This window comes from Ambystoma mexicanum, chromosome 3p, assembly GCF_040938575.1.
Source record: "Ambystoma mexicanum isolate Mex_15411 chromosome 3p, UKY_AmexF1_1, whole genome shotgun sequence".
In the NCBI taxonomy this organism is placed as follows: domain Eukaryota; kingdom Metazoa; phylum Chordata; class Amphibia; order Caudata; family Ambystomatidae; genus Ambystoma; species Ambystoma mexicanum.
Genome location: NC_090925.1, coordinates 991,853,137 through 991,997,315, shown reverse-complemented (window position 1 = coordinate 991,997,315; position 144,179 = coordinate 991,853,137).

Genomic DNA, 144,179 nt, shown 5'->3' with positions numbered 1-144,179 from the left:
CCCAAGATATTTAGGACCCTACTCGATCACGGCCGTGATTAACCCAGTGGCTGTCAAACTAGAATTACCTACTCGAATGAAGATACATCCTGTCTTCCATGTGTCTCTCCTGAAACCTGTGCAACCCTGAACCCGTTTGACTAAACCTCCTGAGCCAATCCAAGTTGACGGAGAATCCGAATTTGAAATTCGAGACATCTTGGACTCCAAAATTTCCAAATCAAAACTATACTACCTGATTGATTGGAAGGGATATGGACCCCAGGAGAGATCTTGGGAACCCTCAGAATATGTACATGCACCTCGTCTAGTCCGAAAATTTCATCGGGCTTTTCCCAACAAGCCAAAACCTCCGGAAAAGACAAGCTTGGGAGGGGCCTTGAGGGGGGGTGCTGTCATGACCGCAGCCTCCAAGGAGTCAGGTTTAGCCCAACTGCCTCGGAAGCTGGGTCACAACTTCATTTCCAAGCACCCATCGGCTCCCATAGGGGCCTTATGGACCTTGTCCTGGCGCCAGTGGCGCCAGGCTCATAAGGGGACCCAGTCCCGGCACAGGACGTGCCGGGCTCATGATGTAAGGAATGGTGCTTGGGTGGACCTACCTGCTGCAGACCATGCTGCTCACTCACCTGCAGGATGAAATCCTCATCCATCCATGGCTGGAACTACTTTACCTTCTGGGTGTGGCCAGCACCACTCCCTGGGACTGGATACTGGAACTATTCTGGAAGCTGGGACTTCTTTCCTGGGCGAGGCTGCTGTGGAAGGAGACACCTAAGCACTCCAGTAAGCTATTTAAACCACGCCCGATCAGAGCAACGTGCTTCGCGTTATTCTGCAATAGCAGCAGGACGCTCACCGGTCAGCTCCAGAGAATCTTCAACTTCTGCATCTAGGGAAGAGAAATCTGTAATCTTACCTTCTGAAATACCATCTTCGTCTTCTGCAGCATCTGAAAAGGGAAAAGAACACCAGGTTAGCACGAGATAAAAACCAGCGCAGCACTTACCCAGTCCATCGGTGCATCTCAAGCCACGGGCTGCAGCTTTCCATTTCCCGGCACCCTGTGGAAGCAAAGACATTGGTTAGTAAACCTCCGTGAAACTTTCCTTACCTGCGCTGCATTCTTCTCGCCTCCGCCGACGCTGCTACTCGCATCTGCAAAACAAAAGGACATCATTAAGAAATACAAAACTCCATCTATACGCACGTGTTTTGGGCAGCTCTCATCTTTCTCACTCCTCGGCGCATTCCTCGACATCTATTTTTCTACCCAGCTGCTTCTGCGACCTGAAAAAGGAAAAGAGACATTAAGAAGTGCTTTTAACTTCGAATTGACATTTTCTACTTACTTGCCTGCAATACCTTCGCCATTCCATCGCTCTCCGGACCTCCATATTCAAGCAACCGCCGTTTGTGCTGCTAACAACGGCCTAGCTCCAAATCTTCATCCTCTGCAACCAAGAGGCTGGACAATTAACCAGTGAAGTAACTGGCTTCGGCGCCCCTGCACAGACGCAGGATGGAGAGCTCTGCTTTCACCTACATAAGGTGAGCACATTTAGCCTACGAACTACTTGGGGAGTACCAGGAAAGGGAGTCAGCTTGCCTAGTCAGGCTTGTATATCCATATTAACCCCTTGCTCTCATAATTGCAGACACCTCACCCTTCAGATCAAGATCTCAGTGAGGAAAGGGCCTTTCCAGGGTGGCATTCGAGGCCTGCGTGTGACCCTAGAAGACTCCGAGAACCCCCAGCCCAGACCTGCGCCTCCGAGGGATTCAGGTGAGCGTTACACCTGCACACGGTCTCAAACACGGGCAGCATTGGCCAAGACCAATACGCCGCCCCAGGCGGGAAACCCAAGGCAAAAGGAGTAAGCAAGTCAAGACGAGGGAAAGAGAACATTCCCCCGAACTCGCCTACCACTGCGGTGGAGTAAGTTGGTCAATCGCCCGGGCCTGACGAGGAGGTGGTGATGCCTGAAGTATTTGACCCCAACGACCATCCTGAACTAAAAGACTTGTTAGTAGAAGGTGGTCCTGACAGGGAAGAATTCAGTAAAGGCCAACGTGAGTGTCCATCTCTGGAAAGCCTAAGGAGACAGGCCTGCTCCCAGCATGAGAGTGAACCTCCTGGGACGCATCAGATTTATTGGGAAGGTGGACTCCTGTATAGTGAGCCCACAGAGTCTACAGAAGGAGACCATAGGAGGTTGGTGGTTCCCCTTGGTGTAAGACCCTTCCTCCTGCAGCTGGCGCATGAAGTGCCCCTTGCTGGTCACCTTGGTATTAAGAGGACCAAGCAAAGGTTATCCATGCACTTCTACTGGCCCAAGATGGGGGTGCAAGTAGAAAGTCACTGCAGGAGTTGTGCCTCCACCAGTTATCTGGTAAGAGTGGCTCAACAATCCAAGCTCCATTGGTACCACTCCCAGTTGTGGGAATACCATTCGAAAGGGTAGGGATCGACATCGTTGGTCCCCTTGACCCGCAGACATCTCAGGCAATAGGTTTATCTTGGTGCTAGTCGACTATGCTACCAGATATCCTGAGGCCATCCCATTGAAAACTGTAACTGCCATGTCAGTTGCAAAAGCGTTACTTGGCATCTTTACTAGGGTTAGCTTCCCTAAAGAAGTTGTGTCTGACAGAGGCAGCAACTGTATGTCAAAGTATATGCAGGCTATGTGGAAAGAATGTGGTCACCTACAAGTTCTCTTCTGCATACCACCCCCAGACCAATGGTTTGGTGGAACGTTTCAACAGAACGTTAAAGAGCATGATTGGGGCTCTGGAAGAACCTCAGAGAAGAAAATGGGATCTTCTTTTACCATGCTTACTGTTTGCCTACCGAGAGGTACCACAGGAGGGTGTTGGCTTCAGCCCCTTCGAACTTCTGTTCGGTCATCCTGTACGGGGACCCTTAGCCATAGTCAAAGAGGGATGGGAGATGCCCACTCCCCCTGTTACTACTAACGTAGTAGATTATGTGCTGGGGCTCAGAAAACGGATGGTACTTCTGATGGGCTTGGCTAGTGATGAATTGAAGGCAGGACAAGCGCTGGTGAAACATTGGTACGACCAGAAAGCTTCCCTCATCAACTTTACACCTGGTCAGCAAGTCCTGATCATGAATCCCATAAGGCCTCGAGCTTTACAGGACACATGGTCAGGCCCTTAGACAGTGGTGGAGCCCTGGGTGAGGTTAACTATTTAGTGGACCTTGGAAGGCCTGGACAGGCTCCAAAAGTGTTCCACGTAAATAGACTGAAAGCTTTTGTCCCAAGAGTCAAAATCGCAGCACTGCTACTGGCTTCAGATGTTGAGGAAGAGGAGTCTGAACCTCTCCCCGACCTGTTTCAAAGCGGTCCTTCAGATAGCTCCTTTGAGGGTGTCCGAGTGGTCCCTCACCTGACTTCTAATCAGCAGGCTGAGGTGAAAAGATTGCTTTGGCAGTTTTCCCCCCTGTTTTCACAGTCGCCTGGTTTGACACCTTGGTGCAAACATAACATAGACACAGGAGACAGTGTACCTACCAAAAGTAGGGGATACAGGATGTCAGACAAAGTACGGTCTTACATTAAGACCGAGGTCAACAAAATGTTAGACCTTGGTGTGATTGAACCCTCTAGTAGTCCTTGGTCCAGCCCTGTGGTTTTGGTTCCAAAGGCAGGCACTTCTGAATTGAGGTTCTGCGTGGATTACAGGGCTCTGAATGCTGTCACCAAGACAGATGCACACCCCTTGCCTCGAACAGATGAGCTGGTGGATACTTTGGGTGCCTCCAAGTACCTCAGTACGTTTGACCTCACTGCGGGCTATTGGCAAATAGCTTTAGCAGAACATGCCAAGGAGAAGACAGCGTTTTCTACTCCAGACGGCCTTTACCAGTTCAGGGTAATGCCGTTCAGGTTGAAAAATGCACCTGCCACTTTCCAGAGGCTTGTGAATCATGTGTTGAATGGGTTGGACGAATTCTGTCTTGCATATCTGGACGATATAGCAGTTTTCAGTGCCACCTGGGAAGACCATGTGAAACACCTCGGGATTGTGCTCCAGGCTCTTCAGAAAGCACACTTGACCATAAAGGCTAGTAAATGCCAGATTGGACAAGGCTCAGTGGTTTACCTTGGACATGAAGTAGGTGGAGGGAGGATACAGCCTCTTCCCAGTAAAGTACAAGCAGTACAAGACTGGCCTACCCCCACTACCCAGACCCAAGTGAGAGCCTTCTTAGGACTCACAGGGTATTACCGCAATTTCATGGCAGACTATGGCACCATAGCTGCCCCTCTGACTGCCCTCACTACTCCGAAGAAACCCAAAAAGGTAACTTGGACCGACGAGTGTGAGAAGGCCTTCAACGGCTTAAAAGAATCCTTGTGCCAGGCCCCTGTCCTCAGGGCCCCTGATTATCAAAGACCTTTTATTGTACAGACGGAAGCCTCTGACACTGGGACAGGAGCTGTACTATCGCAAGTAGATGAGAAGGGTAAGGAACACCCTATTGGTTTTATTAGTCGCCAGCTTAAGGACAGAGAGCTCAGATGGTCCACAGTGGAGAAAGAATGTTTCTCTGTTGTGTGGGCCCTACGGAAGCTGAGGCCCAACCTCTATGGGACCCACTTCACTGTGCAAACTGACCATAAGCCCTTAAAGTGGCTAATGAACATGAAGGGAGAGAATCCAAAGTTGCTTAGGTGGTCCATAAGTCTACAAGGCTTCGACTTCAATATTGAGCATAGGCCAGGTGTCCAACATAGCAATGCTGATGGGTTGTCCAGAATGTTTAACCGACCTGAACATGAGACTCATCCAGGGGTGGATTGGATTAGTTCCCCCTGTCCATAGTCTGGGAGGGGCGAGTGTTAGGAAAGATTTCTTAATTGTGGGTAATTTTCCTTCCACGTGGCAACCCCTAAACTTTTTGCTGTTGTTTTCACCAGGATCTAGACTTTGCTAGAGAAGTGCAGCCTTCTGCCGCACTCCTCTGGGCTTTCGCTCCATTCTTACGGGGAAACTGACATGCCCTTAAGACAGTCAGTACCGGGAAACGTTGTTTTCCGTAGTTTCTTCATCATGTTGCAGCTTTCGCGCAACATGGCACAAGAGGGCACTGTAAGATAAGTTACTGCTCTCTTCGGGTCTCTAGTCTACTACAGGCCCTAGATACTCTCTTGGGATTGTTATCGAACGGTGCAAGTGAATCACGGACGGGACTGGTGGCAGCGATCGTTTCTTTGTGTTTTTGAGCTCCTTTTGGCATTTAAGCGCGTTTCTCGCGCTTAACCCAAAATGGTGGCCTGGCTCCCAAAATGGCCAGACCACGAGGCTCGTTGACCTGTCAGCTGACCGTCTTGCCCCCTTCACCTTCCCCCGGTCGAGCCGACCCGGGGCCTTCCTTATTTGGGCATGTACTTTCCCGCGAAACACAGATGCTTTCGCTGGCTTCTACAGGCCTTGTGTGTGCCTCCAGGATGTGGGCTGGGATGTCTGGTCCCAATACACATCCTGGGTGCCAGAGAGTCTAGGGTGGTGTGAATGCCTGGGACCTCCGTGGTCCGTGATAGGTCCACGTATGGTGTGAGTGTTTTGTGAGCAGATCTCCCATTGGGTCCCCTCCGTTTTGGCGCGAAGGGAACCGTGGATAAGAGGGGGCTGGAAACACCACTACCATGTCGATCTCCTGAGTTCTCACGAACAAAGGAATACAGGAGCCAAGTATCCTGCAACCACGAGGCTGAACCAAGGAATTGCTGGTGACCCGCTGAAGGACTGCTCCTCTGCACTGCTGTCGCTTTGTGAAACCCTTTCTACCTCTGATCGAACGAGAAGGCCTGTACTGGTACTTCAACCCCTTGGAATAGTGGGAACAACTATTCTCGGCATCTTCACCATCTCCTGCACGTAAGCCTTCGGAAGTGTCTCTGGGCCATCCAGCAGACTGACCAGCCTACCCAGGAGTCTTGCTCTGTAACCGCCGTCAGGTTGTGTTGTGTTACGAGTCCTTTTCACTCTCACACGATTCGTACACTTGGCATTCCCAGGTCTGAAGTGAGTAGTGTACATTTGACTGAAATACACACGGCCGCTCCCTTGCCCTGCTGTGGTAACAAACTGTGCGGGTTCACTGTGTTTGGGATGTCCTCAACTCAACTTCTGCTGCTGGGGAATCTACACGACGCCGAGATGTCCCCTGCTCGTATCTGAACCTGCAAGCACTGAAACTGACGCGGAGAAGCCTGGGTCTGCTTGCATCGGGGACCGGTGAGTAGCATCGCTAGGAACTGGTCGCCCTCCTGCAGGAGCCCATAGCTTTTCCCCGCTGTGTCTAACAGCACGCCTTTCCATACTCGCGCTCTGCTTCTGCCCACAGTGGAGGCTGCGCTTGATTCGCGGAGCTCTGTTCATCTTCATTTGTTCACCGAACGAAACTGCCTGATTCCCTCGAAGAGACTCCCCTTTTTGCCCGTTGGCACCAGCGTGTGCAGGTACATTTGGGCACAAGGCTCCACTCTTCGTAGGGCTTGGACTTCCTTTTAGTTAGGTGCCTCTGAAGGCGGACTGGGTCTAATTATTATTCGCACTGCCTGTTTTCCTCCCCATCTAGGTGGTCTACACATTTCGTGCGTCTAACTCGTTAGACTCGTTTGTATTTGTATATATATTGTATTGGTTTGGTATGTGTTGGTTTGCTTGAGTTTTATTGTGATTTCTCGCTACGGTCAATGTTACAAAGGCCTTGTAATAAATGTGTATATATTTTTAATATAACACCTGCTTGGAGTAATTTGTAAGTGTCCTTGCTTTGTGTGCTCATTGCGGGCTTTCAGTCACCCTCACCCCTCTTGAGACCTAGTCTTGACCGCCGCGATCGCTACCCTGTTTGGTCTGGCTTGTCCAGAGGTTACCCTGTTCCAAGAAACTAGGCTGGCCTTCTGAACCTCTGCCCCTCCAGGACAGAGTTCAGAAATCCGTCTTAACAGTCATCATCACAGGATAATTGGAAGAGCTTATTACCACTGGCAGAATTCACCTACAAAAATCCTTCTCATTCCGCCATCCGTGCAAGTCCATTTTACTGTACTTATGGGTTTCATCATTCAGTGTTTCCAACATCAATTCCTCAATCCTCGCCATGCCCCAGCCAAGATCAGTTCGTAGACTCCATTCAACAGGGTCATAGAAAGGTTTATGAAGCATTACAAGAATCCCAAGCTCATAGCAAAAGACAAGCTGACCTGCACCGAACCCCCACTCCACCGATTCAAATTGGGGATAAAGTATGGTTGGCTAGCAAATACCTACCCAGGAGACTGGTTCCTTCCAAACTCTCTCCAAAGTACTTTGGACCTTTTCTGGTGTCAGCCAAACGGGGTACGGCTGCTTTTACCTTACGCTTACCTCCATCATGGCAACGGATTCATCCAACGTTCCATGTTTCCCAGCTGAAGCCCGATGTACGAAATCACTTTCATCCAGTCTCTACGGGTTCACCTCCGCCGGTGTTGACTTCCACTGGTCCTGAATATGAAGTGGAGGCGATATGTGATTCCCGATATCGATGGGGTATGCTCCAATATCTCGTCGATTGAAAAGGGTATTCTCCGGTGGAACGGACTTGGGAACCCGCATCGGCTGTCCATGCTCCCCGTCTGGGCCGATTATTTTATCGGTACCACCCTTGTAAACCTCGGTTTGCCGTCCTTCAGAGGGGACATACTGTTATGAGGTGGGGATACCGCCGCAGATGGTCGCTATGGAAACATCAACGCCACAGGACTGTCCTCCATTCAGTCCATTCCAACATGGTGCCGCAAACAGTGTGCAGCAGTCTAGTCATTGCAACAAGATCGGAGACCGTGGCTCCTCCCCAATCCAGGAAGCAGCATATCAGTCACCGAAGACTTCTCTGAGACAGATGCTACTGTTTTCAGAAGTGGCGCTCCGAACCCACCCATGCATGACGCTTCGTTTGTAAACACTTACAATCCTCGCGCCCGCCGGCTACAAGTATTTCATTCACCCGGCGTTCCTTCCAGTAAATCCAAGCTAGTTAACCTGCCGTGTCCGGTCTCTCCCGTGCAGTATCTCTCTACTGCCATCTCCTCATCCTTGAATATGATCGGTTCTGCCTGCTCACCGCTCACCCAAGCCCCAGAGCCATTTGAAAAGAGGTAACTTGTTTTCTTATTCAGAGTAGGATCCGGCATTACATCTCACTAATCATATTTGTTTTTCCTGCAGTCACCAACCCGGGCTCCTCTTGACCCAATCAAATCCCAGTCCACGGAACTGAGCTTTCTGGAAATCTACCTCTGAGACCAGCACCTCTACGCACCCCAGTGGCGCAGGGTTTTTTTCCCAATAGGGGTTTCCCTGAAATTTCCTCGCAGCACCTTTCCCCCGGTTCTGTAGAGGAAGTTTTAGGTGAACTCTAAATCCTTCTATCCTACTCCACGGACCAGGTTAGTGTTTCGTACTTAATTGCATGTTTTATATGACTGTGAAGATTCTTCTTAAATGTCCTTTGAACTCCTCCTTTAAGAAAGCATTTAGAACCCTCATCATCAGGGGTTCTAGCTTAACAGTTAAGAGCCATCCGACTGATGACTCTCCAGAACAGATATGTACTTGACATGATCACAGCTATGGATGGAGGAGTTTGTGCAAAAATAGGAGAATCATGTTGCACATTTATACCTTCTCACAACGAGGAAAATTGAACTTTAACAAAAGCTATAGGTATGCTGACAAACCTGCAGAACCAGATGATCAATGAATCCGACGAAGTTGATGATGACAGCTGGTTTGGATGACTGTTCTCATGTGTTCCACAATGGATGGCAGATGCATTGAAGTTCTTGGGAGCCCTGCTAGTGATGATAGTACTAGGATTTCGCGTTCTCAAGATAATAATCTCGCAATGCCAGAAAACTGCGAAGAAAGCCATAGGGATGAAGATCATGATTGATGTCAAACTAGGATGGAAGCCCAGAGATCTGACTGATGAAGAAATAAGAGACTTTGTGAAGGCTAGCAAGCACGCACCAGAAGGTACAAAGTTTCTCTATTCCAGGAAATGCAGAAATGATGTGGGAAGATGGATTTACTGCAGCCCAAATGGACAATGTCAGCTGATGACTTGGAACAAAGACGAACATGTAAGGACAGCAGGAAACCTGAGAGGAGTAATAAAAATATGGACTCCAAAGAGACACTTCTTCAAACCATCATGTACATACCCAGAAGAAGAAGAAGGGATGAACCCAGACGGCGAAGTGAAGATGAATACAGAAGAACCAAGTAAGATGAATCCAAAGGAGGAAGTGGAAGTGGTCGATGAATCGACCAGAGGGGGGAGTGTAGAGGAGGTCCCAAATATAGCCTGCACTCCAGTCGCCCATTTTGAACTACCAGTAACATTCCCCGTGAAATATGTGATGTACGATGAGCAGATAAACCAGAAGCGAGCTGCAGTAGGGCTCTGCTCAGTGCCTATCAGAAGAGCAGTACCTATTGAAGTACCAATAACCAAACAACCATGGTCAGTAAGGTATCCATTGAAAAAACACAACCAGCAAATGAGACGAAATGAAGATTGCTTAAGTACTGTGCAGGAAGAAACCAAAAGGTTATTAATGGAAGACGAATGGTGACAGCATAAGGACCTGGACTAACGTACACATAGAAGAAATAACGATCCAAAAATGACGCAAAGAGACGAAATGCCATGAATAAAGATATTGTGAAATTGAAAAAAGGGAACGTTGTTGAAATACAAAGGAGCTTAAGCTGTAAGCAGGATGAAGATTTTCAACCAGCTAACGCCTGTACATATACTTGTAACTGCAAGAAAGCTAAGAAAACAGTGCAGCTTGCTATGCTAAGTAGAAGAATAGAACGGCAAGCGCCATTATACACAATCTACCTCAAAACGAACCATGTTATATAAGTGCGAGTCCACTTTGCATGAAAAGCAGAACCAACCCAGGTTATTATAGTCCAAACGCAAGAAGTTTCATATTCTAGCAACACGAGAAAAATGGCTGAATCGAAACTCGGCAGAGACAGCTTGTACCGGGGAAGCCAAGGTCATATCAATGGAAGCTATGAACAGTAGCTACTTTTAATTGAAGCTAAGAACAGAATATCCTGCCTCTGAAGAATCGAGATAAGAAGGAAAAGGCAGGTGGCGGGTGAAACGAAAATCAAATACACAAATTGAAAGAAACAAGGCAAATCCATGGAGTGCTAGCACGTGACCAGCCGAGCGAGAAGAGGCACAGGTTCACACCTACGCTTAGCATCTGCCCAGACAGAGATATCGGAACTTTCTCGAGACAAGAAGATGCAGTTTCGAGGCCAACCACAGTGAACTAATTGACACATAGCCCATAAAGTGATGATTGATTGAAGGAAGTTAGGGTGAATTGGGGGACACCCTGCACCTAGCTGACCGTTCTGCGTGCTGCTAAGCAAAATGGAAATGTATGCATGGGGTTGATGCCAACCCAATCACAATGGACCAAATAATCTAGGGTCCTATATATAGTAGAACCAATGGTACGTCGTACTTTTAGGGACGTCTACAGTAGTCATTTTTGAAGGAAGAGCTTAGTTGCCCACCTGATAGCGGTTACCCAATCCCCACACTCCGTTACCATATACAGATATAGCACCTATATTAAAGTTACCTTTTTCTAACCAACAGAATTTCATGTTAACTTTTGAGTGTTACACGTCAGATTATGACGTGTTGTTATGTTGTTAGTATAAAAGGTATGTTTTGTATGAAGTTCGACACAGTTGAAGCGAGACGGACAATTGCATCACTGTTGATTTCCATGATTGCCCATTTTTTGTACTTGTCATTAAACAGACTCCCCTTTGCCAAACCATTGAGTTTTCCTTATTGATTGGTGTTGGAGTAAGAAAACCTGCACCCCTAACCATCTCAAGGTGCAGCTATCTCGTCTTAAAGTACTGCAGAGCAAACCCTGACTCTATGGGCCAGCCGGGGGTCTCCTCAGTACAACCTTGTTATCCTGGAGAACCTTAAGATGGCCACCGCATGAGGAGGACATGCAAGAACTCACTCTGTCCCGAAATCACAGCTACAGGAGCAAGAATCCCCCCTCGACACAAATAAAACAGTATACATGGAGGCGGTATCCCTCTCATCCCAGCTTTAATCCCCGACGTGGGATTCACAAGAATATTGCTGTGGCGAGATTGCGGAGGGTGAGGGACATGCCTTGACTCCAGCTATGGTAATGGGGGAAGAAGCTCCCCCTCCTCTGCCATATGTATTATACAGCACATGTATGTGGCATCCCCCTCTCCTCATAGCTAATCCCAGACGTGGGAATCATAGACATTTTCCTGTGGCAAGTGAAGCGGAACGGGAGGGACACGCCCACACTTCTAGCAACAGCTGCAGGCTTATCAGCAAATCTTGCGGACACGACTCCCTTCATTGGAAGCATTCCAACTTCTCGCCAGTGCTGAAGGACAGATCAGGGCCTACCCCCAAGAGCACACAATATGACACATCAGCAGCAGAGCACTGGGAGGCTGAAGATCATTATCTCCCCCTGTGCTGGATCATACAGGCACTGAAGGCACATACTATCAAAGTAGAGAATTGTGCAGGCCTGAATCTACATGACTACATCCACGGGTTAAGCAACACAGTAGGGGCGCAGGGGAGCTGTGTCATTTTCACCCGAGGGGGAATAGCTCTCCTACATTCAAAAGTCCTGCATATGCCAGATAGATAAAATACACCATGTCATGTCTTCTATGTTATACTGAGAAAAAGTCTGTACACCTAAGCAATACAATCAGTGCATTAATCAGAAGGGACAACCAGAGGGGAGATACGGCGGGGACCTGTACATGTAAGAATCTTAAAAAAGAAGAAAGACTTGCTACGGGGTGAGAGACGCAAACAAAATAAAATGGTGAAACAAAGGTTGCTTAATCAGGTGGCTTAATCTGATCTTTCCTTTCCTGCTGCCAAAAACACGGCACTGCCATCAGATCACTTTGCCTATTTCAATATAGTCAAAAAGGATCATATCTACAGCAAGTGAACAAGCCGATAACTATCTAGAAGAGATATATGTCTGGCGCCAGGAAAATATCTACACAACCACAACACATTGACTCCCTGAAAAAGCAACCCAAATCCCTAGACATGCTTTGGGCAAGTAGTAAAAGCCCAGCGGGAGCCTCGGTGAAACCTAAACCTCAAGAAACACCTGAGACACATCCGGGGGCATCAGACATGGCGGCATCAAAATAAATCTTTACCAAGATCTTCCAAGAGTTTACCTCTCTTTTCAGCTGCAATTTTCCACCTTTACTTCAGACATTAGAAATTCACTGGCTGAATTTAATAAAGAAATATCTACACTGGCAGAAAGGGAGGACAGCAATGAACGAGCCATACAAGAACTGACAGAAGGCATTAAACTTTCAGACATTGCCTTGGAAGAGTTATCTCGAATTAAACAAAACCTCGAAGTGCAATACGAGAACTTAGAGTATCGGTCACATCGTTCTAATATAAGGGTCAAGAACCTTCCAGAATCGGTGTCGGAAGCAGAGCTGAAGGAGACAAATACTGGTATTTTTGCAGACCTTATAGCTGAAAGCGATCATGCCAATATCCTCTTGCATAGAGTATACAGAATAGGCCCCAAAAGACTGGAACCAGGCACCCGCCCCAGGAACATATTAGTTGCCTGCGCGTGATACCCTCAAATGGAACAAATATTAAAGTAAGCGAGAACGGCTGCCTCGATCACACATAATGGGATAGAGATCCAACTCTATCAAGATTTATCTCGGCTGACTCTTCAAAAGCACTTCAAGATGTACCCCATAGTAAAAACTCTGCAGGCACAAGCCATAAGATATAGGTGGACTTCCCCCTTTGGACTACTTTTTACTTTGGAAGGCAAGCAACAAAGGATCACCTCTAAGGAATCAGGCATGGCGCTACTGCACATTGATGAAGATATACAGGCAGGACTTTGAGAAGGGGCACACATTTCAGGCAATCGGTAGGAGGTGCTCTCGAACAAAGGGGAATGGTCTTCCATGGATCGACAAAAGAGGATCCACAAGGGCCCATAAAAGAAGACTGGAGGGCCCGACTACGTGGCCCAATCTACAATTCTGGCACATCATAGGAATAAGATCCTCAGGCATCATTTTATCTTACTAGTAAATACGATTCGGACAATAAGCATCTGGTAAGAAGAATTGAAGGACAGCGGCATCTTGGTATCTATCTGTTCAGGTAAGAGATGGGGGAGTTAGGACTCTCCGCACACAACCCTGGCATAGTGGGTGAGTCGCAGCCGGGGCCGATGCTCCCGGCATACAACAGGTATTGTGTCTCACACCAGGGTATTGTTTTAGGGAAGGGTAATAGGATGGGGGGTGGTGGGGTGGGGGAAAATGGTGGGAATGTTATGGGAAGAGTAGGGTTAGAGGGGGACAAGTTGATAACATAGGGTGAATTGGTCGTTCAGCGGAAAGATAATTATGATGTTGTCACGGTTCGACCGTGGAAGTTGTGGCAAAGATGGCGGCTTCACTGAGCCGTTAGGGGATCAGCAGCAACGCTCTAGCCTCTCCAAGGCTTGAGTACTTAAGGCAGCCAGGCCCCCTTCCCAACGCGCTGCAACTCGTCCTGTTAGTTTTATTCGAACAGCCCTGGCGTTTTGCCATGCCTCGTATATTCCCCCTGCTACTCGACCTTCAGCCTTCTGAGCGGGTTTTCCCAGTTTCCCTGGGTCTCCTCCATGCCCATTATTCTGTCTGTTCCTTTTCCCGTCTTCCGACCTTTGTTGCGCCTTCTGCGCCTTCTTGATTCTTTCCCCTCGCTATCTCTCTCTCTCTCTCTCTCTCGCTCTCCTCTGCCGGCCACTTCTGTCGGCGCTCACCTTTGCCTTGTCCCGTGTTCAGCTCCGGCTGCACGCTGCTGTCCTGCTATCTCCCCCTGGGTCAGTTTGTTCTATACTCCTTCTTTTTAGCTGCTGTCACTTCCTCTCCTTTCGTTCTGCTCCTCTCTAACTGTGATACTCTTTTTCTGGCTTGCTTTCCCGGTCCATTCCAATTTGTAGTTCTAATCTACTACCGGTATGTCCTCTAATCTCCTCTTCCCTTTTACTCTTCTACAGCTGTTCTCTGTTCTCTTCCTTTTACCGGGGACTCCCTGCGTAGTTACAGTGTGCACTGCTGTCCAGTGTGCCTTCTCTCCAGCACTGTGTGGGGTCGTCCACACTCGCCTCAGCAGTATCAAGTGTCTACTCATTGTTCCGCCACTAATTCTGAAAACAAGCAGCACCACCCAAGACCTCCATCTGCTGATCCCGCATCAACACTGCAGGGTTTTTTGTGCCTTCATCTGCCTTTTCCCTGATCTTGGGGCCCGCTCCCTTGGGTCCGCCTGACGGTAGTTATAACCTTGTCAAGGTGGCCTCAGGTGGAGAGCGTCCTTATCTCTACGAACGAAGGAAGGGAAAGAAGATTGTAGAGGCTGAGGAAGATCAGAAGCTTCACAAGAAGGGAAGAAGAAGAGAGAAAGAACCCACTAGAGCCCACGCTCCGGAGCTCTCAGGTGAGGAGACACAGGGGGAGGTAACTGTAGATTCTGACAGTTTGCAGCGCCAAACGACACCCATGGCTTCCCTTGAACAATTCCGAGATGGGGAATGCCTTGGCCTGGGCAACCCCTTTATCACTCAGAATGATCCTGCTATTAACGACTTTCTTCAATTTACTCAACTTCTGAAGTCGAGATTTGGACGCCCACAGGTCCATTACTCCGCCTACGAGGCTCTTCTTGTCATCTGACAGGGGTCACAGGACGCCCAGACCTACGCTTCCTCCTTCAGTAAATGGGCTACTGAAGTTGACTGGCCAGACTCTGCTCAACAGACCCTTTTTCGCTGAGGTCTACATGAAGACTTAAAAGATGAATTAGCAAGAGTGGCTCGACCTGCGTCTTTCCGGGTTTTGGAAACGCTCACCCTCCAGTAGGAATATCGTCTGCAAGAAAGAAGACAAGAAAGACGAAGAACCAGAATACCCATTTCTTCCGGGATGTCTACTGGGAGTCCTCCTAGACCCACACACACAGAGGAACCTATGCAGATAGGGGCCGCTAGAGGTCCTTTAACTCCAGAAGAACGAACGTGTCACAAGGACCAAGGTCTTTGCATGTACTGCGGATCATCGAAGCATCTGCTACGAAATTGTCCTGAGGTGCCTCCCCGACGTTCGGGAAACGTATCTCCCCGGTCTTGAGCAGGGAAAGGATCCGGGTAGAGACGGCGAGTCCCTGCAAGGTTTGTCAACATAACGCCCCTCCAGAAGATCATCGTCTTATGATATTTGCAGTCTCTTTAACCTTTGGGGCAGAACTGACTTTAGAAACACTTGCCCTGTTAGATTGTGGAGCCGCGGGAAATTTCATCGACACCCAGTGGGCACAGGCGCATTGTATCCCACTTCACCAAAAGAACAGTCCAATTCCTGTGGAAGGTATAGATGGATCCCCGTTATCATCTGGACCCATTACTCAAGAAACCGGTCCTGTCGGTTTGTCCCTGTTACGACACCAGAAACAACTTTCTTTCGATGTCATCAGGGCGGCGCATTTCCCCGTGATTCTGAGAATCCCTTGGCTACACCGCCATAATCCCCAGATTGATTGGTCAGCTAATACCATCTATTTCTCTTCTCCCTATTGTAGCCTTCATTGTCTGCCCCAAGCTCTTTCCACCTCTGCATCCAACTGTACAGTACTAGCATCACCAACAGTAGTACAATGGATCCCTTCCTACTGTCAACAGTTCTCTGACATTTTTGAGGATAAACTACCTCGATCTCTACCTCCTCACCGGGCCGAAGACTGTAACATAGAACTGAAACCGGGTGCTTCGGTACCTTTTGGCCGCATGTATCCCATGTCTCTTCCTGAAAGAAAAGCGCTCAAGGAATATCTAGAAGCCATCCTGCAGAATGGGCTCATACGGGAATCCCACTCCTTGGCTGGAGCTTCCATGTTCTTCATCCCAAAGAAAGGAACCACAGAATTTAGGCCCTGCATAGACTATCGCGGTCTCAATAGCCAGACGATACCCGACCGTTATCCTATGCCCTTAATTAAGGAGGTCCTTGAAGCGGTTGAGGGAGCCAGTGTCTTCACCAAATTAGACTTGCGTGGGGCTTACCATCTGTTAAGAATCCGAGAGGCGATGAATGGAAGACGGCCTTCCGCACTCCACTAGGACATTTTGAGTACAGGGTGATGCCTTTTGGCCTAGTAAACACCCCGGCCATCTTCCAACGTTTCGTAGATAAGATATTTTCAGACTTGTTGTATTCATCTGTGGTGGTGTATCGAGATGATATCTTGATCTTCTCCCGATCGCATACGGAACACCGAAGACATGTCACAGAGGTGCTGCAAAGGCTTAGAGACAACCAACTGTTGGTGAAACCTGAGATATGTCCCTTCGAGGTACCCTCAATTTCCTATTTGGGTTTCATCCTCTCTAAGGAAGGGATCCAGATGGACCCTGAGAAGGTTAAGGCTGTTTTACAATGGCCAACCCAGAGGAACGTGAAGGACATCCAACGGTTCCTGGGTCTGGCGAACTTCTATCGACGATTCATTCCCAACTTTTCAGAAATAGCATTGCCCATCACTCAGTTGCTGAAAAAAGGGAATTGATTCGAATGGAATCTGAGGGTGGATCAAGCATTCCATCTGCTGAAGAAGTCCTTTACCACGGCTCCTATCCTGATCCAACCGAATCAGTCATTGCCCTTTATAGTGGAAACTGATGCCTCTGGAGGAGCCATAGGTGCAGCATTATTGCAAGAAGGGGAGTATAGAGAGGAACACCCGGTGGTGTATTATTCCAGAACGCTCACTCCTAGTGAACCAAATTACTCTGTTTTGGAAAAGGAACTTCTGGCCATTCGTCAAGCCTGCATTGAATGGAGATATTTATTACAGGGATCAACCCATCCATTCCTAGTTCGTACAGACCACCGTAATCTAAAGGTAAAACAACAGATGTAGTGCCGCAATTCCAGACACGTGCGTTGGGCGTACTTCTTCTCTCAATATGACTTCGAAGTCACCTACCTACCTGGAAAGGAAAATGTGTTAGCAGATGCATTATCCCGAAGTCTAGAAGAGGAAGAATCCAAGGATCCTCTGAGGCATGAAACAGTCCTGTCCGGGAAAAGATTTCTTGGAACAATCAATTCTTTTTTACAGGAAGTGGAACAGGCCTCTAAGGTGACACTAATTCCTTTACAACAACTGCCTGGCCTGGAAAAGAGAGGTCCTTTTTACTTCCACCAGGGTAGATTGTTTCTTCCTACGAAGGACCTTCAAATACAAGCTATGTCCTGGTGTCATGACCTTCCCTCAGCTGGACATAAGGGTCAAGTAGCCATGTTAGATTTACTTTCAAGGCAGTTTTGGTGGCCGTACATGTACCAGGATACTAAGGAGTATGTGGCAGGGTGCTCCGTGTGTGCCTTTAGTAAATATTCAGTGTCAAGACCATTAGGTCACCTTCAACAAGAACCATTACCGTCTCAACCCTGGGAGCTAATATCTACCGACTTTATTGTGGATCTACCGCCCTCTTTGGGGTATACGGCAATCATGGTTACGGTAGATTCTTTGAGTAAATTGGCACATTTTTCTCCGCTTCCAAGCCTTCCATCAGCTCCAGAGGCCGCTGCGATTTTTCTGAGAGATGTGGTCAGGTTACACAGCTTACCCCGAAGCATTATATTAGACAGGGGTACACAGTTTACCTCACGGTTTTGGTCCGCCACGTGCAAATCTTTAGGTATTAAACGATCCCTCTCTTCTGGCCTCCATCCACAAAGCAATGGACTGACGGAACGTTTAAATGCCACCTTAGAACGATATCTCTGTTGTTTTTGTAGTCAACAACAATAGAGATGGGCATCGTATCTATCCATGGCCGAGTTCACCTATAACAACTCAAAGCCTTCTGCTACTGGTGTTAGTCCCTTTCTATTCACCTATGGGCACCATCCTAGACACATACCTTACTTCGGGTTGCCAACCACGACCGTACCATCAGTTGATAAACATCTAGAGGACTTGCGGTGCATTCAAAAGGATGCAACGTTCAAATTGGAAGCCAGTAGAACCCAATACAAGAGACACGCTGACAGCAAGAGATCACCTAATCCTAGTTGGTCTCCAGGTACAAGAGTATGGTTGTCCACAAGATATCTCCCTCGGTGGACGCATGCATGAAAGTTCACGGCCCGCTATATCGCCCATTACCCAATTGAGTCCCAAGTCAATCCAGTAGCCTTTCGCTTGAAATTACCACCTTGTCTCAAGAAGATTCATCCGGTATTCCATACCTCCCTTTTGAAGGCATATAAACCCCGATCCCTTTGGTCGCAAGAAACAACGTCCTGTTACCTAGATGGACCCAGATCCAGAAGAGTATCAAGTTGAGAGACTGGTGGATTCTCGATACAAGCATGGTACCATCCAATACTTAGTTCATTGGAAAGGATATCCTGAAGAGGAACGTACCTGGGAGCCAAAGAACCACATTCACGCTCCAACACTGCTCAGACGTTTTCATCGTCTCCACCCGGGGAAACCCAGAGGAGTCCTGATGAGGAGAGGGCATGCTGTTGCGGGATCAGCAGCAATGCTCTAGCCTCTCCGAGGCTTGAGTACTTAAGGCGGCCACGCCCCCTTCCCGACACGCTGCAACTCATCCTGTTAGTTTCATTCGAACAGCCCTAGCGTTTTGCCGTGCCTCGTATATTCCCCCTGCTACTCGACCTTCAGCCTTCTCAGCGGGTTTTCCCCGTTTCCCTGGGTCTCCTCCGTGCCCATTATTCTGTCTGTTCCTTTTCCCGCCTTCCGACCTTTGTTGCGCCTTCTGCGCCTTCGTGATTCTTTCCCCTCGCTATCTCTCTCTCTCTCTCTCTCTCGCTCTCCTCTGCCACCCGCTTCTGTCGGCGCTCGCCTTTGCCTTGTCCCGTGTTCAGCTCCGGCTGCATGCTGCTGTCCTGCTATCTCCCCCTGGGTCAGTCTGTTTCTATACTCCTTTTTAGCTGCTGTCACTTCCTCTCCTTTCGTTCTGCTCCTCTCTAACTGTGATGCTCTTTTTCTGGCTCGCTTTCCCGGTCCATTCCAATTTGTAGTTCTAATCTACTACCGGTACGTCCTCTAATCTCCTCTTCGCTTTTACTCTTCTACAGCTGTTCTCTGTTCTCTTCCTTTTACCGGGGACTCCCTGCGTAGTTCCAGTGTGCACTGCTGTCCAGTGTGCCTTCTCTCCAGCACTGTGTGGGGTCGTCCATACTCGCCTCAGCAGTATCAAGTGTCTACTCATTGTTCCGCCACTAATTCTGAAAACAAGCAGCACCACCCAAGACCTCCATCTGCTGATCCCGCATCAACACTGCAGGGTTTTTTGTGCTTTCATCTGCCTTTTCCCTGATCTTGGGGCCCGCTCCCTTGGGTCCGTCTGACGGTAGTTATAACCTTGTCAAGGTGGCCTAAGGTTGAGAGTGTCCTTATCTCTACGAACGGAGGAAGGGAAAGAAGATCGTAGAGGCTGAGGAAGATCAGAAGCTTCACAACAAGGGAAGAAGAAGAGAGAAAAAACCCACTAGGGCCCACGCTCCGGAACTCTAGGTGAGGAGACACAGGGGGAGGTAACTGTAGATTCTGACAGATGTTGGGGCAATTATGTATCAGTATATGATATGATAGATTATTTATAACACTCTTAATACCCAGAGGATTCTAAGCGCGGACCCGGGGATCAAACCTGTGTTGCTCTGTGTCGTCTTGATTCCAAGGCGAGCACTCTGCCTGTGAGCTATCCTCCCGAGACTGACTTTATGGTATGAACTACAAATGAAACACAATTCATGTGTGTGTCATGGAACGTAAGGGGGCTCAACACCTCGCAGAAGCGCAGAAAAGTAGAGTCCTTCTTGAGGCGTCACCAACTGGATTTGGTGGTGCTTCAAGAAACCCATATCTTAAAGGTAGATAAGAGAAGACTTCAGCTGCATCAGTATCCAAAAATAATACAAGCAAATGTGGAATCTAAGGTGACAGGTGTACTTATAGCAGTCAAACAAGGATCAGAGCTCCAAATTATTCGCACCAAGATTCATAAAGAGGGTAGATATGTATTTGTTATTTTGAAATAATGGACTAAGACACTCACAGTAGCCTTATTATATGCTCCAAATACTGGCCAAGAAGGTTTTCTGAAACAGCCCATCGGGCAACTGGAATCTTTCATGGAAGGTGAATTAATGAAGGGGATTTTAACTTAGCATGGGATCCAGACTGCGACCGAAGTGTGTTAACTAGATATGCTGCAGCTTCCCTATCGAAGGCTCTGAAAAAACAATATGCAGAGCTTTCCTTCGTAGATGTTTGGATTATCACGAAGGGATGCAAGAAAGTATATACATTCTACTCGCATGTACCTAGGACATTTTTTCGTAGTGATTATGTGTGGATATCCATCTCGTTAGTAGGCTTAGTTAGGTAAATGGAGGCCCTCACAATCTCCCTATCTGATCATGCCCCAAATATTGTAGATCTCCACATTGCAAAAGAGAGACAAACTCTTTGGTCTTGGAGGTTCCCACTTACATTACTACAGGACCAAGTTGTCAAGGAGAAATTCGCTCAACAAATAAAATCATATTTCGATCTAAAGGGGGTAACGTCGCTGAATACTGCCGGGGACGCATTTAAGGCAACATTGGAAGGCTTCCTAATAGCAGCTGAGTCTCATAGACGTAAGCAGAGTATGGCATTAGAATTAGAACTAGAAGAGGAACATGCTTTAGTATGCAAAAGGATGGAAACAGACTTTGGTCCCGCAATTCGGAAAAAACTGAAAAATAGCCGAAAAATTAAATCTTCAAAATAGCAAAGAAGACCGAAAAAGCCCATATTCTTTTAAGACAAAATTATTCTATCAAATCAAATAAAATGGATCACCTTTTAGCATCCCTCTGAGACAACGTGCAGCCTCAAGGATCATACAACAAATCAAATTACCCTCAAGGGAGACTACATCTGAATCCCAGAACATTCTTGCACAGTTTTATTTTTGTACACCAATCTGTATAAATCTGATGCTCCGGAACCACCAGAAAGTTTACTTACACGTGGTCAATCTCCCACAACTCACAGCAATAGACACTCTAGCATTAGAAAGCAACATAACTCAAGATGAAGTGTCTCGGGTCATCAGGGAACTTCCCCTAAATAAATCACCAAGCCCAGATGGTTCTACATTCAGGGCCTCATCACGAGTTGGGCGGTATCCCGGCGGTACCGCCAACCCCCCTGGTGCTATTAGCGCTGGATCATGGGTTTGGCGGAAAGGTAATTGCCCATTCCCCATTGGGCCCAATGGGGAATTCCCCATTCCTTGTTGGATCCAATGGTGAATTTTCAGTGTGATTACCGTCGGCTGTATTACCGCACGGTAATTGCGCTGAAAATCTGCAAATTCCCAGCGCATTACCCCCAGCTCAGACCCAGCTCAGACCCTTAGATGCGGTGGTAATAGCGTTACCGCGGCATTTAAGGGTTACCGCTAAACTCGTGATGAGGCTGTCAGTGTTTTATTAGCCCCCATATTGACCAAATTATACAACTCATTTATACAAACAGGCCAAATTACTCCGTCGATGGAAGAAGCAAGTATAATTATTTTTCCTAAACCCAGCAAATATCCTACAATTTGTGGGTCATACCGTCCAATTGCACTGATCAACATCGATGCAAAAATCTTTACTAAAATACTGGTTAATTGGTTAGTAGATCACATGCCAACACCTATGCAGCCAGACCGGACAGGCTTTATAAAACTCTGGCAGATGCATGACAACATTCGCAGAGTATGTCATATCATAGAAAAAGTGGAAAAGAAGCAGATTTGTGCACTCCTCGTCTCTATAGATGCCGAAAAGGCTTTTAATCGTGTACAATGGTCTTTTCTTTGTTTAAGTCTGTCCAGGATGGGTTTCGGTCGAAAATTCTTGACAAAGTAAAAGCTAACTACATTAACCCTATTGCACGATTACTAATAAATGGTTATACATCCCATCCCATATATCTACAACAATGCACCAAACAAGGATGCCCCTTATCGCCTTCGTTATACTCACTTCTTTTGGAACCTTTATTGGCCAAATTCAGACAGACAGGGGATATGAAAGGAATGCAATTCAGCGGCATTTCACATAAAATCATGATTTATGCAGATGACATGCTCCTAATGGTAACAGATCTCATTAACACTTTGCAGTTAGCCACTCACGAATTGGAAACCTTTGGAGGAGCGGCAGGTTTAAAGATTAATACCGCCAAATCTGAGATTTTGAATTTATCTCTCACACCATTACAAATTCAAGATCTTCGGGAAGATACTCAATTGGGTTGGGCACAAACAGGAATAAAACTACTGGGAGTAGTAATAGCTCCTACACTGAAGGGTTTATATGCAGCAAACAACCCCAATCTTTTGCGAGAAATAGAAACACAATTAAGAAAATATCGGATCCTCTTACAATCTCATGGCTTGGCAGGATGCAGTCAGTAAAGATGATAACCCTTCCCAGGCCACTATATATTCTTCAAACACTACCAATTACAGATACCCTAAAAATATTTCGCAAAATACAGAGAGCCATCTCAGCATTTATATGGCAAAATAAAACACAGCGGATAGCTTTAAATATGTTAATGATCCCGACAGAACAAGAAGGGTTAGCTTTCTACAACCTTTTAAAATATTATCGTGCAGCTCAACTAAGAGTAATCAAAGAGTGGTCTATGGGAGAAACAGGGAAAAGATGGGTACAAATGGAACAATTGGACGACATATCCCTCACCACTCACACCACTATTCTTTAATCTGCAGTTCTCCCCAGGTCAAGACCCTAATGCATTCAAAGAATGCAAACAGGCAGGGTGCAAAAAAGTTTAGGGACATGTTCCAAGGGGAAGAAGTTAAAACCTTTAAACAATGTAAACAAGAGTTTAGCCTACCCGAAAAATCTAGATTCCAGTACTTCCAAGTGTGACATTTGATTCTAGCCAAACCGATTAAATCAGGTGCGGTCAGAGAACTTACGCCTTTTGAAAAATGTGTGACCCATGATCCGGGGACCTCTGCCCTCATATCGAATTTGCAGAAACTCATGGGGCGAGGCAAAGCAGATAAGGAAATTAGTTATAGACGCCGGTGGGAGATCACCATTGCGGAAGACATCTCATATAAAGATTGGGAACAACTATGGAACGCAATCCCTAAACTCACAAAGTCTATCCAAATCTGTTAGTTTTGGTATAAACTAATGTTTCAGTGGCATTATACTCGGGGGCGTGGCCAGCACGCATGCCGTGAGGACAGGCTTCCACAGAGCTCCGTCCGTGATCCTTTGTTAAACAAATAATTATCGCCAATTCCAGGTCTGCAATGCAAGGCAAAAGCAGAATATTGCAGGGGAACCAATTGACGGCACTCGACAGCAATCTGGGGCAAAATCGGAGAGCAGACGCCAGAAAACGAGAAACCCGAACCCGAGACCGTGGGACTCCATGATGGCGGCGCCCACCGGAGCGGAACTAAATCAGCCTCGGCCCCAGGCCATGGGGGGCGCTGATACGGATGAGCCTGCCGCCTGCTCCACCAGCCGCATCCCGGCCCAAGCGGGCCGACACCTGAGAAGGGAGAACCGGAGCTGGGGACCGCTGCAGCCGCGGAGCCCCACGGAGGAACTGATGCGCGGGCGCGGCCTGGAGGAAGACTCGCCCGCCGAGGCCGGGGGAGCAGGGGACACGGAGCTGTGCCCGCAACGCTGACTCGCCCGCGCGCAGGTGAGTCCGGGTGGGCTCGCGGCTGAACGGAGTCACAGGAGTGCAGCGGAGGGCGGCGGGCCCCCACATAATGCAGCACACGGGGTCGGGACCCCTCCGCATCATTCCCTAACGGGATCACCCGACCTCGCCTCACACGACCACCCAGCATTTGGGAGTGGGGGGGAGGCCTGCTTCATCTTCGCCCCTGGACAGTGGGAAGGCGCGGGGGGCCTGTGCCTAACAAAGCAGCCCACAACGAACGCATCAGTGCAGTAGCTGAAGGCACAGGAGTGGCCTGGGGACCCCCCTGGGGGACCACACTGAAAGCGGCTGAGGACCGCCAGCTTACCAGAAACCTGGTGTCCCCCCAACCACACATTGGACATTACTGGCAGGTAAATGCCCTCCCCTAGATAATGGCAGCAGCAGGATAACCAAAGGGGCAATTGTCACCGCCTGACACACGGCCACGGGGATACCCTCCACTGGAACAAGCCTCAAGCAAACATAAGGCACCCGGGGCTGGGGCACTGAGAAAGACAAGGCCTGCCCAATACCAACTTGAAAACCAGATTGAAACACAGCCTACCAGCACAAACCAACGAGAAAGATTTGAGGCAGAGAAGCCCGTATTACAACCTAAGTGTCTGGGCACTGGCCAGATAGGGAACCCCGCCCAGGGACCCCACCAAACAACACCGGATCCACAACACTAACTAACAGCAGTAAATAGGGGCCACGCAACCTGTGGATCAAGACCTGGAACAGACCACCGAAGGGTCCCCGGGAGGGAGATGTCACCCCCAAGGGCAAACTGAAACTGGTCACAATGGACTCTTTCACGACGGCCAAACCCCAGAGACAACCACAACAGGACCAGGAAACCTCGGGGGAACCCCCCCAGCAGGAAGAAGATCTGAAACATGTGCAGGTCCTACAGGCAATATCGGCCCTCCGCACATCGGTGGAGGGGAAGATAGAGGAGGTGAAATCGGACATACAGCTCATGCGTCAGGATGCTCGCAACCTCACTAAAAGGGTCACGATGGCAGAAAATACGCTACAAGACACAGTGGAGGGTACCCAGGAATTGAAAACGAAATTACAAGACCTTGAGCAAAAGGTGGCGAGGCTGGAGGCGCGCTCAGAAGATGCCGAGGGCCGAGCCCGCCGAAATAATATTCGCATACTAGGAGTTTCCGAGGACTTGGAGGGCCCAGACCCGACCGAATTCATTGAGACATTGTTACTACAGGAGATAGGCCCAGGGAAGCTATCCCAGGGGTTCTCCATGGAGAGAGCCCACAGATCCCTTCAGAAACGCCCACCACCAGGCTCACACCCAAGACCAATTATAGCCAAAATTTTGAATTTCTGTGATCGCGAAACCATACTACGATACTCGAGAGAAGGAGGAGAAATCAAACGGAAGGACTCGACAATAGTCATATATCCGGACTATAGCCCACTGTGCAGCGAGCAAGGAACTCCTTCATTCCAATAAAAGCACAATTACGGAAACTCAACCTAAGATACATGCTGCTATACCCGTCACGCCTCAAGGTCCTCCACAAAGGAAGAGCGATATTCTTGGAGAATCCCGCCGCAGCAAATTTGTGGCTGGAACATAACAACCTGGCTGATGGCAAAGATGACCCACCGAGATCAGAAATGGGATGACACCCTACCCACCGCAACAAGAAAAACAGTGAGACCCCCCCATGCGAAGCCACCAAAGCGGACAATGAAATTACAGCGGAATTATACTGAGACGAAAGCTGGACCGGACGAGAACTCGAAGGATCACACGAGCACGAAAAAGCGACCCACCCCTACGGACACTGTGTAGGTAATCCACCCACACGCATCCTGATCCGGAAGGCCAGGAGTGGCCTGGAAGGCTCGGGACCCCCTGAGCGTTGCAAGTTGGAAGCAACTGCTGGGGGCAGTTCAAAGTTGCAATGTTTGCTGTTTCCATTCAAAAGAATGGACGTTACTACTGTTGGTAAGTCTCCGAAAGTGAAAAGAGGGAGGGGAGGGGATGAACTGAGGGAGGAGGAAGCCTGCACCCTGTCCCACACAGGGAAGGAATCATTAGCACCAGTACCATGCACATGGACACAAAAAAGGGAAGAACAGAGCGATCAATATGCCCGTTTTAAACCACCATGAATTCAACGGCAATTAAAATATTGACATGGAATGTGCGAGGTCTGGGGACATATTTCCGCAGAAACAGAATCAAGACCTATCTGCACAGAAAAGGGGTGATGATAGCGCTATTACAGGAGACCCACTGCACAGCGGACTCACTGGCCAAACTCCAAACACAATGGGGAGGGCAGGGATTCGGCACAACATACTCCAAATATGCCAGAGGAGTGTACACCTGGATACACCCACAGCTCCCCTTTCGCCCGACTAAATCAGAAGTAGACCCGGAGGGGAGATATGTAATGCTATGGGGGCATATAGAGCAGACAGAAATATGCATAATGAACTCCTATTTTCCCAACAGCAATATACCGGCCCACGTGGACTCACTATACCACAAAATTGTGCAACATAGAGATAGCCTGCTCATATGGGGGGGCGATCTTAACTGTGTATGTGACCCGGCATTAGACAGATCCATTCCCCACCCGAAGGGCCCATCAGCAGCGACAATGGCACTGACCGCAATGATAGACAGGCTGGACCTGGCAGATGTATGGCGGGAAACACACCCAACACTAAGAGGATACTCATTCTAATCGTCCCCACATAAACTATACACGAGATTGGACCACATCCTCATAGGTAGAGAACACTTGCCCCAAGTGGAAGGAGCGCAATATTTGGGAAGAACCATATCTGATCACTCCCCACTTCTAGTAACATGGAATCACAATGGCCCTAGTCCCCCGATTCCCATGTGGAAAATGCCGGCGGAAGCTCTCAAAGACCCAACCTTTAGGGAGGAGTTACAAGACTCCATAGACAGCTACATAGAAATTAACGAGGGAAGTGTAGAACATAGCAGCACAGTATGGGATGTCCTGAAAACAGTGATAAGGGGGGAAATCATTGCGAAAGCAGGGGGAATCAAAAGACAGCTCAGGAAGGACCTAGATCAGCTGGAGAAGGAGATAGAAAAGCTGGAAGCAGCGACCAACAAGGGCTCGTAATAGGGAAACAGAACTTCGGAAACTCAGGGAGGAAAATTACATGGCGTGGAGTAGACTAGAAAAGCTCGACTACACGGCCAAGACAAATAGAACGCACACAGAGGCAGACAGACCGGGCAGTTTGCTGGCCTGGCTATGCCGAAGGGAACACCCTAGACACCCCATCACCTCACTGCGAGATGAGGAAGGGAACACACATCACATGCAGCAGAACATAAACGACACTTTTAAACGCTTCTATGCACAACTCTACTCACATGAGGAACAAGTCCCTCTAGAACAGATCATTGGCAATGTTAAATTACGATGTGAAAATCTTAACTACAATACTAGCCAAGCGACTGTCCAGAATAATTGGGGACATAATACACATCGACCAGAGCGGCTTTATACCAGGCTGAAACACATCAATGAATCTGCGCAGGTTACAACACATCATAGCGCAAACTGATGAAGAAGGGAGCTCATATGCATTAATGTCCCTAGATGCCATAAAGGCGTTTGACTCCATCTATTGGGAGTGGCTTGTGGCCGTACTCAAGGGATTCGGCTTCGGACCTGGGTTTATTAGATGGGTTCAGATATTATACACCAGACCAAGAGCTAGAGTGAAGTCCGGGAAACATGTATCAGAAGCCTGGGACATACAAAGAGGGACCAGGCAAGGCTGCCCGCTATCCCCAATGCTGTATATACTGGGGCTGGAACCCATAGCGATATACTTTAGGAAGCAGTTTTTTGATGCTGGCATAAGGCTAGGAGGGGTAGACCACACCATATCGCTTTACGCAGACGATGTCCTCATATATGTTAGAGACCTACACCTCAACGTGCCCACCATGCTGGAAGTTCTGGATAATTACTCTGGCGGCCCTGAAACGTGTAGACATGGAGGCACTCCCGATGGTGGGGATAAAATGGCAAACCACCACATTCAGATACCTAGGCATCCAGATAATGCATACCCCCACACAGATGCATGAATACAACACAAAGGCAGCTCTCCCGGCTCTGCGCAGGTCCATGAGCTTTTGGTCGCGACTCCCCCTGATTATATTACCGCGATTCCTATATGGGTTCCAAAATGTACACTGTTATATCAAAAAACCCTTTTTCCGACTGCTGGAGTCACTAATAAAGGAGTTCATATGGGGAAAAAACAGGCACAAAATAGCGCTGTCGATACTAACCCTACCATACGCCCAGGGAGGCATTCAGCTTCCGAATCTAGAAAAATATTACTTAGCAGCCCAACTCAGCTTTGTATCTAAATGGTTCTCTGACGAATCTACCAATGAAAACCCCCTGCTACAGACTATGAGTCTCCCGCGCCACCTGAAAGAACTGGTCTGGGTACCCTCTAAGCTGCTGGGAGTAACACCCCACATAGTCACCCTGTGGAGGGACATATGGCGCAGAGCGAGAACACTCACTCATACGCAGAATGCTTACGCACCAGAAATCCCACTGCTTGCAGATCTATACACAACGGCCGCCGACCTGAACCAAATCAGATCATGGGAAAGGGAAGGGGTCTATGCTTGGGGAGATCTATACGAAGAAGGCACCTTTAGAGAGTTTACCATGCTACAGGACAAAGAAGGCATACACCCGGGACAGTTCCTTTGTTACCAGAAGGTCCGAGCCATGGCACAAAGTAAATGGGAAACATGGCCAGAAGAACCGGACACTGAATCACTATTAACTCTGCTGTACAACATGGGAGAGGGATGCAGGCCAATATCCCAAATATACAGACACCTGAGCGATACACCTAACCCCCGAAGCATGGGGATGAAAAGCAAATGGGAAACAGATATAGGCAGAGAACTGACAGAGGGGGAGGGGAATAGAGCGCTCATATTTCCCAAAGAGGTGTCAAGAAACCACTGATTCCGGCAAATACAGATGAATGTACTGCATCGAACTTACCTAACTCCGAAACGGATAGCCAAATTTAGCAAACAAATGCAGTCAAACTGCACCTGGTGCATGAGGGAGGAAGCAGACCTAATCCATATGATGTGGGAATGCCCCAAAACGAAGACACTGTGGGAAAAGGTGAAACAGACATGCGAAAAAACAGGCATGACCAAATACAAATGGTCGCCCGAAGAGTGCTTGCTGGGAACCTACCCCAGATTAGCCAAGCTAAAGCACACAGTCAGACTCATGGACATAGCGTGCATATTGGCCAAACGAACTATAGCCATGTCCTGGAAAAAAACAGCTGGACCACAATATAAAGCATGGCAAGGAGAGACAGAACGATGGTTGCAGGCTGAGACTAAGGCCTGGGAAGAAAGTGTGGCCAGATCTACCGATGAGTCCAGCAGAGCCCTCGAGGCATGGAAAGAACTCACTAGACACATGCTTCTCCCCACTAACGACGAACCACCCTGAGCCAATGCCCCGAAACGAACACACCTGCAAGTCAGGCAAGGAGACCCAACGAGACCCAATAAGAGACACTACGAGCCCCAGGAAAGCATCTCCCATATCCCATGAGCAACCTGATCGACCTTACCCGCACTCCCCCTCCCCCATGCGAATTTATTAAGGAGACAGTTGTTGTTGTTTGTTAAAGTTAAAAGTAAACTTTATTGCATTTGAACATGACTAAGGCACAATGTGGAAGATATGTAACTGCTATTACTGAAAATGCCAATAAAGGGGGCGTGGCTTGGAGCGCCATCGATGTGGTCGCTCCCTTGAGGCCGCCCGTGGGATGTCCGCCGCCGCCGTCAAATTCAAGCAGTTCTGATCGAGCATCCGAGTCGCCAATGCCATCTACAGCGATCGGAACCGATGAGGCACAACCTGGCCCACGATGACCTCCGAACGCAGGAGCGTTCTCCTAGAACTTAGTGGCCGAATCTCTCCCCCGTCACCATCCGAAGAAACCAAGATGGCGGCCGCGCCGGAACTCAACAACATACTACGAACTCGATGGTGACGGGGTTCTGGGGGGCCGAAGAAGAGTAGCGGACGGACCCGCCAACACGGAATCAGCCGGATCATATCAGGGTTGCCCGGAGGACATGTGAGAACTTCCTCGGGGGCTGCTGCGTGGAGCCTTCTCCTTCCCTGCGGCCTGACGGAGTCTGGGGCCTAGACCTCCCCCGCTCTGAAGCTCGATTCCGGCCACAGAGGGATTACGGACCCCCTCTCCGAACGATCGGCATACGGTCAGGTCGGCGGGGGAAATACGGAGGCCGCGAGATAATCCCTGAGAGCTACCCAGAGAAGCCTCGACCTTGCGGGCCATACCGCAGCGACACACCCACCTCCCTCCACGCACCGATGGCCCGCCCGGTCCCTCTGAGATCCTCCATGCACTAGTACTTCCTGGGGCGCCCCGGCCCACTCATCCAGCTAGCGACCTAGACTACTGATGGGATCACGGCTACTCCACCGGCTTCTCACTCGCACTCCCACGCTTGAACTCTCTTGGGCGGCTGGTGCCAAAAACACTCGACCTCCCACCCCTACAACGCATTAAACTCTGCGGACCTAGAGGGGGCTGAGTGCCGTCTCCCACAGCTTTGGTCCCGCCGCAACTCTTCCAGCCAAGTCCGCCAAACATGATCATCATGTCCAGACAAACGAAGGTTAGCAAGGGCGCAGATATCTCCACCATGCTCACTGCATTAGATAAAAGCAAGAAACAGGAGCCCCCCAAACTTACCCCACAGAAACAGCAGGAGGACGGGGGAGCCCTCGCTACCAAAGGGGACCTGATAGCCTTCATGGCGGACATCAAGTCGGAGTTTCGCTCATGCCTCTCAGAACTCACCACCAAAATCGAACAGACAGACCAAAGGGTTACGGAGGTCGAACAGAGGCTCAGAGAAATCGAAGACCACTCTCGGGATCACACTACCACTCTAGGGGAAATGCAAAGAGCCATTGACACCCTGCATCAGAAATGCGAGATCCTGGAGTTTAAACATGAGGACCTTGAAAATAGGGCGCGCCGCAACAATTTTCGCATTCGGGGGGTCCCAACCTCCGTCCCCGACAACAAGCTAGCGGACTACGTGGGACGCTTCTTCGAGGCCCTCCTCCCGGACCTGGATAAATCTCAGCTCTTGCTAGACCGGACCCACAGACTCCGCCCGCGCCGAGGGGCAGTCTTGGACCCCCCCCCCCAGTTGTCATTACTAGGGTCCACTTCTTTACAACCAAGGAAGCAATTTCAGCGATTAGCCGCCAAGGGGAGGAAATTACTTTTCAGAGCACGCCACTTCAAATTTACCAGGACCTCTCACCACTCACCCTTCAGAAAAGAAGAGCGCTCTGACCCCTGGCATTGTTCCTCCAGGAGCAGCAAGTCCACCATAGATGGCTGTTTCCAACGGCACTGCAATTCACATATAAAGGCACCCTACGCCGGATCAGTCACTTGGAGGATGCTGAGAGGATCATGCATCCAATCTCGCCCCAGGAACTCTCTACACCAAACCCGGATGGATCTGAGGACTCTGGGCCGCTTCCCTCCCCAAAACCTAAACGATCGCCATGGTCATCAACCCAGCGGATCAACAGAAAGAGATGAACAATGGCGCTCCCGCACCCCCAGATTGCAACAGCATCTTTCCCTGGTCTCTTCTGACCCAATCTGAACTCGGATCCGCCACATAACCCTTAGACTGATGTGCCTTGAGGGTGGAGACGGCGGACCATACCCACGGTTCATACCCACTCCAAGGACACTTTCCAACTTTCGTTCCTTGGAAACCCACAGTACTTGATACGCGATGGGACAATCGGCCCCGTTGGCCAAGGGTACGCCCGTACTTACAATGTCGGTCTACCCACCAGTTAAAGTTGCGGCCCCCTGTTGGGGTTCCGCGTTAAAACCTCAAGTGCAGGATGGTACCACAAGATCTCACAACAAACATGGCAGCTGAACCACCGACTCAAACCCCCCCCCCCCCAACCCAAGAGACAGAGAATGGAACACCAATGGACCACCAAGTTCTGCGAATCCTCTCCCTAAATGTTAATGGACTGAATTCCCCTAACAAACGAAAGGCAATCCTATTAAAGCTCCAGGACGAAGGCGCAGCGATAGCTATGCTCCAAGAGACCCACTTGCTGCCGGTGGACGTGATCCGGCTTCGCTCTTGACTATTCCCGCTTCAATTTTTTGCCTCCGGCACAAGCAAAAAGGGAGGCACGGTGATCCTCTTTAGGAAAGACTTGAACCCGCAAATCCTGGAAACGAAAATATGCCCGGAAGGCTGATACACAGCAGTCAAATGCCTCCTGTTGGGAGACCTATACACCCTCATCTCGGTGTATGCCCCTAACACTGGACAATCACACTTCTACGACTTCTTGGGCACGACTCTCGCTAGCTTTGTGGAGGGTCAAACAATTGTCGGAGGGGATTTCAATGGGGTTCCCGACCCCACTAAAGACCGGTCATACCCCCTGACTCCAAGCGATTTCGCCCAAGCACTTAGCCTCCTCCGGCTGTTCAGGTCTTTGGAGATGATAGACACATGGCGGGTGTTTCACCCCGACGAAAGAGACTACTCCTTCTACTCGTTCGTACACCGCACCTTCTCAAGGACGACCTGTTCCTGATCTCCCCGCACACCTTCCCCTCAGTCAAAGAGGTCTCCATCGGCTCGAGAGCCATGTCCAACCACACTCCAGTGTTCCTGGAACTCCGGGTTCAGGACCCCAACCTCAACAACCCACGCAAATGGTCCCTATACGATCCGATTCTCAATGACATGGCTACGAGAGACAAGATCGCGATGGGAATAAGAAACTTCTTTGACGAAAACCCAGCCTCGGACACTTCACTAGCGAATAATTGGGATGCCATGAAGGCAGTAATCAGGGGCTCCCTAATTGCTCAAGGAGCGGCCTACCACCGGAGCAGACGCCAGACCCGGATAGCTCTAGAGGACGAGCTAAGAGAGGCTGAGGCAATCCACAAGGAAAAAGGCTGGTCCCCTAAAACGCAACGGATCATGCGAACAGCGAGGAAAAAGCTAGAAGCCCACTACGCGGAACAAACCGCCCTACTGATGGCAAAAGCCAAACAATCACATTACGCGAAGGGCAACAAGGCGAACAGGTTCCTGGTGGCCAAACTAGCCAAACGGAGACGCGTCAACACGATCGCAGGTCTGTGGGATTCTAAGGGGGTCACACGGTACTCGGAGCCCGAAAAACGACAGCTCGCGACAGACTACCTGACCCAAATCATGAAGGCAACCCCTCGGAACCTACCGCAACAGGTGGAATATCTGCAGAGGGCAGCGGTACCCCGTCTCGCCAATACAACGAGAGACGAATTGGAGGAGCCCATTACAGGGGAGGAGGTCGAGGAGGCCATTAAGTCGCTTAAAACACGAGCCCCAGGTCCAGACAGCTTTTCGACCAGGTTCTATAAACTATTCAGGCCACAACTGACCCCCCATCTGGTGACCCTGTTCAACTCCTTCAGAGAAACAGGATCAGTCACCCCATCGATGCAGGAATCAACCACCATCCTCCTGCCCAAACCAGGAAAGGACCCAAGGAGTCTAACCTCCTACAGACCGATTGCACTCTTAAACATAGATGCAAATATATACTCAAAAATCCTGGCAAACCGCCTGAACCGCGTCCTCCCGAAGATCATCCACCCCGATCAAGCAGGCTTCATCCTTCACCGGTCAGCTGGTGACAACATACGGAGAACCTTGAACCTGGTGGACCTTGCCTCCCGAAACACCCAAAAACTGGTCTTAGTGGCTCTGGACGCAGCCAAGGCATTTGATCGAGTAGATTGGTCCTTTATGAAACTCACCCTAGAGGCCTTCGGCTTCGGGTCAACTTTTCAGACGATGGTTCTAGCCAACTATAATAGCCCAAGTACGAGCCTAAGAATTAACGGACACATCTGTCATGCGGAACCCGGCAAGGCTGCCCGCTGTCGCCCTTACTCTTCGCACTCACCATGGAGCCTTTGGCCCAAAGGATCAGGGGAAACGACCAAATCAAAGGGCTGCAGAACGGCCCCACGCAACACAAAATCGCCCTGTATGCGGACGATGTCCTACTCACGATCTCAGAAGCCCACTCATCATTGAAACATGCGATACGAGAACTTACCACCTACGGTGAGGTCTCAGGCTTCACTATAAACTTCGACAAATCCTCGGCCTTGGGCATCGGCCTCACCCCAGCAGAACGGGAGCCATTGACTGCGATGTGCCCGATGGCATGGGTGAAGAAGGCCATCCCCTACTTAGGGGTCCACATCCCGGCTAACCCAAGAGATACATACAAAGCCAACTTCCCCCGGCTACTGAAAGAACTGGAAGGCGACTTGAAACGATGGGAGACCCAAGAGATCTCACTGCTGGGGCGCATCACAGCATGCAAGATGAACCTACTTCCGAGGTTCCTGTACGCCTGCGCCTCCCTCCCAGTAGCGATTCCCACACCAACCCTCAGGGACATCCAAAGGAAAATGCTGAAATTCATCTGGAAAGGTAAGAGAGCGAGAATCCCTCTCAAAACGATGCTGGGGGGCTCCAAGCTAGGAGGTCTGGGGGTTCCGGACTTGCGGGCCTATAGTGTGGCAGCACAACTAGCACAGATTCAGGCTTGGCAAACTATAACAAACCGCCCCAGATGGGTAGAGCTGGAACAATCACAAGTACCCCTGCCCTTGCGATTTCTGCCACACATCCCGCCCCCCCCCTAGAACACACTGGGGAGACCTCCTTCTATCAACCAAACACACCCTTAGCTCCTGGGACTGGGCACTAAAGCAAAAGGGAGTGCCAAGAGGACTGAGCCCACGCTCCCCGGTCTTCCACAACCCATCCTTCTCACCCGGAGCGGACCCCCGCAATTTTCGGAACTGGATAAAGGGCGGGCTGGAGACCATAGACCAGCTATATATGGGAGGGATACCCCTCACTTTCGTCCAATGTAAGGAGAAGTTCCAACTCCAGGAAAGGGACAGATTCACTTATATCCAGCTACGCCACTGGTGCTCACACCCCCAAACTCTGCAGGCAGCAACACGCCCGCCCACCGCCCTGGAACTAACACTGGGGGACCTTCCGTCCCGGGGGAGGGTATCCACCCTATATAGGCGCTTCTTAAGGGACTTCCTGTCCACAAAGACCCACTGTATGGCCCAGTGGGAGGCGGGCCTAGGTCATCCGGTCGAGGACCAAACCTGGGGGGACATATGGACCAGAACACACACCTCTTCCACCTACATTACCAATAGGGAATGCGCGTACAAGGTGCTGCTCCGTTGGTATTACCCGCCCCTTCGACATCACCACATGAACCCACAAGTGGATCATGCCTGCTGGAGAGGATGTGGCCACCCAGGCTCCTTCTTCCATATGTGGTGGGCTTGCCCAAAGATTCGACAGTTCTGGAAGACATGCCTGGAGACCATCACACAAATCACGGGAACGGCGATTCCTCTGGAACCTGAACCAGTTTTGCTGGGGGCCCCGATCCCCGCGATCTACCCGCGCTCCGGGACCAGATCCAAGCTATTGACACACTGCCTACTGGCGGGGAAAACGGTGTTGGCCAGGGCCTGGAAATCCCCAGAAGGCCCTCACAAAGCCCAATGGTGGTCTAAACTCTGGGACATCCTGATTGCGGAGAAGATGACGACAGCACAGGCGGGAACGCTCCATCGCTTCCAGAATGTTTGGGGCCCAGTGCTTGAATACGACCAGCGCTTCCCCGCCCGGACCTATAAACCGATCAGGGCCCGATGGATCCTGAAACACCAAGAGAACCCTGAGGAAGACACATAGACGCTAAGGCGTGAACTGGGTAACCCAGGAGGGAAAATGCCGCCTCCAAACCTGAGGGGTGGAGAGGCCAGAGGGAGGTGGGAGGGAGGAAGCCTGGTGGGGGAAATGAGGACTGGGGATCAAAAAGCCTGAAAAAGCATTGCTTGTAATATGTTGTAATATGTGTATTTACCATCCTGCCTTGATTTAAAATAAACAAAGTAAAACAAAAAAAAGAAAATGCCAATAAACAAATTTTAAAATAAATTCAGTGGCATTATACTCCAGTCCGTCTAACAAAAATGCAATTCGAAACTATCGGACAAATGCTGGAGGGAGTGTGGACAGGTGGGAAGCTGGGTAAATATTTGGTGGAGCTGCCCGGTAATTACACAGTTTTGGGATGGTGTAAATGAAAAAATAGCTGAAATACATCCAATGTTAAAATCTAGATCTGAATGCGCATGTCTATTGGTGCTGATGGAGGAAGACTATAGGTGGCAACCAAAAACAATACAAAAGACATATGTAATGCTACAATTGGCTGCACTGTTAACAATCGCACAAAAATGGAAGACGAAAGAATCTCAGCATATCCCAGAATGTTTTTTTAAAGTGTGGAACTTTTTGGCAATGGAATGGATGACTTAGCTACATGACCAGAAGAAGGGTACACTAACCCGACTTATGTGTCTGGGGGAACCATGTTGGCCAGTCCCAGCACGGCCCGCCCCCACCGTATATTGCACCCCCTGAAGTGTCCACTCATACAGGGGTGAGTGCTAGAGACCTTGAGGTGGCATTGGCCACTACCCATACAGAATTAGCCTGATTAAGAGCAGCTTGTGAAACAGCACGGGCAACAGAGGTTCCAATGTTTCCCCCAGAAACTCCTCCCAAGCAGCCTGGGGATGAGTGGAAGTACGGTGATTTCCTGTTCAGGATTGATAGTGCCCCCATAAGAGCAGTTCACATAGAGCGGGGAGGGGAGACAGATAGCCTGGGACTTGAGAATGTGGGGTCCCGGAGAGGGGATGAGGAGTATTGGACTGATTTTGAGGACACTGAAGAAGGAGCAGAGGGAGAGGCTGAGCAAACACCAGTGACCACATTAAGAGTAGAAAGCCTGTGGGATGGGAGAAGGTACGAACTCCATCATCTGGCACTACATGCATCCTGGAATACCATAACCTGGAAAGAGGAGAAAGAAAGACGGCATTAGTAAGCGTTTACTCACGTTTCCTCCCGAATGAAGAAAGCCACACAATTCTTACCTGGGTAGTCATCTCCTGGTCAGTATCATTGCTGGAACATTACGGCGCTCGGCGAGGAACATCGCAACCTGCAAGGAGAGAAAAGACAAAGGTTAACAATATAAAAGGCGAAACAGCGCCACGCATCGCGCATTACTCTCCGGACAGCATCGCGCACACCGCGCTTTTGGCTACTGGCCCATGCTCATCTTCAAACTGCATGACAACACCAAAATACCTTTCCATACCTAAAAGGAAAGAAGCAAGACATTATTATTCGAACTAAGAGGAACATAAGAACTGGATATGAAGACTGTAAAGCAGCAAACCTACGGAGTCGCAGCAGGCATGGATTCCCACAGGGGGGCTTGCACCAGTGAAGTAACTTGGTCGCTGCTCGCTCCCCACATCTACGCGCCCCTGCCACGAGGAGCAGGACGGAGAATCCACCTTTTACAATATTAAGGTGAGGAGAAGGCCCAAGGGGGAGGAAGGAGTTGAGGCCAAGGGAGGTGGGAAAACATAAAGACAATCTGGTATTGAATCCAGCTCTACTATATTGCAGACCCATCTTTAACCAGAGGCCTTACCAAGGGACCGGCAGAGGGTTCGAGAGTGCAAATCATCCAACCAGGGCTGGGTGGCGTCCCCGTGGATACCAGGTGAGCGTAACAGCTGGGGAGAGTCAGACTGCACATCTAAGCATCCTTTAGGAGTGGCAGGGTGGGGCCGATAGCTAGGCTATATAAGCCTGCTCAGCCCTCATGCACGTGCTTCGCGTTATTCTGCTATTGCAGCGTAACGCTCACCGCCGCCTAAGTGCGTCTTACCTGTTTCCAGCTACCGGCCTTAGTGCACATTACCTGTTTTCAGCTACCCGCCAGAGCGCATCTTACCTTGTTTCCAGCTACAGCCGCAGCACTTACCTAGGAATCTGCTTCCTTCGGCACGCATCATCGTGGACTCTGGCATTCATCTTCCCTCTCCAGACCTCCGGAGAGCAGCGCTCCAGCCCGACGTCGTGACAGACGGTGCCTGCAAGAGAAAAAGATAAAGACAAGGTTAGAATTCTCTAAGACATTACGTTTAAGGTTGCGCTTAGACAAATCCTTGTGCTTAACCTTAAACCAACACTCACCTGCTGTCGGAGCATCGTGGACTCCATTCTCTTCCCATTTGGCCTTGCTTCATGCACCACAACTACCGCTGGGCCGCATATTATCTATAGGGAGAAAGAAGAGGAAAGACATCATTAAAAGGATACGGACAATAATCCAGAATCAACATTACAATATTTTAAAAGCCATAAGACACTTACCTTCAGGAGTGGTTCAGCAGCAGCCGGTCTGGGCTGCCATGCACATGGGCCAGTGAAGGAACCCGGTCCATCAAAAGCGCCCCTGCAGTGAGAAGCAGGATGGAGAGCTCACCATCATCAATCAACAGGTGAGACTATATGGGTCGGCGCATGCTCACCAAATTCTGGGAAGAAGGGTTCGAGAGAGACAGCAGTCATATAGCAGCATTCTCACGATCTCTCATATCCTCGCAGGAGCAATGTCAACAACCAGCACAGTCCACAGCACACAAGCAGGGGAAGAAGCCTGACCAGGGGAATTCACTTCCAGGGAGGGCTGCAACCATGCCCCAACGTCCCTGCAGAGACCAGGTGAGCGTAACAGCAGGGTACGGGCTGGTGGCAGTTCTGTGCTGAATTGACAGGTGCCCTGAGCGTCCTCCATTTTGCAATGCCCAGGCCCTGTCATTGGAATCAGTGGATTCCTGATAGGAAACAAGATGGCCCCTTCAGCCACTTGCTTTCTATCGCCTGTTACCTTACTTTTCCCGAAGTACCGGGAAGCCCTGACTCTGTCCCTTCACCCTGACTGGCTGTTGGGTGGAAGTTCCATATATGGTGTAGTGGGGAAGTCCAGGCCAGACTTGCTGGAGCTTTCTCAATGACTGTATGTTGTGGGTACGCCCATGGGGTGGAACCTGGGTGAATGGAGTATATGACGAATATGCATTCCGCGTTGTGGGTGTCTAGTATCTGGTGATTGACACAATGACTGAGACAGCCCTGCCCGAAACTGGAATGAATACAGTGTGTAGTGCTGAAGGGCAGAGTGCTTGTCCGAATCTACATTCTGTGTTGAGTGTCTGGATGGAGAAGAATGGCTTGAATGCACTGTGCGCCTGATTGGCTGCCTGACTGCCTGAATGTCCTTCTGAGTGTTTGGTTGCCTGAGTGTGACCCAGCAGAGTGAATGGGAGATCAACAGTATATCTGGGGGCATCTCACTGCTAGAAATCGTTCAGAAGCTGATGTTGAAACTGATGCTTAACTTTGAAGCCCACTGGAAGAAGAACTGCTGCTGCTGTCCTTCGCTAATCTGAAAGCTGCTGTGCCTTCAACAAACTGATCCAAGAGAGGACCTGTCTATGAGACCTCTTCCCACGCTACGAGGGATCATCGTGCACCAGCTAATCTTTGCCAAAGTTCCCTGGTAGACAGACTTACGAAAGGCTGCTGACCGGAGAAGGGGACCACCGAGGAGAATGAAGAGAAGCACCGGACAGCCGTCCACTGTTGCCGACCGCCGACTGAAGCCAACTTGTTCCCTTTGCCTAAGAACATTTGATCCAAGGACTCCCTTGTTCACCCTCACCGACTGCTTTCGTCGTGCGGGAGAAAGGCAAGGCCGCTGACGGCCGAGGAGAATCCGTCGGCGGGTTTCCCACCACCCGAACACCTAAGAGATGCCGACGAAGCTACTGAAGCCAGCTGTGGTCATGTCCCGTTCGCCGGCGCCAGACGCCGATGACTCGACGCCCTTGCTGGCCCAAAGTTCTTCATTGACTCTTTGCGGCAAAGAACACTCGTCGTCGAGGTGCACCGCATGCCTCTTCTTCACAGGACATTCACAAGCCTTCGTCAACGAGCACCACGAAGATCGAAGCTGCTCCCTCTATGACAACGTTCACCTCTTTCTTCACCGAAACCCGACAACCCGCGTCTCCTGCCTGAAAGGGAGTGCACTCAAGAAGGGCCTGTCGATGACTCACCGAAGAACTCTACAAAACCAGGTACTTTGGCCAGTAGAACCTTTTAGAAGAAGATAAGACTCTAATAGACAACACATGGACTGGGCAGGTAGTGCATCTTCATTTACAGGTTGCCCAGGTGCGGGGATCCTCATGCAGAACTGTGTCTAGGTATCGGGGCCAGTAGTCTGCCAATTGTCTAACCAACCTGTTTTCTTCCTAAGTCTCTGGTTGATATCATTTTGCTGTGTTTATTCGTATGCTATTTGAACTGAGGTCAGTTGATGCATTTTAATGGAATCAAACTAATCATGGTACCACCTAGAACTGTATATATTTACCATTTTAGAATTGTCGGAGCACAAAGTGTGTTATTCTGATTGTGTATATAACGTGAACCTTATTTACATAAAGAGCTGTGTTTTCACTAACATAGTGTGTGGACATTCCTTTGTGGGTGCTTGGGGACTACACTGTACTTAAGAACCAGCCCGCATCACCTACCAACAATAGAGAATCTTGGCTGGGGTCCTCTGTGCCTCTCCTCTGCCATATAGAGAGCAGGAGTACAGATAAACCTACTTCCAGTCTTTACAGCTACCATGCAAGACACGCCCACCAAATGAGCCCCCCCCCCATTTCTTACCCCACTTAAAGCACTGGGAGTACCTGATGCAGGGTACGGGTTACATATATTCTAAACATTACTGCGTACGGCTGGTTGTGGGTTCTCTGCACTCATGATCAATCACCGCCTGGGGACTGGATGGGACCCCTGCGCATAAAGTGTTGCTAAGTATCACACACCTGGTGAGAAGTGCTGCTTCCCTCCCATGCAAGTGTTGCACCATTGACGAGAATTCCTGCCCCGTCTTCCCTCACTGAAAGAATTACATTCGTGCTGAAACCAAAGCTACAACTGAAAACACACTACACATCCCATCTCGCAAAACCACAGCTATGTGGACAATTTTCAGGACACTCACTGCCATCCTTCCATTCCTCAAGGCCACATTGCATGTGCCTGACTGCCTCTGTACTCAAAACCCTTTCCGACTGAAGCACTCCTCCTTTACCTGACAATTATAGACTGCTCCCAGCAGGACACAACTCGATTAGTTCCTGAGGCAAGTGGCCTTCATAAAATCATAGTTGGCTAGCCAAACCCTCTGATACATTGCCATGCCTAAGAAGCTGCGTACGTCCGTCGGTGTGGTGGGAGGAGATGCCCCTTTGCTATCTGCCACCCTGAGAGGATCAGCGGACACGCCATTGCAGTTGAATACGTTTCAAAAAAAGTTATTTCTTCCTTCAGGAATTCACTTTTCTCTGTAAGTCCAGCTGTTTCTAGTCTGTCAAGTACCATTTCCAGTCTGCATAGGTGTTCCTCTTAATTGCTGGTGTGGATGAGGATATCACCACTGACATTTAGTACTTCAGGTATTCCTTGGATGACTTCTTGGATTGATTACTGGAACCCTTCCGCTGCCGAGGATATTCCGAAGCTCAATGTTTTGTACCGTCTCAGGCTTACGTGTGTCAAAAATGTCATGATATATCTTGAATCAGGGTGTAGCTTCAACTGGTGATATCCAGCATTGAGATCTATTTTGGAGAAGAACCGGGATCCTGTGAGGTCTGTCACAATTTCGTCCAACGTGGGTTTAATATGCCGTTCTCTTCTGATGGCTGCATTAGGGAGACGCATGTCAATGCAGATTCATACTTTCCTTGATTATTTTGGTTTCTTAGTGACAACCATGGGGGACATCCATGGTGTAGGGCCCGATACTGGTTCCATGATGTCTGCCATCTCCAGTTCGTGTAACTCCTTGGCAGCTAGATCTCACATGTGGAAAGGTGTCCTTCTGTGCCGCACTGCTCTGGGTTGCACTGTTGCGTCAATGTGTAACTTGATGAGCTTACCTTTCAGGCATCCTATGCTCTCTAGAAGCCCTGGATGTTTTGTGAGTAAGTTGCTGATGTCCGTGGAGTCAGAGATGTCGCAGATGAATTTGATTATTCCCAATTCTTCTGCTGACTCCGAGCTGAGTAGGCACTCAATGCCTGCATTCACGATGTATACTTTAGACCTGATCACTTTCTCTCCTCTGATCAGCATCGTTCAAAATCGTCCCACAGCTGGTCACATGTCTTGCACCCATATGTGAACAATAAAGTGTCCATACGTTTGAGTTCCGGTTGCGCTTGCATCCACTTAAATATCTCAACTGGCATCACATTTACGGAAGCACCGGTATCAATTGTCATCACAGTTTCCTGACCTTGTATTTTTATGAGGCACTTTGGTCTCCTCTTTTTCTTGGATGTATTTCAGCCGTGTTCTAAGGCTGAAATGAGGTGAATCTTGCCTTTCTTCTTTGTGTGTCCTGTTACAACTGCTGCCGCTACCCCATCGTGTTCATCCCCGGATTCATCCATGGTGGAGTTGTCTCCAGTCACCATCAGCCGTGTGTCTGCCTGTTTTTTCTTCTTGGGATAGGATTTTGGGGTTTGATGTTGAGCTGTTTGAGATTAAGCACGTTGGGGTAGTCCTAATGACCGACATATGCATGCGTAGTGATCACGGGTCTGCATCCGCCGCATGTGGTACCCTGGGCAGGGCAGTTTCTCTTTCCATGTCACGCACCTCCACCCCACCCACATTTGACAGGTCCAGGTATCCTTGGTTGCCTCGGTGTCGTTATATCTTTACATTCCATTGCCATTTCAAATGTATGTACCCAAATCATCCATCTTGGTCCTACTGATGAGGAATTGCAGGGCAGGAGAGATACAGTCCCTGAGCTTGAGGCTAGGATATGTCTTGCAGTCCTGTTCTGGATTAGCTGCAGAGGAAGGCAGACGGAGAAAGAGGCTGTTGCAGTAGTCCAGCCTAGCAAGAACCAGAGCTCTGGAGACAGTGAGCTTCTGGGGGAAAGTGAGAAAAGGAAGAAAACCTCTGAGGAGGTGCTGTTGGAAATGGGCTTTCTTGGCAAGGTCTGTGATGTGAGGAGAGGAGAGGGTGGGGTCGAAGATGACACCAAGGTTTTTTGCCTCTCACAAAGGCACGAGAAGAGGGCCCAAGGAGAGCGGCCAGAGCGAGAGAGGGAAAGCGGGGATAGTGGTCCACATGAGAAGGATCTCTGTTTTACTGGCATTATTGCAAAGATCGTAGAAGGCTAAACCACTGGTACGTTAAATGCCTTGGGGAAGACTGTATTTTGGGCCTGGAGTGTCACAGCCCCCAAGGAAAACAGGGAACCCAATACATTTCTGAAAAGAAGACACACGGGGTAAACCCAGGAAACTCCAAAATTTGGAGAAAAAAAACACAATTTCCAGACATTTGCCACCAAGAAACCACCGAAACACGCAGGCAACAACACATGTTCTACCTTCCCACATTCCCACAGGTATCCCAACAAAAATGGTACTTCACATGTGTTGGTGCACTTACCTGGGCGCAAAGAAAAAAGGCTAAATCACTGGTACACCAAAAGGCCTAGGAAGAGGAGATTCTTATGTTCAGGGGTGATGTCCCTGGCCTTGCGTGGCCCTCTCCCATGGGGGTCGGCCGTCCCCAAAGCCAGCCGGAGCTCTGGTTCGGTTGCATTATAGCTTTTGCCTCGAGGAAAGGACAGGGACCCTGCCGGGGATCCCTGGGACTGCCGTTGTGCTTGGGGATGGTCAACCCACATGGGAGACGGATGCCCAAGGACATCACCTCCAACTGTCCTAGAGTTCTGGCTGGGCTGCATTACAGCTTTTCCCTCTGGGTAGGTATTGGCACACTGCAGTGGCTCCCTGGTGGGGAAAAGCTGTTTCACAGGCCAGCCCAAGCTCCAGGATGGTCAGGGGTGATGTCCCCAGCCTTGCATGTCTGCTTTCCATGTGGGTTAAACATACCCAAGCACAGTGGCACTCCCAGGGTGCCCCGCTAAGGTGCCCATCCCTCCCCGGAGGGTAAAGCTATAATGCAGCCCAGCCGGAGATCCAGGACAGTCAGGGGTGATGTCCCCGGCCTTGGGCGCTTATCTCCCATATGGGTCGACCATCCCCAAACCCATCCTGGAGCTCTGGCTTGGCTGCGTTACAGCTTTTTCCTCTGGGAAGGTATAGTATATTACCCTTCTGATGGAAGTTGCCTGATCTATGTGGGACATGCCTGATCACATCATGGTATGTAGAATCAGAACACTTGGAACTCAGGTCTCAACAGAGTTCTTGAAGAGAGGACTGCAATTGAACCATAACCGTCCGGCTCTGATTGTTACAAGCAGTCTCCCTCCTCCTTTCTTACTTGTAACATAATTACATTATTATATGTGTTATCTAATAAATATAATTACATTTACAACTGCCTCTTACTGTTACATAAAATACCTGTACCGGTCCACTTCATATGGCGACGAGGATGGGATCCGATTGAATTATTGCCTCATCAATGTGTACGGAGCTGCTCCGCTCATGCCCGGGCGTAGTAGCGGCTCCGTCTTCTAGTTCCTGAAGGTAACGCTCGGCATTTCGTCCCAAATATTTCATGCTGGCACTGCATTTCATTCTCTCCATTGCGACATATGTGGAAATCGTTTGATGTTGCCGGGCCGTGCTACACATCACTAAGCCGTCTCAGCTCTTTCTTTCGGCTTCTTCCGTGTACACTGCCCATTGGATTTCACGCATGCGTTAAATGCGTCGAAGAGGGAAGGCACCTTTAAAGGCACAGTACACCGTTTTTTTTCCTCCAATGCAAGCTGGCGTTTCATACGCATGTTGAAAGCGCTATTAGACGTCACATCGTCGAAGGCAGAAAACTGTTTTGTTTACATTGCAAGTTCAAGAAATACTTTATGTTAATCATTTTACAAGTTAACTCTCACCTTCTGATTCATATTAAGGATCCATTTCTCTACTGATAAAAGGTGTATGTAACACATTTGCTATATCAAAATTAATACACACATGCTGGTAAGGATTCTGTAGGAAAGTCTGCGCACATCACGCTTCCTGAACATTGCTGTGCCCCATACACAGTATTCAAGCAGGATTTGAACCTGCGCAGTTTTGCACTTTAAGGGGTCTTAACTGAATTATACATACAATATCTGAGTCTCATAAACACAGATTGTCATGGCATTTAGCAGTGTGCCTCCACCTGCTTTCTTTATGCCCAGCACTGACGAACCTGCTTTGCCTTGGAAGAGGTGGATAAAGTCCTTTGAACATTATGCAGGGGTGATTTGTGGTCCCAATTGTAGTGCAGAGAAGAGGAAGTCATTACTCTTGCACTGTCTAGGTCCCGTTGGACAAGAAAAATATGAAACACTTCCAGAATTATCAGAAGAGGAGAGTGTAGACCTCAATGAATACCAGCGAGCTGTAAAAAAAATTGACAAACACTTTGAAAAGAAGGTGAGCATAATTTTGGAACGTTACAAGTTTGGCAAACGCACACAGGAGGAGGGAGAAAGTGTGGAAAAGCTTGTCACTGCATTAAGGAAATTAGCAAAGTCATGCAATTTCAATGAGCAACTGGATGAGAGACTCAGAGACCAATTTATGTTGGAGTGTCGCAGCAGCAAAGTGAGGGAAAGATTGTGGTCGGAAAGTGATCCTTCCCTTGACACTGTTCTCCGAGTGGCAAAAGAAGTAGAACACACCGAAGAGTGTGTTAAAGAATTGGAGAATAAGATGAAACAAGTAAAAATAGGAAGCAGCAATAGTAAAATGCAGGATACTACTGACGAAGAGTCAATTTCCATGATCAATAATGATATCACTAAGAGGAGATCTGCCACCAAACAATACAATTTGTTGAGAACGGACAAAAGATCAAGCAAATATGGTCAAAAAGGTTCATCATACGAAGTTTCTAAGAAAAACAGTTCAGAGAATCAATTAAGGAAAGTGGGAAAAAAACGCCAAGGAAAGTGTTACAGATGTGGCAATGTGAATCATTGGGCTGATGACCCAGATTGTCCAGCATTAAAGATCATTTGCAACAAGTGCAAAGGGAAAGGTCACTTCTCTAAATGTTGCAGATCACGTGACAATGCCATGAACTGGATAGGAGATAATTCTGATAGTGATCGCAGTGAGAAGGAAATTCAGGAGGATTGCGTATGTACCATAACAGATGATGAAGATGAAGAAGTGTTGGAAAGTCCCAGGGCTATGGTATCCATTGATGGCAATGAAGTATGTATGATGATTGATACTGGTGCAAAATATACGCTTCTGCCAAGACAGTTTTGGAACAAGAATAAACATGAGTATTTACATGAGACGGATATCAATCCAAGAGCTTATGGAGGTGTGAAGATCAATGTCATTGGTTGGCATTGGGGAAAGTTGAAATTTAAGAACAGAACTGCCAAAGGCAAGATATACATCACAGGTGAAGGGAAAACTGCTCTACTCAGCTGGACTCACCAGAGCAAATTACAAGTGAAAGTGGATTCCACCAGCGTGGAATCAGTTTTGTCTATAGGTAGTAGCAATTCTGAATCGATTAATGGTGGTGATGTTATACGTAAAGCTGGTTTGCTAAAGGTTTTCCGAGATAAGATAGGATGTCTTCAAGGTTATACCCATCAGATATTACTCAAACCAGACCAGAAACCTATAGCCCAAAGATTATGAAGCATTCCTTTAGCTGTACGAGAAGAAGTCAGTAAGGAAATAAGGAAAATGGAAGAAGATGGAATCATAGAAGGTATTGATGCCAGTGAATGGGTCTCTCCACTTGTTGTGATAAGAAAAAAATCAGGAAAACTTAGAATTTGTGTTGACTTACGTGAGTTGAACAAATGTGTCATACCTGATCGCCATCCTTTACCAAATATACAAGAAATTGTTTCTACTATTGGACCCTCTAAAATATTTTCAACGTTAGATCTATCATCTGCTTACCATCAGATTAAACTTCACAGAAGTTCAAGGAAATTGACTGCATTCATAACTCCTGATGGTTTGTATCAATTTAAAAGAATGCCTTTCGGATTAGTGTCGGCAGCGTCAGTCTTCCAGAAAGTTATGCATAGTATGTTCAAGAATACTAAAGGAGTGATTTGTTTTCAAGACGATATATTGATTCATGCTGTCACTCAAGAAATACATGACAAGAGATTATTACATGTATGTCAAAAATTATGTGATGCAGGCATGACTTTAAGCAAGGACAAATGCAAGATAAATTGCACGGAAATCGAATATTTGGGACATAAAATCACAGCAGAAGGAATCTGTCCAAAACCACAATTAGTCAATACCATTGTGGGAATGCCGAGCCCGAGTAACAAAGATGAGATTCGTACATTTATTGGTATGGCTGAATATTACTCAAAATTTGTCAAGGATTTTGCCATCCACACCGTTCCATTACGAGAGGCACTTAAGAGAAAATTGTTTGAATGGAACGAGGAATGTGAAAATGAATTCAATTTTATAAAAAATGCGATAAATTCTGCTCCTGCATTAAAGAATTTTTGTACCAATGACAAGATTATCATCACTACGGATGCCAGCAACATAGGCTTGGGAGCTGTTTTGTCTCAAGAGAAGGATGGTCAGGAAGCAATAATTGCTTTTGCATCAAGATTGCTTAAGGGAGCAGAGATTTCATATGCCACTATAGAGAAGGAAGCTTTAGCTATTAAATGGGCAGCTGACAAGTTTAGAAGCTTTATATGGGGAAACCAAGTTGAGTTTCGAACTGATCATAAGCCCTTAACTCAAGTGTTCATGTCAAAAGGTCTAAATAAGGTATCTAACAGGATGAGAAGATGGGTCATGATGCTGCAAGAGTTCAACTACACTGTGATATATGTTCCAGGAATAAAGAATGTGTCTGCTGATTGCTTATCTCGCTTAACTAACATTTCTGAGATTGTTGATGAAGATGAAGACATGGAAGTTGTCTTTTGTGTGGAAACTTCTTCTATTTCTAAGGATGTTTGGGATCATGCTGAATCAAATGATAATAACATCAAGAAATTGAAAGAATTAATTCAGAGCCATGATTTTATGAAGAAATCTAAATTTGAAGAAGCCGACTTGAGTGCTTTTTGGCCTGTTGCAGATGAACTACATGTTCATGGTAATTTTGTAATGAGAGGAGATAAGGTCATTCCTCCGACAAATCTGCGTTTGAAGATTATAGAACTGGGACATGAAGGTCATCAAGGAGTGATAAAGACCAAACAAAGAATTAGGAATGACTATTGGTGGCCTGGGTGCGATCTGCAGATTGAGCGATATATTAGGGAATGTATCCTTTGTTCTGATGATGAAAAAAAATGTGTGGGTTCCAGACAACCAATGGTTATTACTGATATTCCCAATAGTGTTTGGAGGGATATAAGCATGGATATTTTAGGTCCCATATGTTGTAAAGGTGTACAAAAATATTGTTTGGTAGCTATAGATCTTCTCACCAGGTGGGTAGAGATTTTAATTGCTTCTAGCATCACGGGTAAGACTGTGGTTGAATTTTTATCTAATATATGCGAGAGGGAAGGATATCCGGGAAGTATTCTTTCTGATAACGGTACTCAATTTAAGTCTAAAGAAGTGGCAGATTTCTGTAAAAAATTTGCCATTGAACACAAGACTAGCTCAATTTACCATCCCCAAACTAATGGATTAGTAGAACGTTTTAATAAAATTTTGAAAGAAACCATCAGAATGGCTTGGGCTAATGGGATGGATTGGGAAGATGCTGTCAGGGAGAAAGTAATTGCCCATCGTTTTACTCCACACACCAGTACAGGTCTTTCTCCCTTTGAGCATAGTAGGGAAAGAAAAGCAAACACCAAATTAGCTCCCATTTGGCTCATTAAGGAAAGTAAGGAAATAGAAAAGAGTCTAGTCAATGCAAAGGACAAAATTAGGGAAATGCAAAAGAGAAACAAGATAAATTATGATAAGAAGGTACGTAGCAACAAGTATGATATGTCTACAGCTGTTGGTAAGTGGGTCAAGGTGTTACTTCCTCCTGCTCTAAGAATTGGACCATGCAAATGGTCTAACCCCATTAGGGTTATAGAAGCTTTTCGTCATGCTGTCAGGACAGAGGACAAAAGGATATGGAATGTAGAAAGAATTTGGATGTGTGAAAGTAATGATCTTGACAAGAAAGAAAAGAGAAATGTAGACCAGAATACAGTCAGAAATGTTAAAATTTTTAGAAATTTAAGTAGCGGTGTGAAGAGTAAATGTGGTAGTGCTGTTGAGAAGAAATGTGATGGAAATTCTGAGCAATTTCAATTTTCCTTGCCAACCACCTCCAGATATGGAGGATGCATGTCCAGATCTGGCAGATCTTATCGCTTGCCGAAAAGGATGGAGGACTATGTGGAGTTCACGTGAACCAGCTGGAACATTTGTTTCATCAACTCGTGTATATAGTTGTGAACAATATAAAGGGAATATAGTTAGTTTGTGAACAATATAAAGGGAAGGAGATGTGTAGTATATTACCCTTCTGATGGAAGTTGCCTGATCTATGTGGGACATGCCTGATCACATCATGGTATGTAGAATCAGAACACTTGGAACTCAGGTCTCAACAGAGTTCTAGAAGAGAGGACTGCAATTGAACCATAACCGTCCGGCTCTGATTGTTACAAGCAGTCTCCCTCCTCCTTTCTTACTTGTAACATAATTACATTATTATATGTGTTATCTAATAAATATAATTACCTTATCTCCCATATGGGTCGACCATCCCCAAACCCATCCTGGAGCTCTGGCTTGGCTGCGTTACAGCTTTTTCCTCTGGGAAGGGATAGGGACCCTGCCGGGGCTCCCTGGGCATAGCCTCTGCACCACCCGTTCCCGCCCACACCACTGACACTTCAACCACAGTCCTGCCAACCACAGTAACAATCCACCCCCCCCCCCCCAACTATAATAAATCCTCAAGGTGCCCAAGTCTTGTTTCAGTCTCGGTAATGCGCCCACTTTCTTTATACATTCGAGCCTTAAGGGAGTTGAAATTTGCAACAATATCGTCCAGCTGGGTATTAACTGAGGCGAAACCAGACTGCATTGCCGCCATCAAAGGTTCCATCCCTGCAGGCACCCCACCCGCAGGAGCAGCAGTGACAGCATTTGCTTCTCTACCTGGGGTGCTGGCAAAGGAATCTGTGGTCCACGCCTTTTCGCAGCCCTCTTTGTCATTGCCAGTGTGAGTTGGGGCTACAGCAGGTATACCCCACTACCAGGCAAACCAGTAGCTGTTCCAAAACAAATAGTGGGCTATGGACTGCACTTCACCACGCTCGAACAGATTGTCTGCGTACAGAATCCATGGGATGCCTTTATTTTAGATCTTGGGGGAAAGCATTGACATCTTTTTGTGAACTTTGCATATCAGATATGTATAGATTGAATAGGGTTGCAGCTAGCGGGCATCCCTGCTTTAAGCCCCAGAATGTATGGATTCTTTTTGTCATCTGACCTTTCTTTAACAATCTCACTTCGATCGATGTTCCGTAATACATGGCTATAATCGCATTCAACAGGTCATCAGGGCATCCCCATGAACGAAGCTTGTGCCACAGCTTCTCTCTGTTGACACAGTCGAACACCTGCTCAAGGTCGATAAAGGCAAGGTAGAAGCACACGTTGTTGGATTTCCTTCAATTTTAGTAGATTCAGGATAAAAAGGTTTAGAGACGTTCCAATTCCCTTGATAAACCCAGTTTGTCTAATGCCCAGCCTGCCACTATGCCTTGCTCATTTATTGAGGTCTCGTAGCAGAACTTATCTGAATAGTTTGCCCATAATATCTAAAAGAGCTAACAGACGATGGTTTCGGGGGTACTCCATGTCCCCCTTCTTAAAAATGGGGATTATGGTTGCTTATTTCCAGGAGCAGGGGTTCACTCTGGCACACTTGGGGCCTCATTACACGGATGGCGGAGAACCATGGCGCTATTAGCGCCATGGTTCATGCCAGTAAAATACCGGCACCGCCTTGGCGGAAAGGGGAATTACCGCCCCATTCCAAGGTTGGCGGGGCGGTAATTCCCCCTTCCACCATTGCCCTTCCCCATTCCCATTTTTGCCCCATAGGGCTCAATGGGAATTGGGAAGGCGCTAATTACGGTACCGCAAATTGCGGTACCGTAATTAGCTCCCTCGGTCCGATTGCGGGTTGGTTTTTAACGCCTGCAAAAAGCAGGCGTTAAATCCCCCAACCCACAAAGGGACCTCGTAGTAAGGCGGTAAGGATTTACCGGTACTGGTATTTTACCGGTACCGGTAAATCCTTACCGCCATCTGTGTAATGAGGCCCTTGATCTGATTGAAGAGTAAGAAGATGGATTTGGCCCAGTGATCACAGTGTTCCTTCAACATGATGTGTGTCAGACCATCAGTGCCTGGGTCATGGATGGGAGATAGTTTTGTAATTGCAACTTTGATGTCATCCAGTGAACACTCGATGGTCCAGGATCCTTTCATTGATAGACGATCTACGGCTGTGATTGCTGGCACTGCAGCAAACAACTTTGTAAAGTGGGCTATACACAAGTCTTCTAAGATGTTGGAGAATTGTAGGGCTGCTTGAAACCTGCCATAATTATTAATGAGTTCCAATAGACATCTGGTAGTGTTGTTTCCTAGCATGAGTTCAGCATTATTTTGGGCTATTAGCGCTTTGGTCGCGATTAGCCAATTTTTATATTTTAGTTTCCTTTTTTACAGATCCCAGATCTGCTCGTAGCGATTTATTTGCTTCAACAATTCCAGAGCTGATTAAATGCTGAGGATCAAAGGACGTCTTGTCGTGTGGGTTGCTAAGAGCCAGGCATATTCTGAACTTTCATTGTTCCCTTTAAGGTAGTTATCAAATGACTTAGTCATTGTAATTATGTCTTGAGTCTTGAGTGTTCAGGCATAGTCTATGTCCCCCTTGTAGTACTTGCATCTTGCAGTCAACCATATCAGCGTGACTCGTGGTTATGATGGTACAGGATATTTCAAGAAGGTTATGATCACTCATCGGCATATGTCTAACTCTAAACTGTGACACCAGTTGCAAGAGATTTACAGAAACAAATGCATAGTCTAAGCAGGCAGAGACTCCTTCCTTGACCCAGGTAAAGTTACTGGGATGTCTCCTATGATCTGTTCAGCATGTGAAGCTCGAGGTCTGCGGTTTCATCGAGCCATTTGTGCGCATTGTGAGCTAGCGTCTCTTTATTGATGATCGCGCCCTGCTCATCTATGAGGCGCATGTTTAGATCACCACACAGCATAGCGATCTATGGGGATAATCCTTAGGGTGCAGGGTGAGCGCAGAGTGGGGGATACAGGGCCTGATGCTGTAGGCAGAGTGAGTATTTAACCTGGTGAGAGGCAGTGGGAATAAGGGGGTGGGCGCTGTGTGGATGATCACAGAACGACCCGGCAAGGGACAACAGTGTTGGGGAAACACAAGCTTTTGTTTAGTAATTGGTGAATGGAGATTGAAGCAAAGTGCACCTAAGCTGGAAGGCGGCTTATGCTGGGGAACAGGTAAAAAGATCATCTTTGTGGAGAAGAGGTGTTTATAAAGTAATAGTGGATGTAATGTAACTGCGTCTTGTAAAGCACAACTTGTGCCATTGGTATGTCTCTGGGATTTGGACCATCTGAAAGATAAGAGAGCGAGCAGTGTTGGAGTTGGAGAGGCAAGACGTGAAACAAGGTGTTGATCGCATGCAGCCGTGTTCTATGTGCTAAGATTCTAAGTGAGTCTGTTTTGAGGCACATTGAGTTGTGTTTCCAGTGTGGAGCCCCAGATGTTATCCCAATCAGTTGCTTGCAAGTTTCTCCCTGCAAGTGCAGATAGCTGTGTGGAATGGGCTTTATTGTGGTATGTTAGATGATTTGGTGTGAGACAGGAGAGCTGTGACTGCGCCAGGCTGCTGCAGTACGTGTGTTAATCTGGAAATTGGAAAGATGGCTGGAGTATGGATCAAAGAGCTTTAAATGGTATTAGAAATCCAGGGCCTGCTTAAAACCCTGCATGCACACAGTGAGCACAGTCCGGTCTGAGTACAAAGGGTCTCCTGGTAGTTTTGGGTGGTGGAATGGTTAGTTATTCCATAATAAAGGCTGGGGTAGAGTGACCAATGGCTACAGGTAGCATGCAAGATAGTGGGTGTTTTGTGGAGCATTTGTAATTGCAAGGTTGTTTGGAGAGGGTTGATCCTAAGGTTTTAGCACAATGTGTACCCAAAGAAGACTGAGGCCATGGTTCTTTTGTGTTTGCCTGTAGGAAGGAGTGACTTGGTTGCACAATGGATCAAACAAGAGAGACGTGCGCTAAAAATACAGAATAGTTATGCCTTTTTGCTCCCTTTTTGGATGCTGGGCATCATTTTGTAGCCTCGCAGCTTCCAAGATTGACCATTTGCAAAGTAGACAGCGTTCCTTACCACTCGCAATTGAGGCTACATGGCTAGTACCCCTACCTCCAGAGCCTTTCCTCCTCTCCCATGGGAGTGACCAAGACCCCCCGCCCCCCAGCAGGGGCTGTGGTAGGAAGAAGTCATATACCTTTCACTACATCAGTGAAGAGTGTAAGCAACAATCCCCTGCAGTAAATGACTACTCTCATTCATCCGCATTGGAGAGGCTTTATATTTTATTGCTGGGCCCATGCTCATACCTTCCAGTAACCCTTGTGTGTATTACATATATGCACAGTATATAACATATTAATACATTTAAATGCCCCACACATCATGCTAATATCAAAAAATGCTTCATTAGATTCTCAGTAATGAACACTAAATTAATGCTCTTGGACTCTCTTGTATAGTGTAAAACGTTTTTAAATATGAGAAATAAATATAAAACATTGCTACTATTGTCACTAAACATAATTCACTTAATATGCAAATGAGTATGCAGCTATCATTGTCACTGCCTCAAGATCAATCAATAGTTTCGAAGAAGAATAATACCAACTTCAAAGGTAATTATCTACCTCCTCAGATTTCGCTAAGCAACCTCATAGAATGATCTGCCCTCTCAATACCTTTCCTCTTTCCCAATGTGATATTAAAAAAATGGGTAAAACAGGTGCTCCTACTCACTAGTATCCTCAGAAGGTAGAGAGATGAGCGGTGTAGGTGGGATGTAGGCAGACTACTGCAACAACCTCTTCCTTAACCTGCCATCTTCCTCTATCTGCCAGCTTATCCAGAACCGGGTTGCTAGACTTGTCCTTGGCCTCAAGCCCAGGGGCTGTATCTATCCAGCCCTAAAATCTCTTCACTGGCTCCCGGTTGCTGCAAGGATCAAATTCAAATCCCTCTGCATCATCCATACGGCTGTCTGTGGCCGGGGATCACACGGTCTACAACTTGCTCTCTCCAAATACTCTCGTGCCAGATATCTTTGCTCCGCCGGCTTCAATTCTCTGCGTGTCAAGCACCCTAAGCAGCGGGCTGGCAGCTGATCCCTGTCCTCGGCTGGCTCCCTCCTCTGGAACAGCCTCCCCCTCCATCTTGAGCCGGATTTCCTCAAATTCCAAAGCTACTAAAGATTTTCCTCTTCACCTTCTCCTTCCTCCCTCCCCCTCCCATGCTAAATCCACCACAGTCGCTGAGATTGGTGGCCTGGGCCCTTATGTGTCCGTCGGGGTCCTCACCCTGGGTCCTCGCCTTCCACCCAATCGCCTTAAGTCACCTCCCACTCCCAGCACTTGCCCTTAGGCACCCACTGGCCTGTGTTGCCTTGCAGGACTGCACTTATTTATTGGCAGGTGACCACTCTCTACCAAGTGATCTCTGCCAGGCATTTAACGGTTGCCGGCAGCTGACTACCTGGCACTTCCCCCTCCTTGGAATTCCCAGCACTCCCCTCCCCCTTCCCTTGTCTCGTCTCTCTCTTTGCACTTGCACACTTTAAATGCTCACAAGGTCTAGTAGGACCGCCTCTATCTTGCTCACCATTATTATTCTATTTGCCTCTTGGTCCCATGTTCCCTCCCCTGCCATGTGGGTGCTTTGAAAGACAATTTCTTGATGTATAAGCGCCTTAAAATGCCCGAAAGCCTGTAGTCTGCACAATCCCCCAAACGTTGGATCTTAATTAGAATCACCATGGATAGCAAAAATGGAAAAGATGCTTTGAAAAATGTGCCAATTCGAAATGACCATGGTGTCAGAACATGTCAATTCTGAATAGGTGGTGAGCCGATTACTAGGGGTAGGTATTACAGCTCAGTCAAAAACGGTAGTTCTTCTAAAAAATAAAAATAGCCAAATGATGCAATTTTAGAGGCTTTAAAAATCTAGCCCGAAAAAGGAAGCCCCACCCCCGCCTCCTCGCTCTGCATAGGGTTGCATGAAGGGAGCCTCCTGTCTGCTTTTGGGTGTCCCCTAGCCTCCGTTCATCTGCCTCCTTTATTCTTCCAGCCCCAGTCAGAACAGCCTCTCTCTCCCTCTCCCTCAGCCAACCTATTTTCTAGTCTCAGCCCACTGCTGACCTCACTTTCTACATCAGTGTAAGGAGCAGGATGCTGTTGAGGTCACCCCATACCGTCACTGTTGACAAGAGCACGTTGCTTGTTTATGTCTAGAGCAAACAGTAATTTGCATGAACATTTCATCCATTCATCCAATTACAAGATGAGATGCTTCCTTATTGCATCACGCTTATTCGCCATCACCTCTAGCCTACATACATCTGTTCTCTTCCTTATTGGTTATGCCTGGACATGTTGTGTTTCTTTAAAGGATTGTTATTATTAACTAGAACATGTCGTTTTTGTTTATCATTATTAACCAAGGCACCTGGCGCATTTCCCAGACTGTCTGGAGTGCATCCCAGAAACATTGTTTTGTTCACACTGTTCCATAACAGACATCATGGGCGCACAGCCCAGAAAATCAAAAAATGTAATTCTCTGTTCTAGTTGTGAATTCTTTCACATCGCCTGCCTGAATATAATTCAAATGCATTTCAAACAATGCTCGTGTTTAAGAACTATGACTATATGGCTTGCACTTGCGCTCTTAACATCAAACTCTAAACATAAAATACATGTCATCTTCCACCCCCCATAAGCTGTAGAACAAGCTGTGGAGGCATATTAGGAATCATGTAAATAAGAGTGAAGAGACAAAAGGGCATATAAAACATAACATTATACTTACTCGCTATGAAGAGTTCACTCAGGATCTTCACTGGTTACAACATTTTAAACATAAACCTATATCTTCTTGAGAAGAACCAGCTGTAGCAGTACTGGTCAGCAGACAACCTCCAGTCGATGATTTATGCCTCTAGATTAATCAGAGATGGGTAGATGTTTGTCACATGAAGTTCCAACCAGTTCTCATTTGTCAGTCCGGTTTCAGTGTTGGTGCATTTAACAAGTTCTGTTACTTGTAATGACGAAATAAAAAGATGATCAGGATGAACACAGCTGCGAGGATGTAGGTCACAGGCTTAATCCCTGAGCTTATGTTTCCAAAGAATTCCAATATGCTTTTCAATGGAAAAACGGAATTCATCTGCCAGTCTGTAATGGATCCCAGGATGGAGCTCCCATTTGTTGGAGTGGAGCACTCCATGAGCGAGCCGAATTTTGGGGACTCTGAACCTACAATAACTACTGTCCACAATGGTAATAAGGTAAAATGGTGGGTGCAGAATACAAGGCGAGAACGCTATCAGACCACTCCCCCTTGGTGGTGGAGTGGAGACACCAGCCCCCCAGAGCAAGAATTCCAACATGGAGAGTTAGAGCTGAAGCCTTACGGGACTCTGCATTCCGGGAGGATTTAAGGGAGGAAATCATCGAGTTTTTTGACACTAATACAGGGAGCGTGAAGTTGGAAGGAACTCTATGGGAGGCGTTCAAAGTGGTAGTAAGAGGTGCGGCCATATCTAAATCTAGTGGGATCCAGGGGGGTATAGAGCGAGAACTGCAGGATACTGAGAAGAAACTAGAAGCAATGATGCAGAAAGAGGGCACCTCACAGGAGGATGCCGAACAAGTGAGCTAATTACAGAAGGCTAGAAGCGAGCTCTGGGAACGATTATGCAAATTGAATTATAAGACATATATTGAAAGACAACACGCATGGGGGGACAAAACAGGGAGGCTGCTAGCATGGCTATATAAAAATGAGACACCGAGAACGGTAATCAGAGAGATAATGGGAGACGAAGGGCAGATCTGGGACACCCAGGAGGGAGTGAACGAGGGGTTCCTTAGATTTTACAAACGCCTCTATGAAGATACAGGGGAGGAAGCAGAGCGGGAGATTCTGGAAACATTAGAGGACATAGGATTGCCTAAACTAAACGAGGAAGAAACGGAAAACCTCAAAGCCCCAATTACATTAGAGGAACTTGAGACATTGGTCCTGCACTTACCCACCTGTAAGGCCCCGGGGCCAGACGGGCTCCCCAGTGAATTTTATAAAACTTATAGGCAGGAAGTACTTCCCCGCTGCTGATCATGCTAAACGAGGCGTTCGAAAGGGGAAGGCTGCCGGAATCCCTGAGGGAAGCGATGATTATCCTTCTTCTGAAACCCGGCAAACCAAGCACAGACTGCGGGTCATACAGGCCCCTATCAATGTTAAACCAGGACACCAAAATCCTTACGCCAGTTCTGGCAAATAGGCTGAAAAGGGTAATCAATAAACTCATAGACCCCGATCAAACCGGATATGTCGTTGGCAGGAACATCACCGATAACCATAGGAGACTCCACCACATAATAGAACAGACAGAGGGCGAACTAGGTGAAATGGCAATAGTTTCGCTGGATGCAATAAAAGCCTTTGACTCCGTGAGGTGGCCTTGGATGATAGCGGCCCTAAAAGAATATGGGATAGGTCCTGGGTATCTGAGGTGGGTAAAGATGGTATACAGCTCCCCAGTAGTTAGGGTCAAAACGGGCGCGATAATCTCTGACAAATAGCAACTCAGCATACGCACAAGGCAGGGCTGCCTCTGCTCCCCCATGCTATATATACTGGCACTAGAACCATTAGCAATCTGCCTTAGACAACAATATGGGGAGATAGGCATCCACACGAAGGGGGGACCGCATCTGACATCATTATACGCTGACGATATGTTGCTATACTTGCGCTACCCAGAAGAAAATTTGCAGTATGTCCTAGAAGTGATGAAACATTACGCAACCCTCTCCGGTATAGCAGTAGACCCTAAAGAATCCAGCATGTTCCCCCTGGAGAGATACAGAGGGTCCCCACCGAGAGACCTGCCCGTCTTGCAAATACCCTGGCAGTCCAAAACATTTAGATACTTGGGGATCGAAATATATCATAAGGCCGCGGATGAATATAAATATAACATAGAGAAGGATGTGGAGGGCATCAAGAATAGCATGGAGTTTTGGGCGAAACTCCGCCTGGCCATGGTGGGCAGGGCCCCCTTGCTCAAGATGGTGGTTCTGCCCAGACTGTTACACTTCTTCAGAAATATTCTATACATGCTCCCAAAAATGTTTTTCACGAAGCTCCAGAGCTTATGCAGGGGCTTCATATGGCATAACTCCAGAAACAGGGTGGCTTTATGGAAGCTGCAGAACCCGTATGATGGGGGGGGGCATAAACCTGCCGAATTTCGAGAAATATCACTTGGCAGGGCAGCTTCAGTACGTGGCCAGATGGCTATCAGGAGAAGAGAAAGCAGAATCCAGATGGCTAAGTAAGGACTGCACCCCATACTTCCTAAGGGAGCTGATATGGCTACCTAAACCAGAGATGCAGGGACGAGCGAGATTGCTAGAACTAGGCTGGAAAGTATGGCACAAAATGTGCCAGGTGCTGAGAAACCCGACCCCGTGCTCTCCGCAGGTACCCCTGGTTGCACTACGCAGCGAGGACTCGCAAATGGTAAAAGGGATCCGTAAATTCTGGGAACCAATGGGACTGGTGACGCTCGGGGACATATGGCAGGAAGGGGAGGCACTAGATTTTCAAGAGATAGTGGAAAGCACCAGGGTACACCCACGACAATACATAACATATACCAGAATGATTAAACGAATAGGAAGGAAGTGGCCCACGGCAGTATTGATAGAACAACCCGACAACGCCATTGAAACAATGTACGATATCTCGGAGGGCTGGCCTGAGATTTCCCGAATATACGAATTACTGGTGTCCAGAGTAGGCAAGGAACTGGTCCAGTTGAGGCAGGAGTGGGAGGAGGAGGTGGGAGAACCTATGCAGGATGGGCAATGGGAGAGAGTCCAGTGAGACCACAAGAAAGTGTCCCGGAATGCACGGCTGCAGCAGATCCAGCTGTACATCACCCACAGGGCATATATGGCCCCGAGCAGAATCACCAGGTTTGGAAACAGAGGGACAAAGAAATGCCCTAAGTGCGGGGAGGTGGATGCCGGGATGATTCCCATGTTCTGGGCATGCCCAGAGGTGGGAAGGTTCTGGGTGGAGGTCAAACAACGCTTGGCCCAAAGGGGGATCAGGCTGGAGGTGGAATCAGCATGGGCATGCATGTTGGGGGGATTTGCTAGACCACGTAATTCAAAACACATTAGCAAATTGAAAGACCTGGCGTACATACTGGCCAAACGGAGAATAGCTATGGGCTGGAAAGCAGCCCATTGACCTAGGCTGGAGGTGTGGTGGAACGACCTCCTAAAGTGGGCAGAGGCGGAGACAATGGCATGGTATGAAGCAGTCAGCAGGGGAGGGGAGGAGGAAACAGGGCCCCTGGTGGCATGGAGGCAAATGATAACCATGATGTCGGGACTTCCCGAGGCTGAATCCAGTGTAGATGACACACGAAAACAATAATGGCGATAAACCCTAAGCAACAAACGTTAAGGCATTGAAATAGGGGCTCAAGTTAAGGGGGAGGGAGGGGGGAGGACTGTAAAGTGCAAATATAAATGTAAGACAAGATGCGTATTAATGGTAATGTTCTAAATGTTGGTTATGTTTGATGTGTTGTTTAAAATAATTTAAAAAATTAAAAAATAATAATAATCCTGCTCTTGTATGGGCCACGTCCCGGTCGACACTAGAGATGTACAAGTAGTTTCCCCTGTGTTGCCCAGTCTTCCGAACAGGGATGGTAAAAGATGTGCAGAATTAGATCAGATTATAAAACTATCGGAGAGAACTAGTGCCGTAGTTGCACACATCGAATTGGAATCAAATGAAAAGGAGGTGCTGACGATGCAGACCACCGATAAATCAGGAGCGCCAAATCTTACTCCTGAAAGCATCACTGAACGTGCCGATGCAACTACAACCATTGGAAAAAGTGACCGCATATCGAAGACCAACGCTAGCTGTTTTAACAACGGCCGCTGAGGAAATAGACCAAGGTCGTTTTAAAAAAAAAAAGAAAATATATTTTAATTAACTAATTTTATTACATTTTGTGCAATAAAACAACAAGATACCAACAAAACCATAAGACTTTGCATACAGTTGGCAGAGTAGCACGGATGAGTATACTTGAAATATAAGCAATCGCAACGACACATATAATGTGAAGTATATGAGCAATTAAGGCAGCAAGCAGTTTATGGATAGTTATATTGTGCAAAGCGCCCCAAAGAATGATGTTAGCAGATGCAGTCTTTGCAGGACTATACGCCAATGCATACTGTCAATATTACATCAGATTTATATTGTCTGTTCCCATCTTCCCCAAATCTTATCTGCTTTGCCCGGGCAGCCTCTAGCTTGATAGACTCGGCGTTCCATTAAGATGACTGCATCCACATCCGATGTCCAATGATCATATTTCGGGTTGTTTTCTGAACCCCACAATTGCGCAATGTTCCTTTTCGCAATTCCTGTGGTAGTCGAAACAAGTAGTTTTTCAAATTGCGACAATTCTAGAGTGTCTGCAATGCCCAAGAGCAGGAGTTTAGGATCCGTCGGAACTGGGCGACATATGACCCTGGAAAGCCTTGCGCTACATTTATGCCAGAAGCGTTGTATGCGTGTACACTGCCAGAGGATGTGGTAGAAGGATCCTTCTTCTTGTTTGCAGCGTAGGCATTTGGGGTCGGTCGATTTGCCCCAATTGTACAGGGCTATTCGGGGATAGTATATCCTATGTAGTATCTTGAGTTGTACCAGCCTAATTCGTGCCGAAATTGCGCATTCTCTAGGATACATCAGGATTTCAATCCAATCTTCAGGTAATATAGGGCCAATATCACTTTCCCATTTCGTCTTCAAGGTCCGCAGTTCTTTCGTGCCAAATGAGGAAATAGCATTGTACATGGTAGATATGACCTTATTGCTTACCCTATCAATTACTATATTCCTTTCTATAGGTGTGCATTCCGGCATGTCCACGAGTTGGGCCCTGTGCACGATAAGTGCGTGTTGTGGTGATACTGTTCAGTCTCTGGCAGGCCATGTGTTGCAGCAAGCTCAGGGAACTGCATCAGCTGGCCGTTCACAACTATCTGTTGGATCATCTGTATGCCAGCTGCAGCCCAGGTTGGCCATTTCGGGAGGTTGGCAAGATTCGAGAGGTGAGCGTTGTTCCAGATGGGTTGGACTGGGGTAATTTTGTTATCCCAACCTAAATGTTTATGTACTTCCTTCCATACCAAGGCTGTGTGTACTGCTATTGTGCGTTCAGGCGGGCGAGTCTGTTTACAATAGAGGCTTTCGAGTGGGGACATACCATGTCTCGCCGCTAGTTCGGCTCTTATGTGAGGGATGCTCGGGTCTCCATGTAGAATATCATTGACTGTTGCCATCTGAGACGCCCAATAATAGATCTGGATATTCGGAAGTCCTATTCCCCCTTCCCAAATTGAGCGTTGGAGAGTTTGGAGGGCAATTCTCGGGCGTTTCCCACCCCATAGGAGTGTACGTGTTGTGCTATTTATACTGTGAAATTCTGCAGCGGGGACATGGAGGGGGGCATTCTGGAGAATGTATAAAAAACGGGGTAAGGTCAGCATCTTGAAGAGCGCTGCCCTGCCTAACAGTGTCAGTGGTAGTGCCTGCCAGTGGGCTACGTCTTGCTCATATCTTTTAATAAGTGGATGTAGATTTTGTTTTACGTAGCTATTTAGCTCATTGGTGATTAGAATGCTCAGGTATCGGAACTGATTGATTTCAACTTTATATGGGGAACCCGATGTCGGAATGCAGTCTACCCCTTTAACTGGGAACAGCAAAGATTTGGACCAGTTTACTTTAAGTCCGCTAAAGGATCCATACTCTATTAGGATTTGCGTGACCACAGGGCAGGAAGATGCTGGGTCGCCCAAGTACACTAGGAGATCATCTGCATAGAGGGATACTCTATTTTCCCAACTCGGACCCCATCTAAAGCCAGTCCACGTGGTAGTGTCCCTCAGGAGGACTGCTAATGGTTCTATTATCAGTGCAAACACCATTGCCGAGAGTGGGCAACCTTGCCTGGTTCCCTTCCCTAATCGGATAGTACGCGAGTGCCACCCATTTACTTTAACCTCGGCTACTGGGTTATTGTATAGGAGTTGTACCCATTTTATGAACGGTTCTCGGAAGTGCATCCTGCGCATTATGGCCCATAGCGCCTCCCAATGAACAGAGTCGAATGCTTTCTCGAAGTCTATGGCCAGCAGAGCCAGTGATTGCTGCAGGGCCGGGGCTCTCTCTAGTGCCAGATGCAATCTGCGAATGTTCATTCTGGTCGACCTCTGGGGCATGAAGCCACATTGGTCCGGATGGATCAGTGACGTGATGACTAGTTGTAATCTATTGGCTAGAACTTTGGCCAGTATTTTGGCTTCGCTATTGATGAGGGATATGGGTCGATAGGAGGTGCATTCTTCTGGGGGTTTACCCTTTTTGGGAATCACTATGATGGTGGCTTTGCGGAGATCAAATGGGAGCTCGCCTTGGTTTAGGGAGTGTTCAAACACATTGAGCAAGTGTGCGGGTATATCCAGATGATTTAGCTTTTTCCAGATGTCAGTTGGGAACCCGTTCGGGCCTGGGGTCTTGCCAGCCTGGAGTTGCACAATGGCAGTTGATATCTCGGTAGTAGTGATTTTGCTGTCTAGAGCGGTGATCTGGTCTGTGGTGAGTGTTGGGAGGTCGATATCAGTTAGTATGGTACTATCTATAGCATTGGTGGGGGGTTCGTAGAGGTTCTCATAGAACTCAGCAAAGCGTTCTGCGATCTCTGCATCGACGTGGACTAGGTTTGCGTTTAGGGTTCTGATGCATTTCACCTTCGATTGTCCCTCGTCTCGTTTTTCTAGCCACGCAAGCATTTTGCCTGCTTTGTCTCCCGTTTCATATACACGTGCCTTCATTGCAGCGTGTGCTTTCTTGGCACAGTCTAAGGATAAATTGTGCAACTTCTTCTGTGCCATTAATAAGGCTCTGTTTGTCTCCGGGGTGTCACTGGCAATGTGGTCCAACTCTTTGGACATGACTTCAGTTTCAGCTGCAATGATTTTTTCACGGTGCATCTTCTTCTTATGGGACGTCCATGATATAATTACTCCGCGCAGGACTGGTTTGTATGCCTCCCACAGTGTATTGGGGTTATCAATCGAGTCTGTATTAAGTTCAAAGTAATCGGAGGTGGCGGTCTCCATCATCTCCTGAAATTCAGGGAATCCCAAGTAGTAGGAATTTAGTCGCCATGAGGGGGGCGGTCGTGGTCTTGCCGTTTCCAGTTCTAGCAGCAGTGGGGAATGGTCAGAGATTCCTCGGGGAAGGAAGGATGCATTGCTTATTTGGTGAATACTTTGGTGTGGGAGGAAGAAGTAATCTATCCTAGACATCGAAGCGTGGGCCCCCGAGTGGAAGGAATATTGTCGAGTCTGAGCATGAAGGACTCTCCACGCGTCACATAGGCCCATTGCCGACACAAAGGAAGCCAATTTGGTCGTGGTGGCGGGGTTCCTGGCTCTCAGGTGCGTGCGATCAAGCATATAGTCCATGACCTCATTAAAGTCTCCCCCTATCACCATTGTGTCTGCAGTTCTCGTTGCCAGGATGGGGGTAATTTCGTTAAGCAGGTCGTTGAGGAGAGCTGGTGGGGAGTACACGGCCATGAGTGCCAGTGTTTGGTTCCATAGTGTTGCTTGAATGTATGCATACCGGCCTCTTCTGTCCTGTAGTACGTTCGTGATCACCAGCGGAAGCCTCTTGTGGATTAGTATGAGGACTCCTCTCGCTCCCATAGAGAAGCCGGCGTGTACCGCTGTGCGGTAGTTTGATCTTTGGAAAAATGTGCATATGTTTCCAGCTAGATGTGTTTCGGTCAGCATGACTATGTCTGGGGAATGTCTATTTAGATGTTGCAGGACTAGCCGTCTCTTGATGCTGGCAACCAATCCGTTCACATTGCATGCCAGGAGATTAAGCTTTATTTGGGTTGAAATAGTCTCAGCTGCCATTGTCAGTGTGGGATTTGCTTACACAGATGTATTTCCTTGGTTGCATACGCAACAGTTCTGTCATGTTTGGTCCGTATAGCGTACTCATCTTGCCTCTGTATGGTAAACATTGAATAAATGACCCAACAGACCCAACTCCCCCCTCCCCATACTCCACCCACAACTGAAGCATCTGTCGACCCAGTGTTAACTTTTGAACAATTTAACTGTAATCTACATCTGCCTGCCCCGTGACAATCCGAGTCTAGAGTACAGATGTGCCAGATGTTGCGTCTCAGGGGGAAACACAAGGCAGGGTGGTGGAACTCCGCTATACGGTGTTCCGAGTTCGCTTAGTGTCCGGGGGCGGGATGGGGGGGCGCTGTTTGGGCGGCCGCCAGCCGGAGTTGCCGTCATCGTCACATTTACGGTGTACAATACAGCACCTTTGCGGTATATTAGTAGTGGTCTGGATATCCGAGATATTGGTAATGTCTTCTAATCCTCTGCATGTTGTGGGATTCCGTCTTGTTGTTGTTGCTGCGGCTCCTGATCAGGTGGTCGGTCAGGGCGAGGTCTATTCCGTTCTCCTCTCCTTCTTCCGTCAACGCTCCAGTCGCCGTCTATGTGTCTTTCAGCCCAGCTCCACGCCTCCCTAGGATCAGTGAAGGGCACTGTTGCATTCTTGTGGAATATTTTAAGTTGGGCGGGGAATATTAGCCCATATTTAACTCCGATTGATTGCAAGCGTTTTTTGAGGAGATCAAATGATTGGCGCGCTTTCTGTACTTCTCTGGTGAAGTCAGGGAAGAAAGCAATTCTTGACCCATTGTACGTAATAGTTCCTTTAGACCTCGCCAGTTGCAGTACTGTGTCTCTATCTCTATAGTTTAGGAACCTTGCGATGACTGTACGTGGCGGTGCTCCTGGCGTGATCTTGCCGGTGGGAATGCGGTGGGCTCGCTCGATGGAAAAGAATTTGGAGAAGGACTGTGCGTCGTATATATCCGCGAGCCACCCCTCAAGGAATAGTTCCATGCAATCTCCTTCTGCCTTTTCTGGAAGACCCAGTATGCGGACGTTGTTACGTCTTGATCTGCCCTCACTTTCATCTGCTCTTGATTCCAGGAGCTTTATGCGTGCCAACATGCCAGACATCTGTCCATTCACACCGCGAAGGTTGTCCTCGGTTTCAGAGATCCGCATCTCCGCCTCCCCGGTGCGCGAGGTCAGCTTCTGCAGATCATGTCTCAACAAGGATACATCTGCACCAATACTGTCCATCTTTTTCTCCATGGAAGTTCTAGAACTGGCAATAGCACCCATAATGTCTCTGAGGGAGATATTATCTTCCATGCAGTCTGAGTCTTGTTGTATTGGCCTTTCCGGGGAACGAGAGAGTGGCGTGGTTGCGTATTGTTCAATCCTGCTTTGTGTGGAGGTCTTCCTGGGCTTATCTTTCCCCATTGCAGGTATACTGGTGGGGTGGCTGTAGAGGTTCACCCGGAGGGAGAGGCCCGCTGGAGGGCAGGGAAGCGAGTGTTATTGTTAGGGGGTGGGGGGGATTCGGGTATGGCAGCTTCGCACTTCCAACACTTTGCAGGAGGGATATCTACAGTCCGTGAGCTCGCATCTGGGTACGGGTTGGGGGAAAACTCCACAGATGGGTCCGATCTGGCCGTGGGACCGAAATTCTGTGCACCGCGACTGTGTGGGTGTCTCACCCAGTATCGCTCGTGATGGTGTGTGGGTGCGCCTTGAGTGCGCGGAGGGAGGGTGGCGCCGGCTGATTTCAAGGATGAGTTTGGCGGGTGATCAGTAGTGGTTCTGTCCAAGCCGGGGGGGCTCAAGGGTAGTGGGCATGCGTGGCCTGGCAGGAGTAGCGTGGTTTGTTCAGTGCCCTTTTATGTATAGCTAGGGGGGCCTAATAGTCACTCGCCGTGTCGTGCCGGCGTCACACACAGCAGGAGTATCCCTCCGGGGTTGGGAGCTGCGCTTAGAAGGTGCCACACATACGTTGGGAGCTGGGTTTATGCACTTATCCCGGCCAGAGCGTGGTGCTTACACATGTATGGCCGGGAAATGTCACACGGGATGTCAGGGTCCAATCCCCCGTCTCCCCCTCTCCTTACCGCTAGCCCGGGTCGCCACCGAGCAACCGTGGAGATAATCAGGAGCCGCTGTCGGAGCTCATCGGGTGCTTAACTCAGCTCAGAGCACCTGCGCCGTCGTTTCAGCTGCAGTGTCCGTATTATACTCTTCATATGGTCCGGACCGGCGGGTTGCACAGGCAGCCTTCTTTGTGGGTTGGTAGGGCCCGTTCTGAGCCGTGCACGTATTTCGCGCCAGGAGGTGAGGATCGCTGTTCACTTCCCTTCTCCCTCACTTCTTACCACCGCGTTTCAGCTGGGGAGGACGCATCCGTATTGTAGAAGTCGCCAGCGATCCAGGCCGATCTCCGCACCGCGGTGGATTTCTTGGGGGGAGGGGGGAAAGGTGAGTCCTCGTTGATTCCCACCCACCAAGTGAGGTGACGGTGTGGTTCTCCGCAGGCTCTCCCCCACGATCTGGTCACCAGACGTCGTGCTCCGTGTGTCCGCCGACAGCCGTCTGGATCCGTTGGTGCCTGAGTGCGGCAGCTGGGTCTCCCCGCAAAGTCGCGCGCGCGGGAGCACCCGTCACCGCGTCGCTCAGCCGGCGCGGCCTTGCATCCGGGAAGGCGAGTGTGCAATGGCTCCGAGCAGTCGCTTCATTCCTCACAACCAACGGGTGGGTGACTGCGCGCACTTCGTAATTTCCTCGAGGTGGCTGCAATTTCAGGGATTCTCGGTCTCTGCCTCCCTCGTCCTCAGGCGGCCATCTTGGTTGCCGATCACGGTCCGCAGCCTGTGTTCGCTGAGGGCGATATCTCATAAAGCCCGACCGATTCTGGTCCGCGATGTTCCGATTCGAAGCGGCAGTATCTCAGACGTCGCTACAGTATTTTAAGGCTTCGCATGTATATTTCTAATAGCAGGATGAGTGTAGGATTGGGCTGGCGGCCGGGAGCAGCGAGGGATCACGTCCTCATCCTACGCCTGCTGGCCACGCCCCCCAAGAAAATATATTTTAAATAAAATAAATGAAGTTGAGCAAAAACTATGATCCCCAAATACAAAAAGGGAGCTTTTAAAGACTGCTTTGATGAAATAAAAACAAGATCAAATCCTGCAGTCTGACATTGATAGTGCACTGAATAGAATTAAGATTAGTGGTAACCACTTGCATTTCGTGAAGGCCTTAGATAGAAGGTCAAGAACAGAGACAATTGAGACTGCTGGAGCCGAGACAAAGACCTAATCGATTGCAGCGGCAGAGGCAACACAATTGAATAAGCAAATGACGGATATACCCAGACAGATGAGCTCTCAGCAAATCCTTAATGACCTTGAATCAAGGGATTCTCTTCTAAACCTATCTACGTACACTATCTCGGAGGGTGATGAGTCGAACATAGACGAGAAACCTTCCGACTGTATAAAAACAGGGAACTCGTCCGTATTAAAGTGACTACGGTCATAGATGACGACCCTAACAATGAAGGTGTCCCGGCTCACATTTCAATTAAGTCATCCGACAAGAGCGACCATGAGATCCTCACTACATCCTTTGGCAACTGGTCCTGTGTAGAACAACATATAACAACTTTGGACCTATATGTTCAGCTGGGGAAAAATAGACTTAGCATTACTAATAGTAAACATGCTAATACATTAGGGAGTCGTAAACTGGAGTCCTTTAAAGAATTGAATGGGAGCCACATAAAGCTCAGCTTCAAAAAGGATCATGTTTTCGACCCTGAAGTCATGAGCATCAAAACATCAAAGGGAGGCGGAGGAGAAGCTATGGCTAATTGAAACTAAAAACACTTCAGGTATTTGGAAAATTCTAAACAATTTAAGTGCACCACAAAATGCCATGCTGGGGAATGGAGTAACAGCATAAACCTGGCAGATCCACTTCGAGTCACTCTTTAAGTCAAAAGAAGAAGTGAGGGCCGAACAATTTCCGACCAATACTGTCTGGTCGTTCTCCACGGAAAAAACAGATATAAGGGCACTAATACTGTCAGCAAGTAATTAGAGAGCACCAGGACCTGACGGCTTATCAAATTGCAAATTAAAGAAGGACCCTGACGGATGGTCGGAAGTGATGCAAAGATTGTTTGAAGAGATCAAAAGAATAAAGAAGATTACTGCTTCCTAGTGCACGTTGATCGTGGTGCCCATATTCAAGAAGAGCGATAGGTCAGATCCATCAAACTATAGACCTATCACCCCCTCCTTGACGTGATGGGTAAAGTCTTTGGCGCTCTGATCCTGAGAGCCTTTAACACCTGGAGATATTCAATTTGACAAATGGCAAGCAGGCTTTGAGAAGAGCATAGGGACTGCCTTAAACCTATTCCTGATCAATTACATTAAGACCATTGTTAAGTCGAATCCAAATAAGAGGCTATATCTGGCATCAATAGATCCTGCCCAGGCCTTTGATGTGATTGAAACACCTAAATTATGGGGAAAGCTACTGAAATGGAACTGTCCGGCGGATATACGAGAAGCCTTAATGGCCCTGCATACTAATACTAGCATGCGGGTTAAGCTGGACAGAGAAAGCTGAACCAACATCTACCAAAAGGATTAAAGCACGGTTGCAGACTAGCTCCAATCATATTCAATCAGTTCACATCGGACATGCCATTGGCTTTTGAAAAAAATAGATAATTTCCACTAAGACTGGCAGGCCCAGCTGTGGGTCATCTGCTACATGCAGGAGGTCTAATTCTGCTTGATCAAACAAAAGCTGGATTACAACAACAGCTGAATGCTATCTCAATGTACTTAGATGATAATGACTTAAGGGTAAATGTCTCTAAGTCAAAGATCCTGACTCTGGTTGAGAAAACAGCACAAAAAATTACAGGAAAGAAAACATTGTTTTTTAAGGGAGAAGCTATCCCGGAAGATGCTATCTAGATCAGTAACAGCAAGATAGAGGCACCACAGGAGCTTAGCCTATGATCAAAGATGAGAAATCTCACTTTGCAGGGATTAATTATTTCCAGAAAATATTGCAAATTCTCACTGCGACCAGTAATAGACTTTACAACATGAAGACTGTTCCCATTATAATTTATGGCTCGGAATCTACCTTTTTACTTTCTAAGGACCTATGGTCTAAGTTAGAGGGATGATACTGGCGAAAGATACTGGCTCTCCCTTCGTGCACTCATATTGATTTTATACGCGAAGAGCTGGGTCTTAGCTCCTTATTCGCTATAGTACAATGTAAAACGCTGGCTTTCTTCTGAAAATGCCTTTTAAACAACTTGAAAGGAGGCTTCAAAATACTTAACCAAATTCTATGTGAAGAATCAGAACATAATCTGAATACATGGAAAAGGCGCTGTCATGACCCTTACCCCTGGCCCTCACTGGCAAGTCAGCCTTCCAGTTAGGCCAGGTCAAAGGCCTTAAAACCTCATCCAAGACTCTCTTGAAGACCAACATTAGAATGGGATTATTTACTTGGGACTATTTAACTTGGGGGGTTCAGCCAACATGGAGGCACACACATAGCTCAGTTACAAGGAACTGAGCTATGCCGTCTAGTCTTTTGGGTGTGGCATGCCTGGGACTACTTTACCTGAACTACTTTGGGTGTGGCAGGCCTGGGACTATTTTACCTCGACTACTTCACCTGAGACTATTTAAACCGCACCCAAACAGCAGAACATGCTTCGTGTTATTCTGCTGTGGGCAGCGTAACACTCACCGTGTCCAGTTCTTTGATGTCAGCTTACCTGAAACCAAGGACCTGCAGAGAGAGAAAGAACACTGTGAAACTTACCTGGAACAGTATCCTGTCCTCAATCCATCGCCGACTTCAGTTCCACTCACCTGAAGGTACGAACTCCATCATCCGGCACCGAATGCATCCTGGAATACCATAACCTGGAAAGAGGAGAAAGAAAGACAGCATTAGTAAGCGTTTCCTCACGTTTCCTCTCGATCGAAGAAAGCCACACAATTCTTACCTGGGTAGTCATCTCCTGGTCAGTATCATCGCTGGAACATTACGGCGCTCGGTGAGGAGCATTGCGACCTGCAAGGAGAGAAAAGACACAGGTTAGCAATATAAAAGGCGAAACAGCGCTGCGCATCGCGCATTACTCACCGGACAGCATTGTGCACACCGCGCTTTCGCCTACCGGCCCATGCTCATCTTCAAACTGCATGAGAACGCCAAAATACCTTTCCATACCTAAAAGGAAAGAAGCAAGACATTATTATTCGAACTAAGAGGAACATAAGAACTGCATATAAAGACTGTAAAGCAGCAAACCTACGGAGTCGCAGCATGCCTGGATTTCCACATGGGGGCTTGCATCAGTGAAGTAACTTGGTCGCTTCTCGCCCCCCACATCTACGCACCCCTGCCACGAGGAGCAGGACGGAGAATCCACCTTTTACAATATTAAGACCCATCTTTAACCAGAGGCCTTACCAAGGAACTGGGAGAGGGTTCGAGAGTGAAAATCATCCAACCAGGGCTGGGTGGCATCCCTGTGGATACCAGGTGAGCGTAACAGGTGCTGTTTGAATATCCTGGCTAAACTAAATTCTTGAGTAGACGTACTAAAGTCTAACCCTACTAAAGTCAAAGAAAAATTGTTCAATCTAGACTGGATATTGTTAGTGCCGGCGGATGCCTCGGGCCACCTCATACAAACACACACGCAAGCATACTGAGGAATACTCTGAGACACGTCTGGTGCTGTTGAGGTCCCGGCGGCAACTGCCGTTCGGGACGCATTTAATCATGACGCGCATGCATGAGCCTAAACAAGGCTCGCGCATGCGTACATGCAAGAGCCTAAACAAGGCTCGCGCATGCGTACATGCAACTCCCACTGTAAGAGATATATACTAAAGAAAATGTTAGCGCACTCAGGCTTAACGGACAGAAAGATGCAGCTCCAAAGAAAAGAGGCAAACCTCAACAATATCTGAAAAAATTCCCCTGTAGACTACGGAGAATGGAATTTATGAGACTTTGGATGAACCTAATGCCTACAAAAGAAATCTTGGAAGCTAGGAATAACAAGCCTCCAAGGAACTACACCTGTAGGTGGTGCAGAGAGCAAAAGGAGACCCTGCAGCATTTGGTCATGAATTGCCCCGGTTTGAATAATAAGAGAAACAGATGTATGGGCAGATTTGTTGAAAAATGTGCAACAAATACATCAGAACATTGGTGGTCAGAGATCCTAGAACCGCCTTGGTTCTCTCTGTACTTGGCTTCTTGAAAGAAGTTTTTTCCAGCATAGATAAGACGGTCAAGCCCACTGAGACAATCAACAAACATTCTTGATCGGATGCATCGGAAGACACCCCTGGATACATTCCTCCTCCATTCAACTAACATATGGAACTTTTGGAGCATCTTGAAGTGGGCTGATGACGAAGATAATGATGTTTTATTTCCCTTTTGTTTTCTCTTCTTTTTTTATAATGTTTGATATAAGCTTAAGGTTTTAAATGTAAAGCCAAATGCTTAATAAAATAAAAATAAATAAATTAAAAATAACAAAGGGTTATAGCGTGTCTGTATATTGGTCGCCATGGAGGATGAAAGTATGTAAACTTTCACAATCTGATATTTGCTGGAACTGCAAAAAGAAATGGGAACCAATACCCATATGTTTTGGTCTTGTGTGCAAGTACCTCAATACTGGGAGCAAGTCCTCTCCTGAATGGAGTTTGTAACCCAGTCAGTACTGCCACGTACTCCACTATTCTGTGTTCTGGTCTTAGTCCCAAAAGGTTTGAAGTTATCAGCTGGAGTGAAAAATTGGACATAAAAAGCATTGTTACTGGCTAAGAAACAGATTTTGAGGAATTGCAGTCTAATGGGAAACCCCAACTTGAGGACTGGTTTCATAGTATGTTTGGCTGCTAGGGAAAACGTTTCATATGCTAAAATAAATTTGGTTGCAGACTATCAATTAATTTGGTGTATTTTCAATGACGTATAGGCTTCTAATATTACTGTTATGGAATCTTTAATGTGTGTATCAATAATGATCTGCTGGTTTGTCTCACCCTCGTCCCTTTTTGCACCTAGTGTTTGCTCATGTAATTTGTCCTGTCTTTTCTTGTGTTGTGTTTGTGTATTGTATTTGTGGACAAGTGTGTAAAGTGGGGTTGGGATATTCTGTATTATTACAACAATAAGAGATGTTTTGATTTGTTTGCTATGTTCTGCTTTTGCTCTCATTGGATTATTTGCGTTACAATTTCTTTGCTTTTCACTTGTATTATATTTTGTTAACACTGTTGTATACTGCTTGTATTTGATGGATTGAAAATGATAAAATATTAAATTAAAAAAACATTCGGGGCAGCAGAGCTCTTTGCTGTCATTCTCATTGCGAGATTAAACTGGTTATCCTTGCAAGATTGACTTGGGCCTTCCTTCCCTAGCAGGTTGTATTTTCTCTGGTGTGAGCATTCATGCACACCCTTTCAACTGCGACGAGGAAGACTGAGGTATAGTTAGTGTGGTACTGCAAAGAAGGAGAGTGAAGTGAAGATTGTATGGGACTGTGATGAATAAGAGTGAGGTGGGATTAGTGGGGGACTGTGACAAAGAAGAGTGAGGTTGAGTTAGTGGGGGACTGTAACAAGTACAGAGTGAGGTAGAGTTAGTGGGGGAATGTGAAGAGGAAAAGTGAGGTGGAGTAGTTGGGGACTGTGATGAAGAAGAGTGAGGTGGAGTTAGTGGGGACTGTAACAAGGACAGAGTGAGGTAGAGTTAGTGGGGGAATGTGAAGATGAAGAGTGAGGTGGGGTAGTTGGGGACTGTAACAAGGAATAGTGAAGTGGAGGTAGTGAGGGACTGTGACAAAGAAGAGTGAGGTAGAGTTAGTGGGAGACTGCAATGAAGAAGTGTGAGCTGGAGGTTTTGGGGGACTGTGACAAGAAAGAGTAAGTTGCTGGTAACTGTTGGAGTTGAGGTGGAGTTAGTGGGGGATTGTGACGAAGAAGAGTGAGGTAGAGTTAGTGGGGGACTGCGATGAAGAAGAGTGAGCTGGAGGTTTTGGGGGACTGTGATGAGGAAGAGTGAGGTGGAGTTAGTGGGGTACTGCTATGAGGAAGAGGAAGTGGAGTTAGTTGGGGACTTTAATGAAGAAGACTTGGTTATTCAACAAATACGAATAAGGTTGCCTCTGCCTTTTATCTATGGTAACTACCTCTATTCATTGTTAGTCAATGTTCACTGTATTTTCCCCATGTATTGTCTTTATCTCTACTGTAACAACGCTGTGATAACTCTGGTTCTGGGTGTTTCTAAAATGTAATAAATAAATAAAATAAATAAGAGTGAGGTGGAGTTAGTGGGGGGACTACAATGAGGAAAAGTGGGGTAGGGTAGTTGGGTATTGTAAAGAGGAATAGTGGGGTGCAATTACTAGTGGACTGTGGTAAAGAAGAGTGAGGTGGAGATGGTGGGGGACTGTGATGAAGAAGAGTGGGGTGGTGACTAACAATGGACTTGTTGCAATCAACCTTGCATTGAAAGCACGAATACACATACTATCAGATTGCTGTATTTGTAAACCTTAACCTTCCAAAATGTTTTTGACATACTTTCCTTAGAGTTTGGCCTAAGTTTGGCCTAAAATCATGGTGCGCATACATGTAACAATAAGCAGGTCCCAGACAGATAATACACATTTTATTACATGGCCTGTGGTAGCAGCCATGTAGTTATGGTTAAGTTGCTCATCTCATAGTAAGAGCACTTTTTGGGTGGTTTATAACTTTGCTCCGCCTGGACAAATCCTCACCAAACTTTGTAAAAAGAAGTATATGGCCCACTCTGAATTATTTTGCAAAGTTTGGTGAGGTTTGTCCAGGGGGGGGGCAAAGTTATAGGGTGGATCCCAAAATGTCTTTTTTCCCCATAAAGTGAACAGGAAAAAACTTTGCCCACGCCTACAGCTCTAACCGCTGGACGGATTTTCACCAAATTTGCGGCAGGAGTAGTGGCTTGGTCCCAAAAGCGTGCTTTTGTAAATTTGGTGGCAATCCGTCCAGTCGTTTTTTTTTAAACCACCAAAAAGTAGGTCTAAAAAAATGTGTGATATCTATGTCCGCGGAGCCATTTCCCTGTTCGCTCTGCGGACAGGACACCAATTGGTTAATCGGCTTGCGTCATGTCTGCGGACATGCAACATGTTTGCTGATTGGCTGGGGTGAGGCGTGAGGTGCGTCACATTGTTTCAATGTGCCCGCCATCTTGGATCCGCGGACAGCGCTGCGGCGAACAGAGGAAAAATGCAATTTCGGAGAGTGTGTTGGTGTGTTGGAGTGCTTGGGGAGGGTGGGGGAGTAAGAGAGTAAGACATGGGTCAAATGCTGTATTTGTTTAGGTGGCAGGTGAACCTGATGTGTTTGCGATGTCCGCGGTCACCGCGGCTGTCTGCGCACATAATAAATGCACTACCAGCTATTTTACTTTAGTATGATGTTGGTTTTGGGTTGTTAGTAGAGCATTGATTGTAATTAATATCCCCTATAAGCAGCCGACATACCACAGTCAAAATGTTTGGTAGCATGGGTGTGTTATGCTGCGGTGGTTGTGGCCAGGGCCTAGAGTCTTGGGTGCATGTCTATCCACCCAAGACTCCAGGCCCTGGCCACAACCACCGCAGCTTAACACACCCATAGAATCAAACACCCTTCAAATATCCACAACCCAAAGGGTTGTGTACTGTTTCATTTGTAGAGTTTGTATGTGAAGTTTTGGCTAGGCTATGCAGTTAAGATTGTAGAGTTTGTAACAAGCACTGCGGCATAAGATACCCATGGAAGTACACATTTTGGATTGTGGTGTATGGTTAGATGTTTGCTTGAAGGGGTGTGTTATGCAGCGGTGTTTGTGAGTCCATTTATTATATACTTACTGGTTGACTTTTTTGTGGTTGTATGCAGTTTTTTCATGACATGGGTAATTGGAGCAGACATTCGTTTTCGATCTCTGTGATAAAAAAAAGATCATATGTTAGTGTAGGTAGTTCATAATGAGTTATTGCATTGCATAATAGACATTTCTGTATATTTTTTCGACCCTCATATTTAGTACTTTAGAAGTACTATAGTTCAAACCAGTGTACTTCGCAATTTGCTCAGTTTCTGTGTTTGTTTTTTAAATCATTGGGTCTGTGGAAAAAAAAATCCATGCTGGATTTAAAAAAAAACTTCTATGTTGTGGTACAATATATTTCTTTCATTGTTTTAGTGTTTATTTCTTGTTTCTTGCTAATCTTCTTTCTGTTGGCTTGTTGCAGATTTTTGGGGCAGTTAGATACCTGTTGGCGTATTCTAATTGTTTATTTCTACTTTTATGCTATTCATCTATCTGTTGGGTTGTTGCAGATTTTTTGGGGCAGTTAGATACCTGTTGGTGTATTCTAACTGTATATTTCTTGTTTGATTTTAGTGGTATTTATTTATCTGTTTGCTTGTTGCAGAATCTTCGGGCAGTTAGATACATGTTGGCTTATTCAAACTGTGCATAGATTTGAAGTTGAAGTTTTGCTTATGTTCATACACAGATTACATGTACAATTTTGGTTTTAAGAATATTAAGTAAGCGTTCACAAGATTTGCTGGTAATCTATGTTTTACCGTAATGGTAGTATCATTACATTCGAACCATCCACAATTCTTTTTTATATATGCAGTGTAGTGACCTGCATTGGCTGTGGCTCCTGCGTGGTAGTTATACCTATTGTTCTGAAGGTTTTCTTACCAAGTGATAGTTGACCATGTGTGAATCCAGTCAGCTTACAGTTGTTTTTGGTACCATCTGCATTGTAACATAAAAGCATTACTATTAAGTATTTACTATGTGTCTGTATTTGTAAGGTGGAGCGATTGTCTGAATTGCAGGTAGTACATAATCTGCCATAGTTTGCATTTTGTACAAGTTGCTGAAATGGAATGGATTCACAGTTAGGTATGGATACATACACAAAGCGTTCATTATGGACTTGTTCTGGTGCCACATGGCTGCAGAGAGTGCATGTATGTTTCCACATGTATGAAATCTGGAAGATTTCATTTATAGCTATGTTTTTGTTTTCCAGTACTTGTAGTAGGTACATTAGAAATTCTTGTCAGTTTATAGTGAATTTGACCATTCCAGCATAGTAGTCCAATTCTTGTCTTATTCCATGAACACTAAGTGTTGTCAGGATTGTTGGTTGCATTTCTATGAAGGACTAACATTTGCAAACACAATTGGTCTATACTGTGTAAGTAAATGTTGTCAATAATTGGTGGCTATTGGAATATAATATTTATTGCTAAATTTGCACAGCAATTTACACCAGTTGTATTTGAAAATTTGAATGGACCTGACAGCTCAAGTCATTTGTTCGGAGTGTGTATTGCTTCTTTGCAGAAGTAGTTGAGTTACTTTGAGCAGTATATTCTTCTTTGGTTGTGGTACTTGATGAAGTATTAGCTTCTTTTACTTTCTTTGGAGGAATTGCAGTGAGATCTTGTATCGTTTCAGTTTGAAGTAGTTTTCTTTTACAATGTTTTGCTTTTTGCAGAACAGGATAGGTTTTTAGATGGGGTGTAGAGTGAATGCAGTCTATTGTATTCTAGAATGCAAGGAATATCAGCATTTACTTTACTTGCATCAAAGTTGATTAGAAATAGTCTGTCAAGTGTATGCAAGCGTGATAGTGCTACATAGCTCATGCCTTCTTTAAAGACTGTGCTACCAATATCTATCAATGCTTTATCTAGGGTAAGACCGTGTGATTTGTGAATGGTAACTGCGTATGCTAGAGTTAGTGAAAATTGTTCTCTGTGTACATACATGTCTTTGAAAAGAAGGAAGGGGGCTGTTGAGCTTCTTTTAACTTCTGATAGTTTGTCAAAGAGAATATTGACAAACTGAATGTTGTTGTCACGTGGGTATGTTTGAAAGCCAACAACTGTACCAAGTGCTCCATTAACTAGTCCTTGCTCCACGTCAAGGTTATGTTTAAGCAACTCTACAGTTTAAAGATAATTTTAATATTTTCTCCAAACCAGCTGTGTTGGAGATAGAGTTTTCTAAGGTATTTAGTCTTGTTGTGGCTTGTTGACACATGGGTAGTGTCATACCATGTACGTCCAGTTTATCTGTGGAGCAAATTTCAATTATTGGTTGCATTTCTTTTTTCAACATTGTTTCATAAAATTTTGAACAGCTTGCAAGAGTTGGCATCAAGGACATACAATTGACATTTTTGTGTGCTGATTGTTCCATGACATCAGTAGCACATGAGTTATGGCCATAGAGTGCATGGATGTGCCTGGTTTTTAATATTGATTGTGCTCCTTGAGATAGTATACCAACTCTAATACCTTTTAAAATGTTGGCGCATGTTAGGTCTGCAGACTGGCGCATGTTTTCAGTTAATTCTCTGTATTGGAAATGTTGACATTTCCTATGCTGCCAAGAGTTTTAGGGCACAGTTTGTGCCCTAAGGTTTTAAAAATAGGTTCACCTTTCACTGGTGTCAATTGAAGAAGATCTCCGAAAACAATAACGTGTTTTCCTCCAAAGAGCTATTCGTAGTCTGTTTTGAGTACCTCTTGTAATCTGAGGTGAATCAAAGCCAACATTAGGTTGGAGATCATGCTCACCTCATCTACCAGTAGCATTTTCATTTGTTTCAAAACTCTGCGTAGTTCCATTGCAGCTTCTGTAGAAAGTTTGTAATAGTCTAATTTGTTTTGGTGTTCTACTGAAAGGAGTAGTACACGGTGTAAAGTGACACCGCCTATGTTGTAGGCAGCTAACCCTGAAGGGGAAGTTACAACAGCTGACAGTTTGTTGTTTGTCAATTGTTGGAGGAACTTGCTGATGATTTTGATTAAGAATGTTTTGCCTGAACCAGCTTGACCACTCACGTATAGCAGTATAGGTTTTTAATCTTGGCAGGTACAGTTTTTATTTTCATGTTGCACACCATGTTTCATTTGTTTTGTTACTTTTTGGAAAATGCTACGCTGTTCATTGTTCAGTTGTGATTTCAGTACAGCAAAGTCTTCTGTAGCTTGCTCATACTGACACATGGTGTTTTCTACTTCTGTCATGGCTAATTCTGCCTCATTTGCTATTAGTGGCTGTCCAAGTGGTTCTTGGCTTCCTGTTACAGAAGGTTGACTACTGTTGGTTGTGTCCACTTCTAGTTGGGCCTGGAGTTCTTCTTCGTGTTGCTGTTCATTGTGTAACATTGTTTGGTACTGTGTAAAGTTTACGTCTGTTATAGTGCTTTCATTTGCTTAGAAAGCGTCTTCATAGGAGTCATACGTATCCAGTAACTCTTCTTCTTTTCTCCATGGTTTAAAAAGTTGTAGCAGGGACATGTAATACAGTTCTTCATGTTGAGGAGTTTTTAATGACAATTTGATATGATTAATTAAGCTGCGTTTGGCAAGTTTCTCTAAGCTGCCTTCACAATTTGCTACTCTGTATCTACCTTTCTTTTCATCTGGTTTAATATTATTTTTGTATGTGAAGTTTTGGGCTACGTGGTAGAGACACATGGTTTCCAAAGTAGTACTCCTGTTTGGGTAGTATATGTCTAGTAAATTGCACACAAAAATGTCTTGGCTGTTGGGATCATTTTTGGCTATTGTTTCTATGTCCTCATATGATTTGAGAACCCTTTTTCTAGATTTAGCAGGACCAAGACTTAGCAATACTATATTGTCAGATTTTCCATACAAGGCAGTACCAGTTAAACGGTCTGCAGCTTCATAGCAGCCACATTCTCTATGAGAGAGCATTTCTATGCCTAAGGTGTACAATTTCTGTGATAGTGTTTTGTCAGATGATATATCATCCCAGAGGTCCTGAAGCTCTGTTTTCTCTGCTTTGGTTAAGTAGGCTGTGACATATCGTGCAACTGCAGTGGAATTGTCTGCAATGTACTGCCCATCTATGTTTGCATTCCATAGGAGGGCAATGATTGGATTGTAATCATTGATGTATTTTGATTCTTCTGTTCCTTTTATGTAATATTTGTTCTTAGGTGATTTACCATTGACACTATGTCTGACTGAAGACATGAAGTTGTTTACTTGACCTGTTGTTGAAACTGGTCTAGGGAAACCAAAGCAGCATTTGGTGTAGTATTTCCCTTTGTTTGTATATTTGCGACGACAATATTTCCCACATTTGTGTCTTTGAAATTGTAAAATTTGTGCATGAAGGTCACTATGGGCCTCATTACAAGTTCTCCGGTCCGGACTTAACGCTGCCGGTATAACCATACCGGCACCGTTTCCGCGATTGCCAAATTATGACCTACGGCCCCGGAAATACCACCACCATAAACCGCCACCGCGGAGTCAAGGCACCCGTAAACTTCACCTGCACGGAAACCCCCCTGTTACCAGCAATACGAAATACCGCGAGCATTACGAGTAGCATGGACATGGAAACACCACCACAAAAATAGCGCTAAACCGTGACCACGGTGACGGTATCGCTGCCACCGCGAACATGACATGAAACAGTGCCTGGTGATCTGAATCAGGCCACAGGGGCACCAAATGAGCCCAGCTGGACCCAGCAGGCCATTGGGAGCCTACAAAAGGGCCACACCTAGGCCAACTCCAAACAGAACTAAGCAGGCAGCATCTCTAGTAGCATTGGAACTGGGGCTATTGAACCAACAGGCAGCACTGCACATGATGGCAGTAATGGTGTAGAGGAGGAAGAGGAGGCGGAAGCGGAGGAGGCGCAGGCGGCACTTAGCAAACCCTGTACCCATGCCAAACCCTATTGTCCAGCCGGCACGACCCCGCAGGCAGCCTGCAATACCACGCATCAGGGCCTCACCCTGGAACCTGACCCCAGGACAGATCCACACATTATACCGGCTGGACCGTCCAACAATCATGTCCATCACCACCATGATAGAGGACGACATCAGCAGCCACATTGACATCACCACCGCCACCCCCCCTCCTGAAGGTGGTGTCGGTACTGCATTTTCTTGGCACCGGAACTTATCAGCGCACAGTTGGTGAGCTGCACGGGCCATCACAACCCTGTTTCTCTAAAATACTGGTACAGGTACTGGATGCCCTGTTGCGCCATGTGTCTGAACACATCGCCCTACCCCGTATCCTTGCCCAGGTCATTGCCACCAAGTTGGCCTTCAATGCCATTGCAGGCATGCCAAACTGCATAGGTGCAGTACACTGCACCCACATAGAGTTGACAGTACCACGTGCTATCGATATGGTGTACCGCAATAGGAAACTGTACTACTCACTGAATGTACAGATGGTATGTGATGCCGCACAAGTGATAACACATTGCTGCGCATGTTTCCCGGGCTCAACACATGACTCAATCATTCTGCGGAATTCGACATTGCCACAGTACATGGAACGCTACGCTGGACAAAGCACATGGCTATTGGGTGAGTACAACTGCCAATGCACAGGCCCTGTGGAAGGGGGTTGTGTGTCCAGGGCAATGACCTATGTGAGTGGGCTGCTACGACTGCACATGCATCACCCCCGCCCATTTAGTGAATAGTCAGCACAACCCACACATCACAAAGCTACACATGACAGGTTGCCACAGTGTGCCCGTACACACCCTGCCACATGACACACACAGCTGTTACTACCACTGGCCCATACACCTGGAGCCACTCAAACATCCACCCACAATATGCACCACTGCCCCCCCAATGCACATGATGCCTGCACATGGGACATCCTGCATCAACAACCTCATCACAGTCAATTGATTGACTCCACCATGTGTGTACATCACTGCACAATGCCATATTTACCAACCAATATTTCCTGCAGGGGCAACTACACATGCACATCAATTCGTTGGTCAATGTCCAGATGCCAACGTCGACTACAATGACCCAGGAATGGCAATCGCCCACCGGTCCAACCACTGCTTGCCACATATGGATGAATGATCAATGACACAAGATTGCACTGTATCTGATGAAGACTTGATAGAACAAACACTGACATATCCCCCACATCTACATCCCATGTAGGTGATGCTGGATATGCACTCACGCCATGGATGATGACGCTTGTACGGAGGGTAAGGAACAGGCATGAGGAGGCGTACAACAGGGCACACGTCCGCACACTTGGCATGATTGAGAGGACATTTGGACTACTGAAGGTCCGGTTCCGCTGCTTGAGCAGGTCTGGCAGATCACTGCTCTACAGCCCAGTGAAAACGGGTAAAATTACGCTCGTTTGTGCCATACTGCACAATCTGTGCTTGCGCAGGAACATTCCGCTGCCCCCATACGCAGAGGATGAAGATGGGGATGGAGATGGGGTTGGAGATGGGGAAGGGGATGGGGAAGGGATGGCTCCACCTCCTCCTCAGGGTGCACAAGATGGACAACGAGCACAGGATACACTGATTCGCATTTACTTTTGAGAGACTGCACATTGACAGCATTGCATAGATATGACGATGCCAGTTAATAAATTGATGGACTGAAAATGAAATGATGGTTGTCCACTCATTAATGTTTTTTTCAATGATGATATATTTTTAACATAACAGGGAAGAAGGTGCATTGGGTAGGGAAGCTGTATACCCGTGCCCACCCACCACCAAAACGTACCCACACCCAACCAGGCCCCAATTCACTAACCCCCTAATGGACCTCTACCACCACCCAAACGTACCCACCCCCATCCAGGCCCCAATTCACTAACCCCCTAATGGAACTCCCCCACCACCCAAACGTACCAACCCCCAGCCAGGCCCTAATTCACTAACCCCCTAATGGACCTCCCCCACCACCCAAACGTACCCACGCCCTTCTTGTCCCTATGTGTCCTGAAGTGCCAAACACACATGCCATAATTTGCGTGTGCGCTTCTGCGCACGGGCATCCTTGCCAGAGTGCCCTGTTAGGCGACTTGAGCGTCTCCGTGGGCTGGCAGAGGTGGAGCTGGATGGGGTGGTGCTTGTGGATGGCACCATTGGTGGCAAACATTCCAGATATGCCTGCTGGGCAAGCAACATAGACTCAGCAATACTGGAAGTGGTGTTGTTGCCCTCCCACACATGGCGTGCCAGGGTCACTATGGTGGTGGCAAAGCGTCCAATTGACCTGGAGAGCCGACGCACAAATGCACTGTAACTCTCCCTCTGCAGCCTGGACTCCTCAAGCTGCCTTTCCACTAGCTGGGTGAGGGTGGCCTGCTGGTCCTCCCTCAGCTGCATGCGGGCATTCAGCTCAGCCATTGAGGGGGTTGGCGACCTCATCGGACTGCGTAGTGATGTTGGTCTGAACTGGAGGTCATGGAAGGATGCCAAGTCATCCAGGTTGGGCACCTCCCCCTGTGGCCCTACCTCAGACTGCAGTGATGGGGCACTGTTGTCACTGCCTGCAGCCTCCTCCGCAGTGCAGATGTTTTCTGGGGTGGGTTGTGGGGGCATGATGGGTGCCCGTGGCACCTGTGTGGCAGTAGGCAGCGTGGAGATGGTGGTGCTGGTGGCCGGTACATCTGTACCAGATGCAGCTGGTGGCAGAGTTGCTGAGCAGCTAGCGTCTTCCTCCTGGGCAGGGGCGCTGGGTTACACACGTGCAGGTGCCGATTGCCTCGCACGTTATGCGGTGTCACGGTCACTTGAAATGGCTGTGGGGACACAGAGGGCATGCTATTAGTTGTGTGGTGGTACCTGATGGTGCATCACATGCATCAGACAGGTTGATCAGTGAACATTTGCATTTACATGCATAAGAATGTTGACGGCCATGTATTGTAGGGATGGGTCATGATTGGGTCCTTTGGGGCACTCATGCACTGCCTGGGGGGGGGGGGGTTTAATGGGTCCTTTGGGGCACTCATGCACTGGCTGGGGGGGGTTGTTAATGGGTCCTTTGGGGCACTCATGCATTGGCTGGGGGGGTTGTTAATGGGTCCTTTGGAGCACTCCTGGCCTCATATGGCATTCATAAGTGTGCACTTACCAGCATCTGCAGGTGTGCTCACTCCTGCCTCAGCATCGCCAATCCCATGGATAGCCTCAAGGTGGAGGACACTGCTGCAGCGCTCCTCCCATGTCTGCAGCCTCAGTGGTGAAGGGGGCCCTCCATCTGTGCCACTGCTGCGTTGCCGGTGTGTTGCGATCAGGTTTCTCACCCTCAGTCTGAGGTCGTCCCACCTCTTGTGGCAGTCCTTAACGCTCCTTGTAGTCACGCCCACAGCTGTGCACTTGCATGCAGCTTCGGCCCACACATCCTTCCTGCGCTGCTGTGTTGCACACCGTCGGTCTGCTCTAAACAGCATTTCGGCATGCTACACTATGTGGTCCACCAATACAGTGAGCTCCGCCTCGCTGAAGCGCTGTTTGCGTTGTCTCTGGGCAGGGATCCTGGCTGCCATGCTGGTGGACCTTTTTGGCTTCTCAGTGTGCAGATTTAGCCTGTGCTGACTCTGGATGGCAGTGGATTGTGCTTTATATAATGGCCGTCTCTCTATTTTCGTTTTTTTCGCGGTCATGGTATTTCCGCTTCCGTGCCCGTGAGGATGGTGGCGGACACGGTTTTTACACTGCTTGTGGGGCCGCTATGTCCATTGCCGTGAGTGTTTACGTGGCGACGGTGACACCGTTTCCGCGTCTGTGTGGTGTGCGCGACCGACAGGCCGTAATCGGCCGATCTTTCCGCAACCTTGCGGACATGGAAACTGTATTACCGTCGTCACTGAATCACCGGATTCCGGACCGGAGAACTTGTAATGAGGCCCAATGTGTTGTTCGTGAAGGGATTTCATAAGTGACATATTTTTGGATGAACTGCAAAACAGTGGCATCACTGTCCTGACCAATTTAGGAGCATCTTTAATCCATAATAGCATGTGAATGTGTGGTGCTCCTCTGGCTTGGTATTCTTTTTTCCAAAAGAAGTGTTGCACTTCTCCGAGGGGAGGAACAGTCTTATTACAAATAAAGTCTAGCATTGCAATGAAGCGATGATGGAAATATCTTGATACATTTACAAGATCTAGAGAGCAGAGTTCTCCTGGTGTTTTTATATCTATGTTTGTTTTGTTTTTGTTTGATATGCGTAGGAAATTGTGTAAATCTTCCCATGCATATTCTGCACAACTTAATGTAACAAACCAAGTGGGTGGGCCAAGGTTTCTGATCATACAGCGTACATCTCCATGAAGTCGGAACCAGTATTCTTTTGTACCACGCATGTTTTCTAAAAGATTTGTAATACTTCACTGTAAAACCTCATCTTTTTCTTGCACTTTTTTGCATAGCTAACATATTTTGAAAATGGGTACCTGATTTTAATGTGTGTGCAACTCTGTAGCATAGAGTTGCTAGTTCACTTTCAAAGAGAAGGTGGCATATGTATTCAATGTTTTGTCTGAATCTGGGGTTGTCAGAATACATTCGTAAAGAGCGATATTCTGATGTGGTTATCTGTGTGGGTCTATCATCGTACTTTCCTCCTTAACAAGTAGGAAAGAGTAGAGGAAAGGCCTGTGCTTCTATACTTTTTCCCCATATGCTGATTGGTACGTTTCCAGTGTATCATCTATAGTGTCTTTAGAGTGTAAAGGATGAATTGTATAATGGCCTAAAATATTGGATTCTGTAGCAGGATTTAGAAGTTGAAATTGACCAGTTTTTGGTGACTCTTGAATTATTTCAATGGTTTCTCTCAGGTTTTTTTCAATATTAATGTCTTTGTAGAATTCATTGTTTTTTAGATATTGCAGGGCTTGTCTAACTTTATGTAAGTCCACGAGTTGTTGCCTATTTATTTTGTCTTTTGTAGGTATGCCATTTACTAAGACAATTAAAGATTGATCTATTGGTCGTCGCACTCCTAGAGTGTGTACATTTTCTTTAAGATCTAATGGTAAATAAACTACTTTGCCACAAATGCCTTTCACTAATTTAGAGGGAGGTAATTTTGCTGTTTTTGGTTGAAGGCGTATTATTGCTTGAAATGGGTGCACTGTTTGAATTATGATGCTCTCATATAAATTGAGTTGTTGCAGGGGTTTTGGTAGTGAAAATAATTCCAAGTTATTTGTGATAGCACGTGAAGGATTTTGGTTGTGGTCAAGTTTTGCAGTGCAGTAACTGCAAAGTATTAAGGGATCAGTAATTTCGTATTTGTTTTCTGCTTTAAGGTAGAGAGCTAATTGGAACCATTTGGAATCTTCATTGGGCCTCATTACGACCCTGGCGGGGTTAACAGCGACGTAAAAGGTGCCGGTGCAGTTTACCCCGTACCGCCTCATTACGAGGTCCCCTTGCGGGACCCAGGAAGTAACGCCTGGTCAAACCAGGCGTGCTTACCGGTTCCTGTGAGGGGAAGAGGGAGCAAACAACGGGCCAACTCGTAATGGCCCGTTGTTTGCTCCCTCTCACATTCCCATTCAGCCCTATGGGGGCTGAAATGGGAATGGGGAAGGACCGGGTCCGGGTCCTTGGAGGGAGGAATTACCTGGCCTTCCGAACTCGGAATGGCCCGGTAATTCCTCATTCTGTGGACCCAGAACCCGGAAGCGCTTTCTGCGGCAGCCATGCCGCCAATAGCGGCATGGCTACTGCCGAGGACGTAATGAGAGCCATTGTCTTCCATTTTGTATGTTATGTCTACAGTTCTTGTGCTATTTTTATAGAAAGTCCTGCGGCAACACACACACACATGGTTTAGTACTTCAGCGGATATAGTTTTAAACTTTAGTATTTCTTTTTTATATGTGTGTAATAGAAGGTTGCTATTTGTACAGTAGTTACTAGTTTGTTGTAAAGCTATTGTATTTTGTAAGTTGCTTTCACTTCCAAAATATTTTTGGCTGTACCATGTAGAAGATTGTCATTTAAATTGGCTAGTGCTAAAGGGGGACTTTTAGAATAGTAGAGTTTATGAACCAGATTTCTTATAGTTGAATGATGTGTTGATATCATTTTGATATGATAGAAGGTGCTTTTGCAAATAGGTCCTGAAATGCAGGCTAATGAATGTCCTTGTAGTCCTGTGTATTTGCGCACTGGACAGCCATCCATAGGGGTTTACCGGTGCCCTTACCGGTACCGGTAAACCCCTACCGCCTACCGTGTAATAAGGCCCTAAATCTAATGGTAAGGGGTTAATACACTTGGTTGTTTTATTTATTTATTTATTTATTTACTCACATTTGTTGAGCTCACAGCAGACCGAAGGCATCGTGGTGCTTGTTACAGTGTTGCTTATACTTAGTTACATACAATTCAGGTCCGTCGGTGTAACATTGGACGAGAATATTATATTTTTTGCATATATACAATGAGTGGCAGGTAGCTGGGAGCGCATGGTTAGTTGAAGAGGGCAGTTTTAAGTTTTTTAGGTGCAAGGAAGGGGAAGCCTATACCTCCTGCCTTGGTCCTATTGATGCGAGGTATAGTGAGTTGATTGGTGTATTGTTGTCTGGTCGGTCTGGTGAATTGAGATCTGTATAATGTGTCAGATAGGTATGAAGGTGCTGTGAGGTTGATACATTTATGAGTGGTAGTGAGAATTTTGAAGGAAATGCAGTCCTTGACTGGGAGCCAGTGAACTGTCTTCCTGGCTTGTGTGATATGGTCTCTTTTTGGTATGCTGAGGGCTGCTCTGAGAGCGCTGTTTTGAGTTGTTTGGAGCCTAGATAAGTCTTTTTTGGAGGTGCCGGCTAACAGTGCATTACAGTAGTCTAGTTTGGTTCCTATGGTTGCTCTAGCGATAGAGAGGCAGTTATCCTTGGTTAGGAATGGTTTTATTGCATTGATGAGTTTAGTACTCAGTGCGGAGGCCGAAACTATGACGCTGACTTGTTTGTCCATACATAGGGTCGCGTCTATGTGGACCCCCAGTGTTTTAACTGAAGATATAACTGGGATGATGCATGTTCTACAATACTAAAATGTTATTGTGTTTGAGTAACAGTTATAACATTATGTTAGTATTGTACTTACTTTTTTGTATGGAAAGAGTAGGTTTCTTCTAAGTTCTTGTTCGTACTTCAGATGCTGCTGCTTTTCAGGAGAGTGGTCTTCACTGTAATTGTAAAAGAAAGAGGTTAGTGAATATGTGTGTTTATAGCACTTTTGTTAATGTAGACATTGATTTTTTTGTTTTTGTAGTAGTATTGTTTTCTGATAACTGAGCATAATATGCACATGCACTTTCCTTTGCCTATGTGCAGCCTCTATATTTTACTTAGAATCTGTTAGTTGAACATGTTTTACAAATGAGTATAATAGTAAACATATAGAGCACACTTGTTTTTTTAAGGCTATGTTATTGGATGTTAGGAAATAGAAAAAATAATAATATGCATGTTTTGCTATTTTTACAAGGTAAATGGCAGAGATTGTACAGAAAAGCATGCAATGTATGCATTTGTGAAGGTGTGGGAAATAAAGCAGAAGGATTTGATGTAGAGGCAGTGGTGTTGTTTCAGCTGGGAGCCTTTCTAATGAAATTGTCTGTCTGCGTGCATGAATGAAGATGTATGTACACATCCTGGCTGCGTGTAATTTTATAACACACTAGAAAGCCTTTTTCCATAATTATACTGTTATTTCTCCCATCTTTTAATATGAAATAACTTTTTTTTAGATAGCTGTGTGTGTAAACAAAAATTTGGAGAGCAGACAGGTTTGCAAGTGACACTTGATCATAGCAGATGGGAGAAATTACAGTAAGTTCATTTTACAGTTTATATAGAGTAAGTGGCAGTTACTCTGTTTATATGTATTCCTAGAAGAGCTGTACATGTACTGTGCAGAAAAAAATCATACCTGTAGTCTGTGTTCATGCATGTGGATGTGCATGAATCTGCAAGTAGAAATCTTCGGGAGTTTTATAGGAGTTGTTGCTGTAGGTCCTTTGCAGTCACAGCCCAATTGCACTGCGAGTGATCAATAGAACATCTAATGTGCTGATATGTGATGATGAAGTTAGATGTAGAGTTATTGGATGTGATTGGTGGATGGTTGTGTGACTGCTTAACAGTAGCCAACGAGTGAACGGTGCAGATATGAAGTGGAAAGGGTAGAAGGGCTGCCGCAGTGTTGCGCGCTCCGCAGACACCGCGGTGGTCCGCGGGCAGGGTGTGCCACATACGGGACATCTCAACATATCTGGCATGGAAATAGAACTGTAGGGATCAGCCAATTAGGTGTTGGAGTTGTGGTTTATGTTGAAAGAGGCTGTGTGTAGTGAAGATGGCAGAGGTGGAGAAAGTCAGGGTGTTGGTGGTTGGAGATATGTTTGTGCATGGTTTGGAGCAGTATGCTAAATGCAGGAATTTGGCAAACAATTTTGATGTTAAAGGAGTGAAGGTGGTGTGGAGCACTGTGCCTGGTTTCAATGTGCAGGTAATTGTACAAGTTTGTGGAGATATGGGCAGTGTGAACAGTCTGTTAGGAAAGATTTCTTAATTGTGGGTAATTTTCCTTCCATGTGGCAACCCCTAAACTTTTGCTGTTGTTTTCACCATGATCTAGACTTTGCCAGAGAAGTGCAGCCTTCTGCCGCACTCCTCTGGGCTTTCGCTCCATTCTTACGGGGAAACAGACATGCCCTTAAGACAGTCAGTACCGGGAAACGCTGTTTTCCGTAGTTTCTTTATCATGTTGCAGCTTTCGCGCAACATGGCACAAGAGGGCACTGTAAGCTAAGTTACTGCTCTCTTGGGTCTCTAGTCTTCTACAGGCCCTAGATACTCTCTTTGGATTGTAAATGAACGGTGCAGGTGAATCATGGACGGGATTGGTGGCAGCGATCGTTTCTTGTGTTTTTGAGCTCCTTTTGGCGTTTTAAGCGTGTTTCTCGCGCTTAGCCCAAAATGGTGGCCTGGCTCCCAAAATGGCCAGACCATGAGGCTCTTTGTCCTGTCCGCTGACCGTCTTGCCCCCTTCACCTCCCCCAGGTCGAGCCGACCCGGGGTCTTCCTTATTTGGGCATGTACTTTCCCGTGAAACACATGCTTTCGTGGGCTTATACAGGCCTGTGCGTGCCTCCAGGATGGGGGCTGGGGTGTCTGGTCCCAATACACATCCTGGGCGCCAGAGAGTCTAGGGTGGTGTGAATGCCTGGGACCCCCGTGGTCCGTGATGAGGTCCACAGATGGTGTGAGTGTTTTATGAGCGGATCTCCCATTGGGTCCCCTCTGTTTTGGCGCAAAGGGAACCGTGGATAAGAGGGGGCTGGAAACGCCACTACCAGTTCGATCTCCTGAGTTCTCACGAACAAAGGAATGCAGGAGCCAAGTATCCTGCAACCACGAGGCTGAACCAAGGAATCGCTGGTGACCCGCTGAAGGACTGCTCCTCTGCACTGCTGTCGCTTTGTGAAACCCTTTCTACCTCGGATCGAACGAGAAGGCCTGTACTGGTACTTCGACCCTTGGAATAGCGGGGACAGCTATTCTCGGCACCTTCACCCTCTCCTGCACGTAAGCCTTCGGAAGTGTCTCTGGGCCATCCAGCAGACTGACCAGCCTACCCAGGAGTCTGGCTCTGTAACCGCCATCAGGTTGTGTTGTATTTCGAGTCCTTGTCACTCTCACACAATTCGTACACTTGGCATTCCCAGGTCTGAAGTGAGTAGTGTACATTTGGCTGAGATACACACGGCCGCTCCGTTGCCCTGCTGTGGTAACAAACTGTGCAGGTTCACTGCGTTTGGGACGCCCTCAACTCAACTCTGCTGCTGCGGAATCTACACGACGACGAGACGTCCCCTGCTCCTATCTGAACATGCCAGCACTGACACTGATGCAGAGAATCCTGGGTCTGCCTGCATCGGGGACCGGTGAGTAGCATAGCTAGGAACTGGTCGCCCTCCTGCAGTAGCCCATAGCCTATCCTCGCTGTGTCAAACAGCACGCCTTTCCGTACTCGCGCTCTGCTTCTGCCCCCAGTGGAGGCTGCGCTTGAGTTGCGGAGCTCTGTTCATCTTCATTCGTTCACCGAACTAAACTGCCTGATTCTCTCAAAGAGACTCCCCTTTTTGCCCGTTGGCACCAGCATGTGCAGGTACTTTTGAGCACAAGGCTCCACTCTTCATAGGGCTTGGACTTACTTTTAGTTAGGTGCCTCTGAAGGCAGACTGGGTCTAAGTATTATTCGCATTGCCTGTTTTCCTCCCCATCTAGGTGGTCTACACATTTCGTGCGTCTAACTCGTTGGACTCGTTTGTATTTGTATATATATTGTATTGGTTTGGTATGTGTTGGTTTACAGGAATTTTATTGTGATTTCTTGCTACGGTCAATGTTACATGGGCCTTGTAATAAATGTGTATATATTTTTAATATAACACCTGTTTAGAGTAATTTGTAAGTGTCCTTGCTTTGTGTGCTCATTGCGGGCTTTCAGTCACCTTCACCCCTCTTGAGACCTAGTCTTGATTGCCGCGATCTCTGCCCTGATTGGTCTGGCTTGTCCAGAGGTTACCCTGTTCCAAGAAACTAGGCTGGCTTTCTGAACCTCTGCCCCTCCAGGACAGAGTTCAGAAATCCGTCTTAACACAGTCCACATGTAGTTTTGCACTATGTCAGTGCCCCTACTTTGTTGGAAGATCTGGAACAATTGGTTCAGGCAGTAATGAAAGTACTTCCAAATGCCAAGGTTATTTTTTCTGGTTTAGTTCATAGGGCAATATGGGACAATAGTTCTGTTTTTTGTCCTCAGAGAAATACTGCTAGATGTGCAATCAACGAGGCATGTTTGCTTTCATGCTTAGAGCTGGCATGTTCTTTTGTAATAATGAGAACATTGATTTTGGTAATGTTTATTTTAAAGACGATGACATGTCTTCATCTTTTATGGGAAATGCCATACTCTTTTGGAACATAAAGATTGCTTTGGAGAAGCTAATGTGAAGAATTTTGGAGGAAAATAAGGAAAAAAATACAAAATAAAAGGTGTTTCTGAAGCATCTTAAAAAAACAAAAAAAAAGGCTCTTTTCAGAGCCAAGCTCAATGGGGCACACTTTTCAAATTTTCATTCCCCACTCTCAGATTTTTTGATTTGTCCGTGGACACCGCGGTTGTCAGCGGATATCGCGTACTACATACAGAGATTTTGGGGTTGAGAGGCATGCAAATGAGACTGAGCAGAGCAAGGGATTGGTCAATAAGGTTTGCTGGGTGTGTTGTGTAAGGCGATAGTTTGTCAGAAAGTATTTTCCCTGAGAGGAGAGCAGGTAGCTATGGCTGTGTGTTTCAGAAAGCAGATTGTTTGGATTTTGGGAGATTCGTGGATAAATTGGTTGGAGGTGCATGCAGATTGCTGTGGAGTGGCTGCACATCTTGGATTCCCTCATGTGGAAGTTCACTGGCATGGAGTGCGTGGAATGAAGTGGCTGGATTTGGTACCTCTTTGTGCTACTTTGATGACTGTCATCCAGACATTATTATTATTCATTGTGGAGGGAATAGTTTAGGACATGTGTCTGGAATCTCTTTGCAATTTGCAATGAAAGAAGGACTTAGGAAAGTCATGGACATGTATCCAAACTCCAGAGTAAGTTTTTCCCGTATTGCGCAGAGACAAATGTGGCTGCGTTCTTTTTCATTTGGTCCACAAATGGAGAAAGCAAGGCGCAATGTTAACAAGGCTGTGCCTTTTTGAGAGATGTTGGTATGTCTTCTTTTCAGAATGAAAACATTGTTTTGTAGTACACACATTTTTCACAGGGATGGAGTACATCTTACTTATGCAGGCAATCAGATTTTTCTGCAAAACATACAAAATGCATTGCAACCTTTTTTTGGAATTACAGCAATCCATTTTGCAGTAGATGTTGACCATTTTAAGTTTTTGAAACACAATAAAACACCACAAAAAGGTTCTTTTCAGAGCCACCACTTCCTCCCATAGAAAAGTGCAATGGTTCTGATAGGGCAGTACTTCCAAAAAAATTAAATGTCTGCCGACTGTCCGCGGACTTCTAAAAAATGCACAGGGCCCTGTACTATTAATTTGTCACTTCTATTTTTGAACTGTGAAAGGCGGCTCTGAAAAGAGCATTTTTTGGGGGGTTTTTGTTGTTTTATATTTTTTTGGCTTTTTAAACATGACACATAAGGAAAGGAGGGTAAGGAAGGGGCACCAACCATGGAGGATAAGAAAGGGCAGGTGGAAAGAGGAAGATGTAGGGTGAGCTTATTAAGGTAGTGGGCAGTCCTTCTCGTGCTCCTTGAACGCAGTTTCGAAAGCACGCTGAAAGTTCTCCCCCCTGCAGAGTATTGCGTCGCAGTATATGCACAATATTGTGACCCTCAAAAGGTAAGGGTCAACAGCATCATGAATGGCCTGTGAGGCAGCTGGAGGGATGCGCTGTCCCACAGGAGTGTCTCTTGTGGTGGCAGACGCGGAAACAGAGGATGCTGCAGAGGAACTCAACCTATTACGTTTATCGCAAGGTACAACCTTACGAATAGCCCCACCGTGGAACGACTTTAGGTGTCGCTTCATTGTTGTCGTACCATAGCTATACGAACCAGGCTTGCCACAACTCAGCACCATGCGGCACTAAGTGCAGATCACCTTGTTCACACAAGCTTTTGGCAGTCCATCAAGAGTGGTAAATAACTGCCACACCCAAGACTCACGATGAGTGCTAGTAGTAGGGACTTCCACTACCTCATCCTCTTCATCCTCTTCCTCACTCTCCTCTGCATCTTCACAGCTGTTCCTCTTTGCAGGCCCTTGGGGAGGTGGTGGTGGAGGGGGTGGGGGTGTTGCTGAGACAGCAGTAGCACCAGCAGGAGCCATGGATGCCATCAGGTTAGCTGAAACAAAAGCAGCAAGAGCAGCAACAGCAGCAAAAGCAGATCAATCTGCAGTAGTAGAAAGACAGAATGAGAATGAGCTCTGGGGTTTGGCCTTTCATAGGGGTGCAGGTGCATACTCCGCAGACACCCCCGCTGTCTGCGGACACATCGAACACCAAGTAAGGGCTCAAAAAGTTCCAAAAAGTATGTAGATCGCCAGGGACATTGTCTGGGACATGTGCAATGGTAAACTTTTACTGGAAAATACCTTGGATTGCTCAAAAAAATCACTTTTTAAATGTTCGGGGGCCCGGACAGTGTTCGTAAATAAGGACACACGCTCAGCGTGGGTGCAGTCACATGATGACGTCATGGACACATTTGTGAATGGGACGACTGTCCACAGGATACCAAATGCGCGGGGTCGGTTGTGCGCATGCGTGTGGGTGTTCTACGGACAGAGTTCGGGTCCCCGAACTAATTAAAAGTGCGACACACGTGCAGCAGTCAGTTACGGACAGGCGCAATGTTCGTAGGACCCAAGGGTGTGGTGCGCATGTGTGCGGGTGTTCTTCGAACAGTATTGAAGTCCCTGAATAAAATAAATGTGCGTCAAAACTTTGCGGACATGCGGACGGGATATGTGTTCTACGGATATATTCATTCTGGTTGCGGACATTACGAACAGAGGGGGTGTTCTTAGGACACCTTCATTTGAATAGTTACAGAGATGCAGACGGATTTAGTGTCCTGCGGACACCTTCATTTTAACTACGAACAGTGCGAACAGGTATAGTGTTCTTAGGACATCCCCATTTTGGTTAGTTACGTACAGGCGGACATCGTGTGTGTTTTAAGGACACCTCCATTTTGATTGCGGATAGTACGAACATGTATAGGGTCCTCAGGACACCCCCATTTTGGTTAATTGCGGACAGGCGGACATCTTGTGTGTTCTAAGGACACAGCCATTTTAATTGCAAACAGTGCAAACAGTTATAGTGTCCTTAGGACACACCCATTTTGGTTAATTGTGGCCATCCCGGACACCCGCGCTGTCCACGGAAACTATAACTGCCTTTTTAAAAAAAATAAGAAACAAGCATTTAGTAAGAACACACTTAAAATGTTATTATTGTATAACAGTACAAACATTACGAAAGAGAGGGGGAAGCAGAAACTGAAACAAATACAGGGGAATTAGGGGGTTGGACATGATATATGGGAGGGGTGGAACGGATGAAGTCTCATTGTAATGTTTTTCTTACTGGGGAGGGTTTGGGGATAGTTGGCTGGGAAAAGGAGAGGGGGAACAGGTACATGTGGGACAGTGATATTTAATGTTTTCTTTAATGTGGTCCTCCACAAACTGTTTTTATAAGAATTACATTTTTCATTAACATATCCATTTTTAGTTCCTTTCGTTGCAGAGTATTTTCTAATGTCTCTCTTGGTATATTATTTGCAGTTTCTGTATGGTCTATTAAAAAAAAAAAGAAAAATGTGTTAAGTACACATAAAGTAATGGTTATTAATTGGCTTATATAGAAAATGTATTGTCTACCATTAGTATCACTGTCTTCACTCATTTCATCTCGTGGGAAATTTTCTTCCAGCCATTCCAAAGTACTGGACATTTCTGTGTAAAAAAAAAAAAATAGTTTTAGTGTACCTAATACAGAAAGTTTATATGAAATAAATGTAGTGTACATACTAGTTTCTTACAAACTTTTGGTGTTACTGCTGTGTAGGTATGTTCTTGCTTTTTCTGTGCAGTTTCTGTGAGGTAATTCTGTTGGAGGCATATTTATTTTATTTTGGTATATTTCATTACATTGCAAACGCTATTTCAGCGGATGGTTGGTGTCTTACATATACAGTTTCCACTTCTTATTTATTATTAAATGTAATGTATTTATGTGGTGTTTTTTTAACATGTTCGGTGTTTTTATTGTATAATACAATAATGTAAGATGCCCCCTGAGTTTTTGGATAGTGTTGATGGTGACTGCCCCCATCTGCGGACATCAAAATCAGTAGCGGGGGCAGGGTGTTCAGTATTTTCTATGTTATATGTATGCAAGCTAAGGGAATCCTAGCAAACATTTGTCAAATTTATATTATCTATATCTATATTCAGTGAGAAAACTTTGTTAAAGGGGTATTATGGTTAGGTTGAACTACCACAAACCTATGAAATTCAGTAAAAAAAACTTTGTTAAAGGGACGTTATGGTTCCAAGTAAAACCGAAATACCATTGAAACTCGCTAGTTATAGTAAGCTAAGCAACCATAACTTGCGCCACCACCGTGCACTGCTAAGACTAACACCAAGGACATCAAAGATTGCATTTACTTTTCATGAAAAGTCTGTACAAGGGATTCTTATAGTAATGTTGATAAAAAAAACTGTGAAGGATTATTGGAATAAATATTATGAGGTACGTAGTGCATTAAGTAATGCATTGATACGAATACCATTCTATTATCAGGTTCTTTCCAGTATGATAAGCGACTCATGTAGAAACATAGGCATTGTGTGCAACATACATGATGGAGGTGCAATATGAATAATCTTACCATATTGAATAGTAAAATGATAAATGCTTTCTTATTACAGTTTTGCCTACTGTGAAACATTTAATAACTAGCTAATAAAACCCACTTACTACATAATTGCATTATTGGAAACAAAGCACAAATAGACAACAACACATACAAATATGAGCATATACAGGGAAAATGAAGTAAACAAAACAACAGTATTACCAGCCAATCGTCATACCCTAACTGATTAACTTTATGCATAGAAATGATTGCTCTGCTTCAAAGCTACTACGTTGCTATGTATAACTATCATGGAATGTGACTGGACCGTAAGGAAAGTAGTGGGTATACAATGTATACAAATTTGAGAATATACATGCAAAGTAAAGTAATAGAAAAAGAAACAGAACTATAAGAAAGTGTTGATAACCTTACTGATCATCTTCATACATAGAAAACATTGCTGTCTTCCAAATCTGTGTTTTCCCCTATGTATATGTTTCATATGCTGTGAGTGAACCCCAAGTGAATTACTGTAAGAACATATTTGAAGTATAAGTCTACAAATATAGTCGTTTTGGGATTTTTAGTTCCTGACTGTTACTGGCCTAGATATGTCAGTAAAGGAAAAAAGAGGGAGCCTGGCATGTGATGTCATCAGTGATGTCATCAATGACATTTGTGATGTCATCTTTGATGTCCTGGGTGTTAGTCTTAGCAGTGCACGGCAGTGGCGCGAGTTATGGTTGCTTAGCTTATCATAACTGGAGAATTTCAAGGGTTTTTCAGTTTTACTTGGAACCATAGCGTCCCTTTAACAACGTTTTTTTCACTGAATTTCATAGGTTTTTAGTAGGGCAACTTAACCATAACGTCGCTTTAACAAAGTTTTTTTACTGAATATTTTATATGCATGTTGACAGACTCTAATCTTAGTTTCCTTCTTTGGTCATAATAACTGTTTCCTCCTTAGTAGAGTGTCCGTGTGTGTGCAGCTGATTTGTATGCATTGATGCATTAAGTATATAATATATGTCCAGAAGCCTCTATTCTTCTTGTATTATCCCTTGGCACCGATTTATGATTCTACTTGCCAAATCTAACAGTCATTGTTCAGTTTACACATCACTCCTCACACATTCAATCCAAGCTACCTATCTCTTTTAGCTCTAATGATGCCAACTGCATTGAAACAAATACATTATTATACTAGTACCCACCAATTGTACATGAATTTTATGAGGGGCAGAAAAGGTGACTGTGAACTGTGGCAGAAACTTGAGTCAGCCGTGAAATCATCAACCCTGCGTGGCTCAGACATAAGACCTGTTCTGACATCAGCATTTTGAAGTAAATGAGTAAGAACCTACCACTTGCATCCACCTTTGGTACATGCTTACATGAGGTCATATGGGTAGTAAAGTCTTTAGTGCATTTCTCAACCTAGTGCTTGCACTCCCAAATTGCCCAGTGTATTTTGTGAGTGCCACAACAAGATAATATACTCTATAGGTGACTTCTGCTTCCTCTCCATGCTTCTCCTTTGTACTTCCCACTATTTCCAGCGCTCTACTCAATCAGCATGTTTAAAATGGAGGCTCTATGTGCTGAAAAGGAAGTTTTCCAGCCCTCCATTTCTGATGTGTATCCAATTTGCAAGGAACCATGCACAGAGTCACTATCACAAAGCCCCATCTGAGCCTTCTCTTTTGCCTCCATACAGAACCTCTAATATGACAAGAGCCCTTACCAAAAAGCTGCATTGTGTGCTAGGTGATGTTGATCCTTGTTAAATGCCCTTACATTTGGTCAAGACCACTCATTTGGTCACCAGTCACCTAGCACAGAAGGAAAACCTCTGGTGCAGACCCTAGAACTGTATTTGCCATGGGAGTAATGAGTCATCATGACGTGTACATATCTCCCCTCACACATTCAGTCCAAACTGCCTACTTTTATAGTAGCTCTTATATGAGGCCTACTGTATTGAAATACTAATGGGAGCCAAATCTATAGTAGTACTCCAGTACTCCCTCACTGTCCTATGTATTTTATGATGTGCAGTAGATGGGATGATGCATTTTTTAAAACCTGTTTTGAATTTTTCCAATGGAAATGCAAAAACCAGGGTCCACAAAAACGAATAACAAAAAAAACAACAAAAAAAACAAACAAACAGAAATACCCATTTTATGTAAGGCCCATTTCCCAATAAGCCAATTTGCTCGAACAGCGGTCAGTCAGGAATAGCACAGGCGATCATTGCGCATTACTGGGTAGAGGCAGGTAGAGGTGGCACCAGACCCACAAGAGGTACGGAAGGAGACATGATTTCATTTGGGGGAGAGCATGAGCGACAGGGTGGAGGGTTTGCGGGATGGTAAGAAGCCGGGCCTAGCTTGAGATCAGGTGCTGCTAGGGTGTCCCCCGCACAAGATAAGGATCAGGGTCCAGGTGTGGCTGAGGGGCCAACCAACCGGGCTGCAAGGGGTGCCCCTCACACAAGCCGAGAGTCAGGAGGAAGCATGGGTGTTGAAACGTGATTTCCTGCAGCGCCAAGGTTTTCCACCTCCGGGTATCTGCTGAACTCGCCAATCAGGCCGAGTAGGAACCCCTCCCTTGCAATGGTGGAAAAAGTCCATGCTCACTTACTCCCACCTCGGGTGGCTCATGGGCACGCTTGTGATGGGTTCAGGTGTCGTTAGTCTCCTTGAGAACTAGCATGCTGCGCAGGTTTCTACCAATTCTGTCACCCGGTGTTGCATCTGCGGCATCCACATCCTTGATTTCAAATACGCTTCGGTCTTCACTATGCCTTGATGGCCTCCATGTGCTAGTTTTAGGGCCCTTTCTTCCAGTGTCTGGGGTAGGACAATTCTGTTTCCCTTCAGCACAATGCCCTCTTCTGATATTGTAAGTTCATGGCGAATACCAAACAGTGCTTGTAGCTTCTCTTGAGCTGTTATGGTGCGTTGTACCACTGCGGTCAAATAGTTCTTCCAGTCGCCTGATTGGATCTTCTGGATGGTTCGTTGCAGGCAGGTGTCTGCCTTCGTTTCATCTACTATTTCTTGTAGAGTTCGAGCATGTGGGCGTGCACAGGCGACCACGTGGCATACATGCTCCTCCATCTCGGCCGCGTGTTCCTCTTCATGTCTAGTGGCGGGCCGCGGGTGTCACGACAGATAGTCGGCCGGGTTTTCTGCTCCGGCTCTGTACGCAACGTCTATGTTAAATGGCAGTAGTTGGAGCATCCACTTTTCTAGCCATGCTGGGGAGTGTGGTGCCAACCCTCTGAAGATCGGTATCAGTGGTTTGTGATCAGTAAATACTTTGGCTGGTTGCCTTAGTAGATACACCCTGAAGTGGCGACAGCCCCATAGGATTGTCAGTGCTTCCTTCTCGACATGGGCGTAGTTTTGTTTAGTCTTTGTCAATGCACGGCTGGTGAAAGCAACTGGGTACACGCTTCCGTCTTTGTCCACTTGTGTGAGTACCGCTCCTAGCGTCCACCAGGAGCTCAGTGTTCTGGCCGGTATTGAAAAACGCCATTTTCGTGGTGATGGATAGTGAGTCTTTTATGCGTTGAAACGCCTGTTGGTGTAGATCTGTCCATTCCCTTTGCTTTTCCTTTTTCGTGAGTTCTCTCAGCAGCGCTGCCAGGGTGGGCAGGTTGGGTATGAACCTGGCACAATATGTAGCCATGCCCATGAAACTTCTCACCTTATATGCTGACGTGAGGGCTTTTGTTCATTTAAAGTCACTGACTTTGCCTGGGTCCGGCGACACTCCGTCATAGTTGAATATGTAGCCAAAAAAGTTCAGTTTGCTCTTATTGAACTCACATTTTTCTGCATGCAGGGTGAGGCCCGATTCCTCTAATCATCGTAGGACTGCGGCTAGTCGCTCGTGGTATTGGCTTGTTGTGGTGCCATACACGAGGATGTCATCGCTAATGTTGGGAGTTCCGGCAAGGCAGTGGAGTACCCTCCTGATTTTGTTCTGGAAGACCTCTGCCGCTGAGGAGATACAAAAATTCAGCCTTTTGAATCTTCGGAGGCCCGGCTGGGAAGAAAAAGTTGTTATCTATCTGGATTCTCTGGCGAGGCGCAGCTGGTGATAGCCAGACCTTAGGCCGAGCTTGCTGAAGACTTTGGCTCCCGTCAGGTCTACAATCAGCTCATCGATGGTGGAGGTGACGTGGCATTCTCGGCCAATGGCCACATTGGGCAGCCTCATATCAATGCATATTCTTACAGCATTTGGATGCCGTGGCTTCTGTGCGACAACCATCGGCGACACCCACAGAGGGGGGCTGGATGTTTTTCAATTATCCCCCGTTTCTCTAGCTTCTCCAGTTCCTTTTTGACTACTTCCCTCATGTGGAAGGGGACTCGGCGGTGTCATACGACCTTTGGTTCTATCGTCGGGTCGATATGTGTAATTTGATTGTTCTCCCGCGAAGGCACCCTATCCCTTGCAACACTTTCTGGTGTTTTGCCAGTAGGTCATCTATTTCTGAAGGGTTGATGCTAAATGCGAAATGCACCAGGTTCGATCTCTCTGCAGTGCGACAGCTTACTAATTTTTCTAGCCCTGCATCCACTACATATATCCGTGCTCTGCACATGGCTGTGTCGTATGCTAGGTCTGATCGGAAGGACCCACACAATGGTAGGGGCTTCTTGCACCGTATGCGTATAATCTCACTTGTCTGTTTTGTAGTGCCGGCTTTGGGTCCAAATTGTTGTATGCATGGACGGGCATGACGTTCACAGTCACACCTGTGTCTACGACCACCCGGGTCGGGTTGCCGTCTGATAGGATGGTGCACGACGGCCGTTTGTGTTGCCTTCTCTTCCGTTTGGCTTTATAGCGGAGATCATGTGCACTCGATGTTCTTTTACTCTTGTCCTCCTCCGTCATTCTTTCCCGCGTCTCTTGAGGAATGTGCTCTCATCAGAGGACTCTTCTGTCTTGCTGCTGCTTGGTGATCTCTGGGCAGTGTCGACAGCTCTAGCCTTCCCTCTCCCTTTTTGTTGCCGGTTGGAGGTGTGTTGTCGGCTTGTTTCTCTCACCGTATTGGGGTTCAGGCATACAGCAGCGAAGTGGTACAGCCGTTTGCACTTCCGACATGTTACTCCTAACGCTGCGCATGGTTCGCCTCTATTCCAGGGGCCACCACATCACTTGCAGGGGTTGTTCTGCCCTAGCGGGCGCTCTGACCTTTTCTTTTGGTCCATCGTTCTTTTTGTCGACCCCGGATTGCTGGTACTTCCTCTTCCTTTTTCCTGTTGTCCAGGGGCAGACGCTGCATGGCTGCCTCCATGACTGCTACTTGGTCATCAGTTCGCTCTCAGAGTCTCCCCATTTCCAGAATGCGGTCAAGTCTGACATTTTTCTTGGATAGTACTGCCCGTCATAGCTTCTCAGATGACATTCCATTGATGATCTGCAGCCGGGCCGCGAAGTCCTCGTCTGGAAACTCGCATCTGACCGCCAGTTCTCTTAGCCGGGCATGAAAATCAACAATGGTTTCCTTCTCCCTCTGGCGGGTCATGCAGAAGTGAGACCTCTCATATTCTGGGTTGAGTTAAGGCTTGAATTTGTTGGTCAGTGCTGCTTTTGCGGTGTTGTACTCGTCAGCCATCGCTCTGTCAGGAAGCATATTAAATAGAGGTAATACTGCAGCGCCGATCTTTAGTAACACGAGCGTGTGTTTTCTCATACCTTTGGTGATGTCTTTGGCCTGGAGGTTGAGTTCAAATTGCTGGAGCCATTTTCCACATTTGAGGGCTGCTCCCATGGTGTAAGAGTCAAATGGCTTCATGAATTTAGTTTGTGTGGACTCCTGGCACTCCAGTCTAAATGTGCTGATCCTTTTCACAGCGCTGCCGCTGCTCATCCTGGATGGGCTGGTATGGGGGCTGGTCATGTTGGCTCACGTGGTTTTATAAGCGCGGGCCTGCTATTCATCTAGTTTGGGCCCTTTATGTTGCGCGCTGCCTCCTTCCCGTTGTGCCAGTGGCAGCATGTGTCCCCAAATGGATGCTGCGAGCTGGGTAGAGGGATCTCTTCTGTTGTCTGGTTGCACACTGCTTTTCCTTCCTGGTGGCTTTTGTGCTGTGGTGGGGGCAGTCTCTGAGCCTTCTCAAGCTCTCCTGGTGTCTCTGGTGTGGAGCGTTGGGCAGGCAGCAGAATGGCACGTGTTGTTTCTGGCCCGTTCTAGGCCTTATGGTGTCTGTGTTACTTGTTGTTAAGTAGGCCGCTGTTAGGCAAGATTGTATGCAGTACCCGCTGGGTGGACTACAATAACCTTGGCCTCCTGGCAATAGGGGCCCAACCTTTGGTGCAAGTCTGAACTACACAGGTTGGTAGTGTGGTCGAGCCGCTAGGCTTATCTCAATAGGGGTCAATGTGAGCAGTACTGTTGTGACACAGATTTTCACAGTAGCAGCAATCCAAATAAACACTTACATTCAAGGTTTCTTGATAAAACAATTATTAATTTATTTCACAGTCAGTTGTAAAGCCTGCTTCAGTAGGGAGCAATATGTGTAACAATTCAAATGCACTTCAAGACACACTCTTAGTTTCTCTAAATTAGTTGATACCCATTTGGGGACGGCACACAGACACTTCCTACACCCTCAGGTGACTTAAATAGCTAGGACACTGTGGACATTGATTTATCACTAGTACATTTAGAGCAATACTGAGTTAGGTGTAAAGGATAGAATAGAGGAATAAAACAAAGGTTAACAAATAATTCATAAACAGGTAAGTACTTTTGAAAATCTTCCAATGGCAAATAAGTTTAACCCTTTCCTGGTGAAAGGACAACGTTAATTGCATAATGTCAAGAGGAGCTGAAGATCTTCTTTGCAGGTAGGTAAAAAGTCTTGCACAATGTTTTTGGAAATGTTTGTAGAAAATATAACACTTGAAGGGCCACCAGCTGGGAGGCTTGTGAGGGGCAAAGTTTCAGCAACTCTGCAAGGAAACCAAGACAGGTATCAACTGAGAACAAGTAAACCTACACAACACGAGGTAAGTTCTCTTAGACTTTACAGTACCTCTGATTAGATTAAATGGTTCCAGCTGGCTTCTGTTCCTGTGCAGATCTGCAGATCCTGTTGTTCCTGAGCCTCAGTCGTGGGCCCAAGAGGGAGGATGTCTGGGGACTCCTGCTCTGCAATGGGAAGGTCAGGGGCAGCAATGAGCAGCGGTTCTTCTGTGTTTCAGCTCCTCGCGCCTTACAGCAAATAGCAACACTGCGGTTTTCGGATACCACTTCAGACTTTCTTTGCTTCTGGGGTCCAGCACTATGTTGAGGTGGTTCAGGCTTGCTCAGTCCTGCATCAGGGAAGTCCGGAGGATCTTCCTGGTGCTCGGGTCCGACTTAAAAGCAACGCACACAATCTGGTGTTCCTCTGCCTGGCTCTTCGGTTCCAACAGCAGCAGCAGTGCAAATGCAACCAGCTTCAAGAGGATGTCCAGACAGGCTTACTTTGGAGTTGATTGGTCCAACCAACTCAAAAGGGAGAAATAGTCTTTGCAGGGCTTGTCTAGTCAAGGCGAATTCGGAGCTTCAGCACAGCAGCAGGGCTTCACAGGCAAATCAATGGTCCAGGAGATGCAGCAGGCGTCTCTTCCAAGGTCTTCTTCGGATTCCTTCGTCCAGTGGTCGACTCTGCCTTCCAAGCCATAAAGCCTTGCCTTTTATGCAGGTTTCTCCCATTCATTTCAGTCTAGCTGTCAATCACACAGCAGGACATCCAGCCGGCTAGTCACCTTTGGGTGCATTCCTGTAACCAAGGGGATTAAGCACAGGGAGTTTCGGGCAACTCCCTCGCTTCCTGCCCCTGCCAGACATACTGGAGCCATAGGCGGGCTTCACTCGTGAATCCCGCCAAAGACAAAATGAAGAAACGGACCAAACCTGGTTTGGCGCGCAGACTAAACCTTTCCGACAAGAAATGGTGAAAAAAGAAGACCTGGGCCATTGTGACGAAATGAGCACCCATGGGTGCCTTACCGTGGCTGTGAACCCAGCCCGCGGTAAAAACACAATGGTAGTAAAAATTAAACCACTGCCACCAGCCATTAATTGTAGAAAGGGTAACATAAAAATGTAACATGAGAACCTAGACAAAGGGGATATTAAGTAACCCCTCCAGCACCCTATGGAAAGATAGTGTGTGTGATGGGTCTGGAAAGTAACAAAATGTAAGTAAAGTCAATTTTACTTCACTGCTCTTGGAAACAGTAGTTTCACCAAGAGAAGGTATTTAAACCTTTGGGAAATCTAAGAGACTTCCCTGTGCAACTGCACTGAAGGTGCTGTGTGTCACAATGTAAAGATGATGCCTATGGAGTTTGTCAGACTCCAAAGTCAGAAGAAACAGAGAATAAATCACATTAAAATTACATGAGACATAGAAAAATCTTAAAGTCCAGCAAAAAGAGCTGGGGATCTCTAAGGTTGAAGGGAATTAACACATTTCTGAGAATTCTCCCTAACAGCCGCTGAGCGGCATGTAAAAGTAATTATTTTCTTTTTTTCTAGACACGCACGCAGTGTCAGAATCCTCGTCGCCATCGGGATACCTCTGTTCCGACCTCCGGCGCGGGTTAGGAGGTCAGCCAACAATCATCTGCTGTTCTCGCTCACATGCATGCACACAGAGCAAAGAAGACAAAGGACTCGTGATCTCTCTTGCTCGTGCCGGAATGACTCATTCCGTGTGTCCCTTTATTATGCCCGCGTCACGTGACTTGGGTCTTCCCCTCGCTCCCGTGATCGGGCTCTGCTGGGCTACACACCACACCTAGGAGAGCCTGATTACCTTGAAACTAACAGCTACCAAGTACTGATTTTGACTCCACAGTCCAAGTGGTGCCTTACAAACATACATATGTGACATTAACTTTGAGTGTTTGAACATGTTAATAAAAGAGAACTAGGACACATCTAGGACACATTTAAACATATTGGATCATACATAATGGCCAACAACGTTACTGTGCATCTCATGTGGAAGTTAGATTTGTGGTGCGCTGTGTACCCGCTCCTAGGCATCTAGCCATAGCTCCTGCTTACTGGATGATGCATGACACCCAGTAGCTCGTTTTAGCTCCTGCTCATTGAACCTTAATTTCGAGCCCTGCTGTGTGCACTAGCCAGGGTTCTGCATGGGCTTGCTCATTGTGATTCATGAATCGGAAGACCCAGGTTGCATGGCTATTTATCTATTTTTATTAATAACAATGGGTTGGACGTGACAAAGCTAGGCACTGATGCTGACCATGTACGCACACTGCTCCACGCATCCTGCATGACTTTGCTGCAAATTCTCTACTCTAATAACCATCAGGGTAGATTGCCAACAATTGGACAGTCACCAGCCAGCAGCCCCAACACGGGGGCAAGGTCAGTGAAAAGGCCAATATCGGAGAGGAGTTCCTGTCATTAGTGACAACCTATATAAGACAATCTTGCTGCAATGGTTGATAGGCAAGTTCATCAGTTAAGTAATCATTTTGACTACATTTGTCCATCAATTTACCGTAGGAGGAAAGCAGGCTTGCTCTTTTTTCTGCGGATTGATGGTTAACATGTTCCACTTGCCACTGATAAGATCAGAACAAAATGTTAACGATGATGTACTTTAAAAAAAACACACATTTAGTTTATTTCAAGACACAACTTATATGTTATGTCGACTGATATTTGTAAATTGCACAGTGGATCCATCACCCTCAATTAACCGGTGGGAGTTGCAGCTTCATCCACAAATATGTTGACAAAGTATGGAGCAGCCCGTGGGTAGTGTCAACAGTGGGCAGGGAGTTGCCCACCCCAATGTGTAACAGGCATGCTAGTAAATATTTGGGCTGTGGCACTTATCTTCTTACAAATTAAGCACTGCCTTTCAGTCTAACCCCTGATGAGGTATCCCTGGCTCTGTTGCCGGTTCATCTCCGTCACAGCAATGGCCGCCATGGAAAGGGAGAATGGACTATGTGTAGTTCCCTTGTCTCTAATCCATGGTGGCCATCTTGATCTGCAGTTTTTTTTTAAAGTTGATTAACAGTAAACATGCAGTTTCTCAACTTCAGGAAAAAAACTATTAGCAAACCGTTATAACATGCTGGGATGCTAATAGCAATAAACCCCTCCGGGCAGGGCTTTGCCGGGCCAGGTAATGCCCAGGCAAACATTAACTGGCCCGGGCATTACCTTGAGTAAAGCCCCCACCCGTCGGTGTCTGTTGCTTAAAAATGGCCTCTTCCTATGGAAAGTATTGCTTTGCTCAACTATAACTATTAAGTTGTTATTGTGAATTCTCTGATATATTTCCAATACATGGCAACCTGCAATAACTGTATAAAAGCCTGCAAATAATGTTCTTATTACAGACTAGTAGTGATATTGCTTTTGGCCTGTAATAAGAAAATGGCATCCCTTTTGCACTGCAATCAGTTGTTACACTTCAGTTGTGACATCACAAATCCTGCTGCTTGACCCAGCAAAGAGCAGAATTCCAGTTGTCACTGCAGCACAAAAGCTCTAACTCGTTCTCGTAAAATAGCTTCTTGGGATACTATCCAGACAGTAATTGATAAAGAATTGTTTATGGTAGTGTGTTCATTTTGTGCACTGCTGAAGTTCAACACATTGGTGACAGACTCTGGGCCCGATTCATGGAAATCCGCGCATTTTTCGCGCAAGGCCTGCGTGCTGAGAACAACCCTGTGTGAGCCTCTGTGCAGAACAAAAAATGCACGGCTCGCGTATTCATGGAATTGTAGGCACAAAGTAACCGTATTCGGAAGTCGTGCCCGGAACGCCTCCTACCTGAAACGCTGCATTTATTTTCTTATTGCACCTCACACCTGTTCAGAGCCAATGTTTACTAGCTTTTCCCTATTTTCTTATATTTGTTGTTTGTCCATAGCATGGAGGTGGTTCAACAGAAAGCTTTATTTCATTATACTATGGGAAATCTACTTTTGCAAATTCTGGGGTGATTTTTAACCCATGTCTGGGTTTGAGGCGCCTCTTTTCTCAAAACAGAACTTTGGTAGATGGCTATGGTGCACATCAACTAAGCTCAAGAATGCTTAAGCTGAAACTACTGTCAATCAACGTGCAGGCCTGCAAAATCGAAATATCAGGCGCAGCGTCCTTGACTAGCTAAGAGATCAAAGCGTGGACATAGCCTATCTGCAAGACACCCACTACGGTGAGGGACGAATCCCTTAAACTCTGCAGAAGTTGAGTTATGTCTCTTAAGCCCCATACAACAAGACACAGAGGTTAGGCATCGTTATTCAGAAGCAGGTCCCTCTATTAGTGCGTGAAACCTCTGATCCGGTTTCCTCGTAGTTTGTTGTCCTTTATCCCACAAGCCGTCATCCTGATACATGTGAATGGCCCTTCACCTGTAATCCCAACTTCTTCACACGCCTTTTTCCAATAGCTTCCAGTTCTGTGGACGTACTCTTATGGGAGACAATTTTAATCTAGTAATGTCCTCCACGTTAGATTGACGCTCAAGTTACACTGCACCAAACTGCTCTCATAAAATTACAGGGGAGCTTATGGAAGATATGAAATATATAGATGTCTGGAGATCGAGAAATCCTCAGCTATGCGATTATACTTATTTCTCGCACCCCCATCACAACCACTCTCCTCTCGAAATGTGGCTCTGCCTGTGCCATGAATTGCATCACAGAACCGGATGTGTTATTCTCTCCACTACAATTGCCGATCAAGCCCCAATTAACATGCAGATCAATCTGTCTGGGTACAAAGAGCAGCTTGACCCTGCCAACTAAACCTGGGGTTTCTTGAACATGCCGGTAATACTGTCTAATAGGTTGAGGCAACAGAAGGCTTTTGGAATCGCTAAATAAGAAAGGGCTTTACCACCTTTAAATGATGGGACAGGTTTGAGGCCTACTGATGCGATATCTCCAAGTTGGTGTGGTCACATAGGCTCCATATTCGGAGAGGAGATAAGGAGACAGCTCACAAAGCTTTGCAGGACCCAGAAACACTGCGCATTAGTCAAACTTCGGAGGGAGCTAAAAACATTACTGCTCTGCAGGTGATGAAATATTTCACAAGAAAAACCCAACTCTTTTAAGAAGAGGGTGACAAACTCTCCAGCTCAATGGCTTTAGTGCTGAGCCAGCAGCAGAGTACGACAAGCAGCCTTAGCTATAGGGATGACAGTATTTCGACCTTTCTCGCTTTTTATAAAAAAAAACTATAGACAGAGTCATCAAACAATGACACTACAAATAGATGCATTTCTAGAAGCTATAAACATTTACATTTTAGAGGCGGTAGATGTGAACACCTTTACTAGCCCTTGACGCAAGAAGAGATCACCAAGTCTATCACCCCCTCTAAAGGAAATGCGACAAGCCCTGATGAGTTCCCTAGAGACCTTTACAAGGTGAAGCAGATAGCTCTGCGTATGCTCTCTGTGTTCAAATAAGCTGCAGAATTATAAACTGCAGAATTAGTGTCCTTGTCTGAGTGTCTTTGTCTGAGTCGATGGACGCTGATAACATTAAGAGGCATGGGAAAAACCCATCGATGTGTGGGTTCTACCGCCCTAGATCAACGCAGATATTAAAGTGTTGGCTAAATGACTGGCAACATGCTTGCAGTGATATAGTACAGCGCTCGTGTACCCAGACCAGGCTGTTTATATTCTGGGGAGGCATACAGCAGATGGCTCTACGTGATTACTGCCACCAGTATCTATGAAACATTAAAAACTGTGTTATAGGGTGTTATGTATGACCCTCCCATGTGTATTGCCCCTTTAAGGGGATGTGTCCCTCCCACGTGTATTGCCCCTTTAAGATAGGCCATGACTAGCCTAGAGTGCTCCCTTTGACATGATGCAGGTTTGAATCCCGTTAGGACCAAACTCAGCCTTTCATCCTTCTGAGGTCGATAAATGAGCCCACACACCGTGGGTAATAATAAGCAGCACTCAGATACCCGAGGGTTCAGGTTCGTAGAGCTATATAAATGTTAAATTATTATTATTATTGTTATGGCCCAAGCTAATAAAAGCAACCCCTGCAGGCACGTGCAGCAGAACGGCTGCAGACTACAACCATTGAACATCTGTGTCCACCACTCATTGTGGGCCTGCAGGCCTATACCGTGTGATCAGCGTCCTCCGGCCCTGGCCTGCAGGCCCCACGCTGTGTGACCACAGCCCTGAAGGTCCAGCCCAGGCACCCGCCATCCAGGATACTCCAGGCATCCATGGTGCTCTGGCACCCAGGCTGTGCCCCACAGCCTCTCAGGGCCCTGCCCTGCCACGTCAAGGAAGTCCGGTAACCCCGTCAAACCAGAATGGTGCTGGGTTCCCCAGCAACAATGAGGCCGGCCGTGTGACCGCCGCCGGACCCACAACAATGGCGAGGAGAACAAAGAGCCCTGTGATACCTCTGCCCCGTCCCTGCCCCTCCATGGTGTTTGTCTCCCTCTTGGTGGAAGGGTAGAGGAGGGAGAAGGGAGTAGAAGCGGCAGGCGACCGCCGCAGAGTGTGGGTATACGCTGCATGTCTTCGCCCTGGCCGCGGCACTCAGTAAGGAGGGTGCTTGTGCGGCTGGGATTGGAGCATGCCTGCAGGCCCCCCACCCCCGCGGCAATCCGTCGCAAGAGAAAGAACTGTGCGCCCCCAAGGGAGAGGTAATGAGCGGCCGCTGCCACGACGAAAGAGGGAACAACTCCTGCCGGGGGTGAGGTATGCTGTTTCCCCCAGCAGGACACCCGCCGCAAACTATGACCCAGGCCCCGGGCCGCATGAAATGCGGGACGATAGAGGGTCTGGGAGTTTAGGCGCGGGGTGGGGGGAAAACGGCGCGAAAGCATAGGGAGGGGCGTCCGAATGGCGCCACAAGAAACAAAGGCCAAGGAAGGGCAGGAAACAGCACCTGGGAAGGTGCGAAATAGAACAACAAGAGGTCAGGGGTAACCCGGCCGCCCCCAGGAAGGAACAAAAGGCCGGGGGGGTATAAGTAAGCCTGGGAAAAGGAGAGGCGGCACAAACCAGGTAAGAGCTCACCTCTCTCGGGTAGGCTCTTGGTACCTGGAGAAGGGAAAGGAAAAACATTTGCTCTTGCAGGCTCACGCGCTTTCAACCCTTTCAATAAGCGGAGCTCTCGCGGGTTCACGCATTTTATACAGCGTTCGTCACTTGAGACTACCGCGGCAACCGAAACGGCACCGGAGCGAGCGAGAGGGATAGTCGTTGCAGTTGCCAAACGGAAGCGTGACCGCCAGAATTCTGACAAGAAGGATGGCGGATGGGAGAGCGAAGAGGGCCCGAGAATTCTCAGAATGGGCAAGAAAAGCGGAGAAGGAGTATGGAGCCCAATGGGTGCTGGAAGTAATGCAGAAAGAAGAAAGGGCGAACGCAACATCCCCCCTACTGTTCATTGAACACAGCAGCAGTGAAGGCGAGGAAGAAGTGCCACAAGGACAGAAGAGGGGGAGAGCAGAAGCAGGAAGAACAGAGGAGGAGACGGAGACGATGATCAAGAGAAAGAGGAAAGATAAAAAGAAAGGTACTGTGAATAATAATGTTGGAAATAAAATAGTAAATATGTTAAAAAATTGCGTCACGGTTTCGGGTAAGTCGCCCAGAACCAACGACAGGAAGAGCAGACGGGGGAAGAAAAACAGGGAAGAATGGTTGGGAAATTCTTCAGAGGAATCCAGCAGTGAGGATGAAGAAAGGGATATCTAAAGGCTTGGGTAAAGTGGAAAGGAGTGGTGAGCAAGGAAAAGCGGAGTGGGGTAGGGGGGGCAGGGATAGAACCCAGAGAGGCCCCGGTCCCTACCCCACAGGGGGCACCAGATGAGCCCAAGGAAGTTCCGGTCCCGACGCCGCAAGGGACACCAGTAGTCCCAGTGCCCCAAGGAGCACCAATTGTAGCGACGCTGCAAAACGCGACGGTAGGTCCAAACATAGGGGCAGGGGCAACAACAACGGCGGCAGCGGTAGAGAATGAGGCATCACTCATGACGAAATATGGCAGGCCAACCATGGGTAAAGACGCACAGGGCAGGTCAATGAAAGCAATGGCCTGGTACATAAATGACAAAGTAAAGGAAAAAATTTGGAGAAAGGAGTTGATCGATATATTTACATTGTTAGATTGCCAAAAAAGGGGGATGAATGTAGCAGTCGAAGACATGAAAGAGGATGAAAAGGGTTTACTCAAAAAAGGGCCAGTAGTTAGGAACTTCGATAATTGGATGTCGGCCTTTACCATAATGTCGACAATCATATTACAGAAATTCCCGGAGGATGGGGTAGCGTTAGTTGCTTATCAACAGAGGGTGCTGAAGGTCCACGCAGCGTTTGGTGGGGACGCATGGCTGGAGTACGACCATGAGTTCAGAAAGGAGATGGACTGCTTCCCGGACATGGGCTGGGACGAGGAAAACTTTAACCTCTACATTTTTAATCTGCTGAAAGAAAAATGGGATTCCAAGGAGCGGAATACAGGTGGACAGCAGAGAAGGCAGTACTGGCAGAGCGATTACAAGACAGATTATAGATCTAGTAACAGAAGATACGACTCCAGTTACGACAGATATAGGGAACGGAGTTTTCGGAGCGGAAATTACGGGCCAGAGAGAGGATGGCAGAGCAGCCTGCCCCAACAACACAAGGTGGGGGAAGTGGGAGCCCGGGTACGGCTCGAACAGAACCAGGGCAATGCAGGAGCTTTGAAAAAGGGGTACCATGCAGCTGGGGTTGGAAGTGCAAATTCAGCCACAAATGCGAGAGATGCAAAGGCGACCACAGCAGTTCCAAGTGCACAAGGGCCGCAGCTCCAAGCGGCAGAAGAGACGAGACACGGAAATAAGAACTGGGGCAGGAAAGGGGCCACGCCGGTAAAGATCGAGAGAATGGAAAAGTGGCTCCGAGATTACCCCGATCAAGAAGCGGCAGAGCAGATTAGGCGAGGCTTTAGGGAGGGGTTCAACATCCCGTTCACCGGCCAAGGAGCGCAAGACATTCCCAGGAATCTGAAATCAGCAATTGAAAACAGAGAGATAGTGACCAAGAAGATCAGGAAGGAAGTAGAACTAGGGAGGGTGGAGGGCCCATTCATGGCCCTACCCTTTGAAGAATTCTTGTGCTCTCCGCTAGGGCTGGTGCCGAAGAAAGAGGAAGGGGAATACAGGTTGATACACCACCTATCCTACCCCCCGGGGGCCTCGGTGAACGACGGCATCGCTCAGAGCGAAGCAACAGTAACATATTCAGATTTCGAAGAGGCAGTGGAATTGGTCAGAAAAGCAGGGGAAGGGGCATGGATGGCGAAATCAGACATTAAATCGGCATTTCGCCTGTTGCCAGTCAACAGCGGATCACAAAAATGGCTATGTATGCATTTGGAGGGGGAATACTTCATCGACAAGTTCCTCCCAATGGGGTGTGCCATCTCATGCGCATATTTCGAGAGGGTGAGTTCATTTTTACAATGGGCAGTGGCACAGGAGATGAGGGAGTCCATGATGGTGCATTACCTAGATGACTTTTTATTTGTCGGCCCCAAAGGGGCAGACATGTGCAAGGCAACACTGGACAAATTCGTAGAAATAACGAGTGAGTTGGGCATTCCTCTGGCAGATGAGAAAACGACGGGACCAACACAGGTGATCCAATTTCTAGGTATAGAAATCGACTCGAACAAGGGGAGGTGTCAGATCCCAGAGGACAAAGTGACGGAGCTACGCAAGACAACACAGGAGCTACGAGGAAGAAACAAGGCAACCGTGAAGGAATTGCAAGCACTGGCAGGGAAACTGAACTTCGCAGGAAGAGTCATACCGCAGGGAAAGGTGTTCCAGAGAAGGATCGAGCTGAAGACAAGAGGTGCTACCAAAGGGCACCACAGGGTCAGGCTAGGAGGGGGACTCAGGAGAGACTTGGAAGTCTGGGCCGATTTTTTGGAAAACTTCAGGGGTACAGTGATATGGCGCTCACCAGTGAACGAGGAAGTTAGAAGAGTGTTATTCACCGACGCAGCCGGTGGTTTTGGTTTTGGAGCAATACTGGGGAGAAAATGGTGTGCAGATGAGTGGCCTGAATCATGGCAGGTGGTGGAATGGACAAAGAACATAACGCTACTAGAGCTCTTTCCGATATGGGTCGCGTTATGCGCATGGGGGAAGGAGCTAGGCAATAAGGAGTTGGCGGTATGGTCGGATAATATGGCAGTAGTGCATGTGTTAAACAAGGGAAGTGCATCATGCAGTATAGTATTGGAATTGGTGAGGGCAATCACACTGGAAAGCCTAAAATTAAATACATGCATAAAAGCGAGGCATATCGCAGGGGAAGAAAATATGGTGGCTGATGCAATCTCTCGTTTTCAGTGGGAGAGATTCAGGGAGCAGAGACCGGACGCCGACAAGGAAAAAACGCCCACGCCACGAAAGGCATGGGTCCCGTTGAAGGCACTAGAAAGGAAAGCACGGTTGGCCTCAAGGTCGACTCAAAAGTGGTGGAAAAAGAGCGGAAAGAGGAAAGGGTCATCGACAAGCTGACCAGGAATGCCCTGACATACAAGACAGGTAAGCAGTACGCAAAGAGTGTAAAAGATGTGTTGTTGGAAACAGGTGTAAAAGTGGTGGAAAAAATATCGACGGAAAAAATCTGTGAATTTCTGGAAGGGGCATTTGCCAAAGGTAAAAAGAAAAGCTGGGCAGCAGCGCACCTAGCGCCGGTGGCATATACCGCAAAAGTGGCGGGCATACCGGACCCGACTGACAGCGATAAGATAAAATATGCGATGAGGGGATGGGCGAAGCTAGAGGGGAAGAAGCCAGATAGCAGAAGGCCGGTCAATTTTGGGAAGTTGATAATTTTACTGAAAGAGCTACCAAATACATGCAGCAGCACATACGAAACTGCGCTGTTCAGGGCAGCATTTGCGCTAGCGTACTATGGGGCTTTCAGAATAGGGGAACTGGTGGCCAGGAATACGGGGGCAGGAGACGGCCTGGCAAGGAAAGACATCAGTATGGGCGACAAAGGTATGTCGATAATGCTAAGGAAATCTAAGACAGACCAAACAGGGAGGGGGAGAGCAATAGATCTCAATTGCATCAGAGAGAAGGACCACTGTCCCAGATGCATCACCAGGGAATTTTTAGATCTGCGACCAGAAATTGACGGGCAGTTATTGATACATAGGGACGGCAGCGCGCTCAGCAGGTACCAGTTTCAGGCGGTATTGAAGCAAGCAGTAGCAAAGGCGGGATGGGATCCAGCCGAGTTTGGGACACACTCTTTTAGGATAGGGGCAGCAACCTCTGCGTGGGCGGGGGGCCTGGGAACGAAGGGGGTGAAACGAATTGGGGGATGGAAGTCGCAATGTTTTAAGAGATACATAACGGAGGAACTGATATGATATTTATCTCCCCCGTTTCCACAGAGGTCGGACCGTACAAATCGGCCTGGATAGTGGGGCACTCTTTTGTGACCCGGGCAGGCAGGTGGCTGGAAGAGGTGAACCAAGGATTACATTTCAGGAACACAATTACGTCATGGTGGGGCCTCCCGGGGATGCACTGGGCGGACATCCACGACAGGCTATCGGACTTAATAGGTTTCAGGGAACCCCCCGAGTACCTGGTTATACATTTAGGGGGAACGATCTGGTGAGCACAAACAGGGGCAAATTGCAAAGAAAGATCTGCGAGTCACTACATAGCTTAGCTCGCAGCTGGTGGAAGACAGAGATTTTTATGTCAGAAATAATACCTAGAAGGATCTGGCATGGGGCACAAATGAGACACGCAATTGAGATAGCGAGGAAGAAGTTAAATAAATCGGTAGAGAAGTACTGCAAGAGTACGGGTCTGCATTTCATAAGACATGGCTTACACCGGAACAACCCGGACATGTTTCACCAAGATGGAGTGCACCTATCAAAGGTTGGGATGGGGGTTTTTTCCGACAACATTTTTAGGGCACTTCAGGCAAGAGGCTGTAGGTAGGGGGCTTTTGGGGGGACCTGAGCGGGCGTAAAGGACACCCACTTAGGTGTGGCGGCATGTGCCCAGGAACGAAGGCTCAGGGATAACAAAGACTCAGAAGGAGCCTTGAGCGGCTTCGGAACTGGACACAATGTGCCCAAAAGCATATGTCTATGTAATGATTTTGTTATGATGGATTTTCTGTAAGAAAATAAAATGCCTACGGCCTACAAATTTTCCATACACACAAGTTGTCTGTAATTTATTATTTAGGTAGGGATCTGGTAGGAGCAGCAAGGTGAACCCACACTACTCAGCCTATGACCCAGGCCCCGGGCCGCATGAAATGCGGGACGATAGAGGGTCTGGGAGTTTAGGCGCGGGGTGGGGGGAAACCGGCGTGAAAGCGTAGGGAGGGGCGTCCGAATGGCGCCACAAGAAACAAAGGCCCAGGAAGGGCAGGAAACAGCACCTGGGAAGGTGCGAAATATAACAACAAGAGGTCAGGGGGTAACCCGGCCGCCCCCAGGAAGGAACAAAAGGCCAGGGGGGTATAAGTAAGCCTGGGAAAAGGAGAGGCGGCACAAACCAGGTAAGAGCTCACCTCTCTCGGGTAGGCTCTTGGTACCTGGAGAAGGGAAAGGAACAACGTTGCCACCCAACCCAACCTACAAGAGAAACGGAAGAGGTGGGGGTGTGCAGGCAGGAGCCAGGACGCCGAGTACTCCTTCGGTACACGGTACAAAAAAGAGGGTGCAAAAGCAGAAGTAAGAACGCTGAGTACTCTTTCGGTACACGGTCCAAGTGAAGAAGGAATAGGCAGTAGAGAAGAACGCCGAGTACTCTTTCGGTACACGGTCCAAAAAACGTCGTAGGCGGCATGTGCCCAGGAACAAAGGCTCAGGGATAACAAAGACTCAGAAGGAGCCTTGAGCGGCTTCGGAACTGGACACAATGTGCCCAAAAGCATATGTCTATGTAATGATTTTGTTATGATGGATTTTCTGTAAGAAAATAAAATGCCTACGGCCTACAAATTTTCCATACAAACAAGTTGTCTGTAATTTATTATTTAGGTAGGGATTTGGTAGGAGCAGCAAGGTGAACCCACACTACTCAGCCTAAAGAATTGTGGGCCCGTGCCCCTGTGAAGAACTGGAGCAGCCGCTGCCGAAAAGGGAGAGTGGAGCTGCCCCCCTCAGAAAGGAATGGACAGCCAGGGCATTAGAGGAGCCCTGTCTGCGATCCTCCCTGGCCGCACAAGCACCCTCATTGCAGAGGTCCGCGGCCAGGGAGGATCGCAGCCAGCCTGCAACCCCTGCAGCATCATCCGCCATGGGGGAGGAAAATGGCACGTGTCACTGGCATATGAATAATGACACATGCCATATTCGGCTCCTACCCCTACTGAGAAAATGGTGCAGCCGCAGCCACGAAGAGGGAGCCTGCATGCGGCCAGCAGACAACATCATGCTGCGGTCCGGAGCGTATGACAGGTGCCCCTCCCCCGCCCCTGCAGGCAACAGCACAGTGTGGTGTTTGTGCCGCCGGAGCCCCCACAGTGATCCTGGGCCCGGCAGTGTGATGAAAGGGAGTGCTCCGGTCGGGAGCAGAATAAAGTAAAAGCACCCGTAACATCCCAGACCGCTGGCGATGAGTATGCAGTGCTCCGGCAAGAGTAGAAAAATAATGTGTGCTCCCGGGAGCGGATTCAAATAGTGATGGCCCTCTAAAGATCCTGGGGCCAGTGGTGAAGAAAGAAAATATGCATGCTCCATGCCGGAGCTGGAATAAAGGAGCAGATGCCCTAGTCCAGGCCGTTTGTGTAGCTCCAGCTCGGAGCAAGAAGGAGGCAGCATCCCCGACAATCCCAAACTGCCAAAGACCCGCAAGGGCAGCATTTTGCTGAATATAAAAGATGCAGCTGCTCTGGTGGTTCATGGCCTGGACCCCCCCTCTCAGCGGTGCAAACGTGCATGCTGCCACCTTAAAATAGCCCCTGGAAGACCTGGGTAAACGGCTGCCGCGGTGGATCACACATGCCGTTGGCAAAGCATGCCACATGGTCCTGGGCCATTCAATCCAAAATGCGCCGGTGGCAGAGTTGTAAAAGGGGAAGGACTCTGCGCACCGAAGCAGCACCAACAAGGGACACACTGGTTCCAAGGTGACAATCCCACACTGATGATCCTCAGGATGACAAGCCAGGAGCATGTGAGTCCCCTGCATCCCGTGCACTGCAAATAGCACGAGCATCCCTGTATCAGGAACGCTGCACGCGCAGGACTAGACAACGTTGAAGTCCCTCATACACTGGACAATGGGCACTCTGCACCGCCAGGTAACCAGAGGGTGCCCCCTGCTGCAGTGGAGAGACCTAGGCAGCAAGCAAACCCCAACACTAGTCGTTTTTCAAAGAAACGAGCTGGGGGTAGATCTCTATCTTCGGCTGGGGCCTCCCTCTGGAACAGCCTCCCTGCCACTCTAAAACTTGAGGAGAACCATCTCCGGTTCCGGAAGCACCTCAAAACCTTCATCTTTGCTTCTGCCTTTGCTCCCCTTCTCCCCTGCTGATCTGCTCTCTTGGCACTGTGCACCTGGCCACCCTCTGTCCCCTGGGCCCAGGTACCTGCTCACCCTGCCACCTTCCTGAACTGCCTCCTGGTCACCCCTTGCACTGGGGACTGTATCTGTACCCATACAACCCCCCCCCCCATTTTTCTTCTTTTCTGCACTTATTCAGACTTACCCAGTCTGCTGCCTTAAACACAGCACTTGCCACTTTCTGGCTGCACTACCACAGTTTGCCTCAATTTTCTATTTATTTAGCTGCGCTCCTCGGCTTCTGCACTTTCCTCTCTTCCCCTTCCATGCACTTTTTCCCTTTTCCCTTTCCCATGCACTTGCGCGTTCTCAATGTCACTGGGCCTAGTAAGATCGTTTTTATGTTGTGCTGTGTTCTCCCTTGTTCCCCTCCCTTGCCTAGTCGCGCTCTGAAACACTTGTGTACAAGCGCAATACAAATAAAATATCATATATCATAACACTATACCACCACAGTCAACCTGCTTGCCCTGTAAGTGGCCCCAACACCATGCGAGCCACTACAGTTACCCTGCCTGCCCCACAGGTGGCCTCGACACCGAGCCACAAAGGCTCCTGGACTGCCTGCCACTGGTGCCGCTCTGCATGCCATGCCGTCGAAAGACCAGGCCAACGTGGGCTTGGGGGAGGTACCTGCCGGCGCCGCTGAGTTCAGCCAACAACTTGTGTCCGACCAAACCATGCAGCCCTGCCACCCGACACCTAGAAGCAGTGCACCGGGCAGTGTATGGGTTGCAGCTCATCATGAGTGCCTGTGCGCCCTCCTGCGCCCCTGGAGGAAAGAGACACTCCTGACTGGGGGAACATAGCGAAGACCCCGTGCTTGATCTACAGCACTGTGCCCTATCAACGGCACATGGAGCAGCCTGGACGCCCTGCAACTGTGTCTCACTGCCCTGCTCTGAACATCAGGGGACTATGCCGATGTGGCCCTTGGTAGCCGCCAGGTGCGGCTTTGCCGGCCGTGAACTGTACCATCAATGGACCTGGACCCTCTCATTGTGGGCCTGCAGGCCTACACCGTGTGATCACGGTACTGCGGCCCTGGCCTGCAGGCCCCACACTGTGTGACCACAACCCTGCAGGTCCTTGCTGGTCTGGGCCCCCCAGAACAGCCTGGTGCCCTGGGTCCAGCCCAGGCACCCACCATCCAGGATGCTCCAGGCATCCATGGTGCTCTGGCACCCAGGCTGTGCCCCCACAGCCTCTCAGGGCCCTGCCCTGCCACATCAAGTAGGTCTGGGTGACCCCGGCAAACCAGCATGGTGCTGGGTTCCCCAGCACCAATGAGGCCGGCCGTGTGACCACCGCCGGCCCCACAGCATAGGGGGCGTGGCTAGCTGCGGACGCCGACCAATGCTTCTGCGGTAGCTCCAGCAGCCGAGCCATCTCCATGGGCCCCTTTCCCTTCTAAAACGTCGGATTCTTGATCCCATTTAACCGCTTTTAAAAGAGTTTAAAAGGGTTGCAACACTGTCAGAAAATGCTATCCTGGTAATGCATTACTGAGCATGCGCAGATGCACTACGCATGCTCAGTGTTGGTGGCCCGCCTCCGGTCACCGGGGCGGGCTACGGACCGTGTCGGGGGCACCCGACACCGCCAAGCGCAGTGGGATAAATGCCGGGAGCACCCAGCAGCACCCAGATCACCAGGGTATGGATTCCCAGATGGGGGTCACCCCAACAACGATGGCTCTTGTGCTGGGGGCACCCAGTCAAGACCGCCGAATAGGCCGCGATCAGTACTTCCAAGAACTCACGAAGACACGAATTGCTGTCTCCTGGGGCTCTACTGCACTGCCCTGGCCATGCCAGCAGAGCCCCTTTTATTAAGTCAGCATCATGACACAGTCATGACGCTCACGTCAGAGCAGACACTAGACCGCCACACAACATCCCTCCTTTCACAAAACCAAACCCACTGCAAACAAAAACCACTATACTGGGTTACACTTGGTGTCTTCTAGTCCACGCACCCACTGTGCCCCTACATCATCACAGCAAACATTGAGTGCATTCCAGTCCGCGCACCACCTAAGAGCTACTGAAAACTCAAACATTTTAACACTGCAAAACAACAGGTGTGTTCCAGTCCGCACACCATGGGGCCTGAAGGCGGGCTGCCCGAGCTCAGAAAATTCCGTGATCAAACTGGCCACTGACGCTGCTGCAGGATAGGAAGAATACATTTTCTTCATCTTCCTCCTCTCCGGCATCGTAGTGTATTGCTCTGGGACCTTCAGCCACCTGGACCGCCGCCACTCTGGGGGTCTTTCTCCCCTTCAGCTCACTCCCTCCCGATGTCGCCGCCATGCTGGCTGGAGTTGGGGCGAGACACACCCGTGCAAAGTGATCTGCTTTCCCGCACCTTCCACAGATGTGTCCTTTCTCCGGGCAGTCCTGCGGGTCTGGAAGATCCCACCCGCACTGATGACACATGGTGGCATTGGGGTCTCTCCTTGGCCAGTCTCCCCTCCTCATCGGTTTTCCTCCTTGCCACTTGCCGACAGCTGCCACCTCCTCGATTTTTACTCGCTGCATGGGGGCCTCCAATTTGAGGTGGTGTCTGGAGGAGTCCATGACTGAGGCCCGCACCTCCGCAAGTTCCTGGGCTCGATCGAGGTCTAGTATTCGGTCGAGGGTCAGCGTCGGGTCCCTCAGGACTTGTTTGTGTAACTTCGAGGAGCTGCAGCCGTAGATGCTCTGTGCTCTGATCTCCTCCCCCTCGAAGTTTCCCAGGTCGCAGGACAGTGCAATGCCACGCAGCTTCCCATGGAACGCATCGAGGCTCTCCCCTTCCTCCTGCCTTGCACACCTCATCCTGAACCGTTCATAGTCTCTGTTGACCATGGGTCGAAAATACTCGTTCAGGGCTGCAATGGCTGCACCGTATGACTGATCTCTGGGACTTAATGTCTTGAATAGCCTCGACACGGCCAGTCCGGCGGAGTACAGGAGTGTTGACTGTTTCGCTGCGTCTTTGATCTCCATCGCCTCGAAGTATACGTCTAGGTTCTCAACCCAGGCTGTCCACCGAGGTCCCAAACTGGCAGGCGAACCCATGGTGTCAAATTGGTGCAGTGGCGCGAGCTGGCCTCGACAGATGCCCTCATTGTCGTCCTCCGCCATGCCAACTGCTGGGCCGGATGCCGGTTGTGGTTACTGCGGTTGGATGAGGTGGACTGTTCGGTGACAGTGCCGCCGGTGTCCTGACCCCTCATAGGGAGGCCTTTTGTATGTTTATCAGTGCTCCCTGGGTGGCCAGTACCTTCTGGGGGTATTGATGGTGGTAGGGGTGTCCAGATGGTGGGGGCAGCCTGTTAGGGCATGCACTGGGCGAGACCCACACGTCCCTGCCGCTGTAGGCTTCTTCCCTGGCACTCACTGGTAAAAGGGCATCAGTGGTGCCACCCAGCAGGTCCTTCCCAGCGCGAAGGCACGAGCACTCCGAATGGAGCCGCTACCCCTGGGGCTGAAAACAGGTACAGAGGCAACAGGATGATTAAATTAGGATAATTTTCTGCCGCCACTGCTGCCTTGTTTGCCGCTCACCAGTTGTTCTTGGGCTTTGACCCCTGCCCATGTGATCATCAGGAAGCCTGATTGTTCTCTGCTCTTCACCGCCGCAGCCCGGTTCAGTTGACCACGCCCCTGTTCTTTGTTGCTGGGGCCCGCAGTGATGAGGCCCCGCCCCTTTCCAGGCCGTGTTTCAGGCGAGAGGTACCAGTCCATGAGGGGTGTTGTTATAATTATTATAATTTTTCCTTTTGGCTCAACCCTGCTTTCACCCTCGGGCGGCCCGGGCAGTCTGGATTCGCCAATCTCCCCCTTGCCGGTCTCCGTCGCTTAGGCCCTGCCCCCTTCCTTTGTTCAGGGCCGCGGCTCTCTGTCCCCACGTGGCTCCAGCCACACGGATGCCACAAGAGTAGAACCAGGCCGCCTTGGTGTACCTGCGGCTCTCTATCGTGCGTCTGCCTCAGCAGGCACCAGGCGACTCGTGCGCAGTTGGCAGTGCACGGTCCCTGGGTCACCTGCAGCGCGGCACCCCTCCTCCTCCACCTGCAGCCAAAACCACAGTGGAGCGCACACAAAAGGCATGCGGCCGCCCACGCACACTGGTGCATAGTGCCCGTCCGCCCTCGTCGCCAATGTTGGTGGCCCGCCTCCGGTCACCGGGGCGGGCCACGGACCGTGTCGGGGGCACCCGACACCGCCAAGCGGCACTGCATCCTCGCAGTGGGATAAATGCCGGGATCACCCAGCAGCACCCGGATCACCGGGGTATGGATTCCCAGATGGGGGTCACCCCAGCAAAGGGGGCTCTTGTGCTGGGGGCACCCAGGCAAGACCGCTGAATAGGCCGCGATCACGTGGCGACCAGTACTTCCAAGAATTCACGCAGAAGCGAGTTGCCGTCTCCTGGGGCTCTGCTGCACTGCCCTCGCTGTGCCAGCAGAGCCCCTTTTATTAAGTGAGCGTCATGACATAGTCATGACGCTCACGTCAGAGCAGACACTAGACTGCCACACAACACTCAGTAAGCAGGGAAAGCATTTTCCGACGTTACACCCGCACCCCCCACAAGGATGAAGCTTGCAGAGGGGAAAGGGTGCAGGAGTTTGCTCCCACAGGGGCTATAGCCCAGAGGAGTATTTTTTTTTTTTACACCGGCAAGCCCCGCCCACCAGCCACAGCACTCTTTAGAACCTTTGGCACCCCCGCAAGGGTGAAGCCCACGTGGGGAAAAGGTGCAGGGGTTTGCTCCTGCAGGGGCTGGAGCCCAGAGTAGGTTTCTTTTCACTGCAGATTACCACCACTGGCAAGCTCTGCCCACCAGCCACACCACACTTTAAAACTTCCAGAAACCCGCGCAAGCGTGAAGCCTTTGGGGGGCGAAGGGTGCAGGGGTTTTCTCACGCAGGCGCTGTAGCCAAGATGAGTTTTTTTTCACTGCAATTTGCCACTGCCAGCAAGCTCCACCCACCAGCCACAGCACTCTTTAAAACCTCCTGGCACCCCCCGCAAGGGTGAAGCCCGCTGGGGAAATGGTGCAGGGGTTTGCTCCCGCAGGGGGCTTGCTCTGAGCAGAAGATGGAGTCAGCAGAAGCCAACGGGAAAACCCGACCCCCAGGTGAGAAATAATACTGCACTGCCCCTGCCAGCCCAGATGGAACTTTGCCTCACCACAATAGTATTAACATGGGGGAAGACAAGGAAAAGGCAAAACGCAACATGTTGACACTTAAGTGGCAGCTGGTGGCCACGATAGTCACAGGTTCTGGCAACTCTTTACAGAAGAAACCATCACAGAACTCTACAACTATTACAGGGGATGCGTATTTCTTGATGCAAGAAATTAACCAGTTCCTGCATATAAGTTTGCAAAAATCAGTATGGCTAAGACCCAGGGTTGTAATGTGAGGGAGCCTGTGTGTATGTTGAGTGCCATAGGTGACAGAATGTACGCTAGCGACCCAGAGCAGCAGGAATGGAATGTTCGCAAGAATAGAGACCACAAGGTTGTGGGAATGACGGTAGACTCGCCCCTAAATCTTCCTGCTAATCTAGGATATTATGGCTGTGGGACATGGGGTTCAGGGAGTGGTATTAGTCCAGCAGCTATAGAAGACGTTCCAATTTCTGAAGCCCTAAGCAATGACATATCAGCTCAAATCAGCCATGGAGCTTTGGTTATATTGTTGGCCAAAAGAATCTCCTGATGGGAAAGGAGGCGGTAATGTCAGAGCTGCAATAATCTCTTGGCTCCCGAAGTGCTGATGACCAATGAGTGGCTCCGAACAAGTTCTGCTACTATCCCCACCAACATCCCTTCAATTTTCCCCTTTGGCTTCCAAGAAAGCCAGTACTCACACCTGCCCCAGAAATGACACATGACGGAAGGAACTGTCTGATTTTCCCCTCTCTGAATCCGTATCTGCCCTTGTCTCTGAGGGGAGAGGTGCCACTTAGGAATGACCAAGAAAACCCAGAGGCCCTAAAGGACAAGGATATTGTGACTAGAACATCTTACAGAGAGAGAGCTTACACGCAAATGCAAATCTATTGGAAACTTGCAGAGACTTGGAGAGGGTCGTAGCCCTAAAAGACTTATAAAGTAACCTAAAGATGTGGCCATCCAGCATCCTCCCAATGATACTGTGCCTGTTATTAACTCTTCATTTACAGGGCATAACCAAAACGCAAACTGTCATGGGAGTCCTTTTTTGCTGAGCATCAATGACGCTTGTACCCAGTTCCCACTTGATCCACCAATTCAGCACAATAATGAACCATCTGTTGAGGGGGCAAGTACATCATGTGGATGCAATTGTAGTGCTGTTCTTTATGAACTAAAGGACGCAAAGCCGTTGTTGCTGGTCCTCATTGAGACTCAGAGAAGAGGAGAGCCACTGGGGTGGTGGGGGGGGGGTCTGAAATGGGCCTGGTGGATCTTGGGGGAGGCAACCAACCACTTCACCTGGCAGCCCTTAGTAGTCAAACAAGCAATCTTACTGGCCCCGTAAGGGCTTCGCCGAACCAGTCGCTCATTGCCCCAATTGTTCCAAATGAACGCACTATGTTGATGCCAAGACCCCTGCGCAAAGATGTACAACTGCCCAAGCAGCCTATACCCATGGCGGCAGACCTGGTATCTAGACATCTAGACATACATCATGAAATGGCAAATTAGCCACGGGGACTGCCCATGTAGACCATAATTAAGCCGGAATTACAGTCCTTTCTAGGGCCCATAGAGCACAGTATTGGCAGTGCCCAATGAGTGGAACAATATATCTGCAACATGTCCCCCAATGATCCCGTAATCAGCACAAACCCAGGGATGCACTGACAAAACACTGCACTAGCTTTGCACGGTGTATGGCTGTGTTTTTATAACATGGGAGAACATTTTGACCTTCGTTGGGGTGCAGCATCAGAGGGAGAGCGTGCATGATTTCATTCGTGTGAAACTCCGGAAATACAGAGTGGCTAATGGCATCTTGAGAATTTACATGAATGCTCCATCTCCATCAATAAGCACAATCTTGATCAGCCCCTATTCTGTCTTCCATTGTAACTAGCGCTTAGATGCCCATGGGCTATGAGAGCTGTTTAAATAAATACACCATGTATAAACGGTTTGAGAATCAAGAACAAGACAACCAGGTTTGAAATTTGGCATTGGGTAGTAAAGTCACTTAGATGTTCATATTTTCTTATATTTGGGTACAAGTTTTTCTTGGGTGGTATTTCACACTGGCCACTTTACACCAGATGTTTCCTGAGACCAGCGATCAGTGCAGGAGAAATGATGGGCAAACATGAACCCTGTTCGATATAGACCCTACCCTGGTACAGGCTATTGCAGGCCTCACACTTCCATTTGGCGCCATGGGTTCTTTGAGGTGTTAGAAATGTGAGGCGGACAAGTAGCTTGAGTTTTCTTACAACAGACTCCCTGCCTCCTTGAAACTTGAGGAGAACCATCTTTGGTTCCGTAAGTACCTCAAAACCTTCCTCTTTGCTTCGGCTTCCTCTCCTAATCTCCCTTGTTGAACTCCTGGCTGAAAATGCACTGGTTATCTGGCCACGCTCTGACCTCAGGCCCAGGTCCCCCACCTCGCCAGTTGCACTCCTACACTGCCTCCCTGGCAACCTGTGCACTTGGGGACTGTTTTCTGTATCCCTAAAGTCCCCCACCAGCACATGACACCGGATGTCTGCACTTACCACCAGCTGGCCTTACTTCTCTTATTGTTTATTTATTCTATTTATCCCATGTACTGCACTGTCCCCTCCCCCTCTCACCCTGCACTTTTCCCCTTCCCCTCTCCCCTGCACTTGCGCAATCTGAATGACACCTGGCCAAGTAGGATCGCTGTCTCGGTCTTCCCTCTGCCCCCCCATTGCCTCCTCACGCCTTGAAACACTTGTGTATGGTGCGTTAGAAATACCATATCATAGCAAATAGACATTTTATTAAATAACTAGTAATTCCCGACATAACATACGCCATTCTAGCATATCTTAAAGGTCAGTATTGGTCAGTAATTCATAGAGTCACTTCTGTCCCCCTTCTTAAATATCAGGATTACACTGATCGCTTTCAGAAAGGCGGCATAGGTCCCTGTGACTTATTAATGGTCACCACTGATTGCTTCCAGGTAGGGGGCCTAGGCAGCTGTGACTTATTAATGGTTATTGAAAATGCTAAACATATAGGTAACTGTCTTCTTTTGAATTTGAAAGGCATATTTGTATCCAATGGAATGAGGTATGCGTGGCATAAGAACAATATCTAAGTTCCATCGATTACACAGGCCTCTGTGATGTGTCTTTGTAGAAGGCATAATTGTCAAGTCTGTTCCATTGCAGCATCCCTGTGATGGCATACGATTGTCTAGTGGCATAAATACAGCATCAACTTTCAGTTTGAGCTTGTGAGGATGCATTCGTCCTACAGAGTTTCACTCTTTAGAGACTGAAATGTTGAGCCAGTAATTAACCAGTAATTGAGCCAGTAATCATTGACACTGGAACTGCCATGCCCTCTGTGAAGAGAAGTGGGGGTAGAAAGAAGTAACTTAAAATTATTCAGAATGTTTGCGATAGTGGAAAGTGAAGGTGACCACGTAGAACTATTCTGTTCTATTTGGTTTGTTAAAATGATAGCTGCTGTTGAATTGGAAGGGCACACAGAGGTGCCCCTTGCCATTTGGACAGCAGAGGGCAACCTACAACTGTTGAATTGCATCAGCCGAGTACATATACCTAAGCATTTGATATATTACATGGCATGCGGTAGCAGCTATTTAGTTATGGTTAAGTTGCTAAACCCATAGGAAGAGCACTTTTTGGGCGGCTTATAACTTCGCTCCCCCTGGACGAATTAATTTTTTTGCAAAGTTTGGTGAGGTTTGGTCAAGGGGGGGCAAAGTTATAGGGGGGTCCCAAAATGTCTTTTTTTCCCCATAGACTGAATGGAGAAAAAAATTTGCGCACGCCTACAGCTCAAACCGCTGGACGGATTTTCACCAAATTTGCGGCAGGAGCGGCAGCTTGGTCCCGAAAGCGTGCTTTTGTAAATTGGTGGAAATCCATCCAGTAGTTTTTTTTTTAAAACAACCAAAAAGTATGTACCAAAGCATTTGTGATATCTATGTCCGCTCCGCGGACAGGACTCCGATTGGTTTGGAAGGCAACGTGGTATCCGCGGACATCGAATGCGCTCGCTGATTGGATGGTGAAAAGCGCAAAGTGCGTCAGATTTTTGGAAATGCCCGCTAACTTGGATTCGCTGACAGCAACTGGTGTCCGCAGACATTGCAGTAAAACATATAAAAAAACACATTGCACTTGTCAAACTTATCAAATAATCTCTGAGGAGGTGAGGGATGATGAGGACGGGATGGGATATGGCTGCAAGAAGCAAAAAAACAGGTGTTTTTCACAGCGACAGACCGTGATATTAGGTATATGGGTGGTGATTTTGAGGTGGTGCGGGGGTAGAGTATGAAGGCGCAAGGTCCCCAAAATACAAAATATTATAATAATTATTGTACACATCCATAAGGGAATGAGAGTAGGAGAGTGGTATTGAGAAGAATAAAGTCTTCATAGAGATTTAGCATACCGATAACTCTGCCACCCTGTAAAACATTATATCGAACACATTCCATTTCCAAATGATTGTAGGGGTGGGGAGTACAGGGGTCCTGCTCTTCAAAGACCTTATGATTGGAAGCAAAACCAATACACTGTTTGAATTAAAACACTTCGCGGTGGACAAGCTGTGACAAATAGGTAGTCTGACACAGGCGCTGGAGGAAAAAGGTGGGGGGCAGTTACTGTTCGTTGTACGCAGCATTTGCAAACATGGGGGATGTTGGTGCGCGCTGTGTGCAGAGCTCGCTAGCAGAAAACTGGAGACGTGCTCAGCTGACAGGTGGATTATGAATGCCGAGTGTTTTCATAAAATGAGTAAATCTCTGGAAATTTTGCGCGGTATTGGTGTATGCAAGCAAACAATTCATTTTTTAATAAATATTCCTAATGCTACAGTGGTGCACGTGGGAATCGATGTCGTGGGCCTGAAGGTCAATGCCTTGAGCTGTCTACTCCCTCGCGTCCTGCTGAGGTAATTTGTCGCTTCCATTTATCAAAAGAAAGCTAGGCATAAGCCTGTATTGTTTTCTGTCCTTGGAAATAAAGGGAGGATTCATGAGGAAAGGGAAGAAATGGAATGAGATATGTAAAAATGTCAAACATAATAAGTGTCAGCATTCTTAAACTGGACAAAATAATTAGTTTCATTTCATTTGATGAAAAATCGTTGATCTGAACAGACACTCCGCATTATGCCAAGAGAATGAAAATGCAGATTATTATGTAAGTTTTACTGTAGACGAATTTGTAGACAAAGGAGTCAAGGTTTCATTTTATGACCGGTATGTATGGCTGGCTAACATTGCAATAGCTTGTTGTTTTTGGCAATTGGTGAGGAGACTCAGAAACAATCGGTGTGTACTTGTATTTGTCCCATGGCAACTGGGCAGTGCAGCACCGAAATGCATGCAGTCCACGTCAGTGTTAGCACAGGTTCCAACGCCCAAGTCTAGGCTAATGTTACGTTCAAATGCTATCTATGTGTTATTCGAATTCTTCAATCAACTTCCGCATCGGCCTCCGATTGGCCTCCCATTGCGCATCGGCCTCCTATTGCGAGCTAAACACACTGCATACCACTAACCTCTCAATCACACACTTGACACCAACATTGCACATTGTTTTCTCTGTGTTTGCATTGTTTCTCGTTTGTGTTCTTACTTAGTTTTCACACGTGCATAAGTAATAGATCGATTAGAATAGAATTAAGAACGGCTACTGAGACACATTTCTGTTATGTTTTCTACACAGCCACATCCTGCCCTACTGCGAATGTCATAATTTCCAGATACCAATTGATGGCTTCTTCAGCCGGCAGTTGATGATACACCTCAATGGTTGGATTAGCATAATGCTGCTTTGGGATGATCGCACTGGGCCCATATGCCCTTTCACAATAAAGAGTACCTTGACATCATTACGGTGGTGTAGCAATAAGCTGATGCGGAAGCCTTTCGAATCACAGTGCCTCCATCCAATGAGCTTATACCCAAAGGAACACTGTGTGACTCATGATAAACATTTCTGTATTGAGAACACAGAAAGCAACAAAAAATGTGGTTGAATATGGAAATTGATTGATGTTCTCGGAGCGTTTATTGTGAAATAAAAGCACATTCTAAATTGCAGAGTATTGTGGTTTCCTTTAAAGATAGTGTTTTGTATTCAGAATTGGGACGTGCTGTGATGTGAAAGGATGTGTGTTGATATTCCAGGTTTTGCGTCAACTGACGTCTGGATGATTGGCTGTGTTGGCTACGCGTCATGGATATGGTGATGTCAGCTTCAGTGGCGGGGACTATGATTTAGTGCCAAAATGACACTTGAGTTTAGGGCGATGCGGCAACGGATAAGATTAGCACAAAATGGCCACGCCCTGCTACCTGATTTTGCATATGTAAAAGTGAGGAAAACCACAGTAAGGGTGCATAGGAAACGTTTTTATGATCGATCAATGTATGCTTAAATGGACATGCCCGAACGCTTGGGACAATAATATTTTTGAGCGCACTACTCCTTTAATGAAACTGCATGAAATTGTGCAATTTTATTCCCGACCTAATTCCGAATGAGTTTGCAAAGTTAGGTGGGATTCTGTCAAGAGGAGGCAAAATAAGAGGGGGGTCCCAAAATAATGTAAAGGCTTATGAATGAGGTGCCATTTGACAAATCTATACTTACTTTGGCGAACTGATAATAGATCTACATATACATGTTTGTGTAAAGTTTGGTGGGATTTTGTCAAGAGGGGGCAACATTTGAGGGGGGTTCCAAAATATTGTAAATGCTTATAAATGTTGTGCCATTTGAGAAATCTACACAAAGGTTTGTAAAAAGATTATAGATCTAGATATAAATGTTTTCGTAAAGTCAGAATGGATTTTGTGAAGTGGGGGCTAGGTTATATGACTATTGTATGTGCATACATTTGACACTTTTGAAAAAATTAAACGTGGGTGGATTTCCAGCAAACATGTGTAAGGAACATTGGCAAGGACCTGAAAGCATGGTTTTGTAAATGCGCCCGTGTTTAATTTTTTGACAAGTGTCATAATGTAGGTACACAAATTTGTGATATACCTTTGGTGACTGTCATGCATGGTGGACATATTACCTCTGGACCTGGAACACTGTCTTCACGCAGAACAGGTTATGCTCATAGAACTGCTAGACCTTTCTGTTCTAAATGGAGGTTTTTTGATGTCCTCCCGGAAAAACAACTTTTGCATTATTCATGTTGTTGAATGCATTACATGCATCTGACGTTGCTCGCTGCTTCTGATTCAAGCAACATGGCGTTTAGTAGCTTAATCCTTGATCTGCGTCCTCGCATCTCTTCAGTTATTTCTTTGGCCTTCTTCAGCATGTTTCTTCCACACGTGAATTCCTGGAGCCGCATTCTAGAAGTTACGGCAGTTTTTCCTGTTCACGTGAAATTCTACACGCTATTTTCGGCAGTCGTCCATTAGAAGACCAACAGATGGCTTTCTTCACACGTGAGTTTTGGCAGCACTGTCTGTGTGCTCTTCAGTCATGTGTAGCCACACACGCGGGTTCCTGATATCTTTGCATGCTGCTTTTCTGACTGCGTGTAAGTTTGTCGCGTGTAAAAGTCCATGCTGTTTCTTGAACTCTTAAAGTGCGGCTGTCCTGGCTGCGTGTACTTCTATCACATGTAAAATCACACGCGGTCTACTGTACTCTCCAAGTGCGGCTGTCCTGGCTGTGTGTACTTTGTTCGCATGTAAAATCCCACGCGGACTCTGGAACTCTTCAGGTGCTGCTGCCCTGGCGGCGTGTACTTCTGTTGCATGTAAAATCACACACGGTCTACTATACTCTGTATGCGCTGCGGTCCTGGTTGCGTGTACATTTGTTGCGTGTAAAACACCACGCTGTCTACTGTACTTTCAAGTGCGGCTGTCCAGGCTGCGTGAACTTTGTCGTGTGTAAAACTGCACGCGGTTTTGGAACTCTTTGAAACGTGTAATTCCACACGCAATTGTGCTCGCTTTGGATTGAATCCCTGGCACTTGTGCTGAGATAACAGGTGGACTCATTTCATCAATTTTCTGTTCTACGTGGGAAAGGAAGTATTACCAACAACTGTTTATTTGAAGGTGATTGTGCACAGTACTTTGGGAGCTATCCTGTGGTGCACCAACCCGGTATCTAGCGCTAGCCTCGTGCCGTTCGGGATAAGTCTCCCTTACTAACCTTCCCTCCTTTGTCATTGTTTCAATTCCTGGATTTCTTCATAGACTTGTTGGTGGAGATTCCAGTTCTAAGCCTACAGGTTAGTGTTGCACTAGTGCTAGTGCTGTGCTATTAGTGAGAGTTTAGTTGGAACACTTTCTCATGATACTTTATTTTACCATAGGCTGACTTCCTATGATGCTCCCACGCCCCGTGATCCATCTCTCTGCCTGTTTTACTAGTCAGAGAGTTGGATAATTTGGAAGGTCTAATTTGACTTCACTACTGTCAAGCCGTGTGAATTATCAAGGATCCGGAAGAGCCCTACCAATTGTATACTTTTTGGTTACGTATCCTTTTCATAAGATACCGTGGTGATTTATGACAGAATCAGAAGCCATGGAGGGTACGGATCCTTTAACCGTCTTGACTCAGTTAATCAATGATTTGAGAAACAAAATGATTACGGCACAGGACACATTGTGTCATCGGATGCAATGTGTCCGATGACGCAAGACGCCATGGATGTTATGCAAGACGCCATTAATGCTGCTCCTCATGGAGCGCAGGCTTCAGCGGCCACTGCATCTAGATCCGGGACACCAGCACCACAACAAGAAACCCTTAAAGTGGTTATGCCAACACAGTTTCCTCTGGCTCCCCCGGAAAGATTCACAGGTGATCCTAAAACCTATAGAACCTTTGTCAATCAGTGGTGACTCCATTTCCTGTGCCGGCCTAACTCGTTTCCCGATTTGACTACAAAGGCAGCATTCGTGCTTTCTCATTTGGGGGGCACTGCTGCTGCTTGGGCTAATCCTTTGTTGGAGACAAACAGTCCCTTGCTGTACGATTGCGACGATCTTCTGGCCGCCATGAGTAAGGTCTTTGATATGCGCTATGCCACTCAAGCCACAGATTTGGAGTTGCTAAGTCTACAACAAGGTAGTCAAACCCTATTGGCTTACATAGCCAGATTCAATCAATTAGCAGCCGAGACTAAATGGCCTGAAGACAAGAAAACGGCAATTTTTTACAAGGGTCTTTCAGAAGAGCTAAAAGATGCCTTGTCTACGGTTCCTGTGGTCCCTACAGGGTTCACAGAACTGCTCGATCTAATTCCGCAAATCGATGTTCGACGAAATGCTCACAAAGGAGAGAAAAAACCTTTCTTGCAAGCACCTGTTCGTCCGGAGGTACCGGGAGCCCCCTCAAATGACCCTGAACCAATGCAGATTGGTGCCGTGAGAGGCCAGTTATCTAATGCAGAAAGAGAGAACAGAAGAAAAAACAATTTATGCATGCATTGCGGTTCATCTGAGCATTTACTGGTGGCATGTCCCAAGAAACCAGTCAAGCGTTCGGGAAATGCCAAAACTCGACATTAGCAGGAGTCCCTGTGTCGAGTGTTACATCGGACTCCCATACCATTCCAGCATATGCACCTATAGATGTGGAGGTGACGTTACATTTTGCTGACCAAGAATTAGTTTCCAGGGCTATGGTTGATTCCGGAGCCACAAATAATTACATTGACATCACATATGCTAAGAAATTTTCTATACCTCTTATAACCAAGAATAAACCTGAAACAGTGAGCACTGTGGATGGGTCAGTTTTGACTTCGGGTATGGTAACCCAGGAGACTGTATCTATTCGAATGATTTTATCAAATGGTCATTCAGAGGAAATGATTTTTGATGTCATTGCGGCTCCTCATTACAAACTATTGCTTGGTTTTGCCCGGCTGACTCTCTATAATCCAACCATTGACTGGGTTACGGGATTGATCCAATATCCTTCTGTTTATTGCAACGAACATTGCTTTACTAGTCAGGGGGTGTCAACGAAATCACATATTTTGGCCTCTATGGAAGGAGGTTCATCTATCAGTGTTGTACATCAGAGCGGTACACATATACCATGCGAGTATACGGAATATGCAGATGTTTTTGACAAAGGCCAGGCAGAACAGCTGCCTCTACAAAGACAGTATGTCTGTCCGATTGAACTAATTCCTGGGGCCAAAATCCCTACTGGTTGTGTCTACTCTTTAACTCCCAAAGAAGATGTTGTCATGAAAGAATACATCAATAAAGCTCTTGATATGGGGTTCATACGGCCATCCCAATCGCCTGCTGCATCACCCTTATTTTTTGTTCTGAAAAAAGAGGGAGATTTAAGGCCCTGCATAGATTACAGGGCTCTTAATGACATCACCATAAAGAACCAGTATCCATTACCATTGATAAATGAGTTGTTAGATCAGCTAGGTACTTTTATGTATACTTTTCTAAATTGGATTTATGAGGAGCATAGAATCTGGTTCGCATTCGTGAGGGCGATGAGTGGAAGACCGCTTTCAAGACGCGGTACGGCCTTTATGAATATCTTGTGATGCCTTTTGGCCTTTGTAACGCTCCCGCCACGTTTCAGTTCTTCATGAACGACATCTTCAGAGACATGATGGATCAATTCGTGGTGATCTATTTGGATGACATATTGATATATTCATCGTCATTCCCCGAACATGTGAAACATGTGTCCGCTGGCCTACAAAGGCTCAGACAGAAAAAACTCTTTGTTAAAGCCGAGAAATGTGTCTTTCATACACAAGAAGTTGAATTCCTGGGTTATGACATTACCAATCATTGCGTCCGAATGAGCCGTTCCAAAGTGAAGGCTATATTGAATTGGCCCATTCCACATAATGTCAAATCTCTACAGTCATTCCTAGGTTTTGCGAACTTTTATCGCAGATTTATACGTTCCTTCTCCAAAACAGTGGCCCCATTGACAGCTTTAACTAGTTCAAAAGTTCCATTCTGTTAGAATCAGACGCCCAAGCATCCTTTGAGACGTTAAAGGAAGCGTTTACCACTGCACCTGTACTACAACATCCAGATCCTGATTGTCAGTTTATTGTAGAAGCGGATGCTTCCAATGTCGCTACAGGAGCGGTACTTTTGCAAGTTTGTGCAGAAACTAAGGAGGAGCATCCAGTCGCTTCCTTTCCTCGGAAGCTAACCCCATACGAACAGAACTATACCGTTACTGAGCCGGAATTGCTTGCAATCAAGGATGCTTTCCGAGAATGGCGACATCATCTTCTTGGGGCTAAACATCAGGTGTTGGTGTATTCTGATCATCGGAATCTTCAAGCGTTCAAAACTATGAAATGTCTTACGGCTCGACAGGCCAGATGGCATGTGTTTTTTGCTCAATACGATTTCCAAATTACATATCGCCCTGCCAGACAACATGTCAAATCGGATGCTTTATCCCACATCGGTGAGGAGGTGAAGGAAGAACCTCTGGTTCAAAGAACGTTGTTGGCCGACCACGTGATATGTAGTTCTGCACAGTCTTCCCTAAAACAAGAATTACAGGAATGGGTTGAACAAAATCCCCGATTGGTTCAGGAATTTAATCTAGACATACACAACGGTTTGCCTTTCACACAAGGGGTGCTTTATCTACCCACTGATACCACTCAGAACAAGGCTCTCAGCTGGGGACACGACTCCATTGTGGCAGCCCATCCTGGACAAAAGAAAACTCTAGAGCTGTTAAAGAGATGGTGTTGGTGGCCTTCCATCACACGAGATCTAATAGATTATGTTTCTACATGTTCCGTATGCATTCAATGCAAGAACACTCCTGGCAAACCAGTGGGTTTACTACAATCTTTACCTGTTCCTCGCCAAACCATGGTATATGATATCGATGGATTTTGTGGTAGAACTCCCAAGAAATAATGGTTACAATACCATATGGGTTGTGGTGGACTACTTTACGAAATTGGCTCTCTTTGTCCCCTGTATTGGGTTACCAACAGCTGCTGTCCTGGCTGAATTATTAATCCGGCATGTATTCCGGTTTTTCGGTCTACCTTCAGTGATAATTACCGACAGGGGTTCACAATTTGCGTCCCGTTTTTGGAGAGCCCTAACTTCTGCATTGCTTATTGATGACAGGATGTCTAGTGCTTAACACCCACAAACGGACAGACAGACTGAGAGGGTCAATAGCACTATGGAACAATATCTGCGGTGTTTGTGTCTTCAGTTCCAGTTAGACTGGGTCCCTGTCCTACCGGCAGCAGAATTTTCCTACAATAATTCCTACCATAGTGCCATAGTTACCTCTCCTTTCTATGCTCTGTATGGGCAACATCCCAGATCCATTCCTTTGGATTCGGTTTGTCTATGGATACTCCTGCAGCAGTTCGTAATATCAGAGATCGAAAGAATTTACAGACGAAGGTGAAGCAGCAATTGGAGCAGGCAAAACGATGGGATAAGATCTATGCTGATGCTCGTAGAGTACCTGCACCAGTCTACAAAACTGGAATGAAAGTGTGGCTGTCTACTAAAAACTTGAGGATACTTGGTAAAAAGAAACTGTTGCCTAAGTACATTGGGCCATATGAAGTGCTCAACGTGATTAACCTGGCTGCTGTCTGTCTGGCATTGCCACAACAATGGCGAGTGCATCCAGTATTTCACGTGTCACTCATCAAGCCATGCTCAGATGCTACTAGATTGCCTATACGGCCAGTTGCTGTTTCTGTGAAAGGTTCAGATGAATTCGAGGTACACGAAATACTGGATATGAGACTGCGTTCTGGTAGGCCTTATTATCTGGTGGACTGGAAAGGCTATGGTTCAGAGGATAGGTCCTGGGAACCTCTTTCCAATATCCATGCTCCCGCTTTATTAAAAAAATTTCACTTCAAAAGGGGAGTGGCTGCTCCTTTGGGGGGGTGGCACTTTCATGCATGGTGGACATATTACCTCTGGACCTGGAACACCGTCTTCACGCCGAATGGGTTATGGTCGTAGAACTGGTAGACCTTTCTATTCTAAAAGGAGGTTGTTTGATGTCCTTCCGGGAAAACGACGTTTGCATTATTCACGTCGTTGAATTCACGTGATTCAGGGTAGTCATGTGTGTTACTGCATTACATTCACAAGCAGCGTGGAGATGTTGCTCGCTGCTTCTAATTGAACCAACATGGCGTTTAGTAGCTGAATCCTTGATCTGCGTCCTCGCATCTCTTCAGTTACTTCTTTGGCCTTCTTCAGCGTGTTTCTTCCACACGCAAATTCCTGGAGCCGCATTCTAGAAGTTACAGCAGTTTTTCCTGTTCACGTGAAATCCTACACACTATTTTCGGCAGTCGTCCATTAGAAGACCAACAGACGGCTTTGTTCGCGCGCAAGTTTTGGCAGCACTGTCTGCGTGCTCTTCAGTCGTGTGTATCCACACACGCGGGTTCCTGATATCTTTGCATGCTGCTTTTCTGACTGCGTGCAAGTTTGTCACGTGTAAAAGTCCACGCTGTTTCTTGAACTCTTAAAGTGTGGCTGTCCTGGCTGCGTGTACTTCTATCACGTGTAAAATCACACGCGGTCTACTATACTCTCCAAGTGCGGCTGTCCTGGCTGCATGTACTTTGTTCGCGTGTAAAATCCCACGCGGACTCTGGAACTCTTCAGGTGCTGCTGCCCTGGTGGCGTGTACTTCTGTTGCGTGTAAAATCACACGCGGTCTACTATACTCTTTACGCACTGCGGTCCTGGTTGCGTGTACTTTTGTTGCATGTAAAACACCACACTGTCTACTGTACTTTCAAGCGCGGCTGTCCAGGCTGCGTGTACTTTGTCGCGTGTAAAACTGCATGCAGTTTTTGAACTCTTTGAAACGTTTAATTCCACACGCAATTGTGCTTCACTTTGGATTGAATCACTGGCACCTGTGCTGAGATAACAGGTGGACTCATTTCATCAATTTTCCGTTCTACATGGGAAAGGAAGTATTACCAACAACTGTTTATTTTAAGGTGATTGTTCACAGTACTTTGGACACTATCCTGTGGTGCACCAACCCGGTATCTAGCGTGAGCCTCGTGCCGTTCGGGATAAGTCTCCCTTACTAACCTTCCCTCTTTTGTCGTTGTTTCAATTTCTGGATTTCTTCAGAGACTTGTTGGTCGAGATTCCAGTTCTAAGCCTACAGGTTAGTGTTGTACTAGTGCTAGTGCTGTCCTATTAGTGATAGTTTAGTTGGAACACTTTCTCATGATACTTTATTTTACCCTAGGCTGACTTCCTATGATGCTCCCACGCCCTTTCCAGTGATCCCTCTCTCTGCCTGTTTTACTAGTCAGAGAGTTGTATCATTTGGAAGGTCTAATTTATTATTTTTTTTAATTCGTTTTTATTAAGTTTCCAACAGACAAATATCTCAAAACACATCCCCAAGAGGACCAAAAGAAAACATTAGAACAATAAAATAATGCAACAATACAACAATAACCCCCTCCCCTTTTCCCCGGTGCTGCCTTAAGACTGCCACTGTTTCTGACCCACTCGTACAGACTCCTAGGGGTCATGCCAGTTCAAGGAGCCTAAGGCGCTGCGGGTGCCAGCCAATCCTGAAGTCATCCTTTAGAAAAGAGAGTACCTAGCCCCATTGGCCCACAAAGTTCTGTAGAGCATTGTTCATAGCGTATGTGGCCCACTCCATTGCGACCAAGTCCCATACTTTACGTAACCACTCCTGGAACGTCGGAATAGTTGAAGATTTCCATCTCTGGGCAATAAGCGACATCCCTGCTAATGTAAGCAGCACCCGCACTCTTTCCCTACCCCTGGGCTCACCCGTTGTCTCCACTGGTCTTAATCCCAGCAAGGTCCACTCTGGTGACGTGCCCGAGCCAGGCTCAAACGCTTGTTCGAACGCTTGTGCAAGTTCGGACCAAAAAGGGGCTATCTCAGGACACCTCCACCACAAGTGTTCCGCTGTGCCCCATCTGTCCACAACCCCTCCAACACAGACCAGACGATTCAGGATACATCCTACGCATGAGCGACGGGGTGTAATGCCACCCAAAAAGGACCTTGTACCAGGTTTCTCTAAATTGAGAAGCGCGCACCAGTTTAGGGATTTTACTCCAGAGTTTCTCCCACTCCCTCCTCTCAATCCTCCTACCCAGGATCCGCTCCCACCTTTCCATGTATGCCCACTGAGGCCACAATGTTACCGCGTCCAGTATCTTATAAAGCTGGGAGATTAATCTTTTCGAACCATCATTAGTCATGAGAAATCTCTCAAACGTGGTAGGAGATCTGATGGCTGCCTCCCTGTTTGTGGGGTGCAAGAGCCATTGGCGTAGTTGGGAATATCTCAATCTCTCCCCCTCCCCAATTCCAAAATCCCTTTTACAATCTAGTAATGAGCTGATCTCACCTCCTATAAACATGTCTCACATTCTACGACACCCACTATCCCGCCAGACCTTGAATGCATCCCTCTCAAGCCCAGGGGTGAACTCTCTATTATTAAATAGGGGTGTGAAAGGGGAGGGGTAGGTAGTGATGCCCTTATGTTTAACCAGCTTGTCCCAATTATCCGCTACAAGCTTTGTAATATCACTTTTGTACAAGTGCCCAGGCCGATGCTGCTTAGGTAGCCACAGGACCTCCCCCAAGTCGTGTTTTACCACCGCCCGATCCATTCGAACCCAATGTTTTTGCTCCCCCTCCCGAAGCCACTCTCTAATCACCCTCAGCTGAGTCGCCTCGTAATATTGTTTGAAGTTAGGCAGGGCCAATCCCCCTTCATTCCTCGGGGCCATGAGAAGTTTCCTACTCACCTTCGCTCTTTTCCCCTCCCATATAAATTTATTTGTGACCTGAAAAAGCTGTTTGGAACTGCTAGGGGGACAGCCTGAAATAGATAGAGCAATCTCGGCAGGGTAACCATTTTTATTGCAGCCAATCTCCCAAGCCAGGATAATTAGCCGCGTACCACCTGGAGAGACTTGGAGTAATTCTGACTCCCAGGTATGTGATGCCCTCCAGGCGCCATGCGAAAGGTGTTGTGTTTTTTAATGCCTCTCTCTCTTCTTTCCCCAAGGAAAGATCCATCAGTTCAGACTTGTTCATATTAATGCGTAGCCCCAGGCTTTCCCAAAGTCTTCTAACAACCGCCTACTATTTTTGGTCGATTCCAGAGGGTTAGTTAGGGCGAGCAGCATATCGTCTGCGAAAGCCGCTACCCTATGCTGTCTGCCCCCAAACGGAATGCCCTGAATCTCTTCCGACTGCCTAATAGCTTGTAACAGGGGTTCTAGATAAATCGCATACAGCAGAGGCGACAGAGGACACCCCTGCTTTGTGCCTCTCTGGAGCAGGAACGGCTGCGAAGTAGTCCCATTGACCACCACTCGAGCCCGAGGACTGTCGTAGTTTGCTTTGACCATCTGCAGGAAAGAGCCCCCCAGGCCCATCCTTTCCATTGATTTAAAAAGGAAGGACCACTCCACCCGGTCGAACGCTTTCTCAGCGTCTAATGAGAGCAGTACTGCCGGGGTGAGGGTTTTCTCCGCCTTTTCCACAAGATGCGCCACCCTCCTGATATTATCTGCTGTCTGTCTTCCCTTTATAAACCCCTCCTGGTCCTGATGGATCAGGTCAGGCAGGTGCCCCATAAGCCTATTTGCCAGTATTTTCGTGTATATCTTAGCGTCCACGTTGATGAGCGCTATGGGCCTATATGAAGTCCTTTCTAGGGGATTCTTACCTGGTTTCAGGATTAGGGATATCTTAGCCTCTGTCATGGATGGGGTTATTCACCCGCTTTCTTTAAAGGAGTTAAAAAGATAGGTCAATTGGGGCACCAATATTCTGGCAAAGGACTTGTAAAAGGAGGCCGGAAACCCATCAGGGCCGGGGTTCTTACCTGCCGGCAAGGTCCTAATTACCCCGTACACTTCCTGCTCTGTGATTTCTCGCTGTAGACCCAACTGGGCGTCCTCCCGAAGAGTTTGTAAACTTATTTTTTCCAGAAAATCCTCTTGGGCCTGGGCACTAGGTTTCTGAGACGTATAGAGGTGTTCGTAGAATTGGGCCATAGATTCAAGGATGTCTTCCGTTCGGGTGAGCCTATCCCCCAAGTCAGAGTTTAAGGCCGAAATTATGTTTCTAGAGGACGCTCCCCAGAGCAGGCGGGCTAATAAGCCGTCCGCTTTGTTCCCTTTAACATAAAATTTGTGCCTGACCCGGAGGAGAGCCCCTTCCGCTTTCTTTGTGCGCAATATACCAAGTTGGCCCACAGCCCGCCTGTAGTTCCTTTGATTTTGTCTGCTCGGGACCTCGGCCACCCTGTTTCGTGCCTCCTCTACCTCTGTTTCAAGTTGGGTCTCTAGGGCTCGCAGCTATTTATCCCTCAGTGCTTTGGCCGCTATAAGCTCACCCCTCATAGTAGCTTTGAAGGCATCCCAACTCATGTCTTCTCCTGTGTCCCCCCTGCGATTACAAAAGAAAAACTCACTCATTTTGCCCTCTATTTGTTCCCTTATAATAAGATCCCTCAATAGGTAGTCCGGGTACTTCCACCCCCATGCCCCCTTTCTTTTCTGCCCTATATCCAACTCCATAGACAGGATTTTGTGATCTCCTATTCCCACGGGGCCCACCTCAATTCCCCTGACCCTTCCCACCAGGGCAGCCGAGACCCAGATGTAATCTATTCTGGACTGTGAACCGTGAACTTCGGAGAAAAAGGTGTAACCCTCCGCGTTCCCTTTTAATTGCCTCCAGACATCTCTCAGGCCCAGGTCCGTCATTCTATGCCTCAATTCTGGCGAAGCCACCGCTCCCCCAACCGTCCTTCTGGACCCTCCTGATCTGTCTTTAGCCCTGTCCCAAGCTATGTTTAGATCACCCATTAAAATCACCTGACCTGTTGCCCATTCACCTATTTTGTTCAAAATGTCCCTAAGAAAGGTATCTTGCCCTGAATTAGGAGCGTAGATTACCCCTATGGTGAAAATCTCCTCCGCGATTTTCCCCCTCACCATAATATATCTGCCCTCCTTATCCCTAAGCAAGTCCTCCGCCCGGAAGTTGACTGACCCCTTCACAGCTAGAGCCACCCCTCCCGTCTTTGTGGGGCCCGATGCCTGGAAAATCTGATCAAACCCCTTCAGTTTGAGCCGGTTCTGTTCCTTACGAAGTAGATGGGTTTCCTGCAATCCCAGGAAGTCTGGATTTCCCCGTTTCGTGAATTGCTCCAATTTTTAGTTTTTGAGCAGGGAATTGAGACCCCTAACGTTATGGGTTACCCATTTGAATATAGATACCTCTCCATCTCCTGCTGACTAAGACCCCTCTCACCCCTTACTTCCAATAACTCTAGGCAGGTTAAAGTTCTAGTGGCAATTGACGCGCCCCCCCGATACCCAGTGGCAGCACCTAGGGGAACCCCCCTCTCCCCCAACCCCCTGTCCCACCTCCTCCCACCCGTTCCCCGAAGACCCTAGAACCTGGTCTTCCCGAACTCCCCATAATCCTTGCAGGCTTTCTAGCCTTTTCTGATCCCATGATGTTTGCCCGAGACTCCTCCCCTCCTCCAGAGCAGTATAAAACTGCTTTTTGGTCCACCACCCCTTATGATTTGTCACACCCCCAATTAATTCTCATCTATCCCAGTTCCCTCTTCCAATAGACCACCCGGTTCTCCTCCTCTCCCAGGGTGCCCCCGCGCTCCGGATTTCCTTCTTTTGCCCTCGCCCACAACCGACCATTCCCATGGCCTAGGTCTCAAACCTCCCCCTCCCTGGACAGACTTGCCCAAGCCTGCCGCCACTCGTTCCCGTTCCGAATCCCGGTCAAGCACAATCTGCAATATATCTGCTCCTTCCTGCATCATAGTTATGCGCTTCTGCATGCAGTCCCACTCGAAGAGAAGCCCGAATGGGAAAGTCCATCTATATTTGATTCTGCGTTCCTTGAGCTTTGAAGTAATCAGACTCCATTGCCGCCGTTTCAGCAGTGTGCTGGCCGCCAGGTCCTGGTAAATTTCTATTCTATGACCTGAAAATGTCAACGGCTCCTTTTGTCTGGCTGCCTTGAGAACCGCCTCCTTCTGGGCATATCTTGTGAAGGCGGCTAACACGTCACGCGGTCTGGCCTTCGGGCTATTGTTGAAATATCCCACTCTGTGGACCCTATTCAGCTCAATCTTATCAGGGGCAGATTCCCCCAGTAGCTCTGCGAAAATTCCCTGAACCGTCTCTTTCCTGGACGATTTCCTGCAGAAGTTTCAACCTGACATTGACTCTCCGAGATCTGTTTTCCATGTCCTCCATTCTAATCTTGAGGTTGCGCGTCGCAATGTCAAGTCTCTCAATTGCCTCACTATTTTCCATCGATTCTTTGCCCACCTCTTGTAGGGCTTTTTCAATTATATCTGTCCTCTCACCCAACTGGCTTACTTCCTGCTTGATTTCAGCCAAAGCTTGGTGTATATCCGATCTTATTAGTTGAAATTGTTCCTGAAAGGTTCTTCCCAGTGAAGTCTGAAGCGAGCTCAGTTCTCCTCGCAGGTCTTGGCGCGTTATCGGCACAGCCCCGTCAATACTCTGCTGGGGGGTCTCCGGCCCCTGAGATCCCCCCTGGGCAGGCCTACGCTCATCACTCGAGTCTTTATTTGCCCACATGGATGCTAGGGAGCCCGCGGATTCCACGTGGGGCGTATTTCCTTTAATCACCTTGCCTTTGGACCTGGAAGCCATTCCTATGGTGATGAAACTAGTATGAGTCCTATAGGGTCTTTCCGGAGGTCTCACACCTCCCTATATCGCCAATCCCCAGAATGTAGCTGCTGAGCCGGCTGTAGTAGTTGAGTCCCAAAGGTTCCCAGCACAGCATAATAAGCAAATTAGGGGTACCCCTCCCTTCAGTTTCTTCTTATTCTGACGCTTAGATGTGCTGCTTCACTGAATTGAAGTTACCATTAAAGGGGGGCGGGAGCGCCAGGCCCCAAGACTAAGGTGCCTGGGGACCTCGCAAACAGAGCAATCCTTGATCCCTCACAGATTGTATTCGGTTCCTGGAATAGAGCGGCATCCAGCTCAACCGCCAATTCCCCCACCAGGCATGGAAGGGAGCCCCCGCCCCGTGCCGGGCCCTTAATATCTTTTAAATGGGGAGGGGGTCCGAGGAGTGCCCCGCGTGAGCCAAACCTGGGGACCCAGACCGCCGGGGAACTGCCCCTCCCCCGTAGCAAGTCCCGTTGTCCACGCTCCTCACCTTCGGGCCTCCGCAGGCCGCACCAAGCAGCCCCGTCCACTCGAAGGCCGTTAGTTCACGGGGTGAACAATGACGACTGGTCCAGACGCCACAGCGGGGCAGCAGTCACCGTTGGCTTCCCCGTATTGAGTCCCGGGCAGCCCCGGTCCCACAGTGTTATTTAGGCGCTCGCCCAACTCTCGTCCTGGGGGGCCAAGGACCCACCGCAATCCGGGCCCGCGCAGCCGGGTCCGCTTGGCGCTCCGTCCGCCTTTCGGTTGGTCCTGATAAGCCGGATCTCCTCCCACGGCCCGCAAGGGGGGGAGGGCTATCTCTCCAGCGCCCAGTTAGGTGGCAGGCGACGGGCAGCCCGGCCCATGGCCCCTTCCCCACGCAGGCCGCCCAGAGCCAGGGCACCGGTCTCCGCTCTCTCCCGGTCCCCGCACACCAAAGAGCCGGTGCAGGCGCTCCCGTCTGCCCACCGATTATAAGGGCACCCTTTCAGTCTCGGCTCTCGCCCGTCAGCCCGCAACGGGGTGGTGGATCCGCTTCAGCCAGGGGGGGAGCACCAGAGCGCTGTCGGCACACGTCAGGCTGTGCCGCCGGCCATCTTGGAATTCGAAGGTCTAATTTGACTTCACTACTGTCAAGCCGTGTGAATTATCAAAGATCCGGAAGAGCTCTACCAATTGTATCCTTTTTGGTTACTGTATCCTTTTCATAAAATACCTTGGCGATTTATGACAGTGACTGAGGTGTAGCCTATGGCCATGGGACAACACATGGGGTTAAAGTGGCCATGTCTACCTGGTACTGACTTTGTGGTAAAACTATTTGAAATTGGGATAGGTTTGAAAGGGAAGAAAAATGTGCTTGTGGTAATATGGTCCTAGGGTTCTCTTTTCACCTACTGCAGGCTTCCATGGAAAGCGAAGAGGGGCCCTGTACGGAAGCTCGCCTTCCCTTTCCATGGTGGCCATCTTGGATAAGGATTTTCCTTCCTACACCGCGACACCGGAGGCGTCCCCGTGTAGGAAGA